This window comes from Poecilia mexicana, unplaced genomic scaffold, assembly GCF_051168715.1.
Source record: "Poecilia mexicana isolate PSO_F unplaced genomic scaffold, ASM5116871v1 scaffold_12, whole genome shotgun sequence".
NCBI classification, from domain to species: domain Eukaryota; kingdom Metazoa; phylum Chordata; class Actinopteri; order Cyprinodontiformes; family Poeciliidae; genus Poecilia; species Poecilia mexicana.
The window spans coordinates 14346058-14467953 of NW_028263381.1; the positions used below are offsets into that span (position 1 = coordinate 14346058).

General features: G+C 38.0%; 7 protein-coding genes and 1 long non-coding RNA gene across 9 annotated transcripts; 4 read left to right on the forward strand and 4 right to left on the reverse strand.

Moving 5' to 3' along the window:
- Nucleotides 1-8549: 8549 nt before the first annotated feature.
- Nucleotides 8550-20159, reverse strand: anxa4 (annexin A4). Its single transcript, XM_014999897.2, has 13 exons — nucleotides 20006-20159; nucleotides 18810-18858; nucleotides 17554-17641; nucleotides 15511-15605; nucleotides 14642-14755; nucleotides 13581-13671; nucleotides 13191-13270; nucleotides 12000-12056; nucleotides 11828-11921; nucleotides 11504-11599; nucleotides 10084-10142; nucleotides 8995-9117; nucleotides 8550-8758 (listed from the first exon to the last, which is right to left on the reverse strand). The coding sequence occupies exons 2-13, from the start codon at nucleotides 18816-18818 to the stop codon at nucleotides 8702-8704; spliced, it is 963 nt and encodes a 320-aa protein (XP_014855383.2). The 5' UTR covers nucleotides 18819-18858; nucleotides 20006-20159; the 3' UTR covers nucleotides 8550-8701.
- A 2174-nt stretch (nucleotides 20160-22333) lies between these two features.
- On the forward strand, nucleotides 22334-54744 carry aak1b (AP2 associated kinase 1b). 2 transcript variants are annotated; one of them, XM_014999887.2, is made up of 20 exons: nucleotides 22334-26340; nucleotides 28059-28177; nucleotides 30527-30635; nucleotides 31584-31726; nucleotides 32808-32929; nucleotides 33490-33571; nucleotides 33775-33907; nucleotides 34039-34142; nucleotides 35416-35498; nucleotides 35664-35824; nucleotides 36214-36335; nucleotides 36498-36845; nucleotides 36966-37108; nucleotides 37805-38010; nucleotides 38197-38286; nucleotides 38976-39065; nucleotides 39892-39996; nucleotides 40505-40666; nucleotides 42505-42612; nucleotides 42889-49467. In XM_014999887.2, the coding sequence occupies exons 1-20, from the start codon at nucleotides 26175-26177 to the stop codon at nucleotides 42987-42989; spliced, it is 2697 nt and encodes an 898-aa protein (XP_014855373.1). In that variant the 5' UTR covers nucleotides 22334-26174; the 3' UTR covers nucleotides 42990-49467. The 2 variants fall into 2 exon arrangements, with proteins under 2 accessions (XP_014855373.1, XP_014855371.2); XM_014999885.2 differs by lacking the exon at nucleotides 42889-49467 and adding an exon at nucleotides 50219-54744 and having other exon boundaries at nucleotides 22335-26340.
- A 1104-nt stretch (nucleotides 54745-55848) lies between these two features.
- Nucleotides 55849-73769, reverse strand: LOC106925501 (anthrax toxin receptor 1-like). Its single transcript, XM_014999893.2, has 18 exons — nucleotides 72566-73769; nucleotides 69904-69975; nucleotides 69754-69825; nucleotides 69591-69672; nucleotides 69475-69508; nucleotides 69135-69214; nucleotides 68966-69034; nucleotides 68801-68881; nucleotides 68666-68726; nucleotides 66945-67043; nucleotides 65399-65468; nucleotides 64865-64943; nucleotides 64542-64637; nucleotides 64388-64429; nucleotides 64222-64314; nucleotides 59521-59685; nucleotides 58529-58609; nucleotides 55849-58059 (listed from the first exon to the last, which is right to left on the reverse strand). Exons 1-18 carry the CDS (start codon nucleotides 72955-72957, stop codon nucleotides 57682-57684), a joined length of 2046 nt encoding a protein of 681 aa, XP_014855379.2. The 5' UTR covers nucleotides 72958-73769; the 3' UTR covers nucleotides 55849-57681.
- LOC106925507 (uncharacterized) lies at nucleotides 62191-65333 on the forward strand. Its single transcript, XR_015764879.1, has 2 exons — nucleotides 62191-62960; nucleotides 64869-65333. It is a non-coding gene; the product is annotated as an uncharacterized LOC106925507 (long non-coding RNA).
- Nucleotides 73770-74142: 373 nt separating the features above from the next.
- LOC106925500 (bone morphogenetic protein 1-like) lies at nucleotides 74143-90531 on the forward strand. Its single transcript, XM_088010971.1, has 20 exons — nucleotides 74143-75220; nucleotides 77876-77977; nucleotides 78079-78213; nucleotides 78304-78421; nucleotides 79954-80132; nucleotides 80219-80324; nucleotides 82032-82156; nucleotides 82265-82380; nucleotides 83665-83767; nucleotides 83862-83978; nucleotides 84597-84742; nucleotides 85000-85195; nucleotides 85286-85411; nucleotides 86847-87010; nucleotides 87098-87278; nucleotides 88053-88178; nucleotides 88885-89012; nucleotides 89092-89305; nucleotides 89984-90234; nucleotides 90323-90531. The coding sequence occupies exons 1-20, from the start codon at nucleotides 75085-75087 to the stop codon at nucleotides 90455-90457; spliced, it is 2904 nt and encodes a 967-aa protein (XP_087867097.1). The 5' UTR covers nucleotides 74143-75084; the 3' UTR covers nucleotides 90458-90531.
- A 404-nt stretch (nucleotides 90532-90935) lies between these two features.
- On the reverse strand, nucleotides 90936-97379 carry trim69 (tripartite motif containing 69). Its single transcript, XM_014999895.2, has 6 exons — nucleotides 96313-97379; nucleotides 95949-96044; nucleotides 95127-95360; nucleotides 94468-94490; nucleotides 94268-94383; nucleotides 90936-93417 (listed from the first exon to the last, which is right to left on the reverse strand). Exons 1-6 carry the CDS (start codon nucleotides 96946-96948, stop codon nucleotides 92873-92875), a joined length of 1650 nt encoding a protein of 549 aa, XP_014855381.1. The 5' UTR covers nucleotides 96949-97379; the 3' UTR covers nucleotides 90936-92872.
- Nucleotides 97380-102749: 5370 nt separating this feature from the next.
- Nucleotides 102750-114732, forward strand: LOC106925506 (calsenilin-like). Its single transcript, XM_088010972.1, has 10 exons — nucleotides 102750-102938; nucleotides 105990-106164; nucleotides 108144-108155; nucleotides 111307-111431; nucleotides 112169-112238; nucleotides 112458-112528; nucleotides 113404-113511; nucleotides 113590-113694; nucleotides 113862-113924; nucleotides 114003-114732. Exons 1-10 carry the CDS (start codon nucleotides 102933-102935, stop codon nucleotides 114048-114050), a joined length of 783 nt encoding a protein of 260 aa, XP_087867098.1. The 5' UTR covers nucleotides 102750-102932; the 3' UTR covers nucleotides 114051-114732.
- A 2404-nt stretch (nucleotides 114733-117136) lies between these two features.
- LOC106925503 (uncharacterized) lies at nucleotides 117137-121669 on the reverse strand. The gene is made up of 2 exons (XM_014999896.2): nucleotides 121588-121669; nucleotides 117137-121149 (listed from the first exon to the last, which is right to left on the reverse strand). The coding sequence occupies exon 2, from the start codon at nucleotides 121141-121143 to the stop codon at nucleotides 119629-119631; it is 1515 nt and encodes a 504-aa protein (XP_014855382.2). The 5' UTR covers nucleotides 121144-121149; nucleotides 121588-121669; the 3' UTR covers nucleotides 117137-119628.
- Nucleotides 121670-121896: the final 227 nt, after the last annotated feature.

Genomic DNA, 121896 nt, shown 5'->3' on the forward strand with positions numbered 1-121896 from the left:
TGTCCGAGAATATTGCCTACTAGCATAAGCTAACGTTAATGTTAGCCACAAAGTTTAAGTAAAACTCACCTTCGTGTCAGTGAATGTATAACGAGGCGAACATCTTAAAACCTTTCTCCAGCTGACTTGTTGGGGCTTCGGATCGATGTACAAACCTTGGCCAAGCCCTGCAAGCACCTAATGTAAATGATATTTGTATTGGATCGGAAACAATCGAGCCGCTTTACCCCGAACGCGGAAGCTGAGGTGCAAAGAGCCCATAGAGAGAAACACCAAGAACTCCCAGAGTGCATTGGGTTTATAGCTGAAGGTAAAACTTGTTCTGGACCACAGGCAGTAAACATAAAAAAATAAACAAGAAGAATAAAAGTAAACACGACTCCATGAAAGACGTCAACCTTTGGAGATTTCATAGTTTTTAAAACAACTTTTGTTGAACAATTTATGTTGAATGTAAAGGATCTGTTACTTTGTAGAGATGGGAGTTTTCTCCCTTTTTTTTTGACGAAAATTAAATACATAAAATATAAAAAATGTAATTACTACAGCTATGAATGCGTGTTTTAACCTTTTGGCCTTTTAACACTGTTTCTCATTCTTGTGTTCAGCCTCCTTTTCTGCTTATTGTCTTGGTCCAATGGACTGAATTGCTAATATTCCTCAGTTTCCAGCTTTGCAGTGGAGAATAGCCCAGAGAGAATATTTTTCAGTGGTAAAACGAGGAAGAACAGAACTCAGATGTTGTTTCTTTTTCTTTTTCTTTATTGAATAGTTGGGATAATTCAAATTTGTTGAAATGTTACTCATGAATTGTATATTTACCCTCCCCCAAACGATCCCTTTAGAGATGTATGTTGTTGTTTACAGGATGAAACATAAACCCACTGTGAGCATCTGTCTCTGAAATTATTCCTCTGAAAAGAAATAATATCAAAAATATTTTTGCGAAGACAACCATGGCTGTCTGCTGGCAGATATTTACCTCTCAACAGACATTTCAATAATGCAAGAGTGGAAAATATGTCCATAAAAGATACAATTTGGATAAAAAAAAAAAACACAAAACAAGAGTAGCCCGTTTCAGATCACTGTCCATGCATGTCACCGTATCAAATTTTGTACTGCAGGGTGACGATGTGTTTCTATCAAGACTATCAGACTCCAGTGAACAATTGCTCTGTCTGAATCAGTTGTTTCTTTTTTAATATTACAGATTATTGTATTTATAGCAACCTCCGGGGCCCGGCTCAGCACATTTAACAAGACAACAGCTTTGGGCTTCTCCTTTCCCTCCTCCTTTTCATACTAATAAATGTAATCTCAGTAAGTCAGAGCCCACTGGTCATGAAGTCAGTCTCTCGTGAACAAAATAAAAAACCCCACCTCTCCATCCTTAGGGTGCTTTACCCTTCCTCTCTTTCTAAATCAGCATTCAGATTAGTCTCTTAGATATTTTTAATCCACATGGGGGGATATTTCTTTCTCCTTATGATTTTAAGAGCTATCTTTACCCTTTAATTTTGACCATCTTCAGCTTGAGCGATCAGTCAGATAGGAGCTGAATATTGAATTCATTACCATCCGTCCTACGAGGGGAGAATAGCAACCGGAATGTTTTTAATAGGCGTTGATTTCTTTTCAGTCAACATTAGCTGAAAAATGGGAGATGATAGGAAAATGTTTTCATTCGAACAAATGAAGAGCTGGATCCCATTTACATAGAAAGAGCCTTGATTTCAAAAGAAGACCGTTTCAATTAATTCTCCCAGACGAGCCTCCAATTACGACACATTTCATAGTACCATCTGTCACTTCAGTGTCTGTGCAGGGACCAAGTTTCCACCTGCTGCCTGTTACTGCAATATGCAAACGAAGCAACAAGTAGCAAACAAGCTTGTTTTGTTTTATATATATATATATATATAAAACACAGATAGGAAAAACACTAAAAGCTGATTAGGAGATGAATAAAGTGTTTAAAGTTCCCTAAAGTTTTTTCTAATCAGGATACTGATCAGTCATCGACTCGTCCTCATCAGCTGACTCTAGTTAAACTGCACTTAACAGCAGTCAGGTTGTTAATGTTAATAGTCTGACCATCTTCTCTGTTCCATCTTTTCGCCCGAGGTCAAGCAGCCAGATGCTTTTGCGTGTTCCGAGATGAAAACTGAAAAGCAGATGTTATCACGTCGGCAGAGTCGCTGCTTAGAAGTTTCCATGTGAAGTTTCTGCCTGGAGCTCTTTGAAGGTGCTTTTCAGAACCAACTTTTAACTCAATCTTGGCATATTCGTTTTCGATTTGATCAACTTTTTTGAATCAATCTGAGAAGCTGCTTTTCGTGTTTAAGTTAAAAAAGTTTGTTAGGTTCATGAAGTATATTTCACTTCTTAAAACACACATTCATCAGGGTTTAACACGTCAAACATTATGTAAAGTTAGAAGTAATCATGAACGTGTTATGGATCTGGACAAACTCTTATTGAACTTTAATATGAAAAGAATTTATTTAGGCAATTTACATAATAAAACCCCAGAAATGTAGTTGCAGGAAATCCATCAGTGTTTCTTTATTAAACTCTTCCAGGTTATAAACGCTGCCCGACAATCTCACTTTCATTTTCTGAAGAACAAAAGATCATTTAAAGTCAGTCCAGAGTCACTGTGAGCTACAGAGGTTTCAGTCAGAAGCGAAAAAATGTGGGCGAAAGTTCAAAATCAGGTTAACAAAAACATTTATTTCTCTCAATTACTGCATTTTTTTCTGGTTTAGAATATTTTTACATTTTTGTTAGTTTTCTTGTTTATTTTCCTTAATCCTAATGAATTATTCCTTTTGGTTTATTTTTTTTATTTATTTATTTATTTTTTTAACAAAATATTTATTATTTTGAATGTGCTTCCTCACATTAAACAATTAACAAGAGGAACTTACACAGTACAGTTTATGCCAGATTAATTAGTCATATTTCCTAGACCGCTGCAGATCAATCAGGTGGTGATTATTAAGGACTGATCTCCTTCTCACTCGCTGTTTTCACATTTGCATGCAAAGGCAGGTCTCCTTCTGTTTTAATTCTCTTACTCAGGCTTGGGGGATTAAATGAATCATTCATTTGATCCATTTGTTGGCTGTCTTTCAAGTTGCAGTGATTGTTTATAAAGTCTGCGTTGTCTTTTTTTTTTTTTTTAGTCTGAAATAAAATATTTAGAGAGACATCTTCAAAGAATTAAACTGTGCATGCACAGCATGGACTCCACCGAATCTTAAATATTGTAATGATATCAGGATTTTTTTATAATAAAAACACGAGGTAGCTTTTAAATGAGAGATATTGTAAATGTTTGAATGGTTTCTTTCATCAGCCTTTGTTAACAACTGAGGTGAAAGACAAAGAAAAACCAAACATTTAGATGCGTGCCGTTTTTAAGGCAGGTAACACACTTTCCCTCAGCTCAGGAAGAATCTGTCACCTTACTTTAACTCTTCATTTTTTCTAGGCTTGTTTTTGTTCCCCAGCTGGCAGATATGTGTGGACATGTCTGATCTCTGACCTAAAGTCACGTCAGCTGACACCAAAACAACACATTTCTCTCTAAAGTCAGTCAAGACTGAAAATCAAGGGGAAAAGTTTAAGAAGCAACCAGATTGTGCTTTTTAGATTCTTCCACGATATTTCTGCGTGGTAATAACCAAGGAATCTGGCATGATGTGACAGTTGTTAAGCAGACAGTGGAAAGTTAAGTGGAAGGAAGGAGTGTGGTTGAAACATTTGTAAAGGTTACAGGGATAACCACCAGCTGTTGCTTTGTCACTTTAATCTAAAGTCCTTTTCTGGATTAAAGTGAATATTGGAAATGAGGTGGAGAAAGCTACCGGTGTCTTGCCAGGGAGAGGAATGTTTGAGTTTTCCTTCTGATACCGCAGCAACATAATCTTGGATAAGATGCATGGATGCATGGAACCTCTCATCTCCACACTACTGTGTGTCTCTTTGCATTTTTGTGAATTTTTAATCTGAATCATTATCGTCTACATTGTCACCAACTGCAGAGAAATAAAGTACAGAATGATGCAGCCAACATGACTTATTTAATTGCCATTACTTTTAATAAAATAATGCAAAGTATAAAATGTCACCTGCTGCCGGAAAGCTGCTCTGTTCTTCTGTCTGTGCTACAGTAACAAATAAGCGTTTGGTTTGGTAAATTACAAGCCGTGATAACAGGAGAAGCCATCCTTGTTTGTGTTAATTAGACCTGCTCCTTGTGGACAGATTTGACCATTACTGAATAAACTGGTTGCAAATGAGTTTGTACAGTAAATAAGGACAATTAGAAGCTCATCAAACCCAAACACTGCCACCAACAACTCAACTTATTTACCACTTTTCCAGAATTAGTAAATCTACGCACGGAACTTCTTTGCTTTATTTCAAGCCAAAGACCTTTGAAAAAAAAAAAAAAAAAAAAAAACATCCAGGTTTTCCTCCATCTCAGTCATTTAGTAAAAGCAAGTAGTAACTTCTGAGTAAATGAAATCTACTAGAGCTTAGCTGTGGCATCAAATCAAATTACTGTCCGCTTTTATCTGCTTACAACTTTTGACATGCAATATAAGAGATTTGCCAACGTTTTCCACATCATTTTTGCATCATCAAGTAGAATTCAGAATAACAGCAATATGCTGAAATTGACTTCCATTCTTACAGATATATACTTAAATTATAAATGTATTAAAAAAAACACGTAGCTGATGCTTATTATACCTTAATGATTTACTGATCAAGAATCAAGCATTAGGGTAAATTACTATAAAGTAATTTAGTGATTACCTTACTGTCAAGTGATTAGGTAAAGAAATGAAGACATATCATAACCAAACATGAAACTAATAATTCCCAAAAGATAACGTAGCAATGTTTTGAGGTATGCTTTGTGGTAGAAAAACGAAATTTCAACAAGAAAGTGGCATGTCGAAAATGATTTCTTAATTAGCAAACTTATTAGCATTGAGGCGATAAAACGCTTCTTGTGATTGAAGAAAACCTTTTCATGTCTCCTCTGGTATTCTTGACCTTTCATCTTTCAATGATCTTCATGTCTTTCAGGTTTGAAGCTCAGTGTTTGGTTCCCTTCAAAGGTTCTCCATCTTCCTCAGGTCAGGACTCTGACCGAGTCACTGCAAAACAGTAACAACTATGAAGACATGTGTCGATTAAATCAAACATGTTCAATCTAAATCTGCAAAGAGTTTGGAAAATTCTGAGCTTGATCATATTATTAAGAATATTTAAAAAGAAAAATATATATATATATAGGTATTTCTAGCTATTCCTAGCTAGAAATACACAAAGACTATCCTTTATAAAAGTGTAATCTAACTTTGAATGAAACAGCTCTCCACATGTGTCCACCTCAATAATAAATCTCAACCTTCTTTTTAATATAAAAGAATAAATCTTAGAATTTCTAAGCTAGTATTTAATTTTCCATTTAAGGACAGGAACAGAAAGTCCAGAGATGACCTACAGTCTCTAGATATATATATATTTTTTTTAGATTTATGGGGAAATAAAAACGTACAACTCATATTATCACACATTCTTTACCCATATTACCGAACTTGTGTTCGGTAATATGGGTTACCGAACCCATATTACAAAAAATACAAAAAAAATACAATTTTTTTTGTATTTTAAAAATTGTATTTTTAAAATACAATTTTAATTGTATTTTAAAAATACAATTAAAATTGTATTTTTCTCCTAAGACTCTATGCTCATTTTGTGCAAATTTGCCTTGATTAAATCTGGTACATTGTTGGGGTTTTATTACGCCTCGAGTTCTGACAGGGCAAGAAGGAATAATTACTTCTCTTTTTTTCACGAAAAAATGTGTTTCATGCCATCTATTTTGAAATTACAGAATTATGTATTTGTCTGCACCATTTACTTTGGCCCCTGCTTGTCTCAGTTTGCTGCTGATTGCATTTTGAATAGATCAGAAACAGCATTGCCTGTTTTTTTTTTTACTGTTTGCAGCATATTCTCCACATGCTGTCCTTAGTTCACCTGGAACAGACGGAAGCCCAGATTTCTTCCATGCATCCTTGAATAAAACAGCCGTGTCCTCCAGCTGTCTTCTTCTGGTCTTTTGCATCATTCACATGCTCTTTTATCCATTCTTTTGTCTTTTCTTTGGGTTGTGTGATTGTCAGAGTAAAAGAAAGCATCCTCTGGCTCCCATTACATGTACATTCTCTGCAAGTAAAGAGGGGATGCAAAAGTTTTTATTGTTGTCCTGAAACAAGTGAAATTGATTTTAGGAATGAAATGGCATTAAAAACATGAACCGTTTTCTCCAGATGTCGTAAATCACCACTTCATGCCTTAAAATCGGATTTTCTATTAACATTTGATTTCCTGGAGCCAACCTTTCTACATGGCTTGCAAACTATTTTTTTTTTATTTTGTCACAAACATCAATCTTTTTAATGGAATTTCATGTTATAAGTCATCCCAAATGTTTGATTGGAAGGAAAGTGTAGCTTTCATTTTTTTTCATCGTATGAATTTGTAAGTATCCCGTTTTTACTCTGTTACCTCTAAATGTAAAACAGTCTTTAAAGGTCACTTAAGTTTGTGGATTCGATCTGTGTGAGCGTCATTATGAAGACAGCGTTGGATTAAAGTTTAAAGAAGTTCAAAGGTGAAATGTGTTATAAAACAATATTCCTATACATCTCAACACCTTCAAACACATCAGCACATTTCAGTGAATTATCTGAAATAAAGTTGCATCTCCCAGAGATGGAGGAGAGTGTTTATCATATAAACAATTCTGTCCTTCGTAACTTCAGAGGAGCTGCAGGGCGCCACAAGCCATGTGAGAAAAACGTTTTCAAAGGAAAAAGTAGTCATGCACTTAGCAAACCTGCCCTTTTAAGTAACAGTAGTAAGAAGAAAGAGACTGTTGACAAAAACTCAGAATACATCCAGGTCAAAGGTTGCCACAAGTGAATATGTGGAAAAACAAAGCACTTTAATTTTTAAAGAGAACATATTTAATTTTAAAAAGGCCAACTTCTAGCTCTAAATGTTTTTAATGCCCAATTTCATCAATTGCGTATTTTAAATCTGTCCAAATCACTGCAATTTCAAAAATCATGGACGACTTGAACATCTCACACTGTGCCTGCTTATTATGTATTCTTGGTGACACCTGTCACATTAGACAACGGAACAGGACAAAATTCATTATTTGTTGCCGACACAGAATTGCATCATGCTGATCAAACAGAGGTGCACATCCAACATTAATTGGGGATCAGCTACTTACGGATGTTGAAGTTTTGATTATTAGAGTTGGGCTCTGAAAAGAAGACAAGGAGCTGTAACACGGCATCATTTTCCCAGAAATCTTCTGACACAACTATTTATTTATCTGCTGTTGGTTGTTTTTAAAGTTATGACAGCACACAACAATCTAAATGCAAAGAAACACCAACTGTGTAAGATATATTGCCCACAAGCAATATTATAGAGACTCATTCTGGTAGGAAATTGGTCTTTATTTACCATTTAAGTATAAAATTTGTTGTGTTAAGATATCATGCAACATATGAGTGAAAGACATTATTTAGTCAAAATTCAGTTGAATAATTTTCTCTCTTGTTTAAGTTTTCCAGAGTTCATCTTTTGCAGTGAACGAGACATTTCCTTTGATTCAGAAAACACGCGCACGGTTCTTTCTCCATAATGTTTTGGAAATACTTTTAGCACAGCATGAAGAAGATGGCAACAATAAATGTCAAAAACCTTGCGCAGTAACTGTTCACCACTGAGATAATCTTGTGTCTTGCATCTTGATAATGCAGGCTTTCTGGGAGACTCTTCAAATTGGAAACGACTAAATGAGGTCTTCAGCAGATAGTCACAGAGGGCGGCATCGCCTCAAGTGAGAGACATGAATGTAGGCAGCTCTTCAGACGTCTAATTTCGTGAACAACGGATCTGATGAGGGTTTTAAACGATGCAGTTTTTCCAGAAACACGTCTGAATGATTGGATATTCTCCTGCTCGTTACGAAAAAGGCAATGAGAACATATTAACTTTACTATTTACGAAAAGGTTCAGCACAAACGATGCCATCAGATCCTCCCGCACTGCAAAGAACTCCGCAGCCAAACATTTATAAGAGTTAGTTTGGTTCCCCCTGGTGGTCTCTTTGAGTATGAGCACTGCATTAAAGCGAGTTATAACTTTTTCCTCTTTATCGCATCCTCTTGATTAGAACGCACTTTATTGCCTTCCTAATATAGTGACAACCTTTTAATGTAATTACGTGCAGTGAAACAGGGCTGACTCAACAAAGGACCATTGTGACCAATTAAGCAAATGGACTTTACTGACTGGACAGAAGAAGAGTGACAGCAGCAAAGTCATTAAGCATTCAACTTATCTGTTGGAAATGTTGATGAGGCGTCTGCGTTTCTTTAATGCCATTAATTACCTCCTGATACGTAATGAATTACAAAGAGGCAGAGGTGTAAAGGTTCACTGATCTTTGGTTTAATTGGTATCTGAAACAGTGATACAAGGCACTGTGTTAATTAGCAAAATGAGAAATGCAGAGAAGACAACATTAAAAAAAAACATGATGTGGTCTGAAGAAGCGGGGCTGAATGTCGGCTGGACGTTTCTATTCGCCTCCACACAGCTCCAGCAGGATTTTACGGTAGTCGCCTGATGTGTCTCCCTAAACAGTGAGGATTTAAAAGTTATTGCAAATGATCTAAAAAGGATTTCTTTGTTACTTTTATGCAGATGAGAAAACGAAACAAGAAGGCAGCTCGTGTGGGAGAAATGAACAATAAATCTTTCGCAGATTAAAAGGCTCGCATTACATAAAGCTGGAATTGCAATTATCATAATTAGATCATGGCTGATGGATTGCAAAGCTTGAGCTGACCACAGCATGTCGCCGGCCCTCACCTTGATGAAGGAGTGTAGAGTCTTTCCATACATCTTCTGGAACTGACTCTTAATGTCCAACATGTCAATTTCAGCCCTGGCGACCATTATTCTGATGAGGACGCTATCTGTGGTGCCCAGACCCTTGATGAGAAAGACAGAAACTACATCTGGGTTGTGTTCACAAAAAAAAAAAAAAAAAAGATTTGCAAGCAGAATTCACATCATGTAAAACTGATAAAAACTTAATCCACACTTTTTTTATTTTATTTTAATAATTTCATTTCTTTTCAAGTCTGGTATGCAGCCCCCTTGAGCCGCAATCTTATGTCAGACTGGATGGAGAGCAACTGCGGGCAATTTTCATAAATTGCTGCAGATTATTAACTGGATATAGGTTTGGATTTTTTTCCAGCAAATAAATAAGCTTTGATTTAAACCATTCCAATGGAGCCGTGGTTGCATGTTCAGTGTCTTTCCATTCATTAACAAGTTTTCTTCCATGACTTTCATTTATAACCAGTTTCCCTGACTCTCCTGCAGATGCCAGCACCATCAATGTTCCCCAGGAGGATGGTGTTTCCACTGCAATGTTCAGGATTAGGGTTTCACCAGACAGTGTTTTTCTCTTGAATGCAACATTAAATGTTGGTCTCATCTAACCAGGACTCCCTCTCCTGTCTTTATAGGCTATCAGAAACTGTAAACAGAACATAACTCTAGTTTAATATTCCCCACAGCATCACGTTTGTTTCTTAATGTTCTTTCATAACCCTCTGAGAATAGCTATATTTACACCGAGATTAAACTATATTCACACATTGATTACATTTCACTTTAATATCTTCTCTCAAGGCAATTGCTTATCCTGGATTTTCTTTAGGTGAGTTAAGGTTAAGGGAGTCTGAAAACTGAAAGCCAAGCTTTTCAGATTTCTATTTATAAAAAAAAAAAAAGAAAAAAGAAAACCATGTATCGATTTTTTTTTCTACTTTCCAATTGTGGGTCACGTAAACTCTTAAAGGCCTTTTCACGGTCTGTGGATGTAACATGACAAATGTGAAATAGCTTAAGCAATATGAACACTTTTGAAAGATACTGTATAATTACCTTCATTGACTTGTATAGCCGTTCAGCAAAAAATGCTGGTTTACTCTTAATGCATTTCACTGCAATCAGAAAAAAAAGTTAATTTTAGTGTTCATCACACAAACATGTCAAACTACAACTGCAAAACATCAAAGGCAAACATCACTAATAATTCTGTGTAAATTAAAGTGACCTGATTTTAAATTGATATTGCTGATTGAAAAAAAAAAAACAACGTAGCTTCATCTTTCTTTTTCTAAAGCATTCCTGACAGCCTCGAACTCTCAGTATTCGAGACTCATAAAGGTTTGTTTCTTTAAGAAAGACTGCAGGAGAAATAAAAACCCTTTGCAGGTTTAAAGTTGACCTTCATCAGCTTAAATTGGAGCGGAAAATCCACATTTTGTGGTGTCCAAGGTGAGCAACATACGAAACATATGTGCATATGTGATCTTCATTTTATGAGATTAAAAACAGCATCTACACAGGAAAATCCCATGTGAGTTCAGATGAAATTCTTAAAACCATGTAAATTTTAAGACCTTACCCTGCAAGCTAAAAAATAAAAAAGTAAAAAAAAATCCAAAAGTGATTGGAATTCATTTCATCTTCAGATGAGGAAGTGAGAAAACTTGCTCTCATGATCTGACGAACCAAAATGTGAAATGTTTTATGGAAATCGTGCAGCTTTTGGGAAGATTCACTGAGTTCATTACGAACGCACAGATGAAAGCCAGCATATGTAGAAGGGTTCATTAGTGCATGAGCACCTTTCACATCTGTGAAGGCATCATGAAGTCTGAATGATGTATAAATATGTGTAACAGTAAAACCTGTTATCTCCACAGGAGTCACTTCACAAACTAACTAACCACTAACTCGTTTTATGTACCTGCTTCTGATGATCAGAACTGAAATAAACAACCATACAAGATTACGCTGACTCTGGAATTAATTATAAAAGCTTTGTTTTATTGTAAGTGGGGGAAAAAAATCCTACTTAAGCATTCAATATGTTACCTTACTCTTTCTTTCTTTCATTCAATCAAATTTGTTTGTATTTGAAAAGGAATTCAAGGTTTTGCACTTTTCACAGAACGCTAAGCTATAAAGAATGCTCTCATTTTCAATCTGAATATGCCTTCTGATGAGACTCTGTTAGATTAAATGGACCATTTGAAACGACATCTCTTATGCAGGCATTAATAATACTTTTCATTAAGTCCACATTTCTTTCTGATGTAATATTACCATCTAAAATGATGTGCATTCATTCTGTTAACTAGTTAACGGGAATAAAGGCATGGAAACATGAGTCTGTCTGCAACTAATCTGCAGTATATAATGTGTTTCACTTGCGTAAGCAGAATTATACTGTAATAAACTAATGTAGCAGTGAATATATGCCAGTGTGATGAAACATGTGAGTGAAGAACCTGACCTATGGCAAGAAAGACGTCCTCCAAGGAGCCAGACATCTCACTCTTGATGCTAGCCTCAATGTCTTTTCCAGAAATCTTCTGATATTCCTGAAACACTGGAGCAGAAAACAATATGATAAGGATTTATGGAGTGGGATGCTAATCATTATGAGCTGTTCAGACACCAATTTATGGACTAAGAGAAATTATTAGACTTAATGTTTGCTCATAAACCTGCCACAAGAGGTCAGTAAAACCTTCACAAGCTTTTTCCAAAGCCAGTTTTGTTATATAATAATAATGATTAAAAAAAATAACTGCAGTTCTTATTCTGGCAGGAATACCTCTCAGCAGATGGTTTCTGTTCCTAACACACAGCACTGTGAGGAATTTCACCTCATCTGTGCCCCAACGAGCCTCTCCAGCCTCATAAATGTCCTATAAACCCAGAAGTAAAAAAAAAGGAATTTATATGGGATTTAAAAAATACGTTTTATTTAATATGAAGGTATTAACCTTTGCATCTTGAACGGCCAGGGCGTCGTCCACTTTATCGCTTTCATCTCGTCCAGCCTGCAATCCAAAATAAAATCCATACAAAATAAGCAAATACACACAGATAATCAATGTTTCTCTTTCTGCAGTAAAACCTTGGTAAGAAAGATGCTAATCAATGTTTTTTTTTAAATAACTTACAAATAAAAATACAAGTTCCCTCAGTTTTGTTTATATAATCAAGTGAATGCCTAAATAAATTGTTTTAAAAGAACTTTCAGCTGCTGCTCCGTCATTAAATGAAGCAGTGACTGAAACGACAATGACATTAATGTAAAATATCTTCTTGATCTTTAACTTAAAACACCTCTGATAATTGCTAGCACCTCTGGGGAAAACAATGCAGAAATCTTTAATAAATACCATTAAAATATATCATTTTTTGTTGCATTAATGTAATCTCACAATGAAAAACACTGTTAAACACTCTTAGTTTTTACCCCTCGTAGAAAAGGAGGGGTAAAAAGCTCAGATTTTTGACTTCTGAACTTTTCCATTTCAATATTCCTTTGGGTTTTTGTTTACTGAGATATAAATAGGATCAGAAATCCTGTCCACTCTTATTCCCTATAGCCATTAATTAAAAAGGCAAAAGATATAGATATGTAAATGCAAATATGTAGCGGAATTTATGATTATTTTGTTAGAATATGAACAATAATACAACAACTTTCCTGTCATGTTTGGAATCTGGTTATTTATTATAAAGCAGTTGTGCTAGGTTTCATACTTTCTGTTGTCCCCTTCAATAGCAATGACAGTTTGACGTCTTTTCAAAGATTTGTGGATTCATTTATCAAATTTTAATGCCATTCAGTGCAATTTAAAACAAGAAGATGTGTGCTAATGCTCACCAGAAAGGAAATGTTTGCAAGAAAATAGTTACTTTAAAATGTCGAAACAACTGGAACTGGAACAAACAAGACTGTATCAGGAGCCAAATTCACCTTTTGACCTCATAGTGAGGAGGAGAGAGACGTTTTCAAAGCGAGATTGGTCTCTCAGGGTCTCCAAGTCTCCATAACAACCATTTATTTTGAGACTTTTTGACACGTCTTTATCAGGGTTGCCAGTAATTATGAAGAATGTTTCATAACACCACAGATTAAATGAATATTATTGGAGCAAACTGGGAGATTGATGTTTGCTTACCGTGAGCAAAGAGACCAAAACCCTTTTAAACATCCCAGAGGTGTCCCCAGACACGGCGTCCTCCAGGGTCTTCCCATATTCTACAGTAAAGAAAAAACAACAAAAAAAGAACAAATTATGTAAATTATTACCTACAGGCTGTTTTATTTTTGAAACTGCCATTAAAACTTGTTATATTTAACTCCATATGGTGAGATAAACACCAAATACATAAAAGCAAAGGTGAAAACAATGAGCTCCCAGACAGAGAGCATGAATAATTTACATCTTCCACTGCTTTCTGATAATGGGCCTTTAGAGGCCGCTGTGCAATATCGTATGTCATATATAGGCTCAGGAAACGACAGAGATACAGTAACTTAATGCAAGAATGAGAAGTGACAAAGTTACCTTTCTTATAGACCTCGTTGATGGTTTTAATTTCATTATTGCTTCTTGAAGCCAGAATATCAATGAGGCAGGCCTCCTCTGTTCCAGCGCCCTGAGAAGCAGAAAATTACTATTTTGTTACTTAAATCAATGGAAATGAGCTCAAAGTATAACTTTAAAGGTATTTTGCTACTCCCTGTGAGAAAGTATCAATCTAATTTCTAAAAGGCCTTTTTCTCTCTACATGAAGGTAGAAAGATTTGTAGCAAGTGACAGAGAAACTGGAGTAACAAGTTCACCTGCTGAGAATGACAAGTTTCAACTAATGAAAATGAAAGAGGACGTCCTCGAGCATTAACTATCATCTAGTGGATAAGAATGTAAATCAAGAATGACAGAGATCAGCTTTCATAGTTCCTTACTTTTCCTGCCTCAACTTTTTAGAAGTTTCTGTTTGAGTGCAGAATATTTGCCTTGATGCAATTCATCTTCCGTTTTCCCCCCACTAATCAGGAACAACACTGAGATGATGATCAAAAGTGTCCTGTTTTGTTTTTTTGGCCTTTTGACAAACTAAGATCAGTACAAATCTATAATATTTTGTAAAATTTAGTTGTTTTACAAATACATCTCTTTAAAAGTTATAATTTCTTATCAGTGATTCTGTCATTTCACAAAAAGTTATACGTTTCATTAATTTGTTCATTATAAAGTTAATGTAGGTCATTTAAATTCCTTTTTTTTCTCAGAATGTCAGATTTGCGTAAATGAAGGAATGAAAATATAAGTGTAGAAAATAAACCTATACAGACATGGAAACATTAAAACAATCAAACTACAAACTTCCAGGTGGCACTCTGTATGTTTTACTCAATTATTGTTTCTAGAATCTTAGACATAACAGGAATGACCAAGAAAACATACAAAATACCAACCAATGGCTCCTGTAATTTTGTATTCATTATTTATACTCATCGTACTTTGAAGCAAAGTGCTGAAAAGGTGCCTAAAAAGTGTGGATGGAACACACTATATGACCATAAATTCATCACAAAAATGTTAATTAAGTGAGTAATTCTGACCTTCATTGCATTTCTCAGCTCATAGGCATCGTAGACGGGCGCCAACATCAGCAGACCCAGAACAACGCTCTTGAAGTTCCCACTCAGCTCTGACGACAGATCATCAGCCAGCTCCTAACGGGACGAACAAAGGGAATAATATCGAGTCATTTTCCAGTTCTATCATAAATTCATTAAGAGTAAGATTTATCTTCTAGAGACCAGATGTCCATCATCTCCCCCACCAAAGGGTGTGGATTTTGGAAACATTTTGTGAACAGTGCAGCCGTTTCGCACAGCTGACCACATGTGGGTGTCTCCAGCATGACTCACTCTTTCTGCTGCGCTCAGTCTTTGCTTTTCCTGCAGTTCCCTCAATGAATTCTCAGAAAACTTCATTCAACCTCTTACTGGACACCATGTGAAGGGATCGTCTTTATCTCACCGTGTCAACCCCAAAACTTCCCCCTAGGTTAATATATTGATCCTCATTAATAACGAAACAGAGAAGCAGACAGTTGGCAGCATTCCTTGTTTGGTTTTAGTGAATGTTTATTACAGGAGGGAGCGTTCCCCTTTCCGGCCGACTACAAGGCTCCCCCTGTCCAAAGCTGTGTTTATAGATGGTCATTTCCAATTTATTTCTGCTTTCTGGTCAGTGATTAACTTGGACTTTATCTATGCCTGTACCACACCTAAACAGGACATGATAAGAGCACACACTGAAACAATAGATACAGCACATGTGCACTGTTTGCTGTAGGGTTCATTTCGGGTGCTGTCCATCATTTTGAGGTCGTCAAGCTGTCGCTTCTCCATCTGCTTAAAATAATGTTTGTTCAAGATAATAATTCTGCTTCCACTCAGATGAAGATTGTGTTTGCTCTCACCTTCCCCACAGTTTGTTTGTAGGCCTCCTTTATGCGCTGTCTCTGGGCAATCGTACGGTGCGCCAGGACGTCGGTGATGGCCGTCTCATCCGTCCCTGAAAGCCACATCAGAGCACAGTACACACCTTGTGAACAACTACTTGGACCCTTTCAGAGTTTCTCTGTTTTTTGTCACACTATATTTTACACATCAAACATTTTTTTAACTAGATAACCTGAGTAAATACCAAATGCTGGGTTATTTTTCTGATTATTTCATTTATAATGGGAATAAATTATCAAAATGTATCTGGCCCTATGTGAAAAAGTTATTCCTTCTAAATCTAAATATTGCTTTCATAATAACTGTTTATCTGCCTTTTAACTCTCGGTGGAAACATTTTTGGCCCGCTCTTCTTTGAGGAATTATGTTAATTCAGGCACACTGGAGGGTTTTCAAGAAAGAGAGGCAAATCAGACCTAAATCCAGACTTTGACTAACTTTCATTTTCTATTTTTGAGCCAATAAGAGGTGGAAATGCTGGTTTTGAATTTGGATCATTGGATCACTGAATAACTTGTGCAGGTAAACATATGGTCAAACTTACGGTCGGACATTTTCCTTTGGGATTTTCTCATAGAATTGAATTAATGGTTTTATTAATAATGAAAAGCCGTTCAGCTGCTGAAGCAACAAAGGAAGTCCAGATCTTCCCATCACCACTGACATATTTTACTGTCAGTATGATGCGCTTTTCCTGAGATGGACGCCCTTTCAAAATGTTCTGCTTCTGTCTTGTCAACTTGTAGGACATATTCCCAAAAGGTTTTAGGATTTATTGGGATCCTTATTGGCACATTTGAAAATGCCCTTTTGGTTGTTTTTGGTCAACAGTGGTAAGAGATTGGGAAATTTTCCCAACCTCTTATATAATGTTAAAACTATAACACTGACATTAACTACAGGAAATAAGGCCTTCAGTGATTTACACATAGTTTATGGTTCGTTTGTGACAGTGTGGATGAGTCATTGATTAACTATTTGAATAATATTGGTAGGCCAGGCTCTTCTGAGAAGGTTTAGACTGTTCCATGTTCTCTTAAGCTTTTTTTTCTGGACTGATGAAAGTTTATGACTTCATTTCTCATCTGTTGGTACAAGTTGTGTTTCTTTCTACTTCATGTTGTCAGACAGGTCCTACTTATATGAGTTCCTGATTATACAGGTCTGGATAGAGAAACGGACCCTCCAAAACGTGGTTAATCCCGGTTCATTTATGATTTAGCAAGGGAACAATTATATTTTCACATAAGTGAAGTTGGTTTTGATAACTATTTTTCCCCTAGTAAAGAAAACCATTTGAAATATGCAATTCACATTTACACTTCCTTTTTTTTTTTGTCAGATAATAAAATTAGTTTTGTGATTTGAAGCATTTACATGTTCATTTTATTTTTTAAAAAAAGGAAAAACAGATTAAATCTGTGGGGGCACAAAAACTTTTTCACAACACTTTATTCGAAACTACTTTTTAAAAATGTGTCTAAAGGAGATCCCTCGAACAGCCGTGTAGATAATCCTGACACACAGCTGCTTGTTTGGGTTACCATAGAAACCGTTTGTTAGCAAAAAGCAGCAAACTGGAGTCAGGAGGATCTGATTAGCCTAGTAAACTCCTAACATCATCCACATTCCTTTTCAGAGATCTCATGCAGAGCAAAAGTTGGTATGAAGGTTTGTCACGCAGTTCTCACTGTATCAATTCAGACCATTGCAACCTACACTGAGATCAGATTACTACTGCAATTTGCATGCTGAGCAAAGTCAGGGATTTATTTTGTCTCCATAGTGTAGAATAAAGCAAAAACAACAGGATAAAGTGGGAAAAAATGTTGAGAGTCTAAAATCAACAGCTGTGATTACAAAACAAGTGCTCAGCAACACTAAAATTTCCTCTAGAGCTTGGGAGGAGCAGACTTTTTTTTTCTTTCCATGGAGTCCTCCATGAATCAGAGATAGGAAAGGCTGGATCATGAATGAAAGTGTTGCTGTGGGCCACTCACCAGCTCCCTTCATGGCTCCTCTCAGCTTCTGGGCATCGGCTGCAGCATCAAAACCAGTCGCCTCGGTCACAGTTCCACGGTTTCCAATCTGCTCATTGATTACACATTTACAACCGGTTAAGAATGCTAACAAATTAAAGCAAACAAAGAGTTCAAAGTTTATCTACATGTAATAAATTCTAAAATACACTCATTTTTATAGTTGCTTAAATATATCATAAATGCATGTAAGTGTATTACAACTACTGACATTTTTACTTTGTTTTTCTTGTTTCTTTTTCACGTGCGTCTGTGATTTTTACCGATTCTGATTTGCTGCTAAGGACTATAAAGACAACAGAAAAAAAGTTTGTGGTGCGGGCGTCAAAGTAGACGGTGCTGTTTGACGCATATATCGAACAAAAATAGGTAGAGCCTCTAATTAATTCACTTCATAAATAGGAAAATAATTGTCGGATTCGATTTTGACCAGCTGATCAGCAATCAGCCGGTCAAAGAGAAATAAAAGATTACAGCCACTCGGTCCATTTCTGACACTATTTCAAGTTTGAAAAAAATTTTAGATTTCCATTTCACTTGTAAATTAAATATTTCCTTTAGGATTTGTCAGATTTTATTTGTTTATCAAACGTTTCCCATAAAGATTTGCTGAGATAAATGTCCGGTTTGCTGCAAATCTTTAATGTAATAGTGAAAAAGCACATCCTAATTCAGAGCAAAAATATCGTTACCCAACCATTCACGTTTGGAGGAAACTAAACGAGGCATTGAAATTCACGAACACCGTTCCAACTCTTAAAAATGGTGGAGTCAGCATCATGCAGGTGGATTATTTTTTGGGGAGAAGTACAGGATTATTTCTAAATTCTTCAACTTTGAGCTAAGTTATGTGTTAGGAAATTGTGACCACACAACAAAATCAGTTTTCAAAAATAAGATCAGTACCATCTCTTTCTATTCCTGTCTCAAGACAGGAAGAGACTAAAGTTTCACTAGACATCTTTAGCAGTTTAAAGTGTCGCAACTTCTGTACAATGATAAACATAACCACAGTATTTGCTACATTTTAGGCTGATCTCCATTTTAAACTCAAAGACAGAAATGTACTCATTCTACAAGCTGCAGAAATAATGGTAAAGCACAACTAACTTTAGACATTAGGTCTAATGTTTAAACCTTATGATCTTGCAAATACATGCAAATACTATTGGTGGTTACTATTCTTAGGAAAAGCAGCTTACAAAGAACACACTTACTGCTGCCATTTTTTTAATGATGCTGTATCTGGTCTGGAGGTCTGAAGAGCTGAAATTAAAAAAAATACAAATAAATAAAAATAAGCAGCACACAGCGCATGAAAGAGATTATAACAAAGTAAGAGCAAACAATCCAAGGAGGAAATAAGATGGTGCCAGGTTTGAAGGCTTCCCTTGTTAACCTCTGATAAATATTTAATTTGGTTTATTATCTTCACGAGGGTTTCCATCACACTCATAGGCCATGAGCTCTCGTTTCCCATCTCAGTGCTGGTGTTGCACAATCCCACAAAGTGTTTGTTTGTATGGACACACCTGTAATTACTCCGTTAAGAAGAGACATAATGGGAAGTCATTCCCATTACATATTTTAAAATTTAATATGAAATTAAACTGTAGCACTGCGATTCATCAGTCTGCTGTGTGTAAACTAACAACAATTTTGTCTATCTGTGATTAAAAGCTTATTGTACAAAAAAAATGATCAGACTATATCGTAATATTTTATGGAGACATTTACATGACAGACACTGTGGTCTGAATTCAGGAAACAGCCTAACAGAGTGGTTTGTTGTGAAAATATTCTGCATGTGATCACAAGACATTTTTACACTCAGCATGCGTCAACTGCAAGCCATCCCGAAGTTTATTCTGCTTCTGGAACATAATAGACAATTATCCTGCAGGAAAACCTTCAGATCAAGTTGTGTATTCAAATTCATGCAAACATGAATTTGATTACACTAAAATAGCTACATGTAAGCTACATGTATAGTAAATGTAGCTTAGCGAAAAAATAAAACTTACATTTCCGTTTCAACCAATCACGTGAATGTCTATAGCGTCGGTTCTTGGAAAGCTATTAGAAACTGGATTGTCAGGACTTAAAGACATTAAATGAAGAAATTGAACAATAGTGACACGTAGAATAATCGAGCGGAACTGAACAACAAAGTTATGACTGCATTTGAAATCTATTCATAATCGCAGCATTTGGGTAATAATGTATCATCTTTTGTAGAGCCTTTAAACTGTAAATTTTAATACAAAACGGTACCGAAACTACACGAGGAAGAAGACTACGATAACTTGGCTTTGACGTCCCTGGGCACACCCTGCACAGGGAAAAGCGGTTGCCTGAGAAAAACTTACAGAGTTACAAAGCGGAACCCGAAGAACTCTGAGTTTCGTCTCACCTGGTCTAAGAGTGCTTTCTTCCTGAAGCCCAACAAGAAGGTAGAGAGACAACAGCAGAACACCGTAGCTTTTAACTACAGCTCTGTTCACGGACCACCCACTTCAAACGCTATTTACGCGTGTACGCCACAGCTCGCGCGCATTCATCCAATTGTGTTTACTTGCTGTGACTCCAGGGGGCGCTGTTGCGTTCCAAATAGCCTCAACCAGTTATTTTGTCGTTCAAAAAATACAAACTTCGATGGATTTTGTTGGGGTTTCATGGTGATATGTAGCAACTAGGTATAAATACTTAAGTAATTCTTTGAAAAAAAAATATGATAAAACTCCACTCTTAGGAGTAAAATTTTGGACACAACGCCTTGACTCGAGTAACTTCCCCCAATAAAGAATAACCTTTTTTTTTCTAACAAAAATGCAAAGTCTTGCTTCTGCCTGAATTTGTTGTTTGTAATTATCTTATTTCATCATTTAAGTCTTTGACATAGTTTTCGCATAACTTGTTTTTAGTCCAATTACGTTATTTTTAAATATTAAATTAGCAGAACCCCATCAATATCTCATTGGATCCCTTTTGCTGACCCAAAAATATGTACAGAAATATCATCTTTAAGAGTTTTCTGTTTCACTTTTATTCACTACTCAAAATTATTACATTTTAGCTTTTAGCTGCATATACTTCCTTATTTTAGTTGCCCATGATTTCTTAGGGTTTTTCCAGAAGTCCTCCACACTGGACAGGTTCTTCGGTCTTTTCTGGCTCATTTTGAGGTTGCTAAAGTAGCTAGAGGAGCAAAGCAGCTTCACTGATGTGTCTGGCAGACAATAGAGCGTGACAAATAACATTTTAATAATTTTCAGCTAATGATTGACAAACAGGTCACATATTTTGATAAATAATAGAATACTATTAAAAATCTTTGATCAAAAAAATTTATTGGACACTTTTTTTTTTTGAAGTTGCATTTTTTTCCTTCCACCTTCCACCAGCTTTCTGAGCCCCACCTATCGCCCCCTGGTGGCCACGGACCTCTTTTCAAGCTTTTTGCAGGTTTTTTTGTTTTTGTCCAAGATTGCTATGTTTAGTTGCAACAATCTTCTCAATTTAATACTGCAAAATAAATATTGCTTAATTTTCAAGGCTTTTTACACCTCTTTACAAGAGTTTCCAATTAAAAAGGGTCAGTCCAGCAATTATTTTTGCACAGGAACAAAGCTTATATTTCCAATTAAATAATTAAATTTATTGTGAACATTTGAATAAAATTACCTTCAGTATAATATTCCTGTAATTTTGTTGCAATACTGATAGCACTAAGAATTTTTTAGAGGTATTACTGCACAGACGATAAAGTCAACAGATGAACATAACACTGAAGAGTTCACACCCCACTGGAGCTACAGACAAGGGGTAAAACATGTGGGGGGAAGCTAAACAAAGAACTTTCCCCAAAATAGAAAAAAAAGACAAAGATAAAATAAGAAACCACAAAACATTTTTGCAATACCATAAAGCTGTCATTCAGCTGTTGGAAAATGGGATTTATGCCCAGTTTCCACTCTAAATGTTGCAATGTCTTTGCCAAGACTTCCATTTCCCAATATACCCCTCCTTTATTGTCATACTCACTTATAAGTTGCTAAGGATGAAAGCTCGAAAGCACTCCATGGTATATAAATGTAATAAGGATGTACATTACACCAGAGAAAAATCGATTACACTAAACCAAGAATGAGACTCAGTAATTCCCAAATGTGACCTGGCAGCAACCTGACCAACATGAAACTCAAAGCAAGGACTACATGACACAAAATGTCCTTAAAATGACACAGGATAGATTGAATGAGGTTTACAATGACCAAAATAAGACCAACCAGCATGTAAAATATGTAACTAGAGCAGCTATGACACAGATGTAATGGTTAGTTTGGGATGTGAAGCCTGCTAACTGTAAAGTTAAATGTGAGTGAATTCCTGTTCCATTTTACATTGTGTCTACGTAAAAGTGTTCTCAATATTTTTCCAATTGTCATGTTTAAACAAAAAAAAAAGTATTTTGGTGGGGATTTTAGACTGACAAAACATAGTAAATAGTAAAAAAAAAAAAAGTATGGTTCAGAATTTTTCTGAATTTAATTCTGAAGTTGTAGCTTGGATTTGCAGTGCTCTTCCTGAGTCAATGACATGTAGAAATACCTTTCTGCAAGTTCCAGAAAGGTATTTCTGAAAACTTGCAGCTGATATGGTTGCACATCTGCAATCCAGTTCAAGTAAAATAAATATGTCATTACTCTAAAAGTTATTGTAATATTATCTAAAGTTGCTGTAGATGCTGATGACTGGGCAGGAAGAATCTCTTGTGGCAGTCTGTTTTACAATGCATCTGAAGAAGCCTCTGACTCTGTTGTTGCATAACAGTTTCATAAAAAAGATTCTCAGGATTGTTTGTAATTTTCTTAATTTTATAAAGAATCCATTATTGCACACTAATCTCCACAGATTCAGCAGTCCCAGAACAGAAAGGTCAGATTTGCTTAGTGCTCACTTAATTGCCCTGTTGACAGATTTATGCATCCAAGCTGTGGCTTTGTAAATTTTTTTCACAAGTACAATTGGCCTCTTGGCTACTTATCTGAACAATGCTCTATTTATCTGGTTTTTCAACTTAGATGGAAAACCATTTCCTGGTAAATTCAGAGTTGTGCCACATTCTTTCCTTTTTTGGATGATGGGTTGAAAAGTGATTTTTTTTTCTTTTTTTCTTTTGGAAACATACCTTGCAAGATATGCAAGATTTACATACCTTGCAAGATTTGCATACCTTGCATATGGTATTGCATATGGTGTGCAAGATGCTATCTCTATCTCAACAGAGATAGTATTGAAACAGCTGAGAGTTTCACAGATGAAAGTATAGTAGTTATGATTACAACAGAATAGTCTTTATTGTCATCTTATGAATTGGACTCCAAAATTGGTCAGCATCTTTCTCATTGACAGACAAATTAAATAAATAAATAGTCAGCAAAGTATGAAGAATATGCAACTACTACAATATTTTTACTCAAATAAAAGTGGAAATGTATTTTGCACAAAGGCTTTTTTGTGTACTGACTAGCTGATCAGAATATTTCACTTAATATCTAAAATGTTTTGACATTTAGGCAGAAGAAACACTTTCCCAAATCTAATGTTTTGCTATAAAAGATATTAAACTAATATTTACAACAAGCATGCAGGCTTATGTATATTTATGTTAGACTGTTTAATGTCTCTTCTAGATCTACAAAATGGTAAAACAGGCTAAGAAAATTTAAAGAAAAACAAACAAAACATTAGAACCGCAAAGCTTAAAGAAGAATTGTTACTTAAATGTAAAATACGGACACTGGGTAGTTTATCCAGAAATAGGAGTAACAATATTGCATATTCAGGAAAAATTCAAAAGTGCAGCATAGTAAAACTACTCCTTAAAGTATGTCCTTTTTTCCCCAAAAAAAGTTACTTAACCCTCTGTAGCATGACTTTTTGTTTTTTTGGGGAAAAAATATTTTCCTGCATTCTTTGGGAGCTTGTTGGTCCCTAATTACAAATCAATCATAAAATCGGACCCTGACATCTCCCGGAACCGGATTTGGGTTTGTTGCCTCAGGGCAACATTGAGCTACAAGGGGTCTAAAACGCCAAGTTTTCTGCAGTGATTATGAGAAATGAAATACAAATCAAACAAAAACTATATTCATAAAAAACTTTTTTTTGACAAAAATAAATCAGACATGGTTCCAACTCACCAAATATAAAATAAACAACTAACTTTCATTAATGAATTGTACATTTGCACAAATTACTAAAACGAGCATTTGTGTGTTTGTACATGGGTATGGTTGGCAGAGTTAGAATCACTAAGGATGTTGAAATCAGTCTTTTTCCCTATTATATGTTAAACATCAGGAAGGAATTGCTTGCTGATGTGAAAAAAAGTGTGTATCACATTTTTGGCACTTGATTATTGGTGTACCTGGGAATCACCGTCTGTTTATCTGATTATCTATGGGTTGTAGCGACCAGATTCACATCAGTGACAGGACTTAAGGCTGCAGGTTCTTTTTTATAAGAGTTTGTAGATCTGATTTTTTGTTAGAATTTGAGCCAAGCAAAGGACAACATTTCCATCAGCTCCCATATCTGGTAGATTTGGTGGTGGTACGGCTCGCCCTGTGTAGGTTGTAAGGATCACCATCTACTCCAGTCATGCAAAGTTCCCTCCAGACCCATATTTTTGGGTTTGGCAGGTATTGCTTCAGTCTTTGCCTGCCTTGGAATAAGTACATTAGTTCATTGATGACCAGCTTATCACTCTTTGGGACTGAAGTCAGTTTTGAGGATAAACAAACAATGAAATAATGGTTTTACAATGGATCCTCATGTTTTCATTGGGAATGACCCCAGTTTATGAGCCATGCACATTTTGTCCATGAAATGATCTTGCATCCATCTCCTGTTGCTGTTAGTCAATAAGAAAGTAAAAAAATTGGCTTTGATAATTATTTTGTAATCAATTGAATATCATCACATTAGAATAATATTGTCTGAGCAAAAGGGCCCTAAATGCGCAATGTTGCCCTGAGGCAACAAACAAAAAAACACAGTTTTAGGATATACATTATTAAAAAATTGTCTTGAAATGATCTATAATGCTTCTTTACATACTCACAGATATGAAAATATTTTTAGTTAGAGTGACCCAAATTTAAACATGAAGAAAAGTGATGTATAACTTACAAGTAGGAGGCAAGGTGTAGCATGCACCTCCGCTTCATAAAAAGGACTGCTGCTCTTCTAAGTAAAAGGTCACATGGACCTCAATACCTCTTTTATTTGGACAAAAATATGTCTGGAGGTATTTTAAATCATTCACTCCAAAAAATAAAATAAAGGAGCAATGTGAGCTACAGAAATGTGGTTTGTTGCCTGAGAGCAACGGTATGCCATAGAGGGTTAAGTAAATTTAGTTACTACCTACCACTCCAGATAGTAAGTAATAGTAAAATAAAGAAATGTCTAGAAAACATGAATGCATTTAATGAAATATATTACTTTTCATCATGTCATTATCAATCAGGAACTATAGGGCAGGTATTTGTACATTAACACCTGGTGGGCTTGTTGTTCCATAATCCAACAGTGAATATCTCCACGTGACGTGAACGCAGCAAATGACCTCACACGGCAGCACACAAGCACGAAAGGGCGTCGGGGTTCTCTGAACTACAGTACCCACAAGTCACCGTGTGCGTCAACAGCAACAGCTAGGATGTTGCGATAATGCTGGCAGCCAAAGATTGCTGTGGTTGCAGAGATTAGACGGTTGTGTCGAAACCTCAGTCGGTACCGTTTTAGCGGATGACAGACGCAGTGCTTACACACTTGCAACGGACGCAGACTCGTCTCCTATCATCTCGACGCTTATTGGGGGCTGCCCTGCGCTGAAGGCGTCAGCGAACGGAAACCATATAGTTTTTATATATATATTTATATATACACACACAGACACACACACACACACAAATGGAAGAAATTAAATAGCCCCACAGACAGTAAGCTATGAGGCAACAAACGGTCGCTGCACTTTCCTGAAGGATGGAAACAGCTTTTTGGGCAGCGCTGTCGCAGTTACTCGAAGGATACATCGCGTTTGAAGACATTTTCTTCAGAGGATAACCTGGATACCCTTACACGAAATGTCATAGCGCCTTAGCAGCTAGCACTTAGCTAGCTTGGTAACGGCTGGACGAGATGGAGATGGACCTATTTTTCCTCAGCAGCCGCAGCCGACCATGAACAGCTGGCTGGCTGGTAAGAGGAGCACTTTTCCGGAGATGCTTTAACCTCCTGGGCGGTGTAATACACTTACATAACTGCTAGCCGCTCTATAGTTATCACCAACTGGCTTGTGTTGGCAAGCAAATGGGAAATTTCCCCTAAAAGAATCTCACATCATCACCACAAGTGAAAGCGGTATTACTTGCATATTTTTGAGGCACCAGAATAGACTCTGGATAAGTTTACACAAGGACCCGGGGATATAATATATCACTGCAATAAGCCAGCACATCACAGCGTGAAGAGGGCGAGAACCACATCTTCCCTGCTGTCATTTCGACATCATGAGGAAGTTCTTTGATTCCCGTCGGGAGTTGGTGAGCTCCGGGCCTGGTTCTGGAGGAGGAGGGGGCAGCAGCTCTGGGTCCAGTCACGCCGGAGGAAATTTCATTGGGAGAGCCTTCACTGTCGGGCGGCACCAAGTCACAGTTGAGGAGATCATTGCTGAAGGTGAGGAGGAGAGTGCACAGACCAGATTCACTCTTCATTCAGTTCACTCTTTTTTTTTAAACTCTTTTCTTTCATTTTTTTTCCGTCATAGCTGGTGAATCAGGGGTGGTATTTTGTGAATTGTAACCCTGATATCCCCAATTCTGAAAAAAAAAGACAGAAAAACTTAATAATCTAAAATATTTAAGATATTGAATAATAGATGATTCATTCTTGGCTCATCAAAACAAAACCCAGACGTTAACTCCCCACCAAAGTGACTTTATGTCTTTAGCAGTCAGATTATTGCATCTGGTGATGGAAAACAGTCATTCAGGGAGTAAGAAGCATTTTTTTTTTGTTTGCTTCATGCCGCCCCTCATGCCCTGCCGCCCTGAGCAGAAAGCCTGATAGGGGGTGGTGTATTTTTCTCCTTCTGAGACACTTACCTTAACCTTAACACCACTAAAACATAACTATGTCTCCCACACAGGCATCACAAAATTTTAAATTTATTGCACCTAAGTATATAAAAACAAAGCTCTGCACCGTTTCTCTTATCTGTACTCTGCTATTATGGTTCAAAGATGGCTACTAGCAGGCGCCAGGCAGTTGCTTTATGCTCTCAAAATGAATGTTTACAGTAGATACTGTCATTTTCACTCTAACAAGCAGCGGTAAGCAAATTGCAACCTAGAGTCATGAGGTGAAAATGCTGATGCTGGACTGTGGACGCTTGTATGGAGCTGGGAGGATAACACACCCTCCACACCCCCAAGTAGTTTAATTGTTGAGTCTTTGTAAATGCAGGAAAGCAAGAAAAGAACTAATGCGCCCTCAGGGAATCAATTGCATAGAGGAAACATGCACTACATTTGATGCTGTCGAACATTGTGCACCCGTCTACATATTCCTACTTCTGAGGCCATAAATTTGCATTTAACTCGGTTGTTTTATGAAACCCCTTGATAGTGTTTTTAAAATGGTGTTTGATCTATTGTTTTATAGTTATTTTTATTAATTTTGTTTGGCTAAATTGTGAAGTCAACTTTTGTTTCTTGTAAATGTGATCTAGAGGTAAAGTTGGCATCGTAAACTTAAACATTTGCATTTTCTCTTTTTTTTTTATGAACCAAACACATTTTCCTGTTTTAGAGTGGTGTGTCTGTGCTCCATCTAATCAAGCATTTGAAAACAATTTTTCAAGGTTCTTATGATATGAGTCAGCCGAGCTAATCAGAATGTATTTGTTTACCTTATTATGTGCATCACAATCTTATTTATATCCTCGTCCGTCATCTGAGATGCTCCACGCAGATTTGCAGTATCTGTCTGAAATTGATGACAGTGTCGCAGCTAAACTCAGCAGAACGAATATGCGGCCTGAGCCGTACCAGATGGTTGGGCCTCACTGTAGGCCTCTACTTTAACCCTCCAGCAACGACATGACTAATAGATAACGCTATAAGGCAGCACCATGTGGTCCTGATCCTCCGTTCTGATGTAAAGGACAAACTCTGGCAGTTGTTTGATGTAATGAGGCAAAAAAAAAAGGCTCATCTGCCACAACAAAGATGCGCTCTGAAAGCTTTGATGTGCAGCGTCATTGTGGAGTTGAGCACTTTGTAAATCTACTCTGAATTTTACATCTGTACTTAACGCTAATGATTTCCGTCTGCTTGTTACCATATCTGGTTGGCAGTTTAATGTGACAACTCTTCTTTTTTCGTTTATTTTAGGTGGCTTTGCTATTGTGTTCCTGGTGAAAACAAACCAAGGGGTGCGTTGTGCCCTGAAGAGGATGTACGTCAACAATGAGCATGATCTGCAGGTGTGCAAACAGGAGATTCAGATTATGGTGAGTGGTTTTGGATAAACGTCTTCATTGTTTGTTCTCATGCTCTGCTTTTAGTGGTTCTGGTAAAACCACGTGTGAGAGCGACAGGAAAAACAAAAGTATTTAGAGAGAGAAACACTCACAGGATGCCTTCCTCGAGCAAGGCGCTGAATTTAGTACAAACAGGACGAATAAAAATTAACTGGTATTTAATTTTCACACTATGATAACCTTGATTTTGGAAAAAACAAAACAAAACAAAAAAACAACACAACCGGTGTCATGGTATGAACACAAATATTTAATACAAATTTATAAAAGAAAAATGGTCTGGTGTTTTTATTTCAGTGGGAAAAAGCAAATGTGGTTTCCTTTCTTGAGTCATCTGACTGGCTTTTGTTGTCAGAGGGGAAGCAAAACTTTACAGCAGCACTTTCACAGGCAGCTCAGCAGGAACCCTGTGATTGAGAATTTTAGTGGTTTTGATGTAGGAACATTTTAAATTATTGCCCATTTGCAATAAACAAATCAAACTTGAACAATTTAAGCTGCTCCACATAGCTAATCATACAAGTACTCTCTTCAAATCAAACTCTAAAAGCTTCTTTTGTTTTATACAGTCTCAAAATTACCTAAACCCTCCATTTCGAACATCTTCAACACCTAGTGGAGTCCTTTTAGATGTCATGACCTTCTGCAGATGGGATTCGACCATCTTCTGCCATCGTTCCTCAATATCTTTATCCCAATCCTCATGGGTAAAGTCCTCCAGTTCATTAATCTTCTTGGCTTTGTAAACTACAACTATATTGCTCAAATCCAATCAGAGATATTCAACTGAGCTCAAGTCAAGCAACTATGATGGCATCTCTAGTCTCTTCCACAATGTTTTCTTTCAGAGCACTAGCTTCCTCACAAACTGCACAACAGCATGAGAATCTGGATTTCCTGACACTTAATTGAATCAATTTTGCCTTCGACACGCAAAGTCATAGAAAGTGAAACGGCACCAGAACATCACAGAGCCACTGCCATGCTTCCCTGTGGGTTGTCGGGGTTTTTTTTTTGTTTTTTTTTTCGCTTAAACGTCATACTTCCTCCTCCAGACTTAATGCTAATCCAACAGCCCCCTAAAAATCTCAGATTTGATTCTTTGCTCCACAGAATCCCAAATTCTCTGGTTTCTTTCTGGTGTCTTGTTGTGGAAATCGAAACCTCAATTGAACATTTTTGACCACCTGATGAATCTGGTGGCACCGTTTGACACTTTCCTTCCTCCTTTTTACTCCTTTACCTTTAAATTTGCAAACTTTGCCTCTGCCTGTATTTTTATATACGTTCACGGCTTTTGTTTTGCTTTTGTATCATTTTCCTTGTTTGTGCAAGGTCACAATCTCTTCCATAAACTTCTTGGACAGTTTTCTTGACTCAGCCATCCGTCTAACATGAACCATCAATAATCAGGGCTTTTGAGATGTTCTGCCTCAGAACACAAAAGGAAACTAGTAGGATTTCATGTTGAAGGTAGATTATATCCATGTAATATTAGTTAAGTACTTAAACTGTGTAGAATTTTTTTAAAGCACATGAAAACTTAATTTACCAATAAACCTTTTTCAGATTTGGCATTTATTAATCTTAGGTGTCCCTCTAAAAACAAGCACTATCTTTGATTTTTTTTTTTTTTTTTTTTTTTTTGCCTTATTTTTCGGTTTGTTTCTGTTCTCTCAGGCTGACTCTAGTAAAATGCTTTCTGTTTTCTCACGCACTAACTTCTGCACTATGGAATTTTAATGCCATGATGTCATGGCAAAAAGTTTGACTGAATGTTGATATTGGAAAGTCTGAAAGCCTTCTTTGAGTTTAGAGTCTGCATAAGACTTTGTCTTCTTTGTGCTGAGGAACTCAGGAAGGAAGGAAGCAATGGATGCTGAGATTACAAACAAGCCAGATCCTATCACTCCACAATCTTCCAGTGGAATCATACATGTTGTTGGCCCATGTTTGCTTGCTTAACCTCCCAGGCTTTCTTACTTTTGCTTCTCACTAGCACTCTTCTCGCACACAAAGACGGTGGTTCACCTTCAGCAGTAGTACTTGAATTTTTTTTTTCATTACTTAATAGGTTCTTGATTCCAGCTTCCTATTTCAGCTCCATTTGTAGGGAATAGCCTCAAGCTGCATTGCATAAAGTACTGACGATTCAACTTAACCTGCAGCATTTGCAGAAAATGATTTCATGTTGCATCATCAGTAATATTCCTATATTTGACAATAGAAAGCAGTTTATTCTTGCTGAGTTTTTTTTGGTGTGATCTTTGTGCATTGTAGTGTATTAATGATGGTGCATTTGTTTTGTTATTCTTGCAGAAAGACCTCGTTGGCCACAAGAATATTGTTGGTTATCTGGACTCCAGTATCACAGCTTTGGGATCCCGAGATGTATGGGAGGTTCTCATACTGATGGACTACTGCAAAGGTGAGGGTTGTCCTGGAACGCCTTGATCAGTGAGAAACTGTGGATTTAGATGTTGGTTAAACAAGTACAGCATCTTGTCAAATGTTTACAACCAAAAAGTTTACATATTTTATTAGAATTGTAGCTTCTAGAACATCACAAAGTGGCTAATTTTTACAAGGTTTTGAAAGTATTTTAGATATAAAATCCAAAAAGTTTGGTGTGCATTTATATTCAGGCTTCCTGAGTCATTATTTTGTTGAAAACTTCTCACTGTGATTTTTCCTGTATGTCCGTACCAGCTCTGTATCTCTACAGGTAAAATTTTGCCAGTTTGCAAAATAGCTCAAGTTCTGTCAGATTGGATAGAAAGAATCTGCAAACACTAATTTTGAAGATTCATAATTGAATTTAAGTCTTGATTTTCACAAAGCCAATCTAGCTCATATGGTGCTATGTTTACTGATAGAACCTCCACCCCAGTTTTGTGCAGTCTCTTAGTTTTTCTTACAGTCTTCTTGCCTTTTATTTAGCCTCATACTGCTCTAGTAGCAGTAGAGCAGGTAGCTTATATAAAAAGACAGCCAGTCCTTGAGTCCAGGCTGTCCTTGGTTCATCCCCCAACATTAGGACCTTCCCTCCTCTGCCAAGTTTGTTTACAAAGACAATCCATTTTATTTATGGTGTGCTTTTTATTTGTGTTTTATTTATTGTTTTGATTGTTGTGTTTTATTTTGGATTTTTAAAATGTCTTTAGTTATAGTGTGTTCTGTTCAAAATGAAAGTTTAAGAGAAGAAACTTGCATTATGATGTCATTATCATTATATCAGTTGAAAGTAGTCTTGTTCTACTCAATAATTTCTGCGGCAATTTGTTGTCCAGCAAAACCTGTTACTGTTACAGGCCTAAGTATTAAAGCAAACTCTCCTATGGTTGGCTTTGTTACATTTTCAAATGTTATTTTACAGGAGGGCAGGTGGTTAATCTGATGAATCAGAGACTTCAAACTGGCTTCACGGAGTCCGAGGTGCTTCAGATCTTCTGTGACACCTGCGATGCCGTATCTCGCCTGCATCAGCGCAAGGCGCCGATCGTCCACAGAGACCTCAAGGTGACATCTTTAGCTGCTTCCCAACAAGCCTTGTTTTTATTTCACGTATTTAATAACTCTAACACAAGCGTGAGCCTGCGTCAGTTCTGCCCTGGAATAAAACGCTCCGTGCAAAGTGAAGTCTTAAATACAGTGAATCTCGGCTCTCTGAACTGTAACGTGTTAATGCCCTGTAATGTACCACTGTGTGCCGCATATTGAAGGAGATGACATCCAGTGTAATTGTGTTAACCCAGCAGCAGCTCCTTCTGTGAATCACCCTGCTGAGACGTCCTTTGAAAAGCAATGATAAGTATGTTGGTGTGCGAGGAAGCTTCGTTTAATTATTCATTGGTCTAATAGCAGAGGACAATGTAACTTGTTAGCATGCTTGAAATAACTTCACCTGCTGCAATTAGAGCCATGTACCTGCATTGATTTTAAATCGTAGTCTCTCAGTAGTTTTGATCAAAATGGAAACACGACTTTTATAGTGTAATGTGAAGGTGACAGTGGTTTAATGTGATTGATTACTTTATCTTTTGAAGATATAACTATTACAGTCTTCTAGGCCCATTTCTGTTTTTCTCCAAATACTATAATCGATGATATTCTAAGTATTTTTTTCAAGATTTTATGTTGGAAAAATGTTGTTAAAAATGAAGCAATTGCATTAATACAATTATAAGATTTTCAACTACTTGGAGTACTCCAAGTAGTTGGAAGAGATGTACTATATCTGGAAAGAAAATTAACAATCACTCCTCATCAGGTTTAGAAAATGTACTTGTTTTGTGTGTGTGTGTGTGTGTGTGTGTGTGTGTGTGCGTGTGTGTGTGTGTGTGTGTATGCTTACTTTACTGTATATCAGTCCAGCTGAATGTCAGTAGATTCCAGGGTCCCTCTAGATAATCGGTACAATTTACTCAATGTTATCTGAGATGCCCGTCTTACCAAAGCAAAAGCCTTGTATCTGATCTTAGCCTGGTGGTTAATTGCTGCTTCAAATCAGTGCTTTGCTTTGAAACACTATACTGTCTACAATAAAGTCTTATCTGAAGATCTCTGAGTAAAACAGAAAAAAATGTCCACGCATCCACAGGTGGAGAACATTCTCCTGCATGACAAAGGTCATTACGTGCTGTGCGACTTTGGCAGCGCCACAAGCAGGTTCCAAAACCCGCAGACCGAAGGAGTGGCAGCAGTGGAGGAAGAAATCAAAAAGTTTGTGCCTTTTTAACATCTCAAGCTTTCTTTTATGAGTACTTATTGTAAATAATGTAACTCAATTGTTTTTTTGTTTTTTTTTACACAACCTTTAAAAGGCATTGAGAATAAAATAAACTGAGACACTATTTACTATTTATTCATTGATTTCTAAAGGCAATTATTTGCATTGGATTTTATGTTTGGGTATCAGATCAAATGATGCTGAAAACAAACTGCACTGTTTTAGATTTTGTTTTGAAGTCATATAAAAAAAAAAACTATAATTTCCTTTCCCTTCTCAATGATATTCTACTAAGTGTCGGTTTATCATATGAAAACCCAAATAAAAACCTTTGAAGTTTGAAGCTGTAATATTTTTAAAGGGACCAATTTTTAGAAAATTAACTTTTTTTGTTTATTGTTCAGACTCTAACTGAACAACTAGAATCTAAAGTTTTTTATTGATGTAATATATGACTTGTATTGTGTATAGTCAAAGCACTGTGTTTACAATTTCTGCTTTATTTTGGCACATAAAATCTGATATTCCTAGTATTTTTAATGTTTCGTCTTAGGTACACGACTTTGTCATATCGTGCTCCAGAAATGGTGAACCTCTACAACAATAAGATTATAACTACAAAGGCCGATGTCTGGGTGAGTAGGATGAATATTCTTTGTGATAACACCTTAATCACAATGTGATTGTGTTTATTGTCCATCATAAATAAACCAATAAAATCTACAAACCTACAAATTTTATGAAATGATTGAATAATCTTTTCTCTGCTTTTTGGTGTTTCTGGACTCATCCGTTCCTTTCTCTTGTCACTGGGTGTGCATGTGGTTTTTCTCTCCAGGCGCTGGGCTGTCTGCTGTACAAGTTGTGCTTCTTCACTCTCCCCTTTGGTGAAAGCCAGGTGGCCATCTGTGATGGCAGTTTCACTATTCCTGATAATTCCCGTTACTCTTACGATCTTCACTGCCTCATTCGTTAGTACCTGTCAAATAATATTCTTTGCTCTCTGCTTGGTCCAGATGTTTTTGTTGTGTTTTCTCGTTTAATTTTCAGAGATTTAAAATTTTTCTACATTACGTGTTTTTTTGTTGTTGTTTTTTTTTAGGTTACATGCTGGAGCCGGATCCTGACAAAAGACCGGATATCTATCAGGTGTCCTACTTTGCTTTTAAACTCGCTCAGCGGACTTGCCCTGTTCAGAATGTGAAGGTGAGTCTCTCTCTGTAGCTATTTGATCAATTATGGAAAGAAATGGCAGTCTGAAAGGCATAATTCAGGATTTTTAACGTGGAGGTAAAAAAAGTTAAAAGCAGGAGGATGTTATCAGAGGCTATGCACAAAACTATCACTGTACCTATCCCACACAAACACAGCCACAGCAACGTTGCACCGCAAACCTCATGGTGACTTCCTGAACCACACAAATATGCTACATGGACTGGATGCGCATAGCCCACAAAAACAGCGGCTCTGGTCAACACAAGGCCTAACACGCACAATGTGGCACACACACCCAGTTATGTGGCTGTGTAGCCTACTTTTTCACAAAGTACACAAAATAATAAAGGCAGGAAAGCAAAGCCACAGAAGAAGGAGGACAGAGATTCCCAGTCAAATAGTCAAATAAATATAATTGTTTTTTACTCAAAGGAAAATCTCAAGGTATTTACAGCAGGTAGGTCTCTTTGCATCTTAACTTGGTAGAAATCCAGATTAGCTGAAGTAAATAGTTTGAGATGTAGCGAGACGAAGGCAGAGTTTTACTGTCTTAAGACATCTCTCAAGATGTCAACGTCTGATGTCAACATCATCTTCGCCGTTTGGGAGAACCCTTTTTGTGAATCTGTTTGCTGTTGTCATGTTTTCATTATGTGATATACACAGAAGTAGATAATTATTTACGCAAAAACTTAAGGTAGGAGGCAGTACACAGTACAGTGAATGTAAAGTGATTCAGCTTAAAGCTACTGCCTGATTTAAAAATAAAGCAGTGTAGCAACCTAAAATATTGTAGCTGCTTAATCCACTCACTAAATTTGAGTGTTTTTGAATAGTTTCTTTACATCAGTATCTCCATAGCCCAGTGAAACACATTATATAGACTAATTAGACAAAGAATGATGTTAGAACACCTTTATTTCTGTTAATCATGATGATTTTCTGCCAATAACTAATTTTAGATTATAATATTTACATCAGAATAAACACCATCTGCAGTGATCTGTAGATTAGCATTAGCAAAGTTAAACTTTGAGCTTTATTGAAACATTTTTTTTGTCCATTCTATTTTTGAGGAATCTTAAGTGCTGTTTGGTTTTCATAATTTACCTTAAAAACCCACTGAGGTCAGCAAGTCAGTCATCTTAGAGAATCTCTGCAAGAGTCCACACAGCAGCAACATTTCAGCTTTATTTTCTGCATTTCATTTAGAATTTGATGCGCATGTCCTTTTCAATGTTTGATTTTTTTCTTCACAAACTAGAATTCTCCGATTCCTCTCACACTTCCTGAGCCAATCAAAGCGAGTGAGGCTGCCGCAGCAAAGAAGAGCCAGACTAAGCCCAGGCAAGCATGACCTCATTACTCCGTAATACCCTTAAAGCTGTAGTGACACCACATTTTGTGGAACTAATTACTTACAGTCAGTATCCCGATACTCATTAAATAATTATCTTAACAGTGTTTTTCCATGATTAACGGGAAGGGAATTATGCTTCCTTTTGTCGTCAGACTCACAGATCCAATTCCCACCACTGAAACCTCCATCACCCCTCGTCAGAGGCCGAAAGCCGTGCACACCCAGCCCGCTGCTGGCATCCTACCCATCCAGCCTGCTGCCCTCACCCCTCGCAAGCGAGCTAATCTCTCTGGTGCCGCAGCTCAGTCTGTGGGTACGTATTTCACTCCGCCGTTACTCTGTTTCTGTCACCAGAAAAGCAAAACTTTCTGATAAAAATGACATCAGTGCATGAATCCTACAGCTTGTGTTTGGAAATGTCGAGTGCAGCAGGTCTGAATAGGAACAGATGATTACCCACGGTGATGGATTGGAAAATTAAAGTAGTCTAACTAAGCGGCTGCTTCTTTTTTTTATTGTGTATCAGTGCTTCAGGTGATAGTTATGAGCTTTCAGTTGATGATATTATTCAGCCTCAAGCATTTTAATAAGATTCATGTTACTGTAAATTCAATTAAGTTTTATATGAAACTGTGCGTGTTTGCATGTAGAATTGAAAGTGATTGATGCTGCTGAGTGATGTGCTGTGTTGTCATCCTGCAGGAGTCAGCTTAGACCTCTCCCAGCCAGCTGCAGCTCTCCAGTCGCAGAAGGCACAGACGTCAGCTCAGCCGTTCATTCAAACACAAACCAACGCAAATCAGGCCGCTGCTCCACTGAAGCAGGTACAGACAGTGACTCAGGAAAACTCTCTTCTACTTTTTTCCTGCGAAATTATGAATCATCTTCATTATCCCATCTGAAGATGTAGATAAAATTGTGGTTATTTGGTATAAAATCCTGGTTCTTTCTCAAATCATATCGTGTTACATATGTTTGTGCGTTAGACTGTGCAGCCGGCTGCAGCTCCTGGAGCAGAGACGGCAGCCTCTGCAGCATCACAAGTGGCCAAAGCTGACGCTGCACCGCATGCACAGCCAACATCCCAGCAACAGGCCACGCCTTCTTCTTCTGTGGTTAGCGCCGCTCCTCCACAGGCAGCGCAGACTCCATCCAGCCCTGCCGCACCTCAGCGTCCAGCGCGTCGCAAACAGCCGGGTCAGACTCAGCCGCCAGAGGTTCAGCCCTCTCCGAGCAAGGCGTCTCCGGTACAACCAGAAGCGGCTGCGCAGCAGGAGACACCAGCTCCAAGTCAGCCTGCCTTCGCTGAGGCCAGCCAAAAATCAGCTCAGATCGTAAGAGGCCAAGCAACCTCTGACCTTCACCTCTTCTGTCCTTTTCCTGAAGTCCATTCACATATGTAATAAAAACAATTCTGATCGTTACACATTTGTTTCTCTTCGTCTGTTGAGCAGACTCCACCTGAGACTCCAAAGACATCTGAGGACAGAGGTCACCAACGTGTGCCGAGTGATGCAGCATCAAACGGTGCTGCAGCTCCTGTCAGTGACTCCACACAGCTGCTGCAGGGGGATAATGGAAACGTTGCTCTCGGCCAGTAAGTGCAACTTTTAAGAATTTAGAAATATTTTAAGAGTTTAAGATCTTAAATTAATTTTAAGATCACTCTGTGGATGATTATTTCATCTAACCACTGCTCGAAATAATTCCAGATTGATTCCTAAAGGGTCCAGACGTATTTTGCTAGTTGAATTTTTACCACCAAAATCTGGTAGCTGAAAACAAAAGATTATTATTTTAAATACAAATGACATTCAGCCAGAAGAAATGTTAAGTACATTTGACTATCTTTCTTTATTTCAGTGGATATGTTGCAAGTCTCGCTTTAAAACACCACTGTTTTTTTTTTTTTTTTTTTTTTTAGCAAAATCATGACCCAAACCAACTTCGGTCAAATGTATTTTAAGTTATTTTAATAAAACCTCAAGTCAAGTGTTTACTGTTTAAGAAATATTTGACCAAACACAAATTGTCTTATCTTTGTGGTAAGTATACAAAGAAAGCATAGTTTAGAAATACTTGCCATAGAATCCTAAATTATTCTTTATATTTACATTTAAAAATAAGTTAAAAGGACAAAGAAATCTAGAAATCAAAGCATTTTTTAGACACATTAGCCTTACTTGAATTAGTGTACACTTGTAAAACCTTAGGAATTGACAGAAATATCTTTGCATTTAACCACTGCTGAAGCCGATTTGCATTTGTTTTTAAAAACTGTTTTGTCTTGTAGATCACTTGTTTCTCAACCAAACACCGCCGACTCTGTTCAGCCGAGCCTTTGCGATGCAGCGCAGGACCAAACCAAAGCTGCAGCCACCGTCCCTTCCTCTGGTTCCTCCAACACCCCCACACAGCCAGCATGGAACCCGTTTGACGACGACAACTTCTCCAACTTCACAGCTGACGGATTCAAAGCTGATGACAAAAAGTCTTCAGGTAAAATGTGATTTTTTTATTTTTAAGCAAACATTTTTGAGATTTAATTACACCTTAAGTCATGGACACGATGCATTGTGCTACAGAGGTGGAAGGACAGCAAATATGCCATTTAATAAAGGTTAGAGTTTTTTGTCTTTTTTGTTGATGTAAACAATGAATGATAACTTTTTTTTTTTTAAACAGATATGGTGTCAGATTCTGAGGAAACTCCTTCTGAAGAGCTGATTCCAGGTCTGCAGGCCTCATCTGTGGAAAACACTTCTCAAGAAAATGGTATTGACAAATTTAAAGTTTTTCTACCTGCTTCTAATTCTAACTGTGTATCTGTGAAATGCTGTAGTCGTCATAACTGTCTTTGTTTTGCTGTAAAGTTGCTGTTTAGAGACAAAACTTAAAGTTTTTGGCTGAAAGTCAAACAAAAATGGAGGGTCCAGAAAAAAAGAACAATTTCCCTTAACTACAAACAGAACTTTATACTAATCACTTTGCGAAAGTTTGCATCTCAAAAATCAATTGTCACAATGTTTAGATGTGTTAAAATATAAGTCAGATTTATTTGTCGGTGTTATGTGTGAATTTTGTTTATTGAAAATCTTCTAATTTTACACAAATCTTTATGTCAGAAGGCTCAAAAATGTTCTGATGTCCTGATGACGTTCTAGTTGTTCTTAAACAAAGGAAACTTTAAGCAAATAAGAAGTTTATATTTACACAAAAAGACACATTTAACTAAAAGATGAATTAGATAAAATCTGTTATCTAATCTGTTTTCTTTTTATTCTGATCACAAGGATGTAGCATCTTTCACTATATCCCATGATGACAAAATGAGTGATTTAAACTCATCTATCATTTAAACAGTACTGCACTATGAGACACAACACTTTATTGGTCTCAGTTTGCAGAATCACCTGAATATTTAATTGGACATTATCCTGAACTTCTCTATCTTTGTCTTCTAGCTGAAAGGCCATCTGCTATTCTGGACTCGGGAGCATCTCTTTTGGTTGTCCCAGATCCTTTCCATACCCTTGAACTGTCGGATGCTCCAGGTAAATGTCCATTTTATTCTAATGAAATGTGAGAAAATAAAAATGTTTTTTTATATCTTCATATAAATATTTGAGAGCTAACTGCAGCGACTGAGACATTAGCACAATAATGATGAAAAGCTTCTAGATCTGAATAAAAATGAAACAAATATTGCACCGTATTTTTCGGACTATGTAGCCCGGTGCGCCTTTTCTGTGGATTTTTCTTCAACCACCAGGGGGCGCTTTAGAAGAAGTGACTCATTGGAAGTCAGAATTGGAAATCAAAGAAGAAAGTGCTGATTTTCATTTAGAAAAAGCACATGCTAGCAGCGGGCACGTCGGAGAAATGTTTTCAAACTCATAGCCCCTCATCATGGAAACAACATGAAGAAGTCCATATGACGCAGCTTTTAAGTTGAAGGCTGTCGATCTGGCAGTACAGATCGATAGCCGCTGCACCTAAACTCGGCGTGAACGAATCCATGGTTCGGCATTGGGGACGCAGGGCTGCGTCCTTAATAGCAGATTTGGAAAACCGAGAGCTGCGGAGATATCAGCAGCTTATATATGTACGTTTCCAGTTTTTAAAAAAAACTTTGAAGGTGCGGCTTATAGTGAGGTATGCTGTATAGTCCAGAAAATACGGTATTTGTTCAGTTTATTCCTTGTGCCATTGTCTAGATAATCCTTCCATCCACCCATCCATTCGAACTCTGCCAATTTGAGTCAGTCTTAAGCACATTTTACATATTTTTCTGTGTCGTCTGAATGAATTTGACATTGACTTACAAAGAACACAATGTTTGTACATAAGTTTTTCACTTTTTTCTTTTCTGGCCTTCAGAGAAGCTGATTGAAGGTCTCAAATCTCCTGACACATCTTCACTCATGCTTCCTGATCTGCTGTCATTGTCTGATCCTTTTGGAGGGTCTGTGGAGTCTGTGAAAGGTACAAGTCTTTTTACCTGTTGTTAAACATTTTTCAACCCAAAAAAGGCTGAAACAAAAACATCATTCAGGGCTGACTGCATTAAAAACAGAACAGGGTTAACCTGCAGCTCGATTCAGCACAAACAGAAACAGTAATGTTATCAAGCGCAAACCTTCTTGTCGCTATGTAAAGAAAGAGTGAAAGAATCAATAGTTTTATATTAACAGGGGGTGAAATGAAATATGTGTAAAAGACCTGGCTTGAAATGAATCAACAGAATTTATAAACTGACTCTTTTATTTATCCAGGAACAAAGTCCTACTCAGAGGTTGTCTCTCTGCTGCCCCTGGTGGCCAGATTGATCATCACTTTTGATTCAATAAATGTTTAGACATACAGCATAAAAACTGGACTTTTAATAGCTCATATCTTTTATGAGTGTTTAAAATTATGAAACATATCAAAGTGAGAATTTAGATATTTTGTTAACTAGATCCCATTCTTGTGGTCTTTCTCCCCGTCCAAGACCCTTTGACTGCAGACGACTCTCTCCTCGGGTCTCTCATCTCCGGACCACCCGCAGCACCGGGCAGCGCCACCTCCTCCGTTTCCTCTGCTCCCACCTCCGCCACCTCTGCTCTGGATGATTTCAGCCTGCTGTCTGGAGAGTCAGTACAGCCGAAAGGGGGTAAGAATCTCCTAATAGTAAACATACTCTGCGTGGTGATGATTTAAAGTCACTCGGTGGAGCATGAATACCTTTGACGGATGTGCTCTGATAGGTTTGTGTCTTTCCTAAAAAGAAAGAACTATTTTTTTTTTTATGTCCTGGTTCTGATTTTTTTTTAACAGTAAACTATGAAGAAACCTGGTATTGAATAATTTACAATCTGTAGGTCTCAGAGGTAGAAATGCATTAACATCAGATGCTACTTGATGAGATGCTGCTTCTCTAGCCAACTATTTTGATTCCTAAGTGGGTTTAAGATATGAGATACATCAGCCTCTTCCTGGTAAAAATGTGTATAAAACATTCAAATAAATTATGCATATTGCAGTAACTTAAGCTCACACTGAAAAATGTAGCCAAATCCAATCCTTTTTTTGAATATTTATTCAGTTGGGGTTAAAGAGAATCTTATTTTAAGATTTTTTTTTGTTAGTTAACATAACAGTCCTTTAAAATAAGTGTGCAGGAACTGTTTCTAATTTATGCTGGTCTGAAGTTGATCAGAGTCTCTAGAATTTTTTAATTACAAATTAGTTCTAATTTTTTTTAATGTGGGGTATAAAAACGATGCGACCCAGGCTCATAGACTTCAGCCATCGGTCACTTGTTGTGTCCTACCATCACAAACATAAACATGTTGAGTTTGCTAAACTGTCCTGTAACTTAACTGGAGCCAGTTTTTTTTTTTTCAGATAAGTCTAAGCCCCTGTAAGATCAGAGTTCCACACCATAAACACACCAGCACACACTCCCCATTAAGGATCATTTCGTCATTTCCCATCATACGAGTTGATTTGCTGAAATGATGGCATCGTGCGATTTCAGAGCATGCAGATAAGTTGTTCATTTCTCCTCTCACTGGAGGAGTCATTAATTTGACATCAGCAATCTTTAGACTTGACAAATTGTGCTTGAGGAGCCATTTTGTCCTCCATCATCACACGAATTGACATCTCAATTCATTATCTTCCCTTATAGATCCGAAGTGAGTCGGTTCGCTTCATGAGACCTTGAGTTTGAGTGCGGTATCGACGCTAACCTTTCAGAAATGTGTTGATTGAACTCTTCTGATTCCACTATTGGGATTTTGGATCATATAGAAATTTTGAGCAAACAGCAACATTCTTGCTCTTTTTTGTACCTCCAGAACAAAATCATTTTTTAATTCAGGCCAACGGCGATACCAAACATCCTTCATTTTTTAATCCCATTTATCATCGCACCCCCCTAAAGGGAAAACTTTTTTGATTCGCTGTTTCATAGTCAGGGTATTTTTCTTCACATGAGATTAATGATCCTCCTTATAATGGGTTTTCAATCAGTTTAATCAAGTTTAAAGTCTTTAAAGTAGCAGAGTGTTCCTAAGCTGTCACGAGCCATCTATAAAATTGCGCTGTCTCTCTCAAATTAAAAACTGCACAGCTGGGGTTTAGTTATCGGCTCTTGGCTGCAGAGCAAAAGTATTTAAATACTGTTGATTCTGCCAACTCTGAATCACAGCCTGACTGTGTGCAGCAGCTGACTCCAGTTGCAGATCACCAATTCCCTCTCATAATGTGCCGTCAGACGTAATTTTTACATTTACAGAGCAGCAGATCTATTTGTCTTGAAAAGCTTGGATTGAGAGCATCATTTTAGAGAAAGAAGGAAAATCTTTTTGTAATTGCTGTGCATATTTTTATGTGGAGGAGGCATCATTATATACTGCTGTAAGTAATAAAACATCATCCCAGTGGCCCTCTACATTATATTGTTTTTCTCACCTCGTTGATCTGAGCTTTATTTATCGTCTTCAGACTCGTCTCTCTTGATCTCAGACTTTGAGGCCCAGGCGGCCAGTGCGGAGGCTGCTACAGAGGACGACTTTGATCCTATTCCCGTCACAGGCCGAAAGAATTCCCAAGGTACGCCTTTAAAGTTCTTTATTCCCACGTGGCTGAAGTCATCTTTGAAATAAAACGTTAAAATCTAATAGGTCAAATAGAAACGTAGGGATGCAATTTTTGGAAAAGCTGTAGCTGTGATTGGGTAAATTTTTTTTTTCTTCTTCCTTCTTCTCCCTCCTTCCTTTTTGACTGCTTTCCTTGCCTGTTGTGACTCCCACTCCTGTGCTTTCCCTCCACCCCCACCTCTGTTTGCCCGTACTCGTCTCGTTCCCCTCCCCTTGTCTCTTCGGCCAGTTTCAGGAGGCCACTCGCGCAGTAACAGCGGTGGTTCTGAATCCAGCCTGCCCAGCTTGGCCCGCTCCCTGATGCTGGTGGACCAGCTCATCGACTTGTAGATGGCCCCCCCTTCCTCCTTCATAGAAGCTGTAACTCTGGATAATAGTCCGGCATAGCATAACAACAACCAGCCGTGTAGACGTAGATAGCTCCCTGCACATCCCTCCCTGACTTCCTCCCTTCATTATGGAAACATCCCTCACCTGTCAGCGTTTCTTCATTCCTACTTTCCTTTCATCGATAGCAGCGTCTTCATCTCTCATCTTAACACTAACATTTCAGCTTTGTTCTAGTCGCCATGCATTATGTATGATCCTCCGAGAATGAGCAGCCAATTCACCGTCCATTTTAAACACTAGTCACGTTAGGGTTTTTTTTGTTTTTTTTGTCAATCAGGATAAAAGCTATCAGTTTATTTGAAGAATACTGCATTTTGTCTAATAGCAAACAAAAAAAAAAGATCATTGTCGTAATGTAAAATAGACATAGTTCTAAGTGGTTGTAGTTCTCGTGCACAAGTGAATTTGTCGTGGTTTGCCTTCCTAGATTTTCCTCCCTGAGTTTATTTGCACACAAAAAAAAAACATGGAAAATTTAAATGATCGTTCATTCAGATGAAGTTTATTTGAATTAACAAAGCCAAACATCTCTGAATCTTATGTCACGTAGCCTGATTTGCAGGTAGATGCATAAATGTTAGACATGTTTGAGTTGAGGGATGGAAGATCTGTACGACTTTGAAGCTGCTGTAGTTGAGCATGAAAAACAGAACCGTGAGTCATTACACGCTACGTTAACGTGCCATAGAGTAACCCGAGAAGTGACGAGAACAGCAAAGCAAAGACAAAGCACAGCACACTCCATAACTCTAAAAAGCTCACAGATAAATAATTTTCTTCCTTCCTGTGTGAAGTGGAAAGATTAGCTTGAGTGCCTGCCTTGTTTGCCACACATCCAGTTGTTTTAAACCTTTAATTGTTGCTCTGACTGCAATTAGCATGTTCTGCTATACAAAGGTTTAAAAAAATCCATCAAGAATATCTTGGCCATACTGTTTGGAGTTTATTAAGACAGCAATTTTCAGATTTGAACATCAGAAGATCGAGATGCATTTTGTCTCATTTGAATAACATGTTTTCTTGTCTTTCCCATTGTTAAAAGTAATAACATTTTGCCGCTTGTCACTGTATCATCATTTCACCTGAGTAAAACGAAAACACGCATTACCAATCAAAATCTCCGAGGCACTCTGAGAATGTTTAAAAAAAAGTAGGTGTAAACTACAAATGTGGCATTTTTTTTGTCGTTACAGATACTTTACTGTCTTTGGATATTTCGCTCACTAAAAAACTCAAATTTAAGGTTTGGACTTTTCAAAATGTTTCTTTTTGGGTTCATGCTACCACAGTAAAAGATAAATTAATTTAATACACTCAGCCATTCAGTATGAATAATATTTTTTCTTGTCTATTCGACTTTGCTTTTTTTTTTTTTTTAGATGAAGATTTTAAGTTGTTTTCCTGAAGGAAGGTCATGTTGGATCAGAAGTCGGTGTGTTTATAGCAGCGTGCCATATCTGTAGAAATGCATGAAATCTTGATAATAATGTGATAAACTAACAATAATAGGACCTAGCAGATAAAAAGTAGCAAATATAAATATACACAACACTCTCCAATCATTTCCTGGCACTGACGGAAATCTCATTAGACGAATATTTTTTCACACACTCACTCTTTTGTTTTCGCACATTTAGTCCACATTCTCCAATCCCTCCTACATTCCTCACATTTGTTTACTCCTTATTTATGTAAATAGATATCTGCAGACTCTTATCCAGACCGTATATATGAAGTCATTGTCATAAGGCTTTACACGTGGAAGACATATTGCTTTATGTGTGAATCTGATGTACATGTCATATATATGCAGATATATATATCTATATATATATATATGACATTGTTTTCCTGTTAATACATGTTAATATGAATAGAGTGTTAGAGATTGAATGTAAGAAATAAATATTAGTCTATATTAAAAATCTATATATGATTCTTAACATCATAATTGTTCGATAATGTTAAAGAATACCTGAAAATGTCATTCCTCTGTGCAGACATGTGATCTTTTTGTTTTTCTTCTTGGTTATAAATGCTCTGAAACTGTCAGTATGTTAAAATGTATAGAAGCTAACCCTGGTCTCCGTCCAGCCTGGAAGATTAGGCCTGAACCCATGTCTTATCCCACTCTCGTGAAAAGAAAAGTGAATCTGTGTGTGGTCTGTTCTCATGGACAAGTGGACAATTATATTTTTTATTCAAAGCAGCCGGTGTATAGAGGGGGAGTTTAATTGTGTGAATTTTTGGTCCCATTTCATTTTATTTTTTTTCATGCTTTTTAAGGCTTTTTTGGCTCATTTTAGTGATCACAGGATTCATATCAAAAAGCATGGCTGTGTTGTTGAATGTTACAATCCCATGCGTTGGTATACAGTGTTCTGAAAAGTGTGTGTGTGTGGACTCTGAAGTGTTGGGTGTTTTTTCCAGTAGTCTTCTTGTGTTGTTGTTTGCTGCAGAAATGGCATTTGGTCAGTTTGTCCTTAAATCTCCTCTGAAAGCACAGACCCCCCTCTTCTCCTAAATTCTCTCAGGTGGTCAGAGCTGCATCTCCTGCAGCACGCTGACCTACTGCTCTCCCGTTCTCTGGAAGTATGCGTTTACTTTTACAGTTTACAGAAACAACACTTGTCTTGTATTTAATGTTTTCGGGGCTCTGTGGTGTGTCTGAAGGTGCAGCCCTGTGGCTGAAGTCCGATTATCACACAGCATTATAAACATTATCGAAGGTCAGAACTGTATAGATGTTTCTGTAGGATAAATTAAAGGGTTTCATGCTTCTGATACATGATTACAATGAAAATGGCTACTTTCACTTGTTTATTCTTATTTCTATTTTATTTGAAAAACGGAATTTAAAAAAAAGCACAAGTTTTATTTTTGGAGAAAGAGATTTAGAAATATCTTTATTTTATGTAAATAAAGTGCCCAAGTTTAACAAGTTAGTTGGCCATATTTCAACTGTCCATGTGCAATATTATTTTAAATATAGCTAGCATTTAAACGGGAGCTATTATGCAAAACTCGCATGTTCCAAGTTTCTGTACTTTCATTTAAGTCTCAACTGCTTCTAAAAACCAAGAGCTCAAGAAAACCACCCAGCCGCTTTTTTGGCAGTAAGCTAATGTTCTTTGGTGTCTGCAAAATGAGCCTCCTGATTTTTAAGTCAAATTCGACAAACGCTATGCTGTTACCCAGCGACGCCTGGCACGTCACATAGCGACCCAAGCGGAGCTCCAGCACATTTGGTCAGCTGGTTTTACCTCTGTATGTATATTGGCTGCTGGAAAAGACAAGTGTTTTGTTGTCAACCAAATCACTTGCTGCATTCTTGTTGGTTGTGCAGAAGGCTCTACTTCTGCTTTTCAAAGCTGTATGGTTGTATAATTGCACATCTGTTTGTAGGCATTTTCACAAGAGTTAGAGGGCGTGGCCAGCAGCAGCTTATATGAATTTAAAGTGACAAGAGGCCCTAAAACAGCTCGTTCTGAAAGGAGTTCAAAATAGGAAGAACCTGACCAGACTAAGATCTCATAATTTAAGAATAATTTTGTACAAAAAAAAATGTAACGAACATGTAGGCCTTTCCCAACCTGCTCAAGGAAGCATAATAGATCCCCTTTAAGTGACAAGCGTAGAAATATCAAGCCCAGAATCTAAAGTTTGTGCCAAAAGGATACAGTATGGAGTGAGCTACTCAGATGTTAATAACATTTCCCCTTATAGTGCAGAAGGTTTGAGTAGAAAACAACCACAGGAAGCCATCTTGAAAGCCTTGTTGTTATATTTACCGGAGTTGCTGCATGTGCAGTTTTGAGGCTTAAAATACCCAATGATCACGTTTCTGATCCTCCTGCTGAACATCAGTCATCTGCAGTTACTGTCTGAACCTATGCAAGTCCCCAAGCTTTTTCCCTCTAAGCGTTAATGTGCTGTTGTATTTACTAAAGCCAAGCAAGGCAAGTACCTGGTGAGAAACAGAAGCCCCAGATTTTTTTTTTTTTTCTGTCATTTTCCCCAAAATGAAAACAGTCAAACTATGTGACATTATCAAGTGTTTTTGAGATGCCTCCTTGTCATTATGGCCCAAACCTGCGTCAGAGCTGTGATACTGTGTGCTCCTATTTTTGTGAGATAATTTAAGAGTTATAAAGGGATGGCTAATAAAGTACAAATGTGAATGTTGATTTTTTGACTATTGATTCTAGTATTTCTCAAACACTGTGTTCTCAGAGTGTTTCAGATTTCAGAGCTTGGCAGATTTATTCATACCCCTTAAACTTTCCCACATTTTGTCACTTTACAACCACAAACCTCGACCTTGGATTGGGATCTTATGTCATGGAGCAACATAAAGTAGACCCTACACAGTACATGGTGTGGTTTCCATAAATTAATTTCAGATTGTGTTTATCGAAATGAGCAGAGACTAACGGAGGTGCTCTCTTCAGATGAGATCGCAGCGTTGCACGTAAGAACCACATCAAGTTACGTAAGTTTTCTCAAGAGCTTTACTACGGATTTACACGGAGAAAAAGAATACCAACACCGCTGTCTACATCGCCCTCACTCCTCTCTTGTGTCTGCCTTGAACCACTTTGTCATTCATTGTCTCTTTCTGTTTTGCTATGAATGTGTTCACATTGCGCAGATTAAATGTCAGCGCCTGTGTAACATCGAACCTTCGTCTGTTTAAGCTCAGATTTCGCTGACTTGACTTCCAGACTTGCTTGGTTTTGCTTTTTTGGTCATATTTTCTGTAGTTATGAGACGCTTGTCCAAAAGCTGTTCATGGGTTCCTAGATGTCCACCTTCACAATTCTTACAACTGGATATCACTCTTTTGAGAATTTCCTGACTTTGACTGAGCGTTTTGCTTTACATTCAGCTCTTCTATCGTGGCTTAAATGTAGAGCATCCTCACTGATGGGTGTCGCCTGTTTAGGGGCAGAAGTGGTTTTGCTTCGTTGTTCTGTAATGTTACTGATGGACATTAGCGCAGAACTTTGGCTAGTGTTAGCTCTCTCTCCGTCTCTCAGATTTATGCCTCTTCATTACGGTTTTGCTCTCAGGTTTGCATAACTCTTTAGATGTCCTCAGGATCCTCCCTGGATTCTGCTGGTGTGGTAATGGCACCCTCTGCTGACACTACTGTAGGTGCATATGGAAATGTCTACTTCCTGTATGTTGCAGGATTGAAGAGCAGATTTTTCCCTGTGTGCAGCTGCAGTGAATAAATCATAATCCTGCTCAAACCTTGGCCAGTTTTCTTCCACTCTGGGAAAATGAGAGAATCAGGTTGTTGAAATTCAATATGTGGATCTGCCTCTGTAGTTGTACTGGAACTGCTGGGTCAGATGATCTGCTGGCTTTCTTTAACGGGAGTCTGCAGATGAATTTAACATCATGTTTATTGATAGAAGCAGGAAAATATGAAATTACAATGTCTGAATGTCTTTTACAGTATGTTTTCAGCAGCTTTGAACATTTACAGCTCAATATTCTCTATTGGACTTTAGTCTGGACTTTAACTGGGCCACTCCAACACTTGAATAGTCTTTGATCTAAACCGTCCCATTGCAGTTATGTGTTTTGGGTCGTTGTCTTACTGGAAGGTGAAGCTCTGCTCATTCTGTGCACATGTTGGATAGAAAGAAAGATTAAGATCTCATCTGACCAGAGCTCCTTCTTTCCATGTCCAGTCCATCTGTTTATCTGGACAGCCGTGTCTTGGTTGGACTGACATTGAGGCATATTATCTCAGCTTTTGAGTTGAACAGTACTGCATGAAAAAGTCAAAGCTTGGGATAATGTTTTATGACACAAACCTGCTATATTAAACCCTCTCACACACACTGAAAGTTGTCCAGTGTGTGTGGACAACTTTCTTGTCCACACACACTGATGGGACCAATAAAATTAAACTTTTATTCGTCCCACTGTATTTTATTTTGTTTGAGAAAAAAAGACGCAACACTTTTCAGATTTTTGTGTATGAAACATTTTAAAAGCCACGTATACGTTTCCCTCCACGTCAGAAAAATATGCACTGCTTTGTGTTAATCTGTACAGATAAAAAAAGTTTATGGATGTAGTGTTAACTAAATTAAATAGTTACAGGGGTATGAATACTTTCACAACCACTCTATCTAACTCAGGTTCCTTTTGGAAGATGGAGAACTTTTGTGTGCATAACTGTGTAAAGTCCTTCTCTTCTTTTTAGAGTTCTTTGTTTATGGTACTCATATAATATTTGGCTGCTTTTTACCATGTGCAAAAGAATCTGCATTAAGTAGTTTTGATGAGAAAATATTCCACAGTTGTGTTTAAAATGAATGAAGTTATGTAGAATACAAGTAAAATGAGAATACAGAGATATTAATATGTTTAAAGGAACTGTATTTGGAAACGGCACAAAGATTGAAGTTATGTATGGAAAAAAATATATGGGAATATAAAAATAAATGTTCCCATTTAAAGTTAAAGGAAGACATCCTTGGAATCAACAGTGCACTGAATAATATAAAAATAAAACAATAACTTTGAGTGATTATGTAGTTTTTACAACAACAAACTTGTTGTAAAACTAGACTACGACTAAAGTTGAAACTATAAAGTTCAAAGCAAACCATAATATAAACATTATACAAACTGTATCCTGATCTGGTTTTAGGTGCCATTTTCTTTTAGGTTTCTTCATAAACTTGTTCTTGTACAGTGTTGCATTTAAAGTTTGAAAATAATTGTATTATGTTATTTCTTTGGGAGAATTTTTATTGTTGGACAAAGATGGAAGAAAGTTTAAATATTACTAACAATCTGCTTGGATTGTCCTGTAAATCTACACAGGTAAGACTCTGAATGTGCACCGTTTGTGTCGCAGTTAAGTTGTGTAAAGCAATATTAATATTAATAAGTTAATTTGTCAATTAAATACTCAGTAAATTCGTGTTCAGCTTTTCTTTGAAATCTATGTGAAAATATGTCTGTGACGAGTTGAATCTCTGATTTAAAAAAAAAAATCACTACATTTATCTATAGCTGTTGTGATTTTCTTACAAGATTCTTTTTGTTTCTAGTTTAGGGATTCTTTATGAAACATTAATGTAATTTGAGCAAAACTTTCAGGGGACAGAATCTCACTTTTCTCTCTGTTATTGCGCACACAGACCTGCAGAGGGAGCTCTTCAAACTTCACGCTGCTCAGTTTGCAGCTCCTGGGCAGAAGATCCATCAGAGCTCTGCTGCATGTGTCCCCTACACACACATGTTGCTGTCAGACAAATGTGGCGCTCAGCCCCGCCCTCCACGCATTCCCTGCTCCAACCGTCATTTCATACCTGTTAACCAAGGATCCCAGAGCCCTCCTCCAAGCAGCGCCATCGTCTCTGATGTCTTCCAGCTGGCCCCGTTTAAACCGCAAAGGAAAGAAAGCGGGACAGCATGCAGAGTCTCCGCCTTTTCTGCATCCCATAATTCTGCTGAAGCATCAGATGTTTTCCTGCAGGCACCGTTTGGGAAGCGGCAGGAAACCAGCAGAGCTGCTCCTGCTAACACTCACGCATTCATGTCCGGGACTCAGCAAATGAGGAACAGCACAAAGTGTCACCCTGTCGCCCTTTTGCACACGGAGGCCCCTCTGCTCCAGCAGCCCGTGGCGGTGCACCGGGTCGTCTCCAGGATCGGTCAGCAGGCCGCTGTGGGCTCAGTGGCAGTGGGGCCTCTGCATTCCTGGACCATCGTGGGAAGAGTTGTGGCTGACCCATTCACAGCTGCACCTTTTCAGCCCAGATGCTCCCCAGGGAAGCCTTAGTTTTATTAGTGTGTCTTAAAAAAATGCAAAGTCAGAAGAAGAAGAAGCCAAAATATAGTTCAGCTGCAGTAGGACTAAAATACCACATGTAAGTTCAACGTTGTTTCAAGGTTAAGGCTCTACCTCAGTCGTCTCATTTGCTTCCAGTCACCATATCAAGTCTTCATGAACAGTTTTGACTTTATTTATCTATTCAATAATCATATCAAAGTAATTAAGAATGTTCCAGAGCAAAATTATACATACAGGCTCAGATATATAGATATTTACTGATTTCTGCCATAATTCTGACTCCATTTTCAACCACTGGCCTCAGCAAAATTGTTAGTCAAGTTTTAGAAGGGTTGATGTCAGGGATTTTAAATCCAAAAGACATTAATCATCCCAAAATACAAACTGATATAATTGTCTTCAAAGACTCATTGTAGCTGCTGATGGCTGTGGGAAGGAAGGATCTGCTGGAGCAGTCTGTGTTACAGGTTGCCTGAAGAAACCTCTGACTGAAGACTTGTGTAATATGGAGAAAACCTCCTAGAAGCTTAATGACAGTCTGCTCTATACATCAAAATCCAGTTGTGATGTGTGTTGGGCGTCTTTGTCCTCTTGGAACAATTATTTTTGTTCATATTTTAACCATCATATCTAAACTGTCATTTGTACACAAAAACAAAGTTCAAAGTTACATAACTACCCAGGAACCACTGAGGTACAAAGTAGGAGCTGCTGTTGAGTGACTCGAATTTAACATCAACATGGATTCAGTCCGTCAAGAAAATGAGACCCATCTAGTCTAAAACTTAGACATTTCAGCTTGACTCGCTGCATAACTTCATTTGGACAAGCCAAATGCTTTGTGGGGAAAAGCTGAGCTGTTTTGCCAAAAGGACATAAAATGTCAAGAAGAGGATTTTCAAAGCTTGTACGAACTGTAAAACGAGGCGGTGGTAGCATCATGGCCGGGGCCATTTCTTAATTAAACATCTATTCTATGTGTAAAAGCCTAATGCGTCACAGGGACCAACCCAGCGTATATGAACTCAAGAAATTCCAGTAAAAAGTGGTCAAAAATCCAGACAAAACATTTCCAGGGATTCGTTGACATCCACAAGAACGTGACTTACCTACAATTTGCTCATGGACATTTATACAAATAATAGTGGGCCTAATATCTGAGCCAATATCTAATTTTAATCAGAAAAAACCCCAGTAAATTTGATGCTTTTCCAGCTTTTCCTTTTGTAAACCAGTGTTGTTGTATCTTGTATTTCTAGTCCAGTCCCCAGAAAGAAGAGGTTAACTTAAACATTACAAGGTCCAAGTTAAGATGACCTCCATTTTCATGGGGAGTGAATGTTGATATTTTCCATCACTTTTTTTTATCCAACTAAGAAGTTTTACGTGGATTTAGAGGAAAAGCGATTCAGCTCTTAGTGCGTCGTGCCAGAAACCATCAGTTTCTTGGCAGCCCAAAGGATTTGCTTGTCGGCTCATGCCTTAAGCCTATTAAATCTTTCCTGTTGTTTACATATAAACTGCAGATTGTGCTTTCATTATCAGTATTAGGAGATTTTCCAAAACGTTTTCAGTTTTCCTGTCGACATTCAGTACCGGAGCTGAAAGTTACCATGTCACTGCAAGCCAAATCCACGTTTCTGTTTCCAAAAGCACGTTTTAAATCCATGTTTTCAAAAAAATCCCAGCAGGTCGGCAGATACTTGGACGTAGCCGGTATTTAATTATACTAATCCCGGTTTGCACGCTATACAGATAAACTGACATAAAACACAGTTTAGTGTACGTTATTTAACTTTTCTGTCTAGTCCGTGAAATAAGTTACAAAAGTTTAGTTTGTCAGCGTATCGCAGATTAGATTCTTTATGTGATAAAATGTTAAATATAAGGCTTCTGAATCGGTTTTATTTTGGTACAATGAAGGACTCTGTTTTTCGCTCAGGCTTAGGATTCCTGGATGTGTACACTGTATATTACCTGCTCAATTAATACTGGATAGAAAAAACAACTAAAGTTAAATGTTTTATCAGCCCAATATAGTCTTAAAAGCTCCATCCTCTGGGTCTGTTGTTTTATTCTTACGTGTTTTTATGTCTTTGAGTTATATATTAAAACAATTAAAAGTGGGTGCACACTTTTAACATGAATCTCTGAATGTAAATCATCTTCATTTTACCCACAGTCCTAACCTGTTCTTGTTCATTTTTGCCTCTTTTTTGCTGCTCATCAGGCGATCCATGCAGGCGTCCCTGGAAACGGCTTTTTCAAATTTAATCCCAGTTTAGGATTAAGCACCAGTGTTATAAAAACACTCAACATTATAAAAATACTTGAGAGGCCTCCACTATTTTTTAAAGTAACATTTACGTATCTGCCTTGATGGACATGTAACTTTTTATTTTGAGGTGATGCTATTAATAAACACTTGTGGCAAAAATCTTTCCACAGTGATGTGAAAATTTTTTTTTTTTTTTTTTTTTTTTTTGTCTGTTTTACAGGAAAATAAAGAGACTAAATGCGGAAATTAGCACTTTTTGATAACATGTGGTTGCAAAAAATCAATGAAATGTTGGACAACCGAATCTGGCAGGGAAAATATCTCGGCACCAGGGTTCTACTGTCAGACTTAATCTTGTTCTTCTTTTATTTTTTATTTATTTTTTAGGGACACGAGCTACTTCTTTGCTTCTCATCATTTCAATGTTCTCAACAGCGTTTCCACTGCCGCCGATGTTGAGCAAGCTCTGCTCTGGTGGCGACACATTTTTGTCCTTCACAGGAAATTCTGAATCCTTCCACACAGCTTTTTTCTGCGACACTCTTTGTTTTATTTGGATGCAAACAAAGTGAGGACAGCTGCAGGTTTTTTTGCATCTTACCCTCTTAAAAGCAACCAGGCTGCTGATTATATAAAATATTTTAGATTTTGTTAAAAAGTGCATTTGTGTCGCTATTTAAACTTCTGGAACATTTTAAGCTTTTGATATATTTCATTGTCTGAGTGCAAGCTAAGTTTGTGTCGGCACAATTACGTTTTTTTTTGTTTTGTTTTGTTTTTTTATGTAAAAGCTATGTCTGAAAGGCACTATTTTTGGTCAAAAGTATTTTCTTTCTTCTTAGCATGTTTTTATTGTCTTGTGATTTTTAAAGAATGAAATCTCCTGAGGTAAAATGGAAAGAAACAACCGATCCAAGTGTCCCCTGGACTCAGTAAATCACTTCTACTCTAGTTTAAACCACCCAATAAAACGGCATAACCAATTTGAGGCACTGATGATGTTCAAAAGAAACCTTCCAGGGTAGTAACATGAGTCACTTGTTTTCCCGGTAGTCAGCAAAGCATTCAGAGAGATTCATCTTCTGGAGACGAGTGCGTGGAAACTGTAGAAAGTGGACTGGATTTCACAGAGAATAGATAATCACGCTGTTTTATTTTTCTTCACATAAATTTCAATTTCTATTTTTTTTTCCTAAACAGTGTTGCTCATCAACCCCTGAACTTTGGAGCCAACTATCTATGATTGTGCTCATCCCTACAGTTTGTGCAGCCAAGGTAGACAGCGCTGCCGGCCAAGCTGGGAACTTGAAGCCAATGCAAAACATTTTTTAGGATTCTCCAGGGAGATAAAGTCATGAGACACTTTTTTTTCCCTCTCTTTCTAATGTTACACAATGCACTGAAGTGAAGCTATCATTATCTTTTTTTTTTTAAAGAAGGGGTCACAAAGGAGATCATCTGTCAGTAAAATACTGAGTTCATGGCGCTCAAATGCAGCTGGCAGTATTTGACATTGTCTTTGTTATCATAGGTGTCGCCATTTGTATTTGCTGACATCCTGGAAGAATTAAAATTTTATTTCTGATGCTTTCTTCCTCTGTTTCTGGAAGGTTTTTTTTCTGTTTTTTTGTGAGCTCATCACTGCCTGCAGAACTGCAGATCTGAGTGTTTTTCAAGGCATTTCTGAATATGAAAAACATATTGGAAAAACACATGGAAATAGGATTTATTTTAGGAAATCTGACTGGAATAAGAGTCAGCTGACTGTCTGCTTTGTGGCTTGTTACATAATATTTTAACTCCAGTAAAACGTTTTTTTTTTTTTTCATGTCTTTTTGTTTCCCTCGGAGGGAAAAAAAGAGAGAAAAAAATAGAACGAGGAATAATAGAAACATTATTTCTAGAAGGGAAATTAATAAAGGAATTGTTTCAAAGCCCAAATTTTCCACCTCTGCAGCATCAATTGGAGTAAAAAAAAATATATAAAGATGAGCATTTCCCAAATGGATCAGTCATTAGCTTTATTAGCTAGGGCTCAGTTTTTCCTCACATTTAAAATTAAATTGTTCAGATCAATGTTTTCAGCATTTTATTGAATATATTAATATTGAAAGCAATATTTTTTTCCCTTTGTGACAGGGAGAATATACAAATATTTCTGAGTCGATATAATTTTAATCAGGCTAACAGCATAGACCACTTGATAGAAATCTAAGTAATCCACATCTACCAAAAAAAGTGTAAGTTAGATCATAAGATAATCATAATTTACGATTATCATAACTTCAGATGATGTTTTTCACTGAGAAAATCATCTTATGACAGGGATTGGGTATGTTGCAAAACATATAAATCCTAGTTTGTTTTGAGCTTAATTCAAACCTCATGCACTGTTGGAGCCATAAGAAGTTAAAATAATAATAATAATTTCACTATAACTTGGTCACTCTCAAAAGTTCTGAGAATTCAAGAAATAATCAGAAAGGTTTTCCAATAGAAAGACCAGAATTTAAAGGACAGCATTTAAAGTGAAAACAATAAGTTGCCACTTCTATTCACATTCAGTGCGCAAGACTCCACTCCTGAAGAAAAATTGTGTTGAAGCATCTTTAAAGTTTGTTTGCAAACAAACCAGTGAAATATTGAGGGAATATAGTCTGGTTAGATGAGACCAAAATTAAAAACACACACCAAGGTTGGAGAACAAATCCCTGCACATCTTTAAAAAAACAAAAAAAAAACAATCACCTTTGGATATTGGATGTGGGAACATCATGCTTTTCAGCAGCAGGTTCATACAAGTGGGGGACAACAAGCCTCCATAACACCTATTGTAATACTCTCTGTATTAGATGATACTACTGGATAATATTTTATTTTAAGGCTAATACATGTGGAGGACATTGTCATAATTCCCAGGATGTCCCGAGTTTGGAGAACTTGTGCTCCAATTAAAGATGAATAAAAAGCCCTTTATTATAATTGTTCTCCACTCTCAGCAGCCGGATCCTTCGTGCCTGATGGATTTAGCTTGCTGCCGTCACATGAGGAATGTGTAAATCTTGTGCAAATTTTGCTGGGCTCAGAAGACGCTTTAAAACCTCCTGAAAGTGAAGCAGTTGGATTCAGGGCAAATCAGGGCGGGGTCAGGGGTCAGCGATGCTCTCCTCAAAAAGAGCAGTGTCTTCTTCTGAGACGGATGAAACGTATCTAATTCCACTTTCTGGTAAATCGATTTACATTCTCATCCAGACCTTCTTCTCCAAGTGAAAAGCTGTGAAAATGGTTTATTTTAAGACTTGCTGGAAAATACACAGTCACCTTATAAAAACCCGGGACAGTCGACTTCTACCAGCTGCGCCTTCTGATCATAAGGCCAGCCACCCACATCCGGGGAATATTCAGGAGATTTACCTCACACACACAAGCTCTAAAACATAACCTAAAAGTAGTAGATTTTTAACAAAATTAATAAAAACAATAAAAAAAAAATCAACTGTGAGTCAAGCAGACAAATTATTTTAATTTTTATTGCACAGTGAACAAATCGAAGGTTTCAGATCTGCTGCTGGGTCAGTCACAGATTAACTCTCCGGAGAAAGACGTTTAACTTTACAGGAAATGAAAACCTGTAAAGATAACCTCCAGGTTGTCACTCAAAGGGATCAGAAATTAATTAAAGTTACATGTACTTAAATCATTTTATTTCAGTAATCCGGTCTCAGTGTGGTACCTCTTCTCCATCCTGCGTGAGATCCAACAGAGAAGGATTTGTGTACTTGGAGGTCTGCATGAGGAATAAGAAGTGAGGGATTAAATCTGAGGGAAACGCCAAGTCCAACACGACACAAATAAACAAAATATCTGTTGGCAGAATATCGGACAGTAAGGCAGGCAAAAGAAGATGGATTTCTCTCCAATTACCAAAGGCGACCATTCTACTGAAAACACACTCCGGTCCAGGATTATTAAACAATTAAAAGAACTCAGAGTTAATTGATGAGGACACAACACATTTCATGGCAAGGTGGCAACAAATAGTGCTAGTAGCGTCAGCAGGCAGAGCATTAAAGTGATGGTTTGTGAGCATAAAGTTTCCCAGGTGAGAATATCAGTGGTTTTTGCATTTATGTGCCCTCTGCCAGTTCAAAATACCTTCTGAAGTCCTCAGATCCCAGCAAAACGTCGACTGTCCGAATGTTTACCCCAGGTTTGTATTTTACTCACGAGATACAAACGCAATATTGTTCAAGTTCCTTTTATGCAACTTTTGGATGCCTTTAAGATTTTAAGCAGCTCCAAAACTCTGACAAACAGTGAATGACTGTTTCATCGAGCACTTTTTAATGTAAAAGACAAACGAAACAGAAACATCTAAACAACTCTTATTATTTACACTATCTGTCGCAGACTTGTGAAGAAATCACTATTTTATGTTTTATGCATTTTTTTTTATTTTTTTTTGAGCAAAGTCAATGTATTTTTGTTCAAACACAATTTGTGGGTGAAATTTTGAGATTCTTGCGCCCTCAGTTGATCTCGTGGTTGGGTCGCGGAGGCGGGCGTGAGGGCGGAGGGGCTCTGCATGGAGGCGACCCCTGAGGTGGCGGAGGCAGGGAGCCCGTGGGAGACGGCGGCGCTGAGTTTTGCCTGGCGTTGGTCGTCGGGGGCAGGTCTCTGTTGGGAGGAGGTGTGTACGAGGAGCTGCTGGAGGACGGGGGCGGGGTCGACGGCAGAGGCGGCAGGGTGGAGGTTGGCGAGGGGGGCAGGTGGAGGTCCTCGCAGTCGTCGGATGGGCGCCGTTGGCACCCGTGCGGTAACGTGTAGACAGGCGTGGAGGAGTGGTTGTAGATGGGGTAGCGGGGAGGCGGGTAGGACGGGCTCCGGGTGAAGTTGATGCACCGACCCTGTGATGGAGGCGCAGAGAGCAAAGGGGGAAATGTGTAGCTGTACGACTAATGACGAAACGACAATTAGCTTTATGAGGGCGAGAAACTGGGCACAAATTCCTAAATTTCCTGTTGCAAGGCGACTGGCAAAATTTGCAAGTGGAAAGAGTGCATTTTTTCTTTTTAGTGAGTGACATAAAAGAAAACTCCGCCATGCAGACTCTGTGAACTTTGGGAGCCAGACTGCATGGAGTCCTGATGACTTCTGCAGGCCTGTTCCTCCCGACAATAATGCATTGTCCAAATTACTTCATCATCTCCCAATGGCAGCTTCCATAAGGCTAATTTAAATTATATTTAACTCAAATATGACACTGAAGTTACCCCAGTCTTGCCATGTGGGTGTTTTTAGGTTTGCTTGTTTTGCTACAGAACTTGAATTTATTTTCACATCTTTTCTTGCTTCATTGTAGAAAAATAAAGTCACCTTGTCTCCAGGATAAGGTCGCATCACTGAAACTCTGTCGTAGCCTCTTCTCAGCAGCACATACAGAGCATCCAGCTTTCCCTGGAAAAAGATGACATCTGTCACTTCTGTAACATTATTATCATCTTATGATCATGATCAGTAGTTTTCTGAGCTTTCTCTTTTGACGTTTTGCAGCTTCAAGATTTTTTTTTTAAATTAATTTTCCATCTGAAAACCATTACTTCTTAAGTTTGTTGACTTTCACACACAACAGAGGATCATAAGGGCATTAAAAAGTCTCTTAGGAACAAAGCTGTGTTGTATTTACACTAAACTTGGAGTTCATTACAAAGACAAAAATAATTGTTTCACAGGTATAAAAACTTGTATTTATCCCAAATAAACCCAAAATGTCGAAAAGTCGTCATATGCCAGCAGCCGTTCAGTTTTAAAAACAAAACATGTATTTTTCTGGTTTTAGTTGTTCATAAGTTATTTATTTTTTATCAGATAACCTGAAATGATTTCATTGTACCATTAATCGTTTGAAAAACAAATCTTATGAAGAAGAGAGAGATGAACTCAGTCCTTTTCTCTGCAGAGGCGTGGAAGGCTTTATGTAATAAACAGCGACAGATAAGCAACGAGTGCAACCGGTTAAAAACACAACAGACTCCACAGATTCCTTTCCGAGGGTTTAGCCCAGTTCAAGTCTGGATCTTGTTAACATCCGTCCTTCCAGCTGACAAATATCGTAGGAAACAGAATTTTATAACCTACTTCCTGGTAACACATCATCAAAAGCACTAAAACCAAAATATTTTCTCACTTCTGGTGTCTTAGGAAACTTTTTTGTGAGCAAACACAAAAACTCAGAAGACGAAAGCACATTTACTCAAATCCAGGGTTTGTATTTAGGAGCAAATCTGATTTGCAGTGAAAGGAGGAAAATAAATGAATAAATAAAATCTGACTTCAGTTCAGAAGGTGGGGAAAAAGTGAGTGAGCACCTTAATGGGAGAATACCACTTCTGGGATCGGATGGTTTTGTGTGTGTGGTAATAAAGCCGCGGTGGAGGCGGATCGTACTCCTGAGCGGGCATCACAACTCGAGCATTTTTGGCTTTTTCCAGTTTGGCTCCTTCCTCAGTCGAGCCTTTATCTCCCCAGCGGACCTGAACAGACGGACAAGCAAAGGAGAGCAGCTGCGTGAAATGAAAGCGACAACAAACTGCAGATATTAGTTAGCAAAACCTGCAGTAACATATAGTAAACATAAGGCCTGAACTCAACAGGACGGCCTTTATTTACCGACGACCCCACCTGGAGCGTTTGTTTCGTCTGACTTCAGCACATGGTTCCAGTTAAACTTCACATGTTTATGAAGGTGGGACACACAAGACACATTTTGATGCAATATTTTCCCCCCATAGAAACGTTGGCACTGAAAGCTGTTATGGAGATTTTATGACCCCGAGATCCATTAATCGGGTCCGATCAGAACTTCGTTTATGGAGCACTCTTCATACAGCCAGAAAAACGTTCTTCAAATAGATTGAAAACACAAGGGCAGACATAAAATCTCTAGATACAGACTCATTTAATAACTTAGAATATTATAGGAAAGCCTATTTACTTTAGGAGAGCTATCATCAAGCAAAACACGTTACATTAATTATATACAGATGCCTTTTTCCTCCTTTTACAGCTAATGAAAACATGATTTCATAGTAGAATATTACATCAGACCAATTAAAAATATTTTTAAAAACCAGATGAAAAATACTTTTAATGTCAGCTTAAGGACTGGATATTTTTATTCTGATAAACGAGACTGATTAGGACATATATTCTAATATGATGCTTCGTAAATGACCTAATAGGCAGACAGAACCAATTAAAATATTATAATTCAAAAATAAAAGAAGACTTTATTAATCCCAGAGGGAAATTAAATGTTGTTGTAGATCATTAATTCAGATTCTTCAAAGAGTTATTGAAGGTGGAAGGCCTCCTGTAGCAGTCTGCATTACAGCGGATATGCAGAAGCCTCTGACTGAAGATACTCTGTTTTCTCAGAGTATTTTCAGTCTTGAGAAAACAGAGTATCTTAAATCAGCCAATTATAGGAAAAGAGGATAAAGGCTGGTGAAAAAGCTTTGGGGTCGGAGAAGCTGTAATTGAACTCATGCATCACTGTTGCATTAAACAACTGCTGCTGTGTCATGTTGCTTTGTTCCACAGAAACCATTCAAAGTCCTGCAAGGTTTTAATTAAACCAATTCTGCTGAAATCCACAAGTCAAAACAAAAGCAGGCAGTCCTTTGTTTCTGCAAATTTCCATAGAACTGTTTCAAATTTGTGATTTTTCCTTGACACTAACTTTATTTTACAGTTGATGTTAAACAGAGAAGGAACTAGCATAAACGAGCTACCTCGCCAGACTTCCTGAATGCCTCGTCTCAATTCTTGTCAGCGTTCGCCTTTACCTTGATGCCAAGGAGGCTAAGATGTCAAGAGTGAGCCTGAATTTAACAAGCTAAGCCAGCGCTGTCAACACAGCCTTGGAAGTTCATTAGTCAAATTCACTCCCTTTCAGCTACCACACAAAAAGCCACAGATGCCTTGACTTGGCAGAAAGAGCACATAAATGAAGCTCTGCATACTTTCCATTTTAGTGTTTTGAGTTGTTTGACTCCACAGCTCTGCTCGCCGAATGAAGAGGGTCTTTCTCTTTGAGCGAACCGTCCCGACGGAGGCAGACATAATCCTGTTTCTGCATGATTTATCAGACACACACAAGGGAGGCAGAGTTCCCTCAGTCGTTCTCCTTACCGCTGCTCTTTCTCAAAGATTAAGAATAGGTTGGTTTTTTTTTATGTCAAGCTGTTGTGCAAAAAAAAAAAAAAAAAAAAAGAATAGATAAATCAGCGTCTCAGACCAGTAAAACTTTTCAGCTCCTTGCAAACATTTCAGTGGTGTTTGCTGTCCAGATGGCCTCAGTCTAGCTCTCTGTGCCGGTCACAACAACAAAGTGACTCGGTTTCATGCAGCATGGACCTGCGTGCTGAACTCCATTAAGGCAGCTTTATTGTTCTTCTGTTTGATCTCATTCCCACCTTTCATCTTTTGCTTCCTGCACGCTGAGGATTGAGGTAAAGACTGCCACGTGTTTCATCTGTGAACGTGAAGCCAGTTTCGGTTTAACGTTGGGTAATTTAAGCATTATGAACAATGTTAATCACCACATCAAGGAGTCTGAACGTGGAATGTTTTACTATGTCTTTTCACTTGTGTCCTCTTAACTTTTGCGATTATTCTGCCGCGGATTGTTCTGTCTTTCTTTGTTGGGTTTGTATTTAGTTTCTCTCTCTGCTGAAGTACATATGCTGCTAGATAACAAACAGATGGGAAGACATTTAATTTTCAAATCGGCAACAGGAAACAGGAAATGTGTTAGAGCATACAGCCAATGTAAAAAGAAAGTACAACCCTTTAAATATTTTGGTTCTATAAAAAGAGCTAGAAGAGATTCCAATAAATAATAAAAGATTAGTGCATGATGAAAAAGTTTGTTCAACTTGACATAATTACAAAAAAATTTAGAACGAAAAGTAGAAGGTTTTATTTGGCTCAAACAAAATGTTTTATTTTGTTTCACACCAGAGTATCTGGCTACTCTGGCTGCCAGGTGTTTGCTCTGTTCAAGAAACTCACAATAGTTTTGTTTTCATTGGCAGTTTTAATTGCACAATTTGACATTTCAGGAATAAATTCGCTCAACGAAAACGCACCAATTGTTATTTTTTTATCTTGTTTTTCAATGAAAAGTTTTGCTATACGGTGGTGTTCCTGGGTGCATCAAATTAAGTTTATTTCACAGAACTGCAATGGAAACTTTTTTTTTTTTGCTTCCCTGGAGTCACATGACCAACAAATTGATGTCGCCACAGCTGCAAATCATGAAGACGAGGATAACAGGAAGTAGTTGGAGGATGATTGCGTGGCATACTTTTTAATGACTTCTCAAGAGAACAAACTTATTCACAAGTGATTTTAATTGTGTTTCTTTTTTTAATGGAAAGACCGCAATTGTAAAATCTTTTTTTTTTTTTTTTTTTTTACATTTGTGGATTAAGTTTTGCACACAGTTGAAATGGAAGCGCAGCTTCTCTGGCGCCTGATTTTTGCAAACAGCTCACCTGAAGATAAACGTCGAAACAGTTTGTATCCAGGATGTGTGGGGTCTGCAGAGATCAGCTGCTCTTTTCCTGACTCTAGATCTGTAAAGGTCCTGGATGGATGGAGTGTCAGCCATGATGATCATCCAGACATAACTGTTTGCTGGACGAGCCAAACCGCACAGTGACGGACGAACTCAGGGCAGACTAAATAACTGCAGCTTCGACAATGACCAGCAAGTCCAAGTGACCAACAAAACCACTAACAGGTAAAATCCAACAGGGTGTGAAGGAAGTCAAGATTTTGTCAAAGAAAGCTCAATGAGAAAAGAGGGGGGGAAAAATGTTTCACCGTTACCTCCTCTTTTATGTGCAACAATTTTTACAATATTCCAGTGTTGTTGGATCTGGATACATTTTAAATTGATTCTCCAGATTACAAACGACTTGCTGTCATTTCCAGGACATCCAGACCTCAGAAAAGATGTGCAGTCTGACAGCATCACTGTGACGATTTACCAGGCCGACTAGATGTTTTCCTGTTTTCTTCCTTTCTTTGTGTCCAATTCAGTCTCAAAGTGATTCAGAGTGAGGGACTCCCAAAAGACACACCAAAACAAACCAGACCAAGAACATTTTGGGCAAAAGCAAATCTGCCGTGTTGAGATTTCCCCAGTAGCTGAGCAGAGCGACTGCGGGACAAATATTCTGCGAGAAAGGCCCTAAAGTCAAACTCTTGAGAGATCGATAAACTTTACATCTCAAAGCTTTTATTCCAAACTAGTGTAGAATTTATCTTATTTATTTGTGTTTGTCTTGGTGTTACTTTTACATAAATAAATGGTTATAAAAGTAATAACATATTCAATTATTCTGTGTAATTATTATTTAATTAAAGAACTAGATCCTAATTTTCATAAGTATACATGACATTAATATAGACTGACAGTTAGCTTCCCTCGAAAAATGAAATGATTTCCTCTCGTTAAATTTGTCCAACATTTGATTGATCATCTGAAACAAGAAATGTGATTTTTAAAAAGATGAGACAGAAAAAAATCTCTTTTTTTTTAACCACATCTATAGACAATTTTTGTTGCTTTAATCTTTGTGTCAGCAAAGGCAGGAAAAGGCAGGAAATCGCCTCCTCCTCTACAGACTCTCCGTCTTCCAGCACTGTACAGACTTTACAGGAGCTCGCCTGGACGGGTTGAGTGTGGTCCTGCAGACAGACCGCCTCCTCGAATAAGAGGAGAAGAAAGATCTCGCCGGTTCTTTATGTCGGGACTATTTTGGTCTCATAACATCTAAAATGGACTAAATTGACCAATTTTTCACAATATATACAATCGTGACCGGTTTTAAAACTGTGAAGCCACATAACGACCCACTTTTCCTGACATCACACTTAAAACTGTAATGTCTTTACCATTCAACCACATCACTTGCTGTTGTTGGGTAATTGCACAGCGCGGCAGAAGGAGTTCTCATATTATATAAACGTTTGTTGTTATTTTCAACATTTTTTACCTCCATTCTCTTGATTCCCCCGACTCCACGGCCGCCGTAGTACGACGCGTCCACAGTGGGCCACCTCTTCTTTGGAAAACCGTCTTCGTCATCCTAAACAGTGTTTTAGACACTTAAAATAAATGAATTTAATTGTAACTTAAATGTGTAAATAAAATCAACCTACAGAGAGGTCTTCAATCACAGGAGGAGGTGGCTCATGAATAACCTGCAACGAGTTAAAACCGTTACTTTAGCAGGTAAAAAATTGTTCATGAAGCATTTGGCTGATTGCAAAAGCAAATCCGTTTATTTCCGTTTATTCTTGGCTATTTTCATACCACGGTGCAGCAGAGAGGCCAGAACCACCACAGCAGGATAACGGTGAACAAGAGCAGCAGGATGAGCAACGCGATCCCCACAAACGTCCCGTCGGACTGCAAAGAAGATTTCAGTTTTCACTTTGCACTGATTTTGATTCTTAACAATTAACAAATGACAAGACTTCACGTCATGAATACGTGATATTGGACAAAAACAACAATTATACCAGAATTAAAGAGAAATCAGAGTAAAGACTGGGGAGAAGTCCACAACGTAGCTGATGTTTGGTGTTCACATCTAAGGTAATGATCTGAACCAGTTTGGTTTCTTTTATACTTACACAGGTGATGGCAGTAATTGTGACAGAGCTGGATATGAAGCTGAGGCCGTTATTCATGCTGACATGGAGAGTGGCTGACCTGGAAAAAGGGAAGATTTCCGGCAATGAATGAAAGGATCCACTTAACAAAACCAAATGAATGCGTTTGTGTGCTATATTTGTCGTCTAATTAGTTTATTTTCATTTCAGCAGGAGGGTTAAATCGTGGCATGTTTCTCTCTGATCCCAGGTATATTTGGTATCACGATTAATGCATTTTTTAAGCTTCACGTATTGGGAATGTCACACGAAACCTAATTCCCTGATCCATGTATGTCAGCAGAGAAGCTAAGTTAGCCTTTTTAAATTTTTAAAATTTCAATCTGTTTTTGTGTTCACAGTTTACTAAACTCTGCTTTAGATTAAAGTAGAGGTGAGTCAGCTTCTTGGTGTCATTAATGAGCATGCATAAACAAAAATACGAGCACAAGCAGTGATGTTTCATCTTATTATTTTACTCTGTCTGTGTTTCTTGTGAACATTATTCCCACTTACGTTCCAAATCTCTCCAGAACCGGAGCCGGACACAAAAGATAAGTATCTCTCACCACCAAAGGTCTTTCCACTGCAGGAACAGAAAAAAAAAAAAAAAAGATTTCAATCTCAAAGAGATAAAAAAAAAATCACAGGATGGGTCAGCGATGAAGAGGAAAGGTCAAATTCAGATTTTTCTTCTCGTCTTTAAACATCAGAAGCTTCAATCCTTTTTTAAATGTTATTAAATTCCTGGACTTCCTGTTCTGATGGAAACTGAAGCAAGCAGGGGAGGGTTTGTGGCTTATTTACCCTGGCTGAGTGAGTGTCTAGTGTGTGCAAAGAGCCCTGGTTGCTGATGAGCTCCACATTCCCCTGCAGACATCTGAGAAGTCCTGAGTGCTTTACCAGCCGATTCAAAGCAAAGAACGACGGCGCTGATGGTGACTAACGAGCTAGAAGGCTAACGTCACAGCGGCCCACCAAGAATTTTTGGCCCCTGCCCATCCATATGTTGAGAGTCAAAATGCGTTCAACAGAGTGGCGTCAAAGACACCGGAGTGCCTATTATGTAACGAGGATTAAGACTTAGTATTGGCTGTGCTTTTAGGTAACAAGTATGGAGTTTATTATCTAGTTTTATTGACTCATCCTTAGTTTTTCCACACTTAGCTTGCTATTTATAGTGACAGTCTTTTTTTTTTTTTTTTTTTGTCGAATACTTAAGTAAACATCTGGATGGACTTGTGTTTCTAAACATTTAGAGGTCATAAAAGACTTGAGAATGAGGTGGAGGATCAACTTTCAGCAGGACAATGAATGTAAACATAACCAGCGCTGCAATGGGACAAAATAGATGCGTTATTCTTAACCTTGATCCCTTGTCCTTCACGTTTTGGGTGTTTCTCCACTGCAGCACACCTAACTCAAATGAATGCACTGCCTTCTTAGCAAAAGCCTGTTAATCTAGTTAACCTAACACATGGAGGGCAGGGGATCTAGAGGAATGGTTAAAAAGGCTCAGTCAAAGTCCAGGCTTCGATCCAGGTGAGAGTTTGGAGCAGGACATTCAGTCTGACTGAATCTCCATCTAATCTGACTGAGCTTCACCAATTTTGCAAAGAAGAATTGTCAGAAATATCACAAAAAGTGTGTTATCTGTTTGTGAAAAACTCCAGAAGACACATTTGAGATTTTTATTTTTAGAAAATGTTGTTTGATTCAACACACAAAATCTCAGTAACGTACAGAAAAGTTTGAGTTTGTAACATAACGTTTAAGGGCAACAACTGCTTTTGTGTGGCACTGTAGCCACAACTGAACCGAGAGAAAAATCAGACACATTACAAGCTGTTATTAGGCATGATAAGATCTTTTAAAGTGAAGAACATTTTTTTTTAAATTTACCAAAATTATAAGAAAGTCTGGAAGGCTTTGAATGAGTTACTGCAGGAAGATAGTTTTTGTTTTCAAGCTTTTTATTTCTCAGTTTTAGTGTCTAGCGAAGAACATTTACAGTTATATTGAAATAAGTTTGAGATAAATCCCAAAGAAGTGCAGCACTTACTGAAAGTCACTGTGTCGTTGATGCGGAAGCTGCAGAGGACTTTCTGCACGTCTCTGGCGTGAAGGAAACCGTTTCCTCTGACAGACACCTGGAAGTTTTCTGGAGGGACATGGCAAATTAGAAATATTGTTCTAAAAGAAAAATTTACCTCTGTGAAAGTTTTTGAGTAAATAAAACCAGAAGTTTAAATACGCTGATCAAACATCTCTTGGTTTGGGTGAGTTAAAATTACCTAAATTATTTTGATTAGCTAAATGCCAGAAAACCTTTTTGTAACTTTCTTCAAATACAGAAGTTTAACATAAATCTTGTCAGTATCAGAGATAATTGTCTGTATGACTAGGATTAAACCTTAAACAAAAATAGGTCAACAGACACATTAAAGATCACCTGTAGACGTATTTTAAGGCCACACCTAAAACACATTGTGTTCTCGTTTGACATCAAATCAAAAGAAGTCAGCCGAGATGTCAGGAAGAGAATTTGCGCAGCTGCAAAAACCTGGTTGATCCTTAGGAACAATTTCTGGATGTTTGAACATTTATCTGTTCAAACAATTTTATGCAAGTTTGGACATTATGGAAAAGTCCAGTCATTACACTCAGGAAGGAGCAGGAGGTTATGTGACCCAAAGATAAATGTGTTTTGGTCTAAAATGTGCAGAAAGACCCCAGATAAAAAAGCCAAAGAGCATCATTATCCATGTGAAACGTGTCCTGAGGTGACATGGGCTCTTCAGCTCTAAAAGAAACATAAACAGCCAGACTCCACTTTGCAGATGCACACATTGAGCAAGACAGTCATTTTTGGAGAAATGTCCTGTGATCTGATGAAACTAGAGTGGGGCTGTTTGGCCATAATCACCTTTGTTACTTTTGCAGGAACAACAGGGACTCTTGTAGCACCCTGACTTTCAAGTATGGTGGTGGCAGCGTCATGCTGTGGGACTGTTTGGCTGCAGGAGGAACTGGTGCTTTTCATAATACAGATGTGATCATGAGGAAAGAACATTATGTGGAAATATTGAAGCAATATCTAAAGATAACAAACTGTTTATTCCACCAAATATTGATTTCTGAACCCTTCCTGAGTTAAAATATTAGTATTGTTGTTTTTACATGAATATGAACTTGTTTTCTTTGAATTACTTGAAGCTTTTTCATTATTTTGACCATTTCTCATTTTCTGCAAATACAAAATTTTTGCTTGGAATTTCAGACATGTTATCAGAAGTTCATAGAATAAAAGAACAAAGTTCATTTTACTCAAACATATTCCTATAAAAAGTAAAATCAGATAAACTGATCATTTTAAATGGTCTCTTAATGTTTTCCAGAGCTTTTCCATGGAAAGACAATTTTCCCTGATTCTCACCAAATGTATGAAGAAAGTTGGGGAAACACACACACACACACACACACACACGCACACACACACACACACACGCACACACACACACACACACACCCCCACACACACACCCACACACACACACATACTCTAAAAAATGCCCTTGCTAGTTTTTCTGGAAAATAAAAATTATTTTGGTAATTCTAACTGGCTCAAAACAACAAAAGTTTGGTTTAATTTAACTTCAGACAGTGAGAAAAAATATCTACGTGTTTTACTTTTTCAGTGTATGTAAATTTCTGGCTCCAACTGTATATGTTCATAGTTAAATGAAAAGCATTTTATGTTTTTTTGTTTGTTTGTCTTTTTACCTCCTTCGCAGATACTTGAGGGCTCTACTGCCAGGATCTCGATGCAGGATCTCTTCAAAATCTAAAAAAAGAAGTTAATCTCATCACAAACTCTGTATTCTGCTCTTATAGGATCTAATCAGGTGTGTGGCGCACCGAGTCAATAACTCCTTGCAGAGCTTGAAATCCATCATGCACAGGGAAAACGTGGTCCTTACTGTCAGCGATGGTGGACAGCTGTCAATTAAAGCAGCAAACAGTTTAAGTCACTCCAATTTAACAATGAACTGATCCATTTATGAGCTGGCAGGCAGAAGTCACCTGTGTTTCGTTAAAGTCTTTCACCCCAACGCAGTACACAGTGGCACCGAGTTGCCTTGCTCTGCCAGCCTAAATGGTTAGACAAGACTTTAAAGTCCAATTTGGCAAAATGAGAGGGAAAAAAAGAACATCATCCTCCTCCTCCTCAGCTTGGAGTCATTTTCCTCACCTCTCTTTCCGCCAGGTCAAACTGATTCTCCCTCAGCTCTCCGTCTGTCAGGGCGATGATAACACTAGCTGTCCGGTAGCCTTAAGAAAAATTAATAATAATAATAATAATAATAATAATAATAAGAAGAAGAAGAAGAAGAAGAAGAAGAAGAAGAAGAAGAAGAAGAAGAAGAAGAAGAAGAAGAAGAAGAAGAAGAAGAAGAACTCAAACTCAAGAGTTTAAGATGTGAAGAATATAAAATTTAGCTGAAGGCCAGTTTTCTGTGTAGACGTCAGGTTCTTTGTGTCCTGATACATGCTCGAATATTGAGAAATTCCCATTTTAAAAGTGCTCTCACCATACCCGGTGCCATAGTATATTTGCTCACTGGCCTGAAAGGAAAACATCTGAAGTTAGTCCTCTGATTCGGACTCAATTTTCCCATTTATTTGACACGTTTATCAAGATATTTACCCTTTGAAAGCCTCTGTGCATGAAGGTGTCTCCACCTGGATGCACCATGCGCAGCTCCTCCAGTCCCTCTCGAATTTGCTCTCTGATTAGTAAACAAAAAGAAAACGCCGAAAATACAAACCAGAGCCGGACGCATAAAGCAGAGTGTTGTTGTGAGTCCCACCTGTCCTCCGTTAGCGGCATGAGGATCCGTCCCTCAGTGGAAAAGACGATAAAAGACATCCGCAGCTGAGGACTGGGATATTTAGAATAAAGATAATAAATGACAGAAGGTAACTGTGACATTTCATTTGGCTGGATTTTCCGCACCAACCTGATGAACTTGTGGGCGAGATGATCCACGAAGTAATAGATCTCGTTCCAGTAATACTGCACACTGCCAGACCTGAGTCACAAAGTCCAGAGCAGTGAAAAAGTAAGAGATGGGGATATTTCTTATGCAAAACATTCAATGAGTTGATACTTTTTAAAAGACTGACAAGTTAAATGAGGCACAAACCGATTAAATATTCCAATTGGTTTAATTGCTGAGGTGCTACTATTGAGAGTTGATCATTTATTCAATAAATACTTTAAAGTTGTTAGCCAACTGTTTACTCAACCAAACACTGTGGAATGCATTGTAATGAATTTTGACAGTTGTTTGACTCAGATTGGTACTTTAGACCACAGTTCAGATTGAATTATTTAATTATTTGCAGAAAAACAAGATGGTTAATTATAACAAATAAGAAAATCTCCATATTTTCTGAGGGTCTTTCTAAGTTGTGGAGTTTTTTTGAGTGTTTCTGTTTCTATTTTCATTAATTATCCATCCAGTCCTGAAACATGGCAGCACAAAACCTACCTAAAGAAGAAGTAATGTTAAAAACTTGACCTAAGAAGAAGCATCAGATCTAAAATATATGATAAACCGGGTTTGATGCTCTTTAAAATATAGGGGGAAAATCCAGCCAAGGTGGAGATCTACTGATTAAAACTAGAAAGTACAAAACACTGGGCAATTTTATAAATTATAAAATTGGATTTGACACAGCACTTTAAGGAAACCACAGTGTGAGCTACTAAAGACCAAAAACTAAACCAACACAAACAAAACCAGGAGTTGAAACCTGATCTGCAAGAAGATCCAAGTCACCCAATTCATTTCCAAAACAAAATTAATCAAACCTTTTATTACTCTTCACAAACAACAGCGACATCATGTTGCACAATGGCTAAAGAGCTGAACAACAGGTCTATATTCATATCTGTTTACACATTACAAATAAACCGTGGGATAATTCCATGAACTTTCACTGTTGCTATCGCAAAAAAATAGCAAACTTAAGCCAAAGTCACAAGATTTTAACTGTTACTCTCTTCTGCTTTGCATTTTAATGTCAGGTGCAAGTAAAAAAAAGAAAAAAGTGAACAAAAAATGCGGGGTATTATATTGACGTCAGTAATTAAATGGAAATTTGGAGCTCTAAGAGGCTCCAGCGCCTACCCTGGGCAGCCTCTCGTCCTTATGTTTTCATTTATCCAGAGATGTGAGTCTAAGTGGAGGGACGCCGCCAAAAACCAGGGATCTTTGGAACATCTGGCTCTAATGGTGCAAGGGTTCTGCTGCCCAGAGCACAGAGAGAAACGCTGCTGCTCCTGTCAGGAAAGTACGTCTGCAGAATGACAACGCGAGTCCCTGCAGTGAGTTTTATTGTCCGAGATGAAAAAAAGCGTTTTCTCTGTTAAAGCCAGAGAGATGTAAACCAGGTCATGTGACACAGGATCCGCTCTGAAAGGTCATGTTATCGCCGTGACAGTTTAATCCCCTGTTGTGATTTAACCCTCATGTGTTTAAAGGACGTAGGAATATGTTGCTGGATTTTATTATCACTTTAGAAGATAGCAGGTTTATTTCTAAAATAATCAGTAGATTAGGGGGATGTACTCAGATAAATCATCAGTTATGTAAGCCTGCATACTGTGGAAATAAAAGCTTTTAAGGCAAAACATAAAAGTGTCCTTTTTTTTATTGCATTCCAATATTTCATTCATATTTCAAACTCCCACTTTAGCAGTCAAGCAACATAGAAAAACAACTGGAAGCAGCACATTAGCTAACTGTGACAAATGCATTATTGCAGACGTAGGGTTTTCAAACAAAAATGTTGTAAACAATAGAAAAAATAGCATAATGCAAACTTGAAATAATATCAGAGGGTTAAGAAAACTTAAAGTCAGAGGTAAAGTTTTCAAAACATAGAATTTGATGAACTTATTTGTTAGTTTTCTGAAACTTTTCCAGATACTTTTCCAGAATTCAGAAGTTACTTTCTGAAATTTGCTACATACTTTATTTATTTTTAGCAATTTACATCGAATTTACTGATTACTGATTGCCAGAAATTTAGGGATTACTTTCAGGACTTAGTGGGTATAACTTTACCTAACTTACTACTTACTTTCCTGAATCGTAAGATTTACTTCCTGAGTCTCACTAGATTTTTTCTAGAAGTTTAGTGGAACAAGCTGAATAACGTCCCTGGAACTTGGAAGACACTTTCATAAATAATTTAGGTTATTCATAAAAACCTATTACTTTGTTCTATGGAGATTGCAGGGAAGTATGTTGCAAGTTTCAGAAAGGATTATCTTGATAAACCCAGAGAAAGCAGCCACTAAGTTTTGTTGAAGCTTCATGTAAGTTCCAGCCTCTAAGTTATGGAAAATTACCTTGTAAACTGTTAAAAAAATACCAAAAATATTTAGATAAAACACAAATATGAGAAGTATAAAGACGTGGTTCCAAATTGTTCACATTTGTGCGCACTGTTCATTTATTGCAGTCACAAACCCTTTATTTACATGCCCAACTATAATTAGAAATTGTAGCTTTTTATAGCAACAACTTTTGCACTTGTGACATCAAATAAAACTGTGATGATTCATGCACCAAACTTCTCCTGAGATTATCCGAAAGTAGAAGCACTCACTTGTCTAGAACAAAGTAAAGATCAAATCCTCCATAGCAGGACGACCCTTCTTCCCTTCTTTCATATATCTGTGCCATGCCGCTGACCACCAGGACTGCCACCAGTATGCCCAGCTCCACACGCAGTATGGCTTGCCCACACCAGGACTGGGACATGATTCCAAATTTAAGACAGGCCTGAGCCTGAATGAGAGTAAAAACAAATATTCTCCAGCTGAAATATTCCCCGTTTAAGGTGCTCAAGTGTGGAGAGGCATCCTGGGAAGACTGATCTCCAAAGCATAAAGTTCTCCTCTGAGTTAGAGTCCCATCTCTGCCGCAGCAGCAGATGTACGCTGGCAAAGGACCATGGAAACCAGTGGGACTGGGTCTCTGGCTCCCTCTTTCTTCCATTTTGCATCAAAGGTTTCTGCAAAAACAGAGAGAAATAATTTAATGGTAGATTAAACACTATTTCTCCGATCTGATACTTGTGAATGAACCTATAGCTTTTCAGTCCTTTTTGTGTTTTAAAATTGTGAATTTCTTTGCTTTTTGATTTCTTTAATAAGTGATTTTGCTCTTTATCCATCAGCACCACATGGTGGCGAGAACATAAATACCACTGAACAACAGTGAAGTGTTCAACAATCAATCTGCATTACATATTAGAAAGCTAGAGTAAAAACGCATCCCTCTTGATAATTACTTTATTTATTAATTGGATATTTTCCCACCAAGAAATATGGCATATTCACTTGTTTTTTCTTTTTTTTTTAAGTTTTCATTTATTTAATTATAAATTTTTTTACAGTATTTACTCAGAAATAGAAGGATTTGCTGGGTTATAAAATATCATCCCAAACTTTTGGTACCATATATTCCAGACTATAGAGTGCGCCACACTATGAGCCGCACCCACAAAGCTTAAAAAAATGGAAACAAGCATATATAAGACGCACCGGGCTATAAGCCGCTGGTATCTCCACCGCTCTTGGTTTCCCACAAGGAAACCAAGAGCTGCTATTAAGGACAAAGCCCTCTGTCTCCAACGCCGAACCTTGGATTCGTTCACGCCGATTTACATGCAGTGACTCTATTTCCCTCCTGTACTACCAGATCTTTAGCCCTCAATTTAAAAGCTGCATGAACTTATTCGTGTTGTTTCCATGGTGAGAAGGCATCATGTACATATTTGTGTCTATGGGGTATGAGTTTCTCCGTCGTGCCTGCTGCTAGCATGTGCTTGTTCTAAAAGCACTTTCTTCTTTGATTTCCAATTTTGGCTTCCAATGATTCACTTCATGCTTCAGAGCCCCCTGGTGGTTGAAGAAAAATACACAGAAAAGCCTCACCAGACTGTAAACCGCCTGGTTCAAAGCGTAGGAAAAAAGTAGCGGCTTATAGTCCGAAAAATACGGTATTACGGTATTTTTATGTCAAAAACAATGCAAATACTATACTATACAATGTCTTTGTTTTTTAGGTCAAAAACAATGCAAATACTATACTATACAATGTCTTTGTTTTTTAGGTCAAAAACAAAGACATTGTTTTTGACCTAAATGGAAGGGTTGTAGAATGAAGAAGCAGCCCAGATGTCTACAGTCGCTCTGGGGGAGCTACAGAGATCTGGAGCTCAGGAGGTAAACTATTTTTAACAGGATAAAAGTTTGACAAGCACTCTGAATATGTTGAATTGTGGGAGACGGACAAGAATGAAGGTTTTGTTGAAAGAAAGCCAATAGAAATATTGTTTAGAGTTTGCCACAAGGGACATGGGGAGGATGCAAACACTCTGTGAAGCACAGTGGTGGCAGCAGAGCTACATTCACACAAGAAGCTAAATCCTATTCAGAATCCCGACTTGGAAGTTTTGTTCACAGATGTTCTCTCGCCTAATCTGACTAAAATTTAGCTGTTTAACAACAAAAACCATCCTGGAGAAACATTGCCGTTCTTAAAAGCAGGAAGAGGGATACACAAATGGCACAATTATCCACGCCCTTGTCTGCCCCCACACTATTCCATCTAAGTTCAATTCAGTTTTACAGGCCATTGTATGTGCCTGCCCCAGTAATGGCTGCGTCAGTATTTCCAGATGTTATAATAACGCAGCCCCCTGGCAGCCTACAGGTGGTGTAGTTAAACCCTTTCTGCTTACATGACTCTCGACAGGATTTGAACATGCATTTCATGTTTGAGTTTAGCTAATTAATTGGGGAAGTGAGGGGGGTTGTTTTGTAGTGTTTTTTGTTTTTTGGATTTGACTGCATTGAAAGTGTGTTTTCCATTTACACTCATTCCTGGACTATGACTAAAATAAGTGACGTTTAACATTTACTTGGACGCGCCGAGCCCAGACTCACTCCTGGAGCGGCATGTCAGCGGCAGCAGGGATCAATCCCACTGAGGAACTCCAGGTTTTACTCCATTTTCTTTTTCAATTTTTAATTTTATTTATTCATTTATTTATTTATTTTTTACTCTTCCAGCCATATCCATCTATTAGCAGCCTCGTTCTCCTTTTAGTCCGAAGTAATGATGGACTCGGCACCAGCCGTGCTGCTCCTGCTGTGCCGTCTGAGCGTCTCTCTGGCGGCTGATGGAGAAGCTGCGGGCGCGATTTTCTTCAACCCAGAGGATGCGGTCGATTACAAGGATCCATGCAAAGCAGGTACCGTGAGATTTACTCTAAAATTGTTTATATTTGATATACAAAAGGTGTTTTTGGACGGTTTGAAGCGCAGCCCTGCTGTTGAGACCAGAAGCAGCAAACGAAGCTTCCCTGCACGTTGCCGTGATGGCAGCATATAGGTTTAAATTTTTGGTTTAAATGGATTCACTTAGGAGTTTGCAAAGTATACAAGCAATAAGTCATAAGTCAGTATTACAAAACGTTATATTTAAATTTACAACATATAAAATATTCAGATTCTGAATATTCAAACTTTCTTTGTATAACTTATGAAAAGGAGATTAATTTAAAGTGCAACATAAAATATAGAAACTGATTGAACCTGGCAGACTTAGCTGATATGAGAATATTTAAAACTTTTTCCAAAAATGTAAGGATATTCTGATATTCATTGTTTTCTTAGTGTAATATGAGCTAATCTGTGTTTGTTTATACAGGTTTGTTTGCTTTAACACAAAAGAACGTACTTTCTTTTTCAAACTGTTCAATTAAATTAACAACATGTGTGTATTTTCAATGGTATACCAAAAGTTTACACAACTATAGAGGTTGAAAACTAAAAAAAAAAAAAAAAAAAACATCTATCAAAATAAAGCAATTGGATTTTATTTAAGCAGTAAAGTGGTAATTGCTTTTATCTTTACAAACAACTTACCTGTATGTCTGCATTTTTAAAATATAACTCAATAATCATTACATTACATTATGCAAAGCCTTTTGTTAATCACTGACCAGCAATAATCTATTATTGGTAGAGAGCATAAATACAGAGCATATTGGAAAGCCTCTTTGCCATCAGATTCAACTCTAATCCAAAATGTTAATGTTGCTTCCAGTCAGAAGAAACATGTTGGTAAAATTAGAAATTTACTGTACTTTTGGGCTTAACTAGAGATGTAAACAGATACAATAGAAAAAGACTTTAAGGTTTTTTTTTGTCTTAAGAAGAGAATTAATATATTTTAATATCATAATTAATACAATGTAATTTATAATTTAAAAAAATGACACATACTTTCCTATTCTGATGGGGTATGATTGTTTTAAAAACAACAATAAAAAAAAAAACTTTGCCAAAAGGTCAAGATATTCAAGAAAACAACTTGTTTACATCGTCCAACATGGCCAACAGTTCTCTAGTAATCAAGGGCCTCCAGCAGGTTTGGCTTCCTTTCTCCTTCCTCTCGTTTTTTTTTTTTTTCATTGTGACTTTGGGAACCTTCAAAACACACAGCTCCTCCGCTTTGAGACAGTTGCCTGGAGACTGTGGGTCACCGAGGCCGTGCCAGCACTGTTCCTCGGCTGGACGCCGGCGAAGTCCCTCCTGGCCGCGGGGCACGGAGCACAGGCTCTGCAGGAGAGGCATGGCAGTCATTTACAGTCACCCTCTGCATGACTGAGTCGACTTCAAAGGCATCCATAAGACGGGCCAGATCCTCTTATTTGCACAGCAGAAGGAGGCGCTCATAAGAAGTAATTGAAGCGAATGAGGTGGCAAAAAGTTTCCTGAAAATCGAACTGGAGCACTTTGGAAATAAATGACTGATCAGGCTTTAAAAAGGTGTTTTCGAATCACCCCTGATTATCCATAGACTATGTACTGTATTTAAAGAAGTTGTCAGAAGATATGAGTAAACATCCACACTGTTGATTTCCCGTAGAAAAAAAAAAAGGAATGTAAGGGTGGAAAAGGTATAATTGAGATTGTAAAAACAATATTTTATTGTTTTTATCATTAATCTGTATTTCTTTACCAGTTTTTTGCATTAAAGTTAAAGAAGGTTAAAACTTCTTCACAGATGGGTCTGCCTAATGGATCCAGTGCAGGAAGCAGCACAACATACTTAACAATCCTTTCATGTATTTGGTCAACGTTTATCTTCCCTCCCTCCTTTCTAGCCACAATAATTTTAATTTATGTTCTAATGTGAATCATGATAAAGCAAAATTTAATTATGGGCATTATAGGATGAATTTAATTGAATATTTATGTGTTTGTGCTTGTGTTTTCAAAATGAGAAAACCGGCTGAAACTTGATTATTGTTGCACCAGTATAATTTATGGTTTTGTAAACCTTGTATCATTTGTGTCTGTCTCATAAAATCTAATTTACTGTATTTTTCAGACTACAAGCCGCTACCTTTTTTTCCTATGCTTTGAACCACGCGGCTTGTAGCCCGGTGCGGCTTTTCTGTGTATTTTTCTTCAACCACCAGGGGGCTCTTTAGCAGGAAGTGAATCATTGGAAGTAAAAATTGGAAATCAAAGAAGAAAGTGCTCATTTTCTTTTAGAACAAGCACGTGCTAGCAGCAGTTTCGACGAGAAATGTTTTCACACTCATACCCCTCATCATGAAAACAACAGGAAGAAGTCCATATGATGCAGCTTTTAAGTTGAAGGCTGTCGATCTGGCAGTACAGATCGACAGCCACTGTGTAAACTTGGCGTGAACGAATCCATAGTTCGGCGTTGGAGACGCAATACTGCGTCCAAAACCTTTGTGGTGCGACTTATAGAGAGGTGCACTCTATAGTCAGGATAATACGGCAGATACATTAAAGTGTGTGCTTTTGTGATGCAACAAGTTGGGGCCCAATTATTTAATGTTTCCTTATGTTTTAAATTTGCACAGCTGCCTTTTTGGGAGACATTGCTCTGGACGAAGAAGATCTTCATATGTTTAAAGTCAGCCGGGACGTCGATACAGAACAACACGTTAACCACACAAACTCAGGTTCGTCTCAACAGGAAGAAAAAGCACATTTGTCTGTGAAGACGGTAATCCTGATCAAACTATTCAAGATGATATATGAGATTTCCATACGCTCTTTACAGCTGGCAATTCCTCTTCCAATGACGGAGCTGCAGGCAGTCCGAGTCCACAGAGGCAGAAGCGAGCGGCCACCTCCATACCTGAGCGAGTCTGGCCGGACGGCATCATCCCGTATGTGATCAGTGGGAATTTCAGTGGTGAGTCCAGAGGAAAGCCTCCGTCTCCTCCAAACGTTCACCTTGGACAACCTAAATCTGTCAAAACCTAATTACAGACTTTCCTCTCAGGCAGCCAGCGCGCCATATTTCGTCAAGCGATGCGCCACTGGGAGAAACATACATGTGTGATATTCACAGAGAGAACAAGTGAAGAGAGCTACATTATTTTTACCTCCAGGCCTTGTGGGTGAGTTGTTTCTAATTTAAACAAGTGGAGACAAAAATAGCTGTTACGTATTCATAAAATAAATACTTTTGAGTGTTTTTAAAGTGGTTTATTTTACATTTGAAATAGAATATATAAATACATGTGCAGAGATGCTATTCAAATTTATTAGAATAAATCAGGGAAGACAGAAAGACCTCAACTTTGGGAACCTGACTGTTCAAACCCAAACTTGCTCACATAATTTATTAGTGAGCAAAAACCTAATTACTGACAAAGCAATAAAGTGATTGTAAAATTAAAACTCTATGAGGAACAGAGCTGTATGTAATGAGCAATAATAGAGAAAAAACAATAAACATTCTCAATATTTAGGGAAAAAATTGAATAAACAGATCATAAACCACTGACTTATAACTCAATATCCAAGTATAACATGGAACATGTGGGAATTCAACACTCACTTCCCCATCTATTGAATATTAAATTAAATATTCAACTACAGGGAAATACAAAAAAAGGTTTCACTTAATAAACAAAATCTTTCAACAAAGGTGTATTTCGTAGCTTAAAATAAGTCAAAACTTTAATTGATATTGTTACCCATTCGGTTGAAGTAACATCAGTGAGATGCGTCTTGCAGTCTTTGGTCTCTAGCACGGATTCGGAGGAAACTTCTTCAATCCTCTCCACATTCGCAGCTCTGAATTTTTGAGGTATTTCCTGCACGTCTACCGTCTTTCATCATGTGTTTACTCTCTCTTCAGCAGTCAGAAGCACAATAGACCAAATATCTTTGGTTTGAACAGAGCAAACTTCCAGAAAAAAACAACATTATAAGCATTTACACCTGTTTTTGATTCTATGTAAATCCCGTTGGGATTTTCTAATTCATTCCATCCAAATCTGACAAATTTTATTCTATTTTATAATATGTTTTCTTCGCATTTTGCTGTTTACGTCTCTTGATTTTATTAGTGTTGTACAAACTGAAGTTGACATGCAACACGGGCATGTCCAAGACATCTTACAAAAGACTGGCTGTCCTTTTCCCACATCTCTGTATGTCAAAATGTTACTTTGCTAACTTACTGCGGATGTTTACTGTGCTGTAGCGCTAAGGACACCCTTCATGTAAAACAGAAAATTTAGTGTTTAATGTGTTATCTTTTATAATACTTCTAATATTCTTGGTTTGCTGGTTGTGCTTATTTAATGTTAAGTTGCTTTTCCTTCACCAGCCACAAGAGGGCACAACTCTTCCCATGCTAAATATAGACATTTAAAGTCATTTTGATTCACTTTCTCTCCCAGCGACATGTTTTCCCCTGGTTTTTCTGGGGTTACTGACAATAATATCTGTTTCGGATGTGGGCTACCAATGATGTTTCAAGTTTGTTTTTTTGGGGGGTTTTTTTTAGTGAAACTGCGCTCATAGGGTTGACAGATTCTTCTCGTTAAATGTCAAAAAAGCAATGCCCTTCTGGAAATTCATCACATATTCACATTCAGAAGCAATTAAGGATGGATGTGGACGTTTTGCTGCCGAACAGATGCTGCTCCTACGTGGGGAGGAGAGGCGGCGGGCCTCAGGCCATCTCCATTGGGAAGAACTGCGACAAGTTCGGCATCGTGGTTCACGAACTCGGCCACGTGATCGGCTTCTGGCACGAACACACTCGTCCTGACCGTGACGAGCACGTAAGCATCGTCAGAGACAACATCCAGCCAGGTACTAAGGTAGTAACCGTGTCACTGCACAGGAGTTTCTGTAATTGTAAACGCAGCTTGCTGATGCTCTGTTGCTCCCACTGAAAGGTCAAGACTATAACTTCCTGAAGATGGAACCTGGAGAGGTGGACTCTCTGGGAGAGGGCTATGACTTTGGCAGCATCATGCATTATGCAAGGAACACGTTTTCCAGGTGGGTTTGCCAATTTTCCCTCTGCTTTCTTTTTCTCCACCGCCTCATGTTTCACTTGTCTGTTATTTGGGTTTTGCTGAGCATACGTTTTCTTTTCATTTTAACACATTTCACATTAACAAGTCATAAAACCAGCTCTCTGAGGAATTTATTGATTTAATGGTGTCTCACTCGTTCCTCTGTATCCTGCCTCTGACTCACTGTCAATCATCAATAAACGCCTTCACCTGCCTGACATTAGAAGAAAAACAGTTTTTCCAGCGATGAGCCGGTTTAATGGTTGCAGTGTTGTGCAAAAGTAGTTTATTTGACAGTGAAGTGTTTTGACCTAAATCTTAACCATCATACTAGATTGTGACATCTGGGCTTTGGATCACTTCTTCAAACTTATTCAGCATTAAGTTCTTTGGTTCTGTGATGAATATTTTTGTCGGTCAGGTCAGACAGACATATCTTGGTTGATTTTGAGTTGTGCCAAGGAAATTATCAGTTGTTCTAAAAGATAGTCGGCGTTGTTTCAGAATTTAACTTTGCTATTCCGTCCTTACAACCCTATATCTGACTTTTCTGTTCGGTTCCTTGGCCTTCATGATCCTGACTGCTCACCAATGTCTTTTATTAAACCTGTGAGGCCTTCAGAGAACAGCTGGGTTTGTGGAACTTTATTAATTTGAAAAGTAGTTTGTTGTTCTACGTTTTATTTTAGCAAATTTTGCCATGAAGCACTTGAAATCATACAGACAACAAATTCAAAGTAGACAAATTGATTTTCTCTTGTCATCGTTCGTGTTTTGCTTGCCATGATTGTCCCGATTCTTTTCCTTCACAATTCCTTCACGTTTTTCTTTGTCTGTAACATAGAAATAATTAAACTAATCATTCACTTGAAGCTGAAAACGTTCAAGGTGGATAAATTGTTTTGCAAACGGCTCTGTTAACGAGACATTAAGTCATATATGAGACCTGATGTTTGTCCCTCTTTTTCACCGTCAGTTCATCAAGAACCTGTCGTGTTGTGACAGAAATGTTTTCTCTCTTAAGCATACTGTTGCTCCTCTCTGATTCTGCTTTGGTGTTTTACCCCCGTCACTGCGCCAGGGCTCTGGGTCGTGGCGGCTTGCCACTTTAAATAAAAGTCCAACCAGTTCAGGCTTTGTTGAACAATTTGGGGCTGGAGTGGCTTTTCTCTCTGGCATTCAGGAGCGGGCTCCACTGAGCCGGCTGGCACCGGCCAGCGGCCCCATTCAGAGCGCTCTGTTTACACATGCCTGTCATTCATCGTTTCATCACCACGGCAACCGAGCAACAGCGGGCGCTGTAAACCCAGCAAGGGCTTATTACAACCAATAAAAGTATCACGGTGCTGACAAAGTAGTTGACAAATTCTGGGCGTAAATATTTTTGCGCTTGTGAATAGAGTTTTGTAACCTTAATAAAATGAAATGAAAACAAAGCAATTCTATTTTACAACTTTACAAAATACAATTCAAAGCTACAAAGTCTGATTTAGTACAAAATATTTATTTAAATACTGGAATTTGTATCCATGGAGGAGAACCTCTATAAGCTGAACATCAACCCAGCTTATCCGTATGTTTATTGAAGGGTTGTAGTTTTTGTGCTTTTTAGGCAATAATTAACTTCTGCATGGTTCTTGTGTATTAAAACTCTGCAAGCATGAACAGATTTGTACTTTGTGCGAAACAGAAGCATCTTCTTGGACACCATCTTGCCTCGTTACGATGTCAACGGTATTCGACCCTCCATTGGACAGAGGACAAGGCTTAGCGAAGGAGACGTCGCTCAAGCCCGCAAACTCTACAAATGTGCAAGTAGGACATAAATAAAGATATGAAGTCCCATAAATCATAATTTTGTCTGTGACTTGTCATCTTTATACAATTTTTTATTTCCTTTTTCTATTTTTTTTTTTTTGGCAGAATGTGGGGAAAGCCTGCAGGACAGTGCTGGAAACCTTTCTTCTCCTGGTTTTCCAAACGGATACTCAGCATACACTCACTGTGTGTGGAGGATTTCTGTCACCCCAGGAGAAAAGGTAAACCTACACCTATCCCTGCAAAATGGGTGCATGCATTTTATAATTCAACCTCTTTGATACACAATATGCCTGATTTATTTCACGTTGGTAAAAAAAACCTAACCATATCTTTCAATCATTGTATAATTTGACCTACTTATAAAAACATAAATGGTAAGAAAATTAAATACAAATAACAGCATTAACATGTTGGTAGGCCTGATGTAATGGAGACCTTTACAGTTGCACCAATGAGGTGCATCTTAACAAATAAGCAAAATGAGATTTTTTTTCAGTAATTCATTTGAATAGGTGGAACTCATCTTGAGAGTGATGAACCTTTGGAGTTTATTTCTGTTGATTTAGGTGGTTGTGGTTTGCATTTTCTTAGAGTCAGTGCAAGTTTTACTGCTGCAAGTGAACCAGTTTCTTCTGCACTTTTTCCTTCCACTTAACTTTATATCCAGGATACACAAAACCTATGCTACATAAAAAGAAGCAGAATAAACAGCCAAACCGTAAACACCAAACCAAATACGAGGTCCGAGTGTTGCTTAGCTCATAGTTATACTTTTTTACAATCAAAATATACACGTAGACATGTTGTTCTCACAATATCAGTAGCAGCTATTTCTAACAGTTTATTTACATTTTGTAATTTTTATTTTATATCTTAATTAAAGTATCTTTTTTTAGAAGTAGAAAAATGATCCATGACAATCATTATCATGGGATTTAATGAGCTAATATATAATATTTATCATTACCATACTATGCAAAAAAATTGCAAAAAATGCTGTCTTACCTGTGTTCACTCAACTAAATAAATAATCTGAAAAGGTTAGATTTTTCCTAACATAAGTGTTGGTCTATTCTACAACTTTTAAAGATGAGAAAAGGTCCAAATAAATGTGGGAGTCGCTGAAAACTGGTAAACATTAAAATAATTAATGTTTACCAGTCATGCTTCATCCTCGAAGTCCAGCATCCTGCAAGTTTCAGGAATGTCCCTTTTTCAACACATTAAATGATCAAATTACCTCCTTATCATGTAGTTGAGTTCTTCAGGATCTTGCTACTGAACCATTTATTTGATTCATGTGTGATAAAGCAGAAATGCTAAAGAACTGGAGTTTGAAATCTCAGTTTGAAGCGATTAATTTAGGTCAGAGTCTCATACGTCCTTGGTGTGTAAATTTGGGGTCAGCATTTTAACTCTTTTGGGTTTTAGAAATGATGTATACATTTTAATTTGATATATTTACATGCTGTCATGCTCAGCATCTCTCCTCTGTGTCCCAGATTGTCCTTAATTTCACTTCCATGGATCTCTTCAGGAGTCATCTCTGCTGGTACGACCACGTAGAAATTCGAGACGGATTCTGGAGAAAAGCTCCCCTAAAAGGTCTGATTGATTCCTGTTTTATAAACTCCATATTCAGCAGCTGTTTAAGGCTTTTTGTGACTTTTTTTGTACTAACTTGAAATGTTCTCTTCAGGCCGTTTTTGTGGCGACACGACTCCAGGTCCGATCATCTCCAATGACAGTCGTCTTTGGATCGAATTTAGAAGCAGCAGCAGCTGGGTGGGAAAAGGCTTCTCTGCTTCTTATGAAGGTAAAACACAAGAACGATACAGATTTAAACCCATTTTAACAAAAGTTTACCAAGACGAAGTCCAGACTAAATACAGAGCCAACAATGCGTCAGTTTTTTGACTAACTAAATAAAAAATGGCCTATCATGCATTTTTATATTTCCATACTTTTAAGGAATTTTATTTAGGGATGTCAAACTTAAAGGGATGCAAATGTTTGCCCCATTTTTCATACAGTATGTTTATTTGTTAAAATGGTTTTAAAAATATGAATTGAGAATCCTCGTCATTACTGTAAAATGACAGCTGGACATTATCTACAATCGAAGGGATAAACAATGAATGAATGGTTGTTCAAACTAAAAGTGTCAGGCATTATACTGCCCCCTGCTGGAATGCTAGTGTCTAACCACTTGAGCCATTTTCTCTATCTGCTTTTATCTACACTGTTATTAAACATTTATTAAGCATATTTCAACTTTATTATTTTCCTGTTACAAATTATTACCATAATTTGCTCTTCAGTACATTAATCGTGCTGGTGATTCTGTCTCCATTTACCTGTAGTTTCGCTTTTGGCATTTGAATATCTTTGACATCTTTGAACCGATTCGTTCCTTGATCTGACCTCTCTGCAGCCATCTGTGGCGGGGAATTGGCGCGAGATAGTGGCCAGATCCAGTCCCCCAATTATCCTGATGACTACCAGTCCAACAAAATGTGCATGTGGAAGATCACAGTGGCAGAAGGATTTCAAGTCGGCCTCACCTTTCAGTCATTTGAGGTACAAGTCAGATAACAATACGAGAAAGGTTGAATATCTCTGTGAAAAACACTTAGATCACAAACATTTTGCTGATTTGAATTTGCAAGACATGCTATTTCCATTAAGATTTCAAAAATGTCTACTTGCAGTAGCTTATTAAATATATTTTTATCTCAAACAATCAAAGAAGGCCTCGTAAGGAGTCGAGAGATATTTCTTGCATTGTCTGTGAGTAACCCGAACAGCAGCGGCGTTCATTCGTATCCTGACTGCAGATTGAGAAACACGACGCCTGCGCCTACGACTACGTGGAAGTCAGGGATGGCGGTTCGGACAGCAGTCCACTCCTCGGCCGGTTCTGTGGCTACGACAAACCGGAGAACCTCCAGAGCCGCTCCAACCAGCTCTGGCTGAAGTTTGTCTCCGACGGCTCAGTCAACAAGGCAGGGTTTGCTGCCAGCTTTTTAAAAGGTCAGAGATTGCCTTCCAGCAACAAAGTGTCCACACGATTTTTACGGAGGAGGACGTATGGACACTGACTCCAGTGTTGTTTTTGATTAGAGATGGATGAGTGCTCCAGAGCTGACAACGGGCACTGCGAGCAGCGCTGCATGAACACGCTGGGCAGCTACAGATGCGGCTGCGACCCCGGATTTGAGCTGGCAGCAGACAGACGCAGCTGTGAGGGTGAGAGCAGGCGACAGATCACGTCTTTACTAACAAAGCAGGACATAAGGTCTCATTTGGAGGAATTTTCTCAATACCTTGTAAAAGTATTAATAACCCTGAAAAGTTTTCAACAAAACAAGGTTTTGATGAGCTAATATGAAGCAATGCACAGTTTTGTTCTTCTTTTATTCGCTTCGGTATTATTTTCAAAGTGGCGTTACAGTCAGAGCAAAATCAAAGTGAAGACATTATTGCCTTCAAAAGTGGCCCATGTGTTGAAATGTTATTTAATTTATCTTTCAGAAAGATAAAGTAAAATTAATCACTTGAATGAAAATAAACATCACACTTTAACTTCACATATGTGCATTACTTTGTGTTTTGCAATAACATAAAATCCCAAAGAATACTTATTACCACTTAATACTTCAAAAAAGTGACAAAATTATTGTCAGTGTAGCCTGCTATATTATTCTGTCAGCCATTATAGTTCCACAGTTAAAGAATTTAATATTTTAATTAAAGCAAGCAACATAGTGCACTGTCTTAAAATCCAAAAGATTGATGAAACTCTCCTCTTTTACCATTTTTACCAGAAGGGGGCAGTATTGACCTGTTGCAGTATCTCAAGAGTCAATACTTTTCTTCGTTCGAACAACAACAAAAAAATCCCTTCTGCAAAACTCAGCATGTACATTTATTTGTTTTTTAATTACCTTAAAACAAAAGGGTTATTTACATGAGTTCCTTTTTTTATTTCTTCACATACAGTGAAGTTTATTATTGTTTCAGTAAATCTTAAATATTTCCTTTAATCGAAGATCCTCACTGGATTTTAGCTTAAGGAGTAAACAAGGAATTGATTTTAGGATATTTCACGTACAGTTTTCTTTATCTAGCTTTGAAAACATGTTCTAATTAATTTGGTATTAAAAAAAATAAAGTCACAATCTGCTGACCTCGTCATTTTTTACAGAATTGTTCCAGACAAGAAGGTTTACTAAATCAATATTTTTTTAACCAGATTAAAACACATTTTAATTATCCCATGTTTAGGTTCAAAGTGTTTTTTAAAAAAATCTGATTTAATTTTCTACATTTCAAAAGTGTGCATGTGGTTTTAATTATTATATTCAAAGTGAAAAATGAATTTTGAAGTGTTTTAAACATGAGCCGTTTATGTTAGTTCGAACATGTAAGACAAAAAAAAAAATTTTTTCATTTACATAAATTCTGTTTAACAGAACCAGACACAGCCATATTGATCAAAATGTACTCAGTAAAATGCACTGAGTACCAGTTTTCCCATTTAACATCTAGTTAATCGATATGTTTTTATCAGTTCTATCAGGAGTTTTAACCTCGCCATCGCTGAAGCTTATGCGACTGTTTTCACTTTGTTATGCATGAGTTCTTCCTCTGAAATCCTTTCTTCTCATTTCATTCCCTCCAGCAGCTGCCTGCGGCGGCTTCATCACCAGCCTCAATGGCTCCCTCAGCACCCCAGGCTGGCCCAGAGACTACCCCCACAACAAGAACTGCGTGTGGCAACTGGTGGCGCCGGTTCAGTACCGGATCACCCTGGTGTTTGACGGCTTTGAGACGGAAGGAAACGACGTGGGTTCGGCTCAGATCAGCATGTAAAGTGTTGTTGATTCTGCCGTTTCTCGCTCAGACGGAGTGATTGTGGTTGTTTCGCAACAGGTGTGTAAGTATGATTACGTTGAGGTGCGCAGTGGGCTGGGCGCCGACTCCAAGATCCACGGGAAGTTCTGCGGCACAGAGAAACCCGACGTTATAACCTCGCTTCAGAACAACATGAGGATTGAGTTCAAGTCGGACAACACCGTGTCCAAGAGGGGCTTCAAGGCCCACTTCTTCTCTGGTGAGCAGCCAGTCAACGTAAGAAATTCCTGATGCAAGAAAATACCACAGAAACGTTACACAGGTACTCTGCCTGTGATTTGTGTGATATTTTATAATTATTCACTACTTAGCAAGGAATCAACTTAAAGTGTTTTCAGATTCAAACTTCCTTACTGCTATTATTTGAAAATGAGTATTTAGTCTAGAGAATATTGCATTTTATGGATGAGTTTTCTCAAAAGAGGAAAAAATAAACGCTGTGGTTTTACAAGACTATATAAAATAAAACAAAGGAAAGAAAATATATTTATTTTAAAAACATGTACCATTTATCACATTTTCCTTTTGTTCATCAGATAAACATACTCCCTTTTTTGTTTTTATAGACTTTTACTAATATTTTATACTATAAAAGATAAAAATTGAACACCAACACAATTCCTGTACTTTATATGGAAGAAAAGAAGTTAATTAAAAAAGTTTTTCACGTCAGAAAGCACCAAACCGAACTGAACACCTTCAGCTTTCTGAATAGTAAAAGTATCGAAACAAATCATCACTTCTGTTCCCCCATTAAACTCCAAAACGTCACCAAGTCTGACCTTTTGAATTCGCAATACTGGTTCATAATAAACTCACTACACAACAAATCCCATCTTATCATTAGGTAGAAACTGTCTGGGCTTTGTTTCATATTCACTTCAAGTTTACACCAAGCCTGATTGTACATATTTTTCTGTGCTGAAGACAAAAAAAAAAAAAATCCAGCAAAAGTCTTTGAACATCTCCACAGATATAGACGAGTGCTCCAAAGGTAACGGAGGATGCCAGCACGAATGTGTGAACACCTTTGGGAGCTACAGGTGTCAGTGCCGCAGTGGGTTCATGGTGCACGACAATAAGCACGACTGCAAGGAAGGTAGGCAAGTTCAGATCAACTTGATATGCTAAGATGACTATTTATACTGTTTTTGTTAAACAAAATGAAGCATTTACAGTCACAGTGCAGATCTCAACTGGATTGTAATTATTAGATTATTGTTGCTAAATTGCTTTAAACATCTTCTGGTCTTCATGCAACAGATGCTGCGTCATACATTTCCATTCTGGTGTGATTTTTTTTCTCAGTGTTGAGCTGTGATTGAGACACTGTAAATATGGATTGTACAGAAATGTATCTTAGAATTCAATTTCAAAGCCCTCTTTATCTGGAGACTGGAAAATCAGTTCAATTGCCTAATGTTGCGAATTTACATCAAACCAGAATTTTTGTCTTTTGCATGAGCTGCTTCTCAAAGAACAATTTCCACTTAATTTAATATTTGTTTGACAGCAAAAACTAAATAAATGATGAATAAATAAGTGAGTTGTGCAGAAAGACATACTGGTAAACCTCAGTAAACTGAGGAATGTTTTCTACTAAAGAGAGCCCCAAAATGCAGAAAACAACTACTCCATGTTATTACGAATAAAGAAGCATTTATGACCTGTTTAATTATGAGGCGTTCTTGGTTTTTCCCATTACTTCACATGATAATTAAGCTCTCCTAGGGAAAGGTGTTTCTGCAATCAGAAACTACTCGATCCAGTATTTTCCCCTGACATGCTGTTTCGTTTTTGTTTAGCTGGCTGCGATCACTTCGTAAACACCGTGTCCGGCACAATCAGCAGCCCCAACTGGCCCAATAAGTATCCCAGCAAGAAGGCCTGCACCTGGTCTCTGTCCACCACACCGGGCCATCGGATCAAACTCGTAGGTCGCGACTCGGACTCGGTGATTCGGTACGAATGAAAACACCCACTTACAATCCGTTTGAAAATCTCCCTCTCAGATTTTTAACGAGGTTGACATGGAGGCTCATCTCGAGTGTGCTTACGATCACCTGGAGATCTTCGACGGCAGAGACGTTCGCGCCCCGACGCTGGGCCGCTTCTGTGGCACCAAAACACCCGACCCGGTTACATCCAGCGGCAACAAGATGTTCCTGCATTTTTTCTCTGACAACTCGGTGCAAAAGAGAGGATTTGAGGCTTCGTACAGAGCAGGTGGGGAAAGTAATTTACTCACATCCACTTATTGGCAATTAGTTAAAAAGATAGCAGCATGAAAATCAAGAAGTTATCAACAGATTTGTGTGAAATTATTAAGATGAGGGGGAAAAATACCTGCTGAACTTCTCATATTACAACCACAAACTGATATATTTTGGGACCTTACCACCATGATGACATCCAGGTAGCTGTTATTTTGATTCAGGTGTGTAAAACAAAAGAAAAGATCTAAAACATGCAGGACAGCAGTACTATTTGAACCAACAAAGTGTTGATTGACTCAAAGGACCAAAATAACAGGATCATTTCTGCACACTACACATTTCTAAAAGGCTTTTGAAAGCTCTGCATTATTTTGATCACTAAAATACATTAATGAGTTTGACAAAATATAAAAGCTCCATGGATACAAACACGTAAGTGCGGTGACCTAATGTAGGGCTGCAGAATAAACTGTAAATATACCGTCACTGCTGAGAAGATGCTGTTTGAGGGAAAATGCTCGGCCAAGGGTCTCTTAAAAAGGTACTGAAAAAAAGCCTGAAATGGTAAATTGCAGCTGGGGGAAAAGAGTCGCCAGAAATGTGACATTTTAAGTGTTTCTTGCATTCTTTCCACCCTTTTACGAGCCTCTCGTCTTGACCCTTTAATTTTGTGGTTGTGGATTCCCAGAATGCGGAGGAAGCCTTAAAGCCGAGGTCAAGACAAAAGACCTGTACTCTCATGCACAGTTTGGAGATAACAACTACCCCGGCGGCTCCGACTGTCTGTGGGTGCTCACCGCCGAGAAGGGCTACGGCGTGGAGATCATCTTCCAAGTGTTTGAGACCGAGGACGAGGCGGACTGCGGCTACGATTATTTGGAGCTGTACGACGGCGCCGACATCAAGTCCCCCAGACTGGGCCGATACTGTGGATCAGGGGTAGGATCTCTAATAATCTTCTTGATCCCGTTCTCGATGCCTAAGCGGGTTTAAAAACGGCACACGTGTGTGTTTTCTGTTCCCTCAGGCCCCAGAGGACGTCTACTCAGCCGGAGACGCCATCGTTTTAAAGTTCCACTCAGACGACAGCATCAGTAAAAAAGGCTTCCACGCACGCTACACCAGCACGAAGTTCCAGGACACGCTACACACCAGCAGCTAGGCCCCAATCGCAGACTCCCATCTCCCAACGTTCGGACGGTCACACCCGTTTTCAGGCGACGGGTAAACGCTCGGCTTGATACCACAAACACCACCCTGCATACTTTACATCTGTAAGACTAATTGAAACCATACGGAGAAATCCGTCTTTGCATTCAGAGCTGTTTAGTTTCAGAGGAAGTTACGGATTTATAGCGGCCGCCTCACTTTTTAGAAACTGGTTACAGACACACACTGGATTGAGATATAAAATGTATATATTGAAATATAGTTTGCTGTGAGTCTAGACTTATAAAACCATCCGAAGGAGACGTCAACTTTTACGAATATCATGTAATTTTAAGCATTTGCGAACACTGAAGGGAGAATTAAATCATCTTCTGGATTTTCTTTTGTTTTTGTTCATTTTAACGTGAATGGATGCAGTGCGACTCAGATGCCTGAGTCAGCTTTGTTGACTGAAACATACGTTACTGATATTTATAATCAAAGACATTTAGAGATTTTATTTACTCAAAAGTTCCAATCTCCTTTTGTTTTTTTTTTTTATCTCTTGACATCATCTGCTGCAAATACAAAGAAAATATGAAGCTGCTGAAGGGAACACAAGTTGCAAATTGTGAGAAAGAAAAAAAAAAAGCTTTATGGATTGTGCAGTAAAAAAAATAAATAAATGCAATTGCTGAAAATGATACAGTCTGACGTCTGTAATTAATGTTTAGCAACATGCTTTCAGTGAATAATTATAGCAGCCTCCGCAGTCATTTGCTGCACTCTTAACGATGTGAACAGAAAGCTTTGAAAATAAGCTGCAGAGTTTTTAGGACCTCAAACTGTTTTCCATATAAATGTTTCTCTGACTGTGCATATGTAACTGCTGGACTTTTACCTGTAGCTAATTCCTGATTTATGAAAATCAACAATTGTATTCCTTACTTTCTTTCCCATTTTGAAGAGTGGCTGAGAGAAATTTGTCTCCATCTTGCTTCATCCCAACACCAAATGGAAACAGGAAGTCAAAGATTAGGCCCATTTTTAACACTCTACTGGGTTTCAATTACCTTTATTTGCATAGGATTTGTTGGGAACGCAAATGTGAAATCTGAAATGTTGTTAAAAATATTTTTTTGCAGTGTGGAATTTGCCCTCACATTGAATGCATCTGCTAAATACATATGTTAAATTATTTATTTCTCTAAAAATTTCAGAGATAGATCATGCTACTGACATAAAAGATTAATTTATTTAAAGCCGTCTTATTTTTTTATTTTTTTTACCAAGCGTGCTGAGAAACGTGGATCTCACTGCAGGTGGACTAAATCGAGCTTTGCATGAATCAGTTTTTGAATCAGATTATTAAATATAGATATAATCAGATTTAAAACCTGAGTTACTTTTACAGGCAGAGAGGGAAAAAAAACTACAGCTATTTAAAAGTTTTGAATATTCTTTCTTCATTTACTTCCATCTGACATTCATGTGGTGTTTATTCCTTTCAACTTATTCTGACGGCACCAATTAAAAGTGGAACTGCTTCACAGTGCATAGATTCAAACCATCGAGCCAATCGTGTTTTTAGAAACAAAGGTTTTACATTTTCACTTATATTTCTTCAAAATTAAAATACACATGTACAGATGAGCAGGAGAGAGATTATTTCATCCATTCTCAGTCAGGTGATTATACACAGTCTGAAGCACAGCTTCTCAAAAATAAAACACGGAGCGGGAAAACGTCCTACAAACTCAACCGTGTGTTTCAGAAAATGCTACTCATAATACAGAGTAGTGTTAAAGTCAGATTGTTTAGGATACATAAAGAAAATAATTAATTGACGATATTTTACAAATGTCTATTGCATATATAATACTGCATAAAAGTTTGAAACCAAACGATTTCATTACATTTTCTTTCCAAAGAGTCAGACTTTCTTGTTATCTTTTGAAATGCTGTTGATTGTCAGTTAATTCTCTATAACTTTGGCCACATTTTGCTAATTGGCTAATGTTTAAGAAATGATAAGAAAAGCGTAGAATGAAACAATTATCAGCTGCTGATTGACAGAATCCAAAGTTTTTCAACGAGGAAAAAGTTCAAACTCTGAAAGAGGTCCATCACCCTTCAGTTTACCATCCACTGTATGATGGAGTTTTAGCAAATATCTCCTATAAAATCAGATTTTTGTTGCTGAAATTCTATTTTATGATTTAGATTTTGTTATTTTTTTGGATATATCTTACAGGTTTCGTAGAGACTGCTTAAAAAGTTTACAAGAAAGTCTTGCCTACTGCAAGAAAAATATAAATCGGTGATGTGTAACTCATGACTTTTGCACATTATTGTAAGTTCATAGCAACAATTAGTTTCCTCATTTTTAACTTCAGGCATGTTCACTTGCTCTTTCTTACTCCTGCTATTAAATCTTTGGTAAGAAAACCTTGAGAGGCTCATTTTCGTGCACTTTATCCAGGAAGCCGAGGTTGAAGTAAGGGTACAGCGTCTCAGTGAAGGTCTCCCTGAAGGTGTAGAGGTGGGTCATGCTCTCTGCGTTGTAAAAAGACACCAGGCCCCGCTTGTAGTCCAGGTACACCCCAATCCGGGCCAGCGGCTCCTCCAGGGACAGGACGGTCGGCGGGGATGTGCCGGCCATGTATCTAACACCATAAGAGAGGGTGAGAGTCCAGAAGCCGTTGGCTGGGAGGGCCTTGATGACTCCTTTTCTGGGAACCGACTCCCTGGCGACCCCCACCGTCCACACCGTGCTGCTGTAGACCTCGATCTCCCAGTAGTGTCGGCCGTGAGTGAAGCCCTGACTTGCGAGCAGCGACAGGGCGGCGTTGAACCTGTTGGGGTTGTCCTCCACGGTGTGGTTGAAGGTCTGGTAGCGGACGCAGGTGAGGGAGGAGCTCAGGCTGAGCCACGGGTTGGCGGTACTGGAGTTAAACGTAATGGCTGCTGGAACTAAGCAGAGGGACGTTTTTTTGATATGACACAGCGCCTTGCAAAGGTATTTGTATCCGCTAACTTTTCTCACATTGTGTTACGTTGCGATGTCAAACTTTATTTTAAAGAAATTTACATATTAGTGCATAATTTAGAAATAAAAGAAAAAAAAGATACATTTGAAAACTCTGATTTTTCTAGTTGGAAAACTCAGAAACTGGGCCAGATTTTAAGGGCTTGCAGGAGTCTACAGCCACTTTTTTGTTTTTGTCAGACCAAAGACTTTTTTTTGTTTGTTTTTTAAATGAATGGTTGTTTTGCATTGCACTTTAGATAAAATTCATAGGCCTATATCAAATTAATTGTATTAATATTTTGGGATTTTAATGAATATAAGCCACGCTCAAGTATTTGAAAATTAAGATAATATAGTAATTTTTGGGGACCATGTAAAACCAATCATGCATCAATTTATGTATAGGACTATCTTTTAGTGTATTGTAATTTGTATTCGAAGAAGAATCTTTCTGAACTGACTAGGGCACCAAAACTAGCTCCTGCCCAGGGCCCACATTCTTGTAAATCCGGCTCTGCTAAAAAAAAACAAAAATCTAAATACAACAAAAGGCCGCACTTTCAAGATTATTATTTGCAAAAGAAATGTGGATTTTATGAATTATTTTCCTTCCACTTCACAAGTATGTGTTACTCTGAGCTGATTCTTTATATAATGTCCCAATAAAACATGTCTTTGCTGTTGCAACACATAAAGAAAACCTTAAGCAGGTGTGACACTGTAAGTTCAGCTTCTCAAGATGAATATCTGTGCAGGTGAGTAGTTTAGGAGCCCATGTGTTGCATGCATTACCTGGATAAAGGCTTCCCCTCATAGACTTCCAAACTCTGTACTGCAGAGGCCCCGCAAAGCGGCCCTCACACAGACTTGGTGGTGTAAAAGTCGGTTTCTCAAACTTGAGAGAAGGCCTGCCAACAACATCAAGCAATGAAAGGAGGGAATAAAGTCACATCTTTCCAAGGAAAACACATCCTAAAGTTTCTCACACTCACCTCTGGGGAAGGGCTTTGATGCTCTAACACAAGGAGCAGCAAGAAGCACAGGAAGACACACACAGAGAGAGCGAGAGAGAGAGAGAGAGAGACCGGTAATTAGTTTTTTTTTTATTTTAAAGTAGAGAAATCTTTCTTTCCACATTACATCAACGTCTGAGCTCATGCAGTCCCACCCTGCGGGATCTCTGTGGCCTGGGGAAAATCCCGCAGCTGAAGCCAGAGATAGAGTGGCAACGTGCCTGAGCTAAAGTCCCTTATTCTCCAGATGAGAGGGTGAGATTACTGGCCTGCGTCCTGTCTGAACTCTCTGAGCCCTAGAGTCTTTTGTTTTTAAGTGGTTGCTGATATTCATCTGATATGGTCAAGCGTGTGTAAGGCCTCTAACAAACATGAAACGCAAACTCTGCTCAATCAAATCTGGAATGTCTGAGGCGTTTAAAATGATTCGCAGAAGTGTATGTTTTGGCAAAAATGAGACCTTTGTCCACCTCCTTTATAAAAACAGATTTAGAAAAGAAAAAAAAAAACTTTATTGAAACCAAGAGCTCAGCATTTTTTTCCACGCTAAGCGGCCCCGCGGCTGACTCATCATGCTGGTAATAACTTCCAGATGAGTTGTTCTCCACTGTGCATGAATTTCATACGGCTGAACTCACCCGGAGCAAGATGAACGGGTCCTGTTCTTTGAGTTTGTCCTCTATCTCGTGGACGGCCCTCTGCAGGCGGGAGATCTCCACGCACAGCAGGGCCTTGTGCTCGTCCAGGCGGATCAGCTCCCTGCGCTCCTCCGTCTTCAGCTTCACCTGGAGGAGTTTTTCCTCCTGGTACAGGAACTGGTGCAGGTCGCTGAACTGGGCCTCGATGCGCTGCTTCAGATCGGCCGTGTGGTCCTGGGAACGGACGGTAGCAGACTTTAGCAAGGGACTCAACTGAGAAAGGCTTTATGCAAATTATGTGTGCGTCAGAAATATTTTATAAGCATAAAATAAGCCTCTGGCACTTTGAAATATTTTGTTTCTCACAGGGAAAATGTTTTTTAACCGTTGGCAACCATTAGCTGCTAACTATGCTAACGTTAGCATCTGTCGTGCAGGCTACTGGTGCAAAACTAACAGCCAGTTTCAAAGTTTTCTAACAAAACTGGACTACATTTGGTCATCTTTAGTTCAAATGTAAAACACTTAGACTCAGTAAATGTGCTTTGAGTCTCAGTTTCAGATTTGAGACTTTTATTTGTGAAAAGACAAAAAGTGAGCAATTTTAGGAGCTAACTCATAACACTTGCAAAGGCAGTGTGAGATGACTTAAGAAAGCTTTATTCTATGTTTATAGCCTTCATTATTTGAATACCTTAAAGCAATTTTGGATTGGATGCAGAGCCTCAAAATTTATGATCCTCTGAGTATTGAAAGACTTAGAAATGAGGGAACATCTGTGATTGGAAATAAGATTTTGTTTTCGTTTGTGTTTGATCCCACCTTGAGCTTTTTAACTTCATCTTCAGCCTCCCTGTCACACTGCAGCGCCGTGTTGAGCTCCACTTTTAAGGAATCCATGGAGCTGTTGAGAAATCCCTGCAGGAGAAACGCAGCAAAACAACTGTGACTCACTGCAAACACAATGGCACAACTTTCACTGGCTTTTGTGGGGTGGAGGGGGGCATCAGAGAAATCAACAAACTGCAAACCTGACAGGAAAAGAAAATACATGTTTCACTTGATCTACTGCACTGGTGCCTAGAAAGTATCTGCCACCAGATGCATTGCATGCAAACCTGGACCCCACTATTCCAGATAAACTTGAATAATAGCAACCTGAAGACGCGATCATAGAGGAACTCACCCTGTATTTCTGCTCAGCCTCCTGGACACACATCATGGTGTGGTTCCTGTGCTCCTGGGACACGCCGCACACCAAACACACCAGCTCCTGGTCCTCCTCGCAGTACAGCTTCAGCTCCTCCCTGTGCCTGCTGCAGTGTGGGACGGGAGCAGGAGCCCTCTCCGCACACCCCGCATCTGCCAGGCATCCCGTGCTCTCGCTCTCCTCCAAACCGTGACAGTAGCTCTCCACAATGTTGGCAACGATGCGGTTGGGTCGGTAGCTCTTCCCGGGGTACACCTTCCTGCACTGAGGGCAGGAGCCCGTGCCCCCCTGGCCGGGACCCCGCGGCCCCGTCCAGTAGCCCTCGATGCAGCCCTGGCAGAAAGTGTGATCGCAAGGCAGGGAAACTGGCTGCTTGAAAAGATCCAAGCATATGGAGCAGGTCAGATCTCTGCTGATTCTGTTTGCTGAGCTTTTGGCAACTTGGCCAGCTATGGGAGAAGGTCGCAGCTTTTCCATTGCTGCTTTCACAGAAAAATCTCCTTCTTTGGGGTTCCAACTCTTTTTCTCAGACTTTGTCCCTTTGTTAAGTCTCTCCAAGTTTTGCAGATAAACTGACTGGACTTTCTTCACTTCTTTCTGGCTGTTGCTCATTCCTTTGCCTTTGTTCTCACTACAGCTGGACCCTGGACGTTCCTCTCCTGCAGACTGCGACCACTCTCTCTGGCCTCCAGTCTTCCTGTTGACTACTGGGAAAATGAAGTGGGAGGCGCAGAAGCAGGCTCAGTCTCAGGAACAGATAGCAAAGGGGATCTCATTTGCCCCCCTCTTCCCCTCTCAGACGTCACATAGTCAGGAAACTGAGGCGGGCCAGAGATATTCTTTTCTTGGCCTGTTTGATCCCTGAAGTCTGTGCAGAAATTCCCGTTTCTCTGAACTCTGTAACCCACAAAAAAGTAAATCCACTCATTGTGCGACATGCGTGTCTGTGTGTGCATTTGTATTAGTCCCACTAACAGAGCAGAAATAGCTCTATGTGTGATGTTGGATGTCAGGTTTCCTGAATCTTTTTATTACACCCCTCTCCACCCTCAACCAAGACTAAACAATATCATTAAAACAGTCAAACAATGACATGGGGGGGTGGGGGGAACTGCAGGAAGTGAAGTTCACAGGGGAAAAAAAGAGACATCCTGCATGAAATCATAGTTTCCTGTGTGGATGTTATTGTACATAGAAATGACAAAACACTTCATAGTTATACAAGTCGATTTTGCAGAACTTTAACGTATGTAGAGTTTTGCGAAAATATTTATTCCCCTGGAAACTTGTAGCATTATATCATGATATAACTGAAAATGTCTGTGTGTTTTGTTGTTTTTTTTTTCCAGGGTTTTATGAAGTAAATGAATTGTGAAGTGAAAGGAACACAATGCATGGTTTGTTTCATAAATATAAATCTAAGAAAAGTCCAACTCTGTTTCTCTGATAAATCTAAATAAATAAAAGCCAGACAGCTCTGCAAAGTATCGACTCAGGGTGATAAGTACAAATGCACACCGCACTTCTTAGATTTTTTTTTTTTTTTTTTTTTCTGTAAAAAGTCTTGGAAAATAATTTCTTCTATTTTACTAACATGCCACTTGCTGGTTTATCCAAATAAACTTTAGAGACGTTTGTGGATATAATGCTACATAATGTCAACTTCCTGTATTAATATTTTTGCACGACATTGCGTGAGGTTTACACAATCTGAGGCTTCGATCGCATTGGTTCAGTTAAATAAAGTTTGTTCTGAAACAAGCTAAAAAAAACCGGCAGAATTACCAGAATTGCAAGATGTTACATCAGTCTCTGTAAATTAACTCAGTCGGTCAGTGTTTGTTTATTGTAAACATACTTCTGGGAAGTAAACTCAGAATCAGATTTCGTCAGCTAACTTGAGACTACACCAATAAGGCTTTGTTTTGCTGAATACTTGTTAAGCTGATTAGGCAGATTTTTGATTAATCCTGCAAAACATCATCTGTATGTTTTCTGGTGTGCTGTTTATAATAATAATAATAAATGTTAATTTATAAGCTTTAAATTTTGATCTTTTGATTGATCAAATAGCAATGTTCCAAAGCACATCTCTGCCAATAATGATCAATTATCTGTGATTTGTGGACATCTAAAACAACTTGTCCCTCTCTCTCAGATTCAGCCACATCTGGACTGCGCTCTGTTCATGGTGGAGACGTTATCAACAGAAATATTGTTCCTGAAACAACCACAGGGAACCATAAAACTGTAAGCCATCTCTTTTCAAAGGAGTGTGTTTTGGTTCAGGTTTCACAGTGTTTCACATCCTAGAAACTTTCAGAAAGTGCTTTGTGTTTATTATTTTTCCTCACGCACGTCTGTCCAAGAGGAAGTTCCTTTGAGTGTACACTTTGCAGGACAACCCCTTCGCTGGCTCACTACAGCCCCTATGAAAGGATGGCATGCTCAGTGGCGCCCTCTGGTGTTAAAACTGAGAACTACAATAGGATTTGTAATTTATTTAATAGTGATTTGAACTAAATATCTCTCATACTGCATGTTTAATTTGAGAAAATAAATATCTTTATTCATAATCATCCTCCTTGATTCTTTAAATGTAGCATAAGTCATCATCTGAGATAGGTAACTGATTTCGAAACTGACTTTTCACAGACTTTGAGTCTGTTTACATAAGGGGCATAAATGTAACTTAAAGTATCAACTCCTTTTTGAAGGAGATCAGAGAAAGTTAATTCTGTATTAGTTTAGATATTCCAATTGTAATCATTCTCACACAGGTAGAATATAAAACAATCATTTGTATCGAACAATTGTTGCACATTTTTAAACGAAGAGACGGAAAACTTTCAGGTTTAAGTGGCTCAGAAAAATCAGAGGTAGGATTTTTTTTTTTTACACTGTCCTGAATTTTTGAGTTGCAACATAAAGAACAGCTGTTCTGTTACTTTGTTTTATAGTTTCTCTTATTTCTTTGCGTTGCACTGAGGCAGGAATACAATCAGAAAGTTTTAAGGGGGCGTTCAGATAAAGAGGCAACTGATCTTGGGATGACCTTTTCTCTCCTAAACTCATTGGAATAAAGTATTTCATCCATTTACCACAGATGCAATCCAGATGCAACCTTCGTTATGCACAATATCTACAAAGTTAAAACAAAATCCAGCGTAAATCATCTTGACGCTTCATGCTTTTAAAAACAGCCGAACATGCTCATTCTGTCTCTTTATTCCAACCTGATGCATAGATTGCAGAAGCTTTTCAGAAAATCAGGTCGCACATGCAGTGTGTGTTGCATTAGTTATGATGTGCAGTGACTGGAAAGAAGAGACAGGCAGTAAGATATAAAAGTTTTATCTGCTCCACTGCACGTGCGCTGTGGATTTGCAGGAAGGGGAACGAAATAACAGCACGTACTTTGATTAACCTGCGACCTTCAGTGCTGCCTAACGCTAATGATTAGCACAACATTTGCGAACGTAATGAAAATAGGGAGGGGATTAGAGCTGGGAAGTTAATTAAAGAATCAAAGTGCTCCTGTATTATAGTTTTTATCATCCTCCTGGGGGAAAAAAATCCAAGAGTGGGCCAACAAAGGCAAGTGGAGAGGTCTGTCTTTTGGGTTGAATTATAAAATTCAATAAAGACAAAGCTAAAAAGATTTTATCAACCAGACAATGAGCAAAATAAAAAAAAACATTGTCTTCAGTTTTCACTGGATAAGTGTTGCAATGCTGCACATCTATTTATGGCAGCAGTGAAAATGACTTAAAAGTGAAAAAAGTCTGCAGTTTATCTCCAGTTCAATTAATCAATATCCTTATTTTAATCTACATTTTAATCAACCTGGATGAATTGCAAAAATATCAACACATACAGTTACATCTGAGTGTTTTAATCTCATGAGATAAGTACTTTCTGATAAAAAAAAACAACAACAAAAAAAAAACAATGAGCAGCCATATGTGCAGATGCAGTCATGCATGTCGGTTCAGAGAAAAGCCCAACATTTATGAGAAGAGAGGAAATAAAAGAAAATCTTCTTTAGACACACTCGGATACGTTCCCAGAGCACATCTGTTCTGCACAACACAAACCCTGAATTAAACCCAGAGCTGGTGTGGATGGCACCTGGGAAACTGGAGGCTAAAAATAACCTTGCTGTCTGCAGAAAGAGAGGAAACTGTAGGAGGACGCACATCTCGACGTTATTGAGTTTGAACACGTCCCTCGCTGTGGAGAATGGTGCTAGAGATGTCATTACACAGCCTTACATTGTTTTCTTGACTATAAATAGAAAAAGAAAACATTTGGAGCCAAACATTAAATGTATATGTTGAGCAGTAAATCTCACACCAGCCCTCTAACTCTAATAACTTTGGTTATTAGTGTTTTAAAACTGATAACCAAAATGGGTTTACTGGCTGTGATAAATGCTTGTTTTGCATACAAATATCTACAGGTTGGGTTAACAGTAGTGAAAACAAAACACTTGTTTTCCTCTTTCACAGTCACAACCTAATAAAATCCAATAACAAGACACTGAAATTGAGAAAGTGTAAAAAAAGTATGAATGGAAAAAAACAACAGCAGTGCAAAGCAGACAAGAAGAAAGCTGAAAGCTGCTGGACTGACGAAGATGAAATACTGAAATCTGGCATTAGATTTGCAGAAGTTGTAATGGCAAAGTCTCTACTCTGAGTTAAAGAAGTGGAGTTTATATGGTGATTTATTTCCAATGTCTGAGAGCAGTAGCATGGGAACCTAACAAACCGGCACTTTGTCAAGGGATTTAAGGATCCCAGTTCATCTCTGTCATGCGTGGTGGTTGAGAGGTGGTGAGGAGAGACGCAGAGAACCCAGGTTGTGATGAAGATGATGATGAATTTAACGATAGAAGCTCAAACAGTCCAGAACAGGCGGCATGGCAGAGAATTTAGCCAACAGCTAAATACCGGTAGCAACTGATAACTTAAGACTGAAAAACAAGAGCTAAGCAAACCAGGACTGGACAACATCAACATGCGACATTAGACGCTAACAAAGATGGAACTAAAATACTTTATTTTTAGTGAAGCTCTTCAACTCTTACTTTTCTCCAAATAATCAGTCATGTTGTCCTTGTGAGGGTTGAGCTGCATTTCAGAAATGTAGCTATAATCTATCGGACATTTTGTAAAAATGTGAAATAAAAATATTACTTTCTTACCTCATACAACACCTGTTGGCGCCTCCATTATCTGGTTGTTTAATCACTGCTTGAGTGATAGAGTCGGTCCTAGTTGTCATACTGGAATCCTTAAGTTAAATTTAATAACTTTTGATAAAATTTTTACTGCCTTCTGATTATTTTACAACCATCACAAAATTAAGTTTCAAGTGTTAATCAATGACGTTTCTCACATTTAATGTGTGGATCACTGTTTTCAAGTCATGCCTACAAGGAAAAGGTTAATCCTAGACATTGAGGAAACTTTACTGATTAACGTTTCTATTGAAACTGAAGGACATATCTAGTTTTACCCCTATGTTTTTAACTTATGCTCACAAATATGGCTGCATAATGTTCTTCCTGCAGCTTGTTACCAAAGCTCACAGTCCTCATCTTGTTATAGACAGACTGCAGAAAATATCCTCCACTTTCACAGTTCGAGATAAAGTTTCAGAGTATTTTTGGAAGCTTCCTGTACTCTGATTAATTTACTCTTCCAGATAACATGAAACCCTGACTGTATGCACAGAATGTTCCCCGATTCAGATTCAATTTCTCCTTTCAAAGTTAAAATGAAGGGAACTGTGCTTGGTGGGTTTTTTGTCGGAAGTCACACGAAGACTCTGTTTTAAAGTGTTGCGATCTGAGGTTTAAACACTTTCCAATGCTCACTAATGTAACAATAAAAAAACAGGAACAGAAGTTATGAAATTATGATAAAGTACTGAAAATCCACATAATAGAAACCTTAAAAAATAATATTTCACATCAATTATCTTTTCAGAAATTGTGCATAAAATAAAATGGTTATGTTAAGAGATTTAACACCACAAAAAATAAGACAAAAAAAGAGAAAAATTGTTGCTTTTGCAGTCTAGAAAAGCATGAAGTGTTCCAATATTCTTATCTGAGTACTTTAATATTCCCGACTTCAACTTAAACTAAAAACAAAAGCACATAAACAAGGCTAAGCAAAACAAAACAAAAAGCTGTCAATCTTAGCAAACTGTCGGAGCAATGAGAATTGTCTTATTTAATGTAGACAAGATTACAGCAATTCCTTTTTTTTAATTTCCTCAGAGAGTCTCACACTGTCTGAGTCTACACCCACATCTCCCACACAGCTTGTAATCTGGCTCTTTTAATAACATCTGTCATGATGTAAACACCTGATCCACGCCTCCCTTCCTCCTGTCCCGTTCTGGCGCTTCACCATATGACTGTCACAGCTTTCCGGCGTGTGAGCGGCTCTGCTCCTCCTTTAAATATCCGCTGTCTGTCTGATGAAGCTGAAGCTGCTGCTGCAGTTCAGTGAGGGTCGTCAGGAGGAGGAGGGCTGCTGTAGGCGACTTTTCTTCAAAGGAGCATCTGAAATCCAGACGCAATGCAGGTACAGGAGGAATTTATCACTTTTTTTTTTTTACGTGTTACCGATTGAGATTCAAGCAGCATGTGAATGGGTGTTTTAGTTATTTATGAGAGCCCTGTGTTGGTTTGGGATTTATCACTTCAAAATAAAGGCGCAAACTTATTTGTATACAACCTAAAGTGGTGCATTTTTCACGATAAAAAGTTAGAAAACATTGTAAGTGTAAACCTATTGTGGATGTGCTCGAATTTAAAGTTGCAAGAAGAAAAGTGTTGCATTCGAGATTTCATTCAAGGGCAGATGTTTTGTTCAAAAGTATCTGAAAACAAGACTAAAATGCCAATTCGTGATTAGTGAAGTGAAAACATGTCAGAATGCAGAGGCAAAAATAATAATAAAAAAGAAATGTAATGAGAAACTGAAAGTCTGCATATGGCGACAGAGATCGTGACAGAAGCTCCATGTGGGCAAAACCATGCTGCACCATATGTGAAGATCAGCAGTGGTCCGTTTCCCACTGAGTTCATAACCCTGCAGATGGTTTCCTGGAGAATGTCACAGTGCAACACGTCTGTTGATGATAAACCTTTCTCTATTTTAAACTAAAGCTTCCTGGAAAGCAGCTGCAGAAAAATGTAGATTTCTTCTGTAGCACATAGAATGTAACTTTCTATATTTAAGCACAAACATTATCATGACATCAAAACATGTTGCTGACGTGAAAATAAATTTTGATTGCAAAACTTAAGGCATTTAGATGCTTTTCAGACTATTCACATGGATCTGCGCTGCATAAATGCATGAGACTTCACTTTGCTCTTCATGCATTTTTAAGAGTAATCGTGTGGGTGGCATGAATGCACGTCTGCACAGGTGCATGATGGTTGCCTTTCATGAAGATTTGGAGGGTTCATCAAGCATCGCTTTTACTCGTCGCTCACAAAGCCGGAGTCGTCACACACCTCAACACAGCAGCTGTAACTTTGATCTTTTATTGATGCAGATTAAAGGTGTGTAAAGTATTGAGCACCACACTGGATGCTGCACTGTCTCTGTATTCAGACAGGGTGAAAAAAGGGACCAAGACGCTCAAACAGCAGTTTTGTCTTTTATCATAACATTAGCTTTATTATTTTAAATCAAGACAAGGCAATCTCATTTATACAGCACATTTTTAGCAACAAGGACATTCAAAGTGCTTTATATGATAAAAACATAAAGCGACAATCAAAGAAAAATACATTATTTTGCAGTGGAATAATATGGGAACATAATGAACAATTAGAATCCAGATAAAAATGATTAACATCAATCCAAAGCAACTCTAAACAAGTGGAGTTCTAGCTTTGATTTGAAGATTTGTTTCAGTCGTTTTGATGCTTTTTTGGAAGCTTTTTCCAGATCAGAGGAGCGTAAAAACCGAATGCTGCGGCTCCGTATGTTGTTCTGAGGACGCAGCGTAGACTTGAACCAGAAGTCCTGAGAGGTCTGGAAGATTAATGCAATAGCAACAGATTCATACTGTATTTTGGTGCTAAGCTATTCAGTGATTTATAAACTAATAAAAGTCTATTCTTTGAGCTATAGGGAGCCAGCGTGAGGACTGGTTTGGTGAGAACATAAGCAGCAGTGTTCTGAATCAGCTGCAGCTCTCATTGATTTTTCTTTTAGGCACATCTGAGAAGACACTGTGGCAGTAATCAATGTGACTAAAATAAACTCATGGATGAGTTTCCCAAGATCTTATTGGGGTATTTGTCCTTTAATACCAGAATGTTTTTTTTAAATGACACAAGGCTGACTTCGTAATTGTTCCTATGTGTCTCTGAAGGTTCAGGTCAGAGTGTGAGGATTTTTCCTGTGTCTCGTCTACCCCTTGATTATTCCCAACTGTCCCTTGTTTCCCCTGATTACTGTCCCTGTGTATTTATACCCACCTGTGTCTCTTGTTCCCTGTTGGGTCCTCGTCTTTTATCAGAAGTTTTACTTCAGTTGTCGAATGCATGTGCCAGTTGCTGACAGAGTCAGAGCTGTTGCCGCTGCTCACCTGTGCTGCCTGGATTTTTTGTGTCCTGTCTGATCTCCATTAAACCGTCATCTTTGCACTTCAACCTGGGGCCAACCGCGTTTCTCCTCACCACTAAACACTCCACTTCATGACACTGAGTCCATCGTTACACCCAGATTTTGTGTGTAATGATGTGGCTGTAGTAGCCGAAGCTTTGCACTGACTCTCCCAAAGTGCTTTGAGATTTGTTCTGATTCTGGACCATGTAGACCTGTAAGCACTAAACCAATATAGCGTGATAAATTTAAACAAAATCTTCAGTCTCGTGTATTCGTCTCAAATTGACCATTTCTTTGAAGGGCAGCTATGTTTGCAGAAACTTCATAATTGATTGTATTTGTTGTTTCTGTTGTTTTGTTCATTTATTTTGGATATTTAAAATGTTTTTTTTCTGTTCCAGTGTTAAATGTTCACTAGAATTTAAAGTTTATTGACCTTTGAGAATTTGTTCTTGCGTTATTACTTGAGAACGGACTCAAAACAACAATTTTATTGCTTATCGCAGTAACTTTTGGGACAACTTATTGTCCAGTAAAATGTGTTGTCATGACAGACCTAGAACCATATAAAGAAACTGAGTTCAGTTGCTTCAGTCTCTGTAAAGGAAGATAAATTATTGAATTGCACATGTCATTGATGGGAATTTTAATTTATTCTTAAATATCTCTTCCCTCTGTTCACTAAATCATTCACTGCGGTGTGCTAAAGAGCTGTTTTCAACATGCGTTAGTTTAGTTTCTGTAAAAGTGTAATGAGGGTAGCTGAAGACAGTACTGAGAGATTTTCTGCAGAACGGGAGCGGTTATGCATTTCAGAGCCAGAACCATCAGAATATTATCTGCTGCTAATTGTAAGAAAGATAATGGAGAAGCTGTTATCACCAGGGTTCCTCGGCAACTTTCTGTAATATCACATCAAAGCAACCTTTAATTAAATAATAGTCAATTAATGTGCTAATGCAGAGTCACACCAAATCAGGAGATTAGTTTGGTTCTCTTCTGCAGGCAGAGAAGAAGACTGTGGACGGCGATTTGCTCCCTGACGCCAACGGCAAAGATCCCAGCCCGGGGGGACAAACAGAGGGCTCAAAGTGGGAGAGACCCCGACTTTCACGCAAATCGCTGATGAAGTGCTGCCTCGTCAAGTGGATAATCGCCAGCACCAAGCAGCAAGGGCCAGGTAGAGACACAAGGGAGGACATAAGAGCAGACTGATGCCCTGAATGATAAAACATCACAGGCCAGACTGCAGAGCAGGAATATTACAGTAGCGGTGCACACCTTCATACACAATGCATCAATGTTGCAGGATCTGCTTCAGATGTTATTTTAAATTCAACATTGCTCACCATCCTCCTTCACTTTCAGTATTAAGGGCTTTGAAAAATATTTTCTGGTATCTAATCCAACCTTTTCTAAGTTATAACTTATTTCTGTCAGGAAATGAATTGCAGAGTTCCTGAATTAAAAGCAAACAAACTTCAGTTTACATTCTTAACTCACTGCTGTTAGTTCATTTTTATTCTTTCCTTTTAAGCAAAAAAAAAATAAAGGTATGCTCCTCATTTTTATTTGAATGTGTCCTTACCAAGCCACTCCCATTTGGTTGATTTAAATTATTGACACCATGCTTCTCTGCAGACATGATGACACAGACTTGTCTCCCCTTGTCTCATAAATATCACATTTGCCTTGATTTGCTATTTCCATGTAATTTTACTTAGCAGCATCTTCAGTACTTATAGAGGTTGGTAAAAGTGTTCCTACGCCCTGAACTCTTCCACACTTTGTCACGTTACATCTGCAAACTAGGCTTTGTTCTGCATGTGTCCTACTGGTCAAAACTGGTGAAGACATTACCAACAAATATGGGTTGTAATTGCCACTAAAGGGAATTCTATTGAGCATTGATTCAGTTTTTGTCATTTGTGAAAAAACTGGAAACTACGACATTTTCCTTCCACTTCACTTATAGTGGTCTGTCACATAAAATCCCGATAAAAAGTGTGAAACTTTGTGGTTGTAACAGGACAAAATGTGATCAAGTTAAAGGATCATAAATACTTTTACAAGACTCTTAAAAGCAGCGAGAAATTATACATTCAAGAAAACAACGCAGGGCTGCTAATCGGCTAACAGTTTAGCCTCTAAAGTGTCTTCAAAAACTAAAAACTATATAACTACAAGTAGATTTACAAATCTGGAATTTGAACTGCACAAAATTAATGTAAAGTTTTATTTTTGCGTGACAACGTTCCCTTCACATTATAATTACTTTGTCGCCATCTAGTGGTTTTTAAACTTAAGACCATCTATTAATTCACTCTCCATCTTCAAGGCCAATTGACTGGAAGACAACAGAAAGAAAACCATATCTTTTGGACTGAAACAGAGTAAAAGAACCAGTCCAGAACCAGATATAGGAAGAAAAGCATGCTAGTAAAAACCAAAAGGCTAAAGTTTTGGAAGCCCTAGAGGTTTGTTTTGTCCGTTTGAAAATAGAGGAAACAAATCATTATTTTGCTTTTTGTCCTTTTCAGTTTAAGGTTTAATTAAATCTGTTTGAAACTGAAATGTTGAATTCTTGAGGTTTTTTTTCATGGAAGGCAGTGTTGTGAAAATAAAATAAAACCAGAAACCCAAAAGTTCAGCAAAAGGAAAGTTTATTATGAGATGAGAAGCTTAATAAACTTGCTTTATAAACTAGATTAGCCTTAATGCTGCTTTCTCTGCAGTCATTAAATCCTGGTGATGAGGCCGCAGACTGCTCTGCCTGTATCTTTGCATGTTTAATTCGCTGCTCTCCATTTGTATTTAGTAGAAGAAAAGGTGGGTCAGCACTTAAGGTACATTAAACAACACGTTGTTGCTTTATTTTTTATATATATAAGTTCAGATCCTGCATATTTAACAGTTACTGTATCTCTCTTTTGAGGTGGCTGAAAGACAAAGCAGCTAAACTCAACAGTATTGAGAACCAGTAAAGACTTAGTTTGACCTTGTTCATTTCAATTAGTTTTATTGTGTTTAATCTTTTATCATTCGTGTCATATTTTTTATGTTTTTCCTTTTAATGCAGGCAGTTATGTGCAGCACTTTGCTTTAGTAATACTTTATAAATAAAGCTGGTAAAGATAATATGGAAAACTTAGGTGGAAGAAGAACAGGATGGTGAGAACATTCGACAAAGCAATAGCTGTGGTTAGATGTGACAGCTAAGACGTGGCACTATCTTCAAAATTCTGTATAAATGTAGCAAAACTGAGATTGAGATCTTTTGCATCTGTGCAACTAAAATGCTATAAAAATATTATATACTTTGGGATTTTGGCAGGGTTTTTTTTAGTTTAGCATACTTTTTATTGGATGATTCACAAGTTAGCTGACCAATACTGGTGAAACTTCAAAGTTACATAAATCCTGCGTCAAAATGCATATGCTGCACACTTTCTCTGACCAATATTTCATCTCCCATCGATTGATTAGCACTCTCCGATGCTTAAACTGAGTCCATTAAGTTTTGCAGACTCATCAGTTGCGAACTATTCTTCTTCACTTGCACTGTGTTGCCAACCTACCTGATCAAAACGTCTGTGCAAGTGTTTAAAATACTTTATTTATACAACCATTCAACCTCTGGTAATAAATGCAGCACTGTGTTCACTTTTCCGAAGTAAACCTTCACAACTTGGATATTCCACCATCCAGTTTAATCACATAAAAAAAACACCCAGTCAAAAACGTCTGGTATCTGCTTGCATGTGATTAAAACCACTTTACTTACTGAGTCTATCACTGACCAAGTGTGGAGATACGGGCAGCATTACACAGGCTCATTTGCACTAAGTGCTACTCAAATCCCAGCCATCAGCAGATGTGGATCAATGCCTGGTTTTACAGTTTGCATCGCTGAAATGACGGGGCTCATAAAGTCACAGGCCATTAGTAAAGAAATGCCTTCACCAAGAACTTCCTATGCTCAGTGGCACCACATGTACACACCTGCTTCACAGCAGACAACTGGAGCTAAACCTGGAAATGAGGCTCAGATGGATGTTTCTGCAAATTAGGACAACTTTGGACTTTTTTTTTTTTGGTGACCGGAGTTTCTGACTTTTATTTTTACTGAGGCGCCCCGGTCAAACTTGTCAAACTTGGGCAGTAGGATGTTCCTCATTCATGCGTTATCCTTTTTGCCGGCTGGTCAGTGGCGTGAATCAGTTCGTATCTGCTGATGCTGGTGCAATGTCTCTGATGAACTGATGGAACTAGATGGATGAAGGAGATGGTAGGCAGCAGGTGATATTTTTCTAACAAAAAGGTGGATCAATAGATTTGTCAGTTCAGAAAAAGAGACACTACTTTTAATATATTTATTTTTTATGCTTACATTTTTTTTATTCCAGCAGCATTTTCAGAGCTGACATCTAATATTTGTGAATAATGGGTTTAGAGGGAATGGAAGTAATTGCCATTGCTGTTGTTGTTGGACTTTTTTTTGTTGTTCTCAAACAGTTTGGGATTTGGGAGCCTTTGTCACTGGAAGGTAAGAGGGTTAGGGTAAATTTTGAGTCTTTCTTAACTGTGTTGCAATGTAACGATACAACCTTATTACATTTATAGAGTTTTTCTGATTTAAACCAAATGTTTTGTTAATAAAACATTTCCACTTAAGTCTCCTGCAGAATGTATCTTTGTATTTCTACATTTTGAATGTTTTCTTAATTATAAACATTTGTTTATTTGCACATGTTTAATGTGCACGCCTGGTAAAAGTTGCATTTTTGTCTCATATTTCTTTTCTTTCCCTCTCATTCCTTCACCATCTTCCTCACCTCTTCTTTGTCTATTCATGTGTGAAATCATTGTAAAGACGGTGAGTAGCTCCATCATCATCATCAGATTAATTTCCTCCCGTTGATTAGTGTAATCCACCTAAACTTCACTCTAGTTTGTATTAGTGTGACTGGACCTTTTTTACATTGTGGACATCTACTTGTCACCTAGCAAACATCATGTGCCAAAAGTGATACAAGGTCACAGATGTGAAAGAAATGTCATGAAATGTTTTAGATATATTGTAATCAAAACAGGACATGAATCAGTTCCATAAATTATAGGTGTATAAAGTCAGAATTATTTCAATGTGCCAACAATAAATGTAGAAATATCTAAATGTAAAACTTATTAATTGAAACTTGCAGTATCTATGAAGTATAAATACTTTTATTGATTGTATGCATAGTTTTTACTCAAATTGCCGTGGTTCATAAATAATGTCAAATAAATACATTATATATGTAGTGTTTTAAGTAAAATTATATAAAGTATGTATATTTTTAATAAATTGTAAAAAGTCATAGATAATTAAATGGAAAAACTGAATATAAAATGTGAAGATCAACTGAAAATATTATTATTTCATATTTCCTTATGTCACTGTTGTTCATAAAGTAGTCTTTAACATTTGAGTGGTTACCCTGCAGACGAAACACTTTCTTTAAGATGTTCACCTTGTCCAAATAAATTAAATTTATGGCTTAGTGCTGTAAAATAGGACTTTCAGTTAAGTAATTCAGAGTGATTGATGCTTTAATTATTTAAATTTCAAGATTTAAGTTGCAAATTCATTATTTATTTTGTGCAAATCATTTTGACTTATTTATCTATTTTATTGTGATACTTTGGCACTAAATATTTGCTGTCCTGCATTGCAGTTTCTCAAATGGAGTGAATGATTGATTAAACTGTGTGGCAAGTCACAAGTTGCCAATCATATTAATAACAGGAGCAAGTGGCATTTCCACCCTATTCGTTTATGTAATTGTGACACTTTTTGTCCTTCATAATGCAAAGAAAGTCTAATCCAAAATAAAGACCGAGACCAGAGTATCAGTGTGTGACTGCCAGGTGTCCACAATGAGGAGGTTCGCTGTGTTTATGCACTCATAAATTATTTTCATTCATATCAGCATAATTTTTTTTTACATGCTCCCCTAATTTTGCCCCACTCTTTCAAACTCAAGAAATGATTTAATCTCATTTTATTGCTCTCGTCTCAAACTGTTCATTGTCTGATGCCACTCTGCCTCTCATCCATTTTCTCATCCCTCTTTTCTTCTCTCTCCACCATCGTTCTCAACTTCCTGTTATGTTTCCTAAAAGATGGTGGGTGCTTTTTCTCGTTTTGGTTTTCCAGTGTTTTGCCTTCTTCCCGAGTCTCTTTCCTTCCTTTTTCTTTCTTCTTTCTGGTCTTACCGCTGTTTCCTCCCTCTTTTCTTTCTCCTGTCCTCCCCCTGTTTTGTCTGATTCTGTCCGGCAGACACCAGCGACAGTGACCTTGAGCTCTCCATGGTGCGGCACCAGCCAGAGGGCCTCGACCAGCTCCAAGCCCAGACCCAGTTCACCAGGAAGGAGCTGCAGTCGCTCTACAGAGGCTTCAAAAATGTAGGGCAAATGGTTTTAGATATTTGTGTGTAATTACATTTCAGTTTGTTTTGTTTTTTTGAGTGGGGAACTTTTAAAATGTATTTTTTTTTTTTTTTTTTTTTTACCAGATTCCACACAATTTTTGACACCTTTGAACAAAAATCTGCACAAAAAACAACAAAAAACGTTAAGATTAAAATATATCTAGCACCCTTAAAGTTAGTGGTTTCAGCATTTATTTTAGCTGTCTTAACACTTTATGAGTTGTGAAAATAAACCTCTATCTGCCTAATGTGATTGATGCTGTATGTTCTCTTGTGTTGCCTATTATGAACAGTGGCTAAGGGAAGTCACCTCATTTTGAAGTTATGGGTTACTAATGTAAAAGTTAAATCTGTTCTGTATGAATTCTCTTGGTTCTAGTTATTAATTTTTAATGTGTGAATTTTGGTGCCAAACTCACAGTAAGGAGTTTTCTAAACATTTCATCGGGAGATTGTGCCACTTCAATAACAGATCCATTTATTTGAAAACTTTTTATACATTTCTGCCAGAGGAGGCAGGGTCAATCTGTTCAAAAGTAAGAATAATTCAGTGATGATTAATCAAGTAAGTGAAATATACATAATAATAATAATAATAATGCATACCTTCTTTAAATTCTTGGGTTGTGTTTTGTTGTTGTTGTTGTTGTTGTTGTTGTTGTTGTTGTTATTGACTAAACACATTATAGAAACTTGTTTCCCTGTCAACAGGAATGTCCCAGCGGGTTAGTAGACGAAGAAACATTCAAAACCATCTACTCACAATTCTTCCCTCAAGGAGGTAACCATATATAATCTGAATTTTAAAATGCAAAATGTAAACACTAAAATAATTATTCCAAAGGTGCATTTCATATGGTAATTTTTCCTTCATTTCCTTTCCTAACCCAACAGTGTAGCATAACAGTTTTGTTTTCCGTACCATGAGAATATACTGTACATAACTTTTTGTCAAACCAGGGCACCAGTTTTTGAATTTTAATATCGTATTTTCTTTCAGACGCAACCAGATATGCTCATTTTTTGTTCAACGCATTCGACATGGACAGAAATGGTTCCATTCGATTTGAGGTGAGTGTGTCGGCGGCTGCAGCTTTGATTAAATTCACAGCTATTTAAGTAGTGATCCAGGATGTTGCAAAAGTATTAAAGTAAGCATTTGTGACATTCAACATGTTTTAGAGAAACTGCATATGCTTCACCAACACAAAGCAGTAAATAATTGCAAATTGTGTGGCAGAGAGTTGTATGATCTGTAGGTTCCACTAGTTTTGCACAGACTTGGAACATATAAAACATTTTTGCCCTCCGTCTTCTTTGAAATAGCTCAAGCTCAGTCTGATTGAATAGAGAACTTCTGAGAGCTTTAAATTATTTCCACACATTCTGATTTGTATTAAGGCCTGGATTGGACTAGGCCACTCTTAATTAAACATGATTACGCTTTAATCTAAACCAAAAGTCTCAAATGTCAGGATTTTGGATATGGATCTGCTTCAAAACAATTTTATCAACTAGTAAATTCATGATAATTCAGCCATTTTATTCAGGTGTGTTTGCAGCTGTATCCTTTCATTGTCTCTGTGGAGGTACAGTATGTTTATTGTCTTTGTCATGCTGCAAGTAAATTTTTACCTCAGTCTAAAGTCTGCTGCCTCTAAGCAGTCGGATGCAGCAGATGGCCACTCCTTCTGAGGCAGGTCTGCACACATACATCTGCCACACTTTTAAGACTTTCATGCATAAAATACTTAAATCACAATTTAGAAGTGATTTAAGTTATGAAATATTTTGTGTTGGTCCATCGTATAAGATCCCACTAAAATGCATCAAAGTACAGGGTTGTAATTTGACAAAAGGTGGAAAGGTCCAAGAGTGATGAATTCTTTTGCAGGGCCTTGTTGCTTATAGACAACTAAGGAAAAACATTTCAATCTCCTTCACAGGACTTTGTGTTAGGTCTGTCTGTTTTGCTTCGAGGCTCTGTTACAGAGAAACTTCGCTGGGCTTTTAATCTTTATGATATCAACAAAGACGGCTACATTACAAAGGAGGTAACAGTTGCAAAAAAGTTCCCAAACTAGATACACTGTAGTTTGTTGCTCATCTGTTGTTTCATTTTTCTCCTGCAGGAAATGTTAGCGATAATGACCTCCATATATGACATGATGGGCAGGTATACCTTACCCAGCGTACGAGATGATTCTCCGTTTGAGCATGTGGAGAAGTTCTTCCAGGTGAACTAAAACATGTTTTTCTTTTATCATTACATCCAAATTTTACATCTATTTCTGGTCAGAGGAGTTTTGATTTCCCTCAAAATTAGCTTAACATCAAAATGCTTTTCTAATGCCCACTTTCATTCCATTTCTTGAGTGAACAAATCTCATTTTTGACTTGTTAGAAAATGGATCGAAACAGGGATGGAGTGGTGACAATAGATGAATTCATAGAAACCTGCCAAAAGGTAAAGTGATCAACAGACTGACAAAATTGACTCGGTAATAATCGTCTAAATCCATGTTGTTTTTCTTTCTCTCAACAGGATGAAAATATAATGGCTTCCATGCAGCTCTTTGAGAACGTCATTTAGTTTCTGTAAAGAAAATTGGACCTTTTGATGCTTCCTCCTTCAAGCTCTTACGCTGAAGTAATGCCAATTGTATTCTAACGGAGATGATTTTTGGCAAGAAAACACTTTGGGCACATGTTTAAATAAACTAGGCAACCATTCCTGTAAAATGTGAACATGCAAAGAACTGTGCAGTATCCACCACATCACTTTAAAAGCTGTTTCTTTGCATGAGAATGTTTATTTCTATATAAAAGCGCCCTCATTTCAAGATGCACATGAATGTAAAAGCATGTGATAAAAACGCTTTGGATGCAAACAAAGGATTTGTTGTTGTTTTTTGTTTTTTTGTTGTTGTTTTTTTTAATGTTCTTTAAAATGTAAGTGCGTGAGAATACTTTATTATGAAATAACACTGTGGTGATTAAACTTTGCTGTGGTGTCCTGCCTGGATTTTTTTTTATGTTTAAACTGGGAAGCATATCGGCCTGTTTTATGTCTAAACTGTGTTTTTGGGAGGAAATTTGCACACATGCTTCTCAAGTGCAACTAATTTCCTAGATGGATGGAAAAGAGAGGAAGTCAGTTTTTGAAATACAAATATTGTTTTACACCATGTTATTTTTTCCAATACTCATCCAGGCTTGAAAAATATTTAAATTCCTGACTCCTCCAGACAGCAGTTGTCCATCTTGTTCTGAAAGATTAAAAAAAAAAAAAAAAAAAAAAATAAAACACTTCAGATCAGGGCTAAACTTGGGTCTAAAGTCCAATTTGCTGTCTGATATACTCGCCCTCAATGAGGCGACTTGATGGAAGTTATGAGTTTTAATCGCTTCTCACAAGCTGTCATGTAAATCTGGCCTTAAAGATATTAACTTGTTTCAAATAATTATTTCTTTTACTAAATGGTTTTATATATGTCAGCCCACATCATGGAGCAGCTTTTCATTTATCCTATAATGGGGTGGTGGATAACACCTGCATCAGCAGAAGCATTGAGGCTGTCCTGTAGGCCCGTTGTTGAACATATGAGTTTGTTTTGGGGGGCGGGGCTTAACTGGATGCTGGGTGATGGTATGGAGGTGATAATGAAAGCCAAAGTGCTGCTCTGCTGCACTGTAAGTGTTGCTTGATAAGAGTCCACAGCTTCAGCATCAGAACCAATCTGTGGAACAAGACAGGAAGGTAAGGTATCTTTTTTTTCCCCCATTAAATGAAAAAAAAAAAACAATTATTACACTCATCCTATCATCACAAAGGCTAAATCCAATAGAATCAAACTACAAATATGGGAAATAAGAGCACTTCTAATTTCTCAAGATGTTTCTATTTTAAATTTATTAGAAAATGGTAAAAATTTCCTTTTTCAAGTTTTCAGTTTTAAAGCAGCACCACGTCTGAGGTCTGAATGTTTACAGCTGTTTACAGACGGCTGTAAACAGCTTCTTCTATTCACTTTTTTAAATTTCATAACTATTCTATTCTTATATTACATGCACTATATGTGATATAATATTTAATTGCTGATAAGAAGAAGACAACTCCAATATGAAAAGGAGAAATCTGCATCACAGAACCCTCAGCTAATCCCAGTGTTGACAGAGCATGTGGTGGACGGTTCTGGATCTCTGCTGTGTTAGCAGAGGGGAGCGTATGACTTTGTTTGTGTAGTAACAATAAATCAAAAGCCAGTTTGAACACCTGCCAACAGACTTATGTCCCCTCTGTCATCCACAGAAACAAATAAAGAGTTCAGTACCAACCTAACTAAAGTAGTTTTGAATTTTAAGGCTACATCCTTCAAGTTTGTTCAAACTGTGACACTTTTTTTTTTTTTGCAGCTTTCCAGTGATGGCTGTTCGGCTGAAGCTTCTCTCATTCTGGGTAGTGATGCTGCTCGCAGCTGCTTTGTGCCCTGGTTCGCTCAGCAAGCGAGGAGGCAGCTCCCGCGGTCACGGTAAAGGCGATGGTGACAAAGCGTCCCCCTCCCAGGGCCGAGGCCTCTCCAAGAAGGGCCTGAAGTGGGCAGGAGCGGCAGCAGCAGGCATGCTGGGAGGAACGGGAACAGGGTACGGGCTGGGCTTCCTCGGCAAACCAAAGCACGGGACTGGAAACCACCACAACCACAAGACAGAACAACATCAACAGCCTCATTACCAGGAAACCCAAAGATACAACAACCAGTCTCTCTGGAGAGTCTTTGTTAGAGGATCTGCTCCTGCTACAGGGACACATTTTTTTTTCAGACTAGGACTTCTGGTGCCTTTTCTTACAGTAAGCTGGATCAGAGACATTTAATCTAATCACCGCTCATTGTGAGCCCTGATCTGAAGTGAAATAAGCAAGTAAAGCTTTCAATAAAGAATCCTTCCTGCTGTTTCTTGCATTGTGTGGTCTGATTGTTTTACGTACGCAACAAAATGGCTGCATACGTTTTTTTCCGGACTGATACAACAGTCAGATTTTCTATGATCACTGTATATTCTTGTGTACATTCTACAAACATAAGTCCCCCAGTATTTCAGTGATTGCATTTAAAACAATGACCAGCTTCATAAAAGTAAATGGTATTCTGCAGAATAACATCAAGTAATAGAAAGTTCCACACTTTAAAGTCCCCAAATAATGAACATCCCTGTCACAACTAATTGTTCAGTCAAACAAATAGTGCAAGAGGGATTTTTTTTTAATTTTTTTTTTTTTGCTTTGTCGTTCCATCAATCCATGCAACTAAAGGCCCATTTCCTTTGACACTGTATAGATTTCTTACAAATTTTCTATTTAAATTTTTTTTTCTGCTGTTCATTTCAACTCATATTTGGCTTTAAATATATGTAGATGTACTCTGTTTTTTTTTTATTATTATAATTATTTGCAAAATCTGGACTGAACTACGGATGGTAAATAACGATTCTTTAATCTATAGTAAAATAAATAAATAAAAATAGAAAAAAGTCAGCGAGTCAATGCTCTAAATCAATAGATATTGAAATAAGTAACATTTTGGTTCATGTAAATGTGTTCCCTTTCAGTGCTCATAACCCTTTTGTAATGAGATATAAAAGACATTGAGTCAGATCTGACTGTATACTAAGACAGAGGAATAATTTTTGAAGTGAATTTATTTAAGACATAAACATCCATGACAAGCTATGATAAAATGTTTACACCTGTGAGTCAAAATGATGACAAACAATTGCCATTTGACATTTAAATGTGATAACCCAAGAAAAGAATATCCAGAGGGGAAATAAGTGCACTTTACAGATATTCAGCAGAAGAAATCTACATGCTCTGAAGACAAAGTTTTATTCAGATAGATTTTACTCACCAAAACTGGTCAAAGTCAAGCAGAGAATTTATTTATTAAATGTAAAAAGATGATGAATAGAAAAAAAAAACAATCATACACAGGGATAGAGACAGTTATGGAAACAGAGAACAATTGGTTTTTAGAAAGTAAAAATGGAATCATTTAACAACATTGTTCAACTCATCTTGAGGACAGAAACGCCTACTGAGATATATTCTAATGAGATTCTGTACTTAAACTGTGACAATAGAAGTTAGAGTAAAAACAAATAAATTATTTACAAAGTCAGCAAGGCCTGAAAAATGACTGTCACTGTGTGGAAAAATCCAGATGCATTCAGGAATATATTTGTACAAAATCAAGACCAAACAGCCAATGACTTAGGTTTCCGACAATAAGGTAGACAGGGATAAATATATCCATGTGCACAGGGACAATAATGCTATAAAACTAACGATTCATGCTGGGTATATTATACAACTTTCTCAGCAACATTGCCTCCACTTCCTCTCTGAAGATACACAATATTCAGGGATTACCTGGGGCAACTATGAAGTTAGAAATGTTCTAAATGTGCAGATTAAAAGCATCCAACATTATTACCAAACAGCGCACAAAGCATTCACGATAGCCTCAGGAAGCATAGTGACATTGCAAACTGATCTCTCCTTTTTTTTTTTTTTTTTTTTATCAAAAAAGATGAAGAACAGGAAGTTACAGCAAGCTGGCAGAAGAGATGGATAAAGCTGAGAAAGAAAGTCATTTTTACACAGAAAGTCTTCAGACCTTTGCAGTGCAGGGGGTTTGAAATCAGCTACTACTTGTAATGAGAGTTGACACAGTTTCCACACAATTCACACATACATTCATAGGGGAAACATCTCATAATTCTAGGCTATATGTTCTGAATTTGTAGCTAATTTCTAAAGACGCGCAGATTACAAATTTATTTCCGCTTTCCAATTTTTGCAAAACCTTGATCTACTGATACCAATTTAGCTGATTTTTCTCTAGATTTAGAAGCAAAGACATGCTGTAAAACAAGATTTCCGTATTTTAAAATAAAGACAAAATGGCTGTGGAGTTGACTTTTCAAATCGTCTTTAGTATTTAATATTAGCCATTAGCTCTGGTAAATGCTAACTGTGTTTACTCTATTGCGAATGTGGACCTAATTTGGAAGTTGCGTAAAGACTTGAAAGCCTTTCTACATCCGGCATCTTTCATGAGAGACACTTTGCTGTAAAACCTCGCAGCCTTATAACTCGGGTATTTGCTTGTTTCAAGTCAATTTACCCATTTAGTTTGTCAAAATGTCCAATTTGTGTTTTTTATATTCATCTGAGCAGAAGGAAAAAAAAGGTAGAACATGGTGAATGACCAGTACAACCATTCAAGCTCTCTTTTGCTGCTTGAATGAACATCATAGGCTTCCAAAGAAAGCAAAAACTGTTCAATACATCCAACTTCCTCCCACAAAATCAAGTTCCACATCAAAGAATGCTTGACCAGGTATTTAGATTTGCTGCATTCACTGATCAGAAAATCATCAGGGCTAATTATACTAAAACCTGCATTTTCTAATTTCTCAGTGCATCTCTAACTACACTGTTATGCATACATACATTGAATATGTATGTATTCTTTCTTTATAACACTCCTCTTGGCAAAAATAGCTTTTTTTTTATTCCCTTGAGTGTTGATTTGGCTTTAGTGGGATCAGGAGGGCAGTCAAGTGTTTTCAGTCCAAAGAGTTGGTTTGTTTGGACCATTTCCTCACAGCTGTGGCCTCCATTTTTCTTCCATACACAAACTTATGTAAGAGCAAAGTCTTGCAAGAGAGGAGAAAAGGGAAATCTCAACAACTAAAATGTGAATATATTCTGTCAAAAAGGATTCCTCTTAAAGATGTACATTACACTAATTACATAATTTAGAAATCACTCCACAAATGAATTTACTCAAACAGATTTTGACAAACAATACAGCATATCTATTTTCAATATTAATAATTCATACCATCAATTCCATCAGTTGCTTTGCTCTTTACCAAGCATTAAGGATTAAAAACAAAAATGCAGTAAATTAAATATATTCTGAAAAGCAGTGTATTTAAAACTTAATCCAGATTACTTTACTTTTGCAGAAAAATTGACTGTAACAATCTAGAAGCTATCGCTTCGACTGTAAAGATTCGATACACAGGCTGTTACTGTTACAGCTATAATGGAAGCAGGGGAAATCTATTTGGGATGTGGCTGAAAGGAATCCTTTTCTTCTTCCTCACTGCAGTAGCAGCATGCTTGACAGAAGCACGAAGCCAGATGTGAAAAGCTGCACCACCCCATTGCTCATAGGAGCGCTACCTCTTGGCTGTTGCTGTTGTTCAAACTTTCGTTCCTCCATGAACTGTGCAGAGTACTTCATGTACTCCTCCACGCAGCGGCGGGACTTGACTTGGTTGATCAGGGATGGGTACCCAATTTCCTCAATGCTCACGGTGTCGTTATCCTCATCAGTTGCTCCACTGTTGGATGAGCCTTGGTCTTTGAGGAGGTCAGTGCGATTCATGCACTCATTCATGTAGTTCTCGTAGGTCTTGGCCCGTGGAGGAGGCTTGTAGACATAGTCCCGCCCATAGTCTTTCTCATCCGTTGACTTGGTCCCATAACGACGGTACATGTAGTTGTTGTAATAGTATTCTTCTTCGGGGTTACGGAAGGTAAAATGTGGTCGAGGGAAGCGCCCTAGCCCATAACCGACGGCCATTCCAGCTAATGCACCGACACCTGCTGCTACCATGGCTTTTTTGGCAAAGCTTGTTGATTTGGGCTGAATTCCCATGCCCTGCACAGAACGAGAGAAAGGAGATCCTCCCATGCCATAGCCACCATATCCATAACCTCCGCCACCGAACCTTGGGCTGAGGATTTTATTATTTGGGTTCCAGTTAGGGTAACCGCCAATTGCTCCTCCACCGTATCCACCACCGTATCCACCGCCGTGACCACCACCATATCCACCGCCGTAACCACCACCGTATCCACCACCGTATCCACCGCCGTATCCACCGCCGTAACCACCTGGGTAGCCACCTGCTCCTCCGGCACCCCAACCAGGCCCTGTATTTCCCGTTCTGACTGGGTAACCACCTGGGTACTGATTGGGATAATTCCCTCCAGCAGGGTACTGGTTAGGATACCCTCCTCTGCCTTGGTTGGGGTATCCACCAGCTGGGTAGCCGCCAGCAGCTGGGTTCTGATTTGGATAATTTCCTCTTCCTGGTTGATTAGGGTATCCGCCTGCAGGGTATCCGCCTGCAGGGTAGCCTCCTGCTGGGTTTTGATTTGGATAATTTCCTCTTCCTGGTTGATTAGGGTATCCTCCTGCAGGGTATCCTCCTGCAGGGTAACCTCCTGCAGGGTAACCTCCTGCAGGATTCCCTCCCGGATACTGATTTGGGTTGCTCCCTGCTCCTGGATAACTTGGTGGATTTTGCCTGTTATGCCCACCTGGATTAGTATTCTTACTTCCAGGGTACGGGTAACTCCCTCCAGAAGGATATGGATTGGTGTTGCGATTGGGGCTCTGCTGTCGAGGGTAGTTTCCAGGCTGAGAGTTCGATGGCTTTGATTGGGTTCCACTTCCTCGGTTGGACGTTGTGGATTTCTTTCCACTACTGCTGCTGCTGCTGCTGCTGCTGCTGCTACCACCGCCTCTTTTAGCACAAGTTGATTCAAAATTCAGCAGAAACATAATAATTAGGGACAGAAGTCCAATTTTTAATAACCACCCCATCACAGCCTTAAGGAGAGAAGTAAAAAAAAGCAATTAGAAATTACAAAACAAATATAGCTCCTCTATTTTTTTTTATAACATTTTGAACAATATGAAGGGATGTTTTTATATTTAAGCCACCCTGAATAACTGGACTCCATAGAAAGTGTAGGCCTAATTTGATACATGGCCTTAATGTGATAACTGAGTTTCAAGTAGGCTACCTCGAAGCAGATCAATCTCGTTGCTTTTTTACGCTTTGGCTGAGTACAAACAGAAAGATTTGTGTTAGGTAAATACAGCATATAATAACTGCTAAGGACGTACCACTGAGTAACCACCACTGCATAATGTATTATGTCCTTATCATAACAAAACTGACAGCATCGATTTATTTCCTCATTAGGGGCAAATCATGAAAACAAACATAGCACGATTAGGGTAACACATCTTAGATTTACTTACGGTAAATTGATGGCTGGTGGTTGCCCTTCTTTCGTAATTCAATAACACTGCGTTTGTTGTTCTCCGCCTGTAGCCGCTGCTTCTGATCTGGGTGGGTTTATGTTCTCCGGGTGCGCTTGTTTTCTGTCACGGGGCGCACCATTTGGGGAAAATAGGGAGAAGGCGGGAATAAGTTGTAGTAACTTCGATGAAATAAAGCCATCAAAAAGCCACATATGCTGAGTTTTAGAAATATTTTTGAACTAAGTGTTTAACGTTTGAATTATGATGCCAACAGAGATCAGAATATGTATGCTCAGCAGCATCTCT

What these genes read in the sequence shown, in the direction of transcription:
- LOC106925501 (XM_014999893.2), bottom strand. Translation starts at nt 72,957, where the DNA reads ATGGAAGAAAGAGGGAGCCAGAGACCCAGTCCCACTGGTTTCCATGGT. An exon ending in CTTTACTTTGTTCTAGACAA is followed by an intron (nt 69,976 to 72,565) that starts GTGAGTGCTTCT and finishes TTTGTGACTCAG; the next exon opens with GTCTGGCAGTGTGCAGTATT. An exon ending in CTCAAGTATCTGCGAAGGAG is followed by an intron (nt 67,044 to 68,665) that starts GTAAAAAGACAA and finishes ATGTCCCTCCAG; the next exon opens with AAAACTTCCAGGTGTCTGTC.
- aak1b (XM_014999885.2), top strand. Translation starts at nt 26,175, where the DNA reads ATGAGGAAGTTCTTTGATTCCCGTCGGGAGTTGGTGAGCTCCGGGCCT. An exon ending in ACTGATGGACTACTGCAAAG is followed by an intron (nt 30,636 to 31,583) that starts GTGAGGGTTGTC and finishes GTTATTTTACAG; the next exon opens with GAGGGCAGGTGGTTAATCTG. An exon ending in GGAAACGTTGCTCTCGGCCA is followed by an intron (nt 37,109 to 37,804) that starts GTAAGTGCAACT and finishes TTTGTCTTGTAG; the next exon opens with ATCACTTGTTTCTCAACCAA.
- LOC106925500 (XM_088010971.1), top strand. Translation starts at nt 75,085, where the DNA reads ATGATGGACTCGGCACCAGCCGTGCTGCTCCTGCTGTGCCGTCTGAGC. An exon ending in CAAACTCTACAAATGTGCAA is followed by an intron (nt 82,157 to 82,264) that starts GTAGGACATAAA and finishes TTTTTTTGGCAG; the next exon opens with AATGTGGGGAAAGCCTGCAG. An exon ending in GAGAAAAGCTCCCCTAAAAG is followed by an intron (nt 83,768 to 83,861) that starts GTCTGATTGATT and finishes TGTTCTCTTCAG; the next exon opens with GCCGTTTTTGTGGCGACACG.
- LOC106925503 (XM_014999896.2), bottom strand. Translation starts at nt 121,143, where the DNA reads ATGGGGTGGTTATTAAAAATTGGACTTCTGTCCCTAATTATTATGTTT.
- LOC106925506 (XM_088010972.1), top strand. An exon ending in ATGGTTCCATTCGATTTGAG is followed by an intron (nt 112,529 to 113,403) that starts GTGAGTGTGTCG and finishes TCTCCTTCACAG; the next exon opens with GACTTTGTGTTAGGTCTGTC. An exon ending in TCATAGAAACCTGCCAAAAG is followed by an intron (nt 113,925 to 114,002) that starts GTAAAGTGATCA and finishes TTCTCTCAACAG; the next exon opens with GATGAAAATATAATGGCTTC.
- trim69 (XM_014999895.2), bottom strand. Translation starts at nt 96,948, where the DNA reads ATGAGCAACAGCCAGAAAGAAGTGAAGAAAGTCCAGTCAGTTTATCTG. An exon ending in ATGAAGTTAAAAAGCTCAAG is followed by an intron (nt 95,361 to 95,948) that starts GTGGGATCAAAC and finishes GTCCGTTCCCAG; the next exon opens with GACCACACGGCCGATCTGAA. An exon ending in GAGGGGAAGCCTTTATCCAG is followed by an intron (nt 93,418 to 94,267) that starts GTAATGCATGCA and finishes CCCTCTGCTTAG; the next exon opens with TTCCAGCAGCCATTACGTTT.
- anxa4 (XM_014999897.2), bottom strand. An exon ending in ACAAACAAACTGTGGGGAAG is followed by an intron (nt 14,756 to 15,510) that starts GTGAGAGCAAAC and finishes TCGTCCCGTTAG; the next exon opens with GAGCTGGCTGATGATCTGTC. An exon ending in GGCTATACAAGTCAATGAAG is followed by an intron (nt 9,118 to 10,083) that starts GTAATTATACAG and finishes TTTCTCATCAAG; the next exon opens with GGTCTGGGCACCACAGATAG.